Raw genomic sequence first — 144,179 nt, forward strand, 5'->3', positions numbered from 1 at the left:
AAGATCATGGCATCTGGTGCCATCACTTCAAGGCAAATTGAAGGGGTAAAATAGGGAACAGTGACAGATTTTATTTTGGGGGGCTCCAAAATCACTGGGGATGGTGACTGCAGCCATGAAATTTAAAAAAAAAAATGCTAGCTCCTTGGAAGGAAAACTATGACAAACCTAGACAGTGATGTCAGCATCACCTTGCTGACAAAGGTATATATAGTCAAGGGTGTGTTTTTTTCAGTAGTCACGTATGGATGTGCTATTTCAACCATAAAGAAGACTGAGTTCCAAAGAATTTATGCTTTTGAATTGTGGTGCTGGAAAAGATTCTTGAGAGTCTCTTGGACAGCCAGGAGATCAAACCAGTCAACCTTAAAGGAAATCAATCCTAAATATTCAATGGAAGGGCTGATGCTGAAGCTGAAGCTGAAGCTCTAGTACTCTGGCCTCATGATGTGAAAAGCAGACTCATTGAAAAAGACCCTGATGCTGAGAAGTTCAGTTCAATTCAGTTGCTCAGTCTTGTTTGACTCTTTGCAACCCCATGGACAGGAGCACACTAAGTCCCCCTGTTCAACATCAACTCCCAGAATTTCATCAAACTCCTGTCCATTGAGTCGGTGATGTCATCCAACCATCTCATCCTCTGTCGTCCCCTTCTCCTCCCGCCTTCAATCTTACCAGCATAATGGTCTTTTCCAATGAGTCAGCTCTTCGCATCAGGTGGTCATAGGATTGGAGTTTCAGCTTCAACATCAGTCCTTCCAATGAACACTCAGGACTGATTTCCTTTTAGGATGGACTTGTTGGATCTCCTTGAAGTCCAAGGAACTCTCAAGAGTATTCTCCAACACCACAGTTCAAAAGCATCAATTGTTCAGTGCTCAGATTTCTTTATAGTCCAACTCTCACATTCATACAAGACTGCTGGAAAAACCATAGCCTTGATTAGATGGACCTTTGTTGGCAAGGTAATGTCTCTGCTTTTTAATATGCTCTCTAGGTTGGTCATAATTTTTCTTCCAAGGAGTAGGTGTCTTTTAATTTCATGGGTGCAGTCACCATTTGCATTGATTTTGGAGCCCAAAATAATAATGTCTTCCACTGTTTCCACTCTTTCCCCATCTATTTGCCATGAAATGATTGGACCAGATGCCATGATCGTAGTTTTCTGAATGCTGAGCTTTAAGCCAACTTTTTCACTCTTCTTTTTCACTTTCATCAAGAGGCTCTTTATCTCTTCTTCACTTTCTGCCATAAGGCTGGAGTCATCTGCATATCTGATATTTGTCCTGGCAATCTTGATTCCAGCTTTTGCTTCATCCAGCTCAGCATTTCTCAAGATGCACTCTGCATATAAGTTCAATAAGCAGGGTGACAATGTACAGCCTTAACGTACTCGTTTTCCTATTTGCAACCAGTCTGTTGTTCCATGCCCAGTTCTAACTGTTGCTTCCTGACCTGCATACAGGTTTTTCAAGAGGCAGGTCAGGTGGTCTGTTGTTCCCATCTCTTTCAGAATTTTCCACAGTTTATTGTGATCCACACAGTCAAAGGCTTTGGCACAGTCAATAAAGCAGACATAGATGTTTTTGTCCAACTCTCTTGCTTTTTCCATGATCCAGCAGATGTTGGCAATTTGATCTCTGGTTCCTCTGCCTTTTCTAAAACCAGCTTGAACATCTACAATTCATGGTTCACATACTGTTGAAGCCTGGCTTGGAGAATTTTGAGCATTATTTTACTAGCATGTGAGATGGGTGTGATTGTGTGGTAGTTTGAGCATTCTTTGGCATTGCCTTTCTTTGGGATTGGAATGAAAACTGACCTTCTCTAGTCCTGTGGCCACTGCTGATTTTTCAAATTTGCTGGCATACTGAGTACTGCATTTTCACAGCATCATCTTTTAGGATTTGAAATAGCTCCACTGAAATTCCATCACCTCCACTAGCTTTGTTTGTAGTGATGCTGAGAATGATGAAGGTAAAAGGATAAGGGAATGCCAGAGGATGAGATTGTTAGATAGTATCACTGACTCAGTGAATATGAGTTTGAGCAAACTCTGGGAGATAGTGAAGGACAGGGAACCCTAGCAGGCTGCAGTCCATAGGGTCGCAAAGAATGAGATATGACTTAGCGACCTAAAAACAACTCAGGGGAAAATTATGTGGCCAAGCATCCTAAAGTTTTTTCCTACAACAGATAGAATCAAATCCTCAGATTTTGTACCACAAACATTGAAAAACTCAAAGTTCACAAATAGCTAAACTTAGATAACCATTCTTATCTTGTAAGATAAATATCATATGTGTTTTAAGTTTATTTGCCAAATGAATTCCTTTTCTGAAATGATGGTAGACTCTAAAGTGCACAATATTTAACCTTTTTGTGTACATATCCCCTACTTGTGTACACAGAGTAGCATTTTGTGATAAGTACATATCTCTATCTATCTATTCATTGAATGACAGTCCTTCTCAACTACATCCCATTTCTCTATCTACTAGTCTATTGATTTCAGATCTGTGTTGTATTAACAGAAATGGGTTTCGAGTGCATGGTCAAAACCCATACCTGATATTACATCAGTGTTCTGGAAAAATCCAAGATAAAGTTTATGAATAGTGGCTAATCAAATACCAGTACTGTCTGTTATAGATTTATTGACATGTTCCAGTATCTAAAGATGGTTTAATAAAGGAAAATAATAAACTGTTCAAAACCTGTAAAATATGTAGAAATTAAAAGGATAGACTATCTCACTAATACAAAGATATGTTAGTACACCTTGAATTTGTCTTTATTCAGTCCTCCAATTTATGTAATTACATTAGTTCTGATGATGATGATGATGTCTCATTAGATTAAGATGATGAAATCATGGACTAGAAGTAGTTGTTCTAGTAGCTGTTCTAGTTGTTCTAGTAGTTGTTATTAGTAGGAAATAATGATATACTGGATGTTCTGAGTTTCAGTGTTGGCACAGGTGATCCTCATATGCTTAATAAGCAAAATCCTATTTAAAAAGACAGCTGGGTTAAGTGTTTGGCAGAGTATGTAGTTATAATACTATGCAATGGAAACATGAATTAATTCTGGGAATCACTATTAATGCTCAAGAAGCCAGAGTATACATTAGAATTTATATCTAGTAATAAGTATCTTTCTAAGAGGTAAAATTTGAGGACATCTTGGCTTTAGTTAATATGTTGGAGAAGACTCCTGAAAGTCCCTTGGACAGCAAGGAGATCCAAGCAGTCCATCCTAAAGGAAATCAGTCCTGAATATTCATTGGAAGGACTGATGCTGAAGCTGAAACTCCAATACTTTGGCCACCTGATGCGAAGAACTGACTCTTTTGAAAAGACCCTTATGCTGGGAAAGATTGAAGGTGGGAGGAGAAGGGGATAACAGAGGATGAGATAGTTGGATGGCATCACCAACTCAATGGACATGAGTTTGGGTCAACTCCGGGAGTTGGTGATAGACAGCAAGGGCTGACATGCTGCAGTCCATGGGGTTGCAAAGAGTTGGACATGACTGAGCGACTGAACTGAACCGAATATATTATATTTATTATTTCATATCTCTGATACTTAAAGACACTATTTAAGCAGCAGGCATATATTCCTTTGGCAAATATATAGAGAAAAAATTAAACATAAATTGATCTTATCATATATCTTACTTTAACTAGTTTCCTACAGAGAAGGATCCATAGTCAGAGGACTAGGAAGCTCAATAGGGCCTGACTTTAGAAGGTATTTCTGACTTAATTTTTACTTCTTGGAGTTTCTCTTATAGCAAAGAAAAGATAGCCTAATAAAGATTAATAGTGAGACTGAAGTGATGTAGCATGAATGATAATTTAAACTGAAAATAGTAAATATTCTCTGCTTGGGATTCAGTGGATTAAGAAATATTTCAAAGCTTTATTAACCTCATTGGCTGTGCAGTATTTCTAACTAAATTTTTAGCATTTTTAATGTTACAGTGCCTTAAAAATGAGATCTAATTATGTGCAATATGTGTAGAGTGAAAGATAACATGTTGAAGTTGTCTGTTATAGTTAGCTGTTCCCTAGCATCCCGTTCCTTATTGTACAGACTTAGTGTATTGAGTCACTTGAACTCTTGGTCCATTATTCTTCCTCCAAATCAGACCATGATTCTACACTAATCTCAGGGTACATGATGAGGTTAATTAATTTTGTTATAAAACACTTTGATTCCCAGGTTATATTATTTATTGAAAAATCCTTAAGAAAACTGGGGGAGGTAAGAATGGCAGGTAGGAATAATAGAAAAATAAATCAAGAAACAAGAGAAGGTCCTTGTATGATCTGATAATTACAGCCCATGAGCTGAGAGTATAATTTATTCAGCCCTCTGCTCTTGAGGTTGGGCACTGAGGTAAGAACTGAGTCTATTCTTTAACAACCTTCCTTATAAATTCAAATGCGTGTATACACACACATGCACTCATACACACATACCCCAAAATGTCATATTTGTGCCAGTTTTACTGCACTGTTCTTTGACAGTTGTAACATTTCTTTGACAATGATATTGTTTTAATCTTACCCCTTAAGAAAGGAACTAACCTAAGTAACCTCATTGAGTCTCAAAATTCATACTGCTCTGTTTCAATGACAGCATAGTTGTTGTGTGGTGGACAATAGAACCAGACTCCCCAGGTATAAACCTCGATTCTCACTGAAAAGTCCAATGCCTAAAGGACAGCCAGAAACACAGTTTTAGTCAAAATTTGGCATATTAACTTCCTGCAATAAGATATAGTGCTATCATGTGGAAATCAGAGATATTTTGGGCAGAGGGAGTTAAGATAAGCCTGTCATAGGGTTTAGGGGTATGATGGGACATTTGGACTGTGTTGATAAAAGCAGAGATCAACACTAGTTTAGGTAATACCAGGAAATTGAGGCAATTCTGTACATGTATGTTACTTTCTATATGGTACCTGGGAAAACAGTTTGAAGTTGTTTTTGATAAAGACATAGTAACTAAGAGAGGAAGATATTTGGTCATTTTGAGGGTGCCTAGTGACTGAGAATTTTGTCTTGGACTTCCCTGGTGGCTCAGACGGTAAACCGTCTGTCTACAATGCAGGAGACCCAGATTCGATCCCTGGGTTGGGAAGATCCCCTGGAGAAGGAAATGGCAATCCACTCCAGGACTATTACCTAGAAAATCCCATGGACAGAGGAGCCTGGTAGGCTACAGTCCATGGGGTGGCAAAGAGTAGAACACGACTGAGCGACTTCACTTCACTTCACTTCATTCATAGAGGGAGCTCATCTAGTGATGGTATTCTGTTAAATTGTTTGTGCTCAGCAGAAGAAACCATAACCTTTTCTTAGTTGCCAGATCAGATACCAGCTGTCAGCTCTCAGAGCTGATTTTAATTTTCTCCCTTATCACCTAATGGATGTTTATCTTGGGCAATTTATTTAAACACTCTAAACTTTCATTTTTTTGTGTGTAAAATAGGAATAATATAGCACTTCATCAAGCAGATTTTGATACTGTAATGTGATTTAAGACCAATTCATCAGTCCTAAAGGACTAAGGTGTTCAAGGAGCTTAAACAAAAAATTTAATTTTTCTCCTCATTTATAATTTGCCTAGTGAGGATGTCAGGGAGCTCCTTGTGGTCTTCATTTTGGGTCCTAGTGGAAAGTCCTGCTATTTGGTATGGCAAAGGGAAAAACATAGTAGCAGGATTATTTAGCAGTTCATAAATTTTCTTCCAGAAAGAACACATCCACTCAAACTTCAGTGGCTAAAGAGCTATAAAGAACTTCAAGATGGCACTGCAACACAACCCCAGGGGACTAGAATTGAGATAATGAACTGTTTGTGAACTGAACAGACGCATTACCAAAACTGTGAGGCACTTACAACAGTGCCTGGAGTATAAGATGTGTTTCATAAATGCTAGATATAACAATAATAAATAACACTATTATCTTCATTTTCCTTCCCTCCATAAGATTTCATAATAATGACTTACTTATCATACGTGAGTTTATTTTCAGATGAACTTTCCAGATGAAATAAACACTGGATTTTTAATATCAGTGTCTGTTAATGACATATGAAGCAATTTCTTAGTAACTTTATTGTGTTTGAATAGGTAGTTTGCAAGGGAACAATGCTAATGTATTTTTACACTAGATTATTTGTAAAGTTTGGTGAGTATTTGAAATTTAAAAATTAGGGATAGTACATGGTCGATGCTTTTTTCTTTTTCTTTTTTTTTTGGCCTGTTTAGATTTTATTGGCTGGTAAAATTAAATAATCTGTAGATCCATTATGAACCTGCCAAGTGGTACATTAGACTCATGTTATGCTGTGACTGTGAACACTAATTGAAAACATTACCATGGTGATTGCTATAGTAACATTTAAATTGGCATCAGTGCCAAGAAATCTTTATTGTTGATCTGATAGAGATTAATTCATAGTACATTCCAAGAATATAAATGAAATTTTCCTGGTATTTTCATTCATATGGGCTGAAAAAAGACATTGTGTATATGTTCTTAAAATAATAGATTTTAATAAAAATTGCTTAAATGCAATTTGCCATGTTTCATATATGATTTTATATTTTAATGATATCAGAGTACCTCATATAGTTTTCTTCCATAATATCACACTATATTTTCAATTTGAAATATAAAAGAAATTAAGATACACTCTAAGTAATTCCATATACTAAATATTAAGCATTTTAAGTCTATTAAAGTATTTAATCCATCAACATATACTTCTAATCTCCTCTGCTCTGTGCAAGATAATTTAATATAAAGACAGGAAAAGCCTGTTCTGGTTTTGAATAATAGTCTGAAAAAAGAGAGTCATATGTAATTTAAAGATAGCTAAACTTAATTGAGCATTTTTCTAAGCTTTTTATGAGAATTAGCAACAAGTTCATGAGTATTAAGTTTTACAAATTAAGAAACTAAGATGCAGAGAGAAGTTAGTGTCTTACCTAAAGTTACACTCTGATAGCTAGTAGGTAAGCATAGCTTTCTGAAACAATTCCAATTTATGGTTCTAAAAATGCTTTATGTTAACTCCCTTCACTGAATATTATATTCTCATTGATATTGAAGCATCGAAAAGAAATCTCTTACCTTTACCAGATATAGTGAAGGAAATCTTACAAATTGGTAATAAATATTAATATTTAGTTCGCACTGTATTAGTTTCCTAGGGCTGTTGTAACAAAGCACAATAAACTGGGTAGCTTAAAGAAAAACTGAAATTTATTATTTTACAATTATGAAACTTAGCTATCTGAAGTCAGGGTATTTGTAGTTCTCTACTCTCTCCATAGACTCTAGTGGAGCATACTTCTTTATCTCTTCCAGCTTCTGGTAGGCTGTTTGGTGGCAGCACAATTCCAATATTTATATCTGCCTTTCCAGGGCCCTTTTTTCTCTACATTAGTCTCTTTTCTTCTTATAATCCAGTCGTGATGGATTAAGGCCCACACTAATTCAGAATGACTCCATCTTAATTTGATTACATCTTCACAGACCCAATTTCCAAATAATTTCACATCCACAGGTGCCAGAGCTGAGGACTTGAATATATCTTTTTGGTGAACACAATGCAACATGTAACAAGCACTCTCATAAGCAATCATCCAGACTGTTGACCAAATATTTCTGGATTTCTTTCTCCCAAATACATTGTTAGACTGTCCTCCTTCCTAACCTCTGAATTTAAACATAACCATGGAATTTGTTTTGCACAGTAAAATATGAGTGCGAGTGAATGTTCCTCTTCTGTGTGGACAGCCTAGGGGCCAGCCTGAGAGGCCCTATGTTTCTTCTTCCTTCTCTTGGTAATCCTGGGGGCATGGAGATGGGACGTCTTTTGCCTTGGGTTCCTGGTGACAAGGTTTATCACAGCCTCCCAGGAAAACCACAGTGTTGTATATCTTGAGCAAGAATAAGCATCTGTCTCCAAGCCACCACTGAACAATGTGACTGGTTAATAAATATTTGCCAGAATGCATATGCTGTCCTAACAACATCATCATCAACAACAACAGCCCATTCAATTTGTAACACTGACTTAAAGCCTGGCCATTCGGCAGTCAAGAAGGCCTTGTCAGAGTCTCAAAATGTAGAAATTCATTCCATACAGGGGTGTAATATTTGGCAAAACTCTCACCTGTGATAACTTTGAACGTAGATTCTGGGCCCAGTGAGCTTGTAGCTTGAGTGGAAATGTGGAAAAACAGAGTATCAGTAGAGTGTACCTGTCATTATGGCTGTGTCAGCCAAGTACTATAAAAATAGATAAATTCAGAGAGCTATTGCTTCTCTTGTGGCTCAGCTGGCAAAGAATCTGCCTGCAACACTGGAGACCTGGGTTCGAACCCTGGGTTAGGAAGAACCCCTGGAGAGGGGAAAAACTACCCACTCCAGTATTCTGGCCTAGAGAATTCCATAGACTAATGGAGTCGCAAAGAGTCGGGCACAAGTGAGCAACTTTTACTTTTCAATGCCAGTTTGTTTGCAGGAAAAGGAGATGGCATGAATGGAGTACCAGCAGGTTGAGAAGAAGATGCAAACTTTCATAAAAGAGAAATAATATTTTGTGTGAAAATGGCTGACTAAAACTTTTATAGCAAAAGCAAATCAAGAGAATGGTCATACCTCTATTTTTTAAACTTCTGAATGAATTATATAAGCAAATGTTGGGCTGTACCCTACAAACCTACAAGGCCTGTACTTGCCCAGCTTTAACACCAAAGAAAGCCCAGAGGCAGCATCAGAGACATCAGCCATTTAATGGATGAGGGATCTTATATGCCTGAACCAAGGTCCTGATGCCACAACTCACCATATATGGCGGATGGAGGGTAGGACATGATGGCAGTCTTCACAACAGTGTGGAAAGGGGAGATTGCCAGTTATAGGGGGAGTTGAGGGCAGTTTGGTGAAACCAAAAAAGAGGCATGCCCCTCATAACCCATTTAATAGTCTATCATGGTGGAGATGTTATGGTCTAAAGCTAGAACCAACATTCATTATCTGGGCCCTGGAGTATGTAGGAAGGTCAGTCATGTGAGTGCAATGTAAGTGAAACAGGCATTGGTCTAGCTGAGGATGTACAGAGAGCAAGAGAACAGACATTTTGTGTGGCTTGACTCTACGGCAAAAGATTCAGGACCCAATTAAGTATTTGGTTCCCAATAAATCCTTTTACTTGGACAAAATTTTTCATGTTAAAGACACTAAGAGTGTGGCTTGTCCTGAAAAACCCAACAAGATTAAACAAACTAAAATCAAGTAGACAAATAACAAGAAATGTGGAACAGTAAAAATAATAAATAAGTATAGAAAATCTAATTGTGTATAGACAGAAAATACTCTATGGAGTGTCTCTTGGCACATGAAATTGAAAGGAGCCTAATAGAAAAAGAACATTTAGTTTTTAATAGTTGTACTGCCCCAAACCAGCAACCCAGGCCAAAAAACCCAGATCTCATTGTTAAAATGATATTTGGACTATCAATCCCCATGGTCCATAAGCTCACTAAGAATTTTTTTTAATTTTCAAGGTCCAGGAGTTTTCTTAAGATGTGGTCAGTGAGGTCAATGGATATGAAAGAATTCTGGAAGGTGAAGAGCTGCAAAGAACAGTGTACAAGGGATACGATCTCAGGAATCAGACCTGAAGAATACTGTCTAATAATGGCCCGATTCTCCCACTGCCAGGATAGTGGGACATGCAAACATGATTTCAAAACTGCCATGGCTTTCAGAAGAAACAAACAAACAAACATTTATTATGTTTGTATTGCCCCTGTGTCACCACTATTTATTGCATGTGTGGGGAACAGATATCCTATTTTAGTTCATAGGTCTTGGGTCATGAGGCATTTCATCCGGACTTGGTGTACAGACTGTCTCCCTCAATTTGAACTTGATGACAAGTCTGTATATGACCCATAAGCTGTATTTTTGTATATTTTTTCTCCAGAAGGAAGAATCAGACTTACATTTGGTAGCTAGGGCTTTAATCATAATGATTATCCTTGTTACTTACCAAATATTTCTGAGTGTTTTGTAGGAAGGCACTTCACCAATACTTTTGAAGTTAGACAAAGTAACCTGATTTGGTCAATGATAAGTAAATGGAATTAATGTGTGCCAATACTAGGTGGAGATTTTAAGAGACTGAATGCAAAGTTACTTTTTTCCTACCTTGGCAAAAGTGGAATCAGAGATTGGAACAGGTCTCCTTCAGCCTGAAATTCTGATAAAATTGAGGTAGAACAACCTTCACTAACTGAACAATGATAAAATGCTGAGTGTATGTGAGGTACATATTATTATTTTACTATAATGCTATCACTGTTTTAACTAGCCCATTCAAACTAGTAGTGAGGCACTATTCCATTTAATTGATGTGTATCAACTAATGTAACACAAAACACTAAAAAAATGATAATACAACTTTCAAACTAGGGCAATCAGGGAACTAATGACTAAATAACACATTCAGGATCACCTAGCTAGAACTTGAAACCAGGCATTTGTGCTTCAGAGGCCATGTCCTCAAATAATGAGACCTGTTACAGTCTGAGTCTTAACATTTAAACAGTTTTCAGGGTTGACTCTACAGAAACATAAAATCATTGCAGGTATTAGGACATTTGCAAATATATTCATCAGGAAGAAAGATTGTAGCACCTTCTAGTAATTAAAAGCTAGACCACTTGGATTTTTTTCATATTTAGAGACCATTTGAATAATCCAGGTAAAATGTAATCTGCATTTACTAATAAAAGCATTGCAAAATATTAATTGTACAGTGAAGATTGTGATTTCAATTCAATGGACAGCTTCCAGTCCCCATATTTTTGATCACGTTGCTTGATGTCATTACCTTCTCCCTCATATGCTTTCCTCTCTGGGCTACAAGAACCTCCCTCCACCCATGCTCAGTTTCTCTGTCCTCTTCTTCTATACTCTCCCCCCTTATTTCTCTCAGATAGACACAGCTGAAACAAACCAGGCACACTATTGCCAACTCATTGGAAAAGACCCTGATGTTGGGAAAGACTGAGGGCAGGAGGAGAAAGGAGTGACAGAGGATGAGATTGTTGGATGGGATCATCAACAAAATGGATGTGAATTTGAGCAAACTCTGGGAGATAGTGAAAGATATGGAAGCCTGGGTGCTGTAGTCCACAGGGTCACAAAAAGTTGGGCACGATTGAGCGCCTGAGTAACAACAAAATTGCTATAGGACCTTTGATTTGGCTGTTACTATGATTGGGCTTCCCAGGGGGCTCTAGTGGTAAAGAACCTGCCTGTTAATGCAGGAGACATAAGAGATGCGGGTTTCATCCTGAGGCAGAAAGATCCCCTGGAGTATGAAATGGCAACCCACTCTGGTATTCTTGCCTGAAGAATCCCATGGACAGAGGATCCTTGTAGGCTACAGTCCATAGGTTGCAGAGTCGGACACGACTGAAGAAACTTAGCATGCACATGTATGTGCATGATTGAAAGAACATCTCCCACATATCTAATTGGATATTTTCCATTTCTTCAAATATTTACTCAAATAATGATTTCTTAATAAGACCAACCTGGAATGTCACTTCCCTTCCCTTGCCCAGCCTCTATATTCTTATCCCACTGTATTGCTCTAAGTTTTTTTCAATAGTTCTGAATGCTTTCTATCTACTATATGTTATTCACATTCATTGTGTTTATTGGAGAGTGTTTGTCACTTTCTGTATGCTTTTGTTTGCCACAAGCACCTGAATCATGCTCTATGCCTGGCAACAGTAGGCACCAGTCAATATTTGAAGAATAGGTGAATGGATTACTTCTAACATGCTAAAGGCTCATTCAGACCAATTGTGTAGGTAGCTCCTGAGAATCAGTATTGTAACTGAGACTTGGATTTGGGTATGGGTGTTGAATTGAAAATGTGCTTCTCAGGAGGAAAGTATAAGGAGGGAACAAAGCAAGAGAGAGAACGAAAAAGAAGACAACTTCCTAGCCTGATAGTCCTCATCAATCCAGAAGAATTCTCAGAAGGGAGCAGCAGTAGGCAGTTAGTAGCCAGACATCACAGCAGCTGTCTGGTAAGTAGATTGGTATGGTTGATGAGATCTGCATGGAACACAATAGAATTTACCTCTATAGATTCCAGATTAGCACTTATAGTAAGCCGTGGATGTGCTTATGCCTATTAAATAGTTAATGTGATAGTTTACAAGGACCCTCTAAAACCTCATATTTTAAGTTTTCTAGACAAATGCACACTGTTTTATTGCATATTAATATAATATAATTATATAATGACCTAATCAATAGGCCAGTTTGAATGAAAGAGTTTAATTAACACAGATTGACTATATTTCAAGGTTTCTTTATGCACATGATTTTATACATTCTGTGAAGATAGACTTATGATTCCTATTACAGATATGATGAAAATAAAGACTAGTTAATAAGTTCCTCTATGCTTAGGATATTAACCCATATCCCTCTTCATAATTGCTGTTTATTCTACTCTTCTGCCTACATCTGTAATGTCAATGTAAATACTTTTTTTTTTTTTCAAATTTTAAGTCCCTGTTACTTTAAAATATGGAGTCCATACATTTAAACTCGGAAACATTGCATTACTATCCATACTAATTTCTTACTGAAGTTTAACATATCCCAAATTTGTGTTTATAGGTATCAATCTACAGAAGTTTTAGAGGTATCTGTGACTTTATCATAAGTAGAAATAAAATAACTTTCTAAATATCATGTTTGCTCATTTTTTCTTTGTAAACTTTGGAATCAATCAGATCTGCTACTAGGTCTTATTATTCATTGTATTACTTAAGTATATGCCTTATTTTAGCATATATGTGGTGCATGTGCTCAGTTGTGTCTGATTCTTTGCTCCCCTCATGGACTGTAACCTGCCAGGCTCCCCTGTTCATGGAATTTTCCAGGCAAGAATACTGGAGTTGGTTGCCATTAGCTACCCCAGTGGATCTTCCTGATGCAGGGATTGAATCTGTGTCTCCTGCATTGCCAGGCAGACTCTTTACCACTGGCACAACTGAGGAAGCCATATTTTATAATAATGTTTTTAAAAATAGATTAATAGTTGTATTTTAATAAAATTGATCTCCATTTTAATACTATACATCTTATTTCTTAATTCATGCATTAAAATATTGTTATCAGATTGATAGATTCATGAAACAAAGAAGTTAAAATTCCTGTTTAAAATCCATGTATGTGTATTAAGTCACTTCAGTCATGTCTGAATCTTTGAAACTCCATGGACTGTCACCTGCCAGGCTCCTCAGTCCATGGGGATTCTCCAGGCAAGAATACTGGAGTAGGTTGCTATGCCCTCCTCCAACTGATCTTCGTACCCAGGAATCGAACCTAGGTGTCCGACATTGCAGGCAGAATTTTTACCGTCTGAATCTTTACCTGGTAAAGCCCTTAAAATCCATAATATATAATTTTTGATTAAACTATTAACTTCCCATTTGTATCTGTATATGGTAATTAGTATAAATGCTTGCATATTTGTTTTGTAATTTGTTCTTCCATAACTACTTAATTTTCCCTTCACTCCTCTGTACTTCAAAGCATATCCCACCATCCACTTGATCCTGGAATCTCCTGCTCTACCCTAAGACATAAGCTGGCCAGCAGTTTGGTGTGAACTATTGCTTTCTAGAGCTAATTTGGGAGAAAAGCTGTGTAAAATCAAATATAGTTTTAAACATGGACACTTTTTAACACTGTGCTCTTCCTTAAATGAGAAATACTTAGTGAGACAAGTATATGTGAGACACTTATTAACTTGCCTCTGTCAGGTTCTGATGTTCATTTTGACACTGGAAGCTTACATGAAACCACCAGTAGAAAATTCATTTACACCTTTCTCCACTGATTAAAAATTTGAAATATAGAATTTTATTTCATTTTCCTGATTCAATATTATTCAATAAATCACTTGTAATCTCAGTAACCTCTTCAGATATGTGTCATAAGCACATTTGCTCATGTTATATATGTAGAACATATTCTTGGAATATAAACTTAGAATATAAATTCCACCTGATGAGAAGAACTGACTCGTTGGGAAAGACCCTGATGATGGACAAGATTGAAAGCAGGAGGAGAAGGGGAAAACAGAAAGTGAAATAGTTGGATGCCATCACCAACTTGATGGACATGAGTTTGAGCAAGCTCTGAGAGTTGGCTATGAACAGGGAAGCCTGGCAGGCTGCAGTCTGTGGGGTCACAAACATTCCAACATGACTAAGTGAATGAACTGAACTGAACTGAAACTCCTTAAGGAATCTGCAGTTCTTTTCACCTAGAAAAAGAGTAGGCACTTTGTACATATTTGGTGAAAGAATTACTAAGTGGATTTTTTGATGACTTCATGTATGATCTCATATTACATGTAAGTTGTACTCTTAGACAATTAGTTCATTTTTACCTTTTCCCCAGTGTTTCTGTCAGGATATTTTCAGGAAACAACATACTGAATGAATGTGAAGTACTTAAAAGGTTTGTTGTTGTTTTTGCTTAGTTGCTAAGTCATGTCCGGTTTTGTGGACCCCCCCCCATGGACTATTGCCTGACAGGCTCCTCTGTCTAAGGGATTTCCCAGGCAAGAATACTGAAATGGGTAGCCATATCCTTCTCCAGAGGATATTATCAACCCAGGGATCGAACTCCACCTCCTTCACAGCAGGCAAATTTTTTACCACTAAGCCACAAGGGACTCCCCAAAAGATGGCATGGGTAGAGTTAAAGGAATTGACTGTGGATGGTGTAATGTTTGAACTGTGGTGTTGGAAAACACTCTTGAGAGTCACTTGGACTGCAAGGAGATCAAACCAGTCAATCCTAAAGGAAATCAGTCCTGAATATTTATCAGAAGGACTGATACTGAAGCTGAAATTCCAATACTTTGGCCACCTGATGCAAATAATTGACTCATTGGTAAAGACCCTGATGCTGGGAAAAGGCAGGAAGAGAAAGGGATGACAGAGGATAAGATGGTTGGATGGCATCACCAACTCATAGGACATGAGTTTGAGTTGTTGATGAATGGGAAGCCTGGCATGCTGCATGCAGTCCATGGGGTCGCAAAGAGTCAGACACAACTGAGCGACTGAACTGACTGAACTGAAAGTTTCAGGTGTGTGTGTGTTTGTGTGTGTCTGTGTGTGCGTGTGCATATACATACACATGCATGTCTGTGTTATTTTAAGCACTGACTCACTTTCTGGCTTCCTTGGTGGCTCAGACAGTAAAGAATCTACTTGCAATGTGGGAAACTCAGGCTGAGTTCCTGGGTCAGGAAGATCCCCTGAAAAAGGGCATAACTACCCACTCCAGTATTCTTGTCAGGAAAAACCCATGGACAGAGGAGTCTGGCAGGGTTATAGTTCATGGGGTCACAAAAAGTACGACAGGACTGAGCAACTAACACTACCATTCACTTACTGGCACTACGAAAGGCTTATCTTGTGTGTTTCCTTGGCTAGTTCTATAATCAGACATTTCTCCAAGAAGCCCCAGTTCCTTTAATTTGGAATGGTATTAGAAACTAAGATCAGTATACTAGGTGAGTTCATTGGTACTATATGGTATTGTTGGCAGGCCATCTCAACTAATAAAGTAAATAAATACACATGTAATTTATATGTGTAACCCATATCTATAAATATTTCAATATATAAGCATCTGTGATTACATTAAAGTACATAAGTTTTCACTGATGTCTCCAATTCTAATCTGTTACCACATGGATCATGCTGTCCTCCTTTCCTTCGTTGTTTAGTCACTGAGTCATGATTGACTCTTTGTGACCCCATGGACTACAGCACACAGGACTCCTCTGTCTTTCACTGTCTCCAGGAGTTTGCTCAAATTCACATCCATTGAGTTGGGGATGCTATCCAACTATCTCATCCTCTGCCTATCCCCCACCCCTCCTTTTGCTGTCTATCTTTCCCAGCATCAGGGTCTTTTCTAATGAGTCAATTCTTCCCATCACATGGCCAAAGTATTAGAGCTTCAGGATCAGTTCTTCTGGTGAATATTCAGGGTTGATTTCCTTTTGAATTGACTGGTTTGATCTCCCTGAAGTCCAAGGGACCCGTTTCCTTGTTTATCTGTAAATTCTCACAACAGCAGTGAGAAATGTGACTTCCAATATCTGCCATCCAATTACTTAATTGTTCAATTTCAGTATATATACATATATACATATATATATATATATATATATATATATATATATATATATATACAGCAGCATAATTCTTAACCTATATTCTTGGAAGAAACAAACTTATTGGCTAGAAGGCAATGCATATGTTCAGTTTCTTCCTATTTAGTCTTAGAGACTCATTCCCAAAGTTGTTTAGAGCAGCACCTTTCTCTCCCTTCCCCCACCCTTCACTCAGGTGGTTTCATACTATTTTAATGTTCAATTCTCTTGTAGTAGCCTGCATTCCTTCTTGGATTCAACCTCTGCTGTTTTCAATTCCTAAGTGATTTTTTTCAAGTGCATAAATTAAAGCTGATTATTTGAGTAAAGTTGCATGGGTTTTTGACAGATGTATAATGTCACATAGGCCACTGTTGTAGTATCATACAGAAGTCACTGTTCAAAAGTTCCCCTTTGTACACATATTCACCCTTATTATCTTCCTCCCAAACCGCTGCAACCACTGGTTTTTCTATTGTGTCTGTAGTTTTGCCTTTTCCAGACTGTCATTCAGTTTTAATGATTCAATATTTTCAAACTTGAATGCTACATTTTAACATTTCACTTATCACAAGGCATCTGTTTTCTCAATTTTTTGCAAGTGACTTGATAGCTCATTTCTTTTTGCCCCTGAATAATATTATATAAGTATATCCCAATTTGTTTACCCATTCACCTACATTTTGTGCCAGTCTGAGCCTACTGATAAGCAATGACACTGTAAAACACTCTCAGCACCAAAACTCAAAAAACTTTGGAAAAAAAGAAAAAAGCCCAAAGGTTTATTCTCACAACTCCTGGAAAGCACATGGCATGCCTGAGTGCACATATCTGTTTCCTGGAGAGGAGGATTTGAGGGAGAAAGAGATATACACACACACATATACAGAGACAGAGAGAGTAAGAGTAAGTTAGCTAGGCCGTGCATAGTTCTGGAGTTCCGCTTTTACTAGTATGGACAGTGAGGGCCTAGGGCTTCTCATTCTTTATTGGTGAATTAAAAATGTAACAGCAGAAATTTAAAGGGCAAGAAGAGAAAAACAAGTGGCTCACAGGTTGTAAGAAGTGTTGAGTTTGGTGACTTTTAACTTCTATATGAGCATAATTATTCTTTCCTATGGAAAGCCTTCTCTTTATCTAATTTCCTGCATTTTCATAGACCCACTGTTGTTCTTTGTTTTTTATTCTTCCCTCAGGTGAAAGTGTTGTTGTATGTGTTTATGTTAATTAAATGGTGTGCATTTCTCTTAGTCTTAATACAGTCCAATTTTATGCTGAATGTTATGTCATTTTGCCACACCAACTTGAAAGTCTTTTTGTCCAGTTTCGAGTGTTTAAGAACACAGAAACAAAAACTGTCCCTCTTTGTGATATCAAATTCCAATAACACCTTACTAGCCAAATTTCTTAAACAAGTTGTGAACATGACTGTCTCTTAACAGTTTTCCCATCTCTGACCCTGACTAAAATGATTCACTTGTAAGGCAGGTCCCCCAATTAAAATATGTCCAAAATAACATCCCCTAACATGTCCCTTTTTTATTTATCTTGTTATATTATAGGGGGGTACCTCAACCGAACAGATACGGTAGTATCTTGGCCAACTACAAAGGGGGCATCTGTAATAGAAGGTCACATGTAAGTTTCAATCTTTTTGATCCCATTTCAGTTCAGTTCAGTCGCTCAGTCGTGTCCGACTCTTTGCGACCCCATGAATCGCAGCATACCAGGCCTCCCTGTCTATCACCAACTCCCGGAGTTCACTCAGATTCACGTCCATCGAGTCAGTGATGCAATCTAGTCATTTCATCCTCTGTCGTCCCCTTCTCCTCCTGCCCCCAATCCCTCCCAGCATCAGAGTCTTTTCCAATGAGTCAACTCTTCACATGAGGTGGCCAAAGTACTGGAGTTTCAGCTTTAGCATCATTCCTTCCAAAGAAATCCCAGGGCTGATCTCCTTCAGAATGGACTGGTTGGATCTCCTTGCAGTCCAAGGGATTCTCAAGAGTCTTCTCCAACACCACAGTTCAAAAGCATCAATTCTTCAGCCCATTTAGGGGACTGATATTGGGGAAAAATTTCCTTGCCTATTTCCTTTTGTTTGAAAGTTGATGTGTTTTCCAGAAATCATAGAGTCATCCATTATCAGTTATTTTTTAATCTAGAACATTATTCTTATAGAGTTTCTCTTAGATTCTGACAATAGATTGTTTATATGTCTTCAGATTTTATAATCCTCTATGTCCCTATTCAATAGATCCTTGATTACAAGACTTACAAGACTTGTAATTTTGATATCTATTCACATTCATAGTATTGATTCTTTGTACATGCATCATTTAACTAGCTAAACTGTTAGACTTATCTCACCAAACAGCATAATAAACTACAATAGTGTGTTGGAAAGATCACTAGCCAAGAAAAAACAACATATGTATGCCATTTGCCAAATCCACAGAGTAACTGGGTAATCAGAAATATTAACAGTTTTCTTTCTCTCTCCAAACCTTATATGTCTCATCTGGAAAAGGATTCAGAATATATGACCATAACCCAGAGGTTTATTTGTTGTTTCTTTTGTTTGTTTGTTTTTCTTTAGATAAATATGTAAATGTGTGTGGAGGTAGGTTATTGACTACAAATCTTAAAATAAGATACTACAATCAATCCTATACACTTGTTTTGTGTGTACATTTTATCTCAGAAACTTTGCCTGAAAAATATGGTTGGAAATTTGAAAATACTTTGAGTTAAGGATAAGAAATAATGATATAATTAAAATCTGGCTGGTAATTTTGTATGATGAACATCCTACTTAATTACAATAATTTACATTTTTTCTTGGTTCACAAATAGCCAACAGTCATTTTTGTCAAGTGCAATTGAAATATAATTAAGAGAACAAGGGAATGATAATAAAATAATTTTCAGTTTTTAAAGTTAACAACATTCAAGTCAATTCCTTGATTACAAAATCAGGATTAAACCAAACTTAAAATATTATACTTCATAATACATCTGATGTTTTTATTTATCAACAAAAATGTGATTAAAATGCAGAGCATTTTAGGCTGATAGAGATAATTAACCATAGAAAATTTAGTAATCAGCTTGTTGCTATTGAATAAATAAAGGCTATGAAGAATTTTTAATAAACCCTATGGGATAAGAGCTTGCTAAATTTAAAAACAAATACAACAGAACCCTTTATGATGTGCACTATTGTTTAAGAGCTGAGGAATGTACAGATGTTAAATTGGCCACACAAGGGGGTACATTAATTTTTCCTAAAGGTGAATGAATTATACTTAGAATCATGAGGAAAATAAAGAAGATATTTAATAAAAGGGCTTCACTGTTCAAACAGTCTATAATTTATAATTTATACCAATCACTTTGTGAAGTTCATACTTAATCCCATGTTATGCAAACTTTTATGAATATCAGTCTTACTTCACTGCACCTTGAGTTTTACTTGTTAGAAAAAACACTAGAACTCTTTTTTTAAAGACTTTTTCCCCCAGAACCCTTTTAAAAAGCACATTTCCTCCCAGTTAATCTCTTTCCATATTTTTATTAGATACTTATGCAATCAGATATCATCAATCTCATATTTGATCACAGGCTCAAATGAGGATTATCCAGTTTAGGCATGAATCAACTAATCAGTTAATTTTACAAATACATAAGTAAAGTACCTATGGTATGTCAATAATTGTTTCATGCAGGACACAAAATATCCCACAACCATCCATTATAACTAGAGGAAACTGTCAATAAACATATAATCTACTAAATGAAATATGTAATTAAAATCATTTTAAGTTATATGAAAGAAATATGGATGGTATGAAAGAAATCAATGGAGACTGAAGTTGGCTAAGCTATTTTTGAAAAGGTTACTTTGGAAGATTTTGAAAGAAAACAAAATATGACATAGAAATTGAAAATAATGAGAAGGAGTTGACTATGGATGAACCAGGTAACATTGTTCAAGGTCAGAGTGTGAGTAAGGAAAAACCTTGATTTATGCAAGCATTTAAAGATCATAAAGGAGGCCTCCAGGTAAGTTGCATAAGCAGTAATATTACTTTACAGCAGAACAATTAATATCAGAAGCACTGATATCAGTACAACAGAATTCAAATCCTAGACCCTTTTACTTTCCCACACATGCCTGACTTTCTGTGATATTAACAAGTTACTTCAGTTCCAGTTTACCCGTCTTTCTCGTATGGTCATACTTTCCTTGTAATATGGTTATGAGGAGAATTTTAGAAACTGTTTGAAAAAAGACTTAGCACAGTGCCTACAACACAGAAGGCGAGTTGGAATAAATGTAAGTTGCCAGCATCACAGATGTTAAGTAGTCTATTTCGGGAGCAGTAGAGCCCAACTGCAAGTGAATGCCTAGTTTTAGTTTTCAGTCTTTCTGTTGCTATTTATGTGAACTTGTGCAGTCAGTTAAACTCTCTGTGCCTCAGTTTCCTTACAATATGAAAACTATGAGGAGTTATAGAAGACTTTAGTTTAAAAGGTTGACATAAATATATAAATTATATAAAGTCAGTAGACCAGTGAATAACTTTGCTTCCTATTATTATGTTGAAATGTTAGTAGTAGCAGTAAAAAAAAAAAAAAAAAAAAAAAAAAAAAAGATTTCATTTGACCAAGAACAAGGAGAAAAAAGAAACAATTTTTCTAATGAATCTTCCCCCAGCCCCCGATATAAATGCCACTCCAAGTGGCTCAAGATTTTGTTCAATCATTTGCCTGGTTCACAAACTAATAATCTAGGAATTATAATTTATTTCTCCTTTATTTAATACTTTATAATCAATACAAGGACTGATGCTGAAGCTGAAACTCTAATACTTTGGCCACCTGATATGAAAAACTGACTCATTGGAAAAGACCCTGAAGCTGGGAAAGATTGAAGGCAGGAGGAGAAGGGGATGAGAGGATGAGATGGTTGGATGGCATCACTGATTCAATGGACATGAGTTTAAGCAGGCTCTGGGAGTCGATGATGGACAGGGAAGCCTGGCATGCTGCAGCCTGTGGGGTTGCAATGAGTCAGCCATGACTGAGCAACTGAACTGAAAAAAATCAATGCAATCAACATTCTCTGTTGAATATTGACTATGAAGATTTTACTCTGATCTTTGGTTCCCCAGAAACAGGCAAGGATTTGGGTGCAAGTGATTGGTTAACAGATTGCTTCCAGGTCAGGAAGTGTGGGAGAGAGTGGGAAAACAAGACAAGAAAAATAATCTAAGTGAGGGTGTTATTTCAGTCAGTCCAGGCTCAGCATGATTCTTTAGGGGAACTGCAGGATGCAAATAACATGTTGGTTTTTAATATTTCTGCACCTGTTAAACAGTAGCTCAGGGATTCCATGAGAGACACTTGTAAACTTGCAGGCACTTTAGGCTCCCTGTGCCTGTGGGCAAAGTGGCTCCAGTAACCAAGGGAAGTCCTTCAAAGAGAGTAGCAGGTGCAGGCCATTAGAAGCAAAGCATACAAAAATTGCAGTGCATGTAGTGTGTGTATGTGGCCATATTAAAGAATCAAAGGAAATATGAGCAGAGATTGTGTCCACTTCAAACCACTTCTCTGTGAGCCATCATCATCACTTTCTGGATTACAGTGATAGACTGTTTCCCCAAATCCTTTCCTATCTTCTAACCTGTTTCCCAATCTGTAGCCAAATTGGTCTTTTCTAAGCATGGCATGTTAAAGCCTTTCAAGTACTTTCCATTTTGCACTGAAATGAAAGCAAATTTCTTACGATAGATTATAGAGACCTATGGAATGCTGGCCTTGGCCTAAGTCTTTGGCTCCATCTAATACAACTGAACTTTTCAGCTTAAAGACTTACATGCTACCTAAAGTGGATATCACAAAACAAATGACAGGAAATGAAGAATGCTCTTCAATTTCTCATGGAAATCTCCCAGTGGGAAGAAAACAGGGTACCCAGTGTAGTCTACTAAGGAAGTGTGATTATTTATCAAAGTGAGTTAAGCTATTCTTGAGATTCTCTGGCTGCTCATTTTCTACCACACCATCCCTGATAAAGGACTTCCCTGGTGACTCAGACAGTAAAGCATCTGCCTACAATGTGGGAAACCCAGGTTCAATCTCTGGGAAGATGTCCTGGAGAAGGAAATGGCAACCCACTCTAGTGTTCTTGCCTGGAAAATCCCATGGATGCAAGAGCCTGGTAGGCTGCAATCCATGAGGTCTCAAAGAGTTGGACACGACTGAATGACTTCACTTTCACTTTCATCCCTGATAAATAAAATGTGGGGCATATTCTAAACTATTGACCATTAGATACTTTTCATGATGTGTTTTGCATGTATTATTTGCTGTTGTACTCTTCTTAAATTTCACAGTTTTATGGGTTGTGGTTAAATTTCCCAGTTTTCAGTAGTTTACAAGATTACTACTAGCTATGTAAAGTCAACAGGAATGATCAATGAACAATCTATAATGAGGTTGCTGATGGAAGTAATAAACAATCTATTGTAAGGAAAAACAAAGGGTTTTCTTTGAGCCAGATGGAGCGCAAGAGCTCCAGAGACACTGAATCAAGAACTTGAATATTGTTTTGCTGGACTACAAAATGGTGATGACTGATAAAGGCAAAAACTTTTATGCATTAAAAATTATATAAACTGCTCATCAAGAACTAGGAGTGGAGCTACAAGAAGTAAGGATACTTGTTAAGCAAGGATAAGTTGGTGTCCAAAATGATTGCAGAGTTAAAAGGGAAGACCTTGAAACCATAATGTTGCAGCTACTAAAGGATGTTAATTTGAGAATGACTGGTGTTGTTGAATCTGAAATCAGGAAATTCAAGTTCTTGGTGATGCAGGGACATGTCTGAAACTATGTCCATTTTGGGTGACTAAACCACAATTACTCCATTTTGGTTTTCAAATGTACTCTCTTCTTAAATGGTTAAAACAGATTTGTAATGTATGTTCAATAGATCACAGATAGGCTTTTCTAATTAGCATAAAGTTCAACTTAAGTCAGGTATAAGCCAGAATGACTTTCTCATACCTCAATAAGTGAAAATTTCTCCCATCAATAATAATTATCACCACCCATGCTTTCAGATTAAAAAATAATAACATGACTTTGATTTCTCTCGTTCTGAGTGTGTAGATTTGTGGTTACATATGTGTATTTTGTTAAGTAATAATTTTTTTTAATAATAGGTATGGAAATTAGAGTACATATAGGTGGACAAGGTCTGTACAATAGCAAGTATCCATTCTTTATTATATTGGTATACATTGGGAGCAAACCTCTTTGACTGATAACGAAAACACTAACATGTTGGGGAATTGTATGCTAGCACTGTGCTGATTTACTATAAGCTACATGTATTATGTAAAAATTAGTTTAAAGCTGAGAATCTAAAATCTGGCTCCAACTTGTACTATCTGTATGAATTTTGTCAAATTATGTAATTCTTCACACTTCAGTGTTCTCATAGGTATATGCTACTGTAAAAATTTAATCTTTGTATTATAAATAGCTATGACTTTGTGATAAATGTTCAAAATGAAATAAATAACATTACTTTATGAGGCAGGTACTGATTATTCTCCTTTAATAAAAGAAGTAATTGAGACCTCATGATGCAGGTAAGTATCCGAAAGTCTCAGATAATAAGATATAAGCCAAGCTTGAGGGCTATATATGACTTTTATGACTTGATAAGTAAGTAAGTGAAGTCGCTCAGTTGTGTCCTACTCTGCAACCCCATGGACTGTAGCCTACCTGGCTCCTCTGTCCATGGGATTTTCCAGGCAAGAGTACCGGAGTGGATTGCCATTTCCTTCTCTAGGAGAGCATCTTCCCGACTCAGGGATCGAACCCGGGTCTCCCGCATTGTAGACAGACACTTTACCACCTAAGCAACCAGGGAAGTCTTAACTGCAACTAAATCCACAGGTACATAGTCTAGTACTGGACATCTGGCCGAGGCCGGGTAAATTAGAGCCCACTTCTAGGAGTTTTTGTTTTTTAAACTCAAAATAGAAAAGACTATCAGTTGTTTTCTTAATTGGAAGATGTTGAATCTGAAATTCATGTATTTGCAGATTTTATCAGGTTGAGAAGCCTTAGGTTGAAGCCAGAGAAGAGTGAGAGACAGAGAGAGAGAGAGAGAAGGGAAAAAAAAAGAACTCCAGTACCCAAGGCCCTAATTCTCAGTTTTCATGAGCAGGAAGTGCCCAGTTGCTTCTCTACTCCTTTCATCATCTCCTTTCCACACTTGATTTTATAATCTAATGAATTATTTATTTACTTTTGCCTGTACTAGTTTGAGATGGGTTTTTCTTGCTTATCAAATCATTGTAATCAGTAACAACATCTCAAATGTTCTAGATTATATATGTCTCAAATTAAAGTACTAATAGATAAAATTAATTTTGAAATACCAAAACAGTTCAAAATTCTGGATCAAATTATCTCATAGGTAAAACTGCCTATCTAATTTTGTAATACCAACTTTGTATTTTCCTTTTTGTTATGATTATTATTTGAAATAAATGTGTTTTTTTTTACAATATCAAACAAGATATTATAAATGAACAGGAGGAGAGCACATTCTCCTCACTTACTCAACTCATAGTTGGGAAAAAAGTTATTGATTGTAAAGGGTCAACCTTACAATGCTAAGTAATTAAAGGCACATCCAAAGTATATTTGGTATCATTTAATTTGCCTTGAGGCAACATCTCAACATGTTACAGAAGAAAAAGAGAAGAGAAAGGAGAGAAAGAGGTGGTGGAGGAGAAACAGCTTATAAAATTTGGTAGGTTGTGAACAGAAAATAGTATTCTTGTTCACATACATTTATATATTAATAAATATTCAACTTTCATTGGTCTTGAGGACTTTAGGAACTCAATATGATCTTTGGTGTATTATAGAGCTTACTTTTTTTCAAAATAATGAATATTTTAAAATATGAATATATTCACATTTACATGTCATATTACAGTAGTAGTAATTCAGCTGTTTTCTGTTTATTTTTTCTATACACTTCTCCTTTACTATCAATATAAGTTTTAAATGATAATCCATTAATGTATATCCAAATATATGTCAATAATATAAATAATACATCTAAATTATATTCAGAAAAGTTTTGCAGGTTACAGGTTATATGAAAAAGAAACACAGTCTAATAAACTATTTTTCTCCTACTACTTTTCAGGAGGAAAAGGACACTACATTGAATTTGCTTTCCTGCTGAAGCCACAGATAATGAGGACTTATCATTGCCTATCACTATTCATCTGGACCTATATGTATCATACAACTGATGCTATCCCATTTCAAGAAAAAGGTAACAGTGATTTACCAAGTGGAAGGATAGTGGGTTTGACACAAGATGATGGTAAAATGCTACATCGCACCAAGCGTGGCTGGATGTGGAATCAGTTCTTCTTGTTGGAAGAGTATACAGGTACAGACACACAATACGTAGGCAAGGTAAGAGTTTTTATATGATAAGTCTAGAAGTTGAAAGTAATAGCTATTTTTTACATCAAATTTCCATGTCACTAATAATTAAAGTATTTGACTAATGGCGATATCCAGAGGTATCATGTTGTCAATTCATTCAGTAGGATAATGTGGGGAATGCAATTTATTCAGGTAGTTAGATTAGGTCAGTATTCATAGTAAGCCTCAAAGAATAAACTATTTGTGGACTTAATTCACTATTAATCAGCTAGATATGATATGCTTTCATGTGCATGTATCTAAAAGATTTTTTTTTAATTTCTTCAAAAATTAAGTCATGAGTAAAAATAATTTGATGCATTATATAAGGCAAAGCAAATAAAACTGTAACATACAATTGTTACTAAAATATATTAGTCTCTGCTGATGAATAATTTATTGTAATTAATAGTAGTATGCTGTATATGAAAAACAAGTAATTTGAAAACTTCTAGATGTTTCTGTCTCCTAATCAGTCAAAATGAACTATATCTTGCCAATAATCCAGACCAAAGGATTTAAAGCAGAGGGAAGAAAAGAAAAAAAAAAAAAAAAGAACTAGAAAAAAGACACTACCCTTAGACAGACTTAATTCCATTCCAGTTGCAGCAGGTGAAAACTTGTTCATTAACAATCACGATCAAATAGTAGCAGGGAATATGTAACTGCCTTTTTGTATCCAGTTTTGACGAAAGAGAGTTAGTGCCTCACTCCTCTTTCTGCTGTGTCTTGAAATAGGTGACATATTCTTTCTGCCATCCAGAATTTTCTAATTATCTATTGTCCTCTTACCAGTCACATTCATTCTATTCCACCCATACACTAATTCCTTTTTTTCACTGTGACTTATCCCCAGTTTATGCCCAGTGCTGAGGTAGTTTCAAATTCTGAGCATAAAACAAAACAAATAATTATTAATAATAAAATTTCCCATTAGTCATGTATTTATTTATTTTTTTAGTTTTTGGCACAAAACACTAGAGGTGACTCTAATGATATAAATATTGTTTGACTCCCTGGCAACTCGGGCAAATAGGATAGAATCAGACAAAAATGAAAACATGAAAATTATCCAGTATCTCAGAAGTTATGCTTATCGCTATTAGATCAGAAATGTTGGTGAAATAGACAAAATCTTGGTTAATACTTTACTCTTTGTATGTGACAGTATATATTTTTTTCAAATGCAACTTCTTTTATCAAAAACCTATTATTTCCTTTTCTTTTGATATCTCTCTCCTCTGGTTCCATAAGTCATACTGATTTTGCTCCATGCATTTCAATTCCTGATCCTTTTTTCCCTCTTATTTTGCCTTAGGTTAGTCACATGGCACTTTCCAACATCCCTCATTTAACATCACTTTTCACACTATATTTAATAACCAGCATCAGGATATTACAAGTTCAACTGACAAATGTTTGTGTCCAAGGACTTGAAATTGCCTTATGATTCTTTTCCTAAGGCAATGTGTAAAGGACACATTCAGTTCATGGGCCTTGCACAAAGGGATTCATCCTTGGAGATTCACAGATACAGAAGAGTAGACACAGATAAAAAGAGATACTAGTAATCTTAAGGTAATCAAGGCTCCTCTACAAGCATTTAGTTTTAGCCATAAACAGAAATATTTCTTTCTAAATATTGATTGCACATTAATTAACTGATCACCATTACTGCACTGACATTTAAAAAATATATGTTATGCTTTAGATCTTCTTGCTCCTTGTTCATTTTTAATTAGTTCTATAATCTGTCAAAAAATAGTGAAGTGGGTGCTTTTATTAAATGACTTTTCATAAAATATTTTATCACTTGTCTTGGGAAAAAAACCTCACTTTGACTGTGGACAAGTTTCAACAAGATCATGAACCCAAAATAGAAAACACATTAAAATAGAAGAATTTTTCACATGAGGATATTCAAACCAAAACTATGTGTCAAATATTTTTATATTACCAGTGGAAACAATACTCATATGAAAGAAAAACTTCAACAAAATAAAACACTTTTTGGAAAAAATACTTTATCTCTTTTGTAAGAAGACCTTTTCTTAGATATGCTGTCACCATCTATTTAGTTCATTATAAAAATGTGATTTCAACTACTCCTTAGCATTTATTAAGCTTTTCTGTGTGTCAGTCACTCAGTTATGTCCAACTCTTTGCGGCCCCATGGACTGTAGGGAACCAGGCTCCTCTGTCCATGGGATTTTCCAGACAAGAATATTGGAGTGGGTTGCCATTTCCTTCTCCAGGGGGATCTTCCCCACCCAGAGATTGAACCCAGGTCTCCTGCATCGTGGCGGATTCTTTACCACCTGAGCCATCCAGGAAGCCCTATTCTTAAGGCTCTGTAAATTCTCTCCTAATCTGTTCTCCTAGCATTTGACATTATTGTTCACTTGCATATGCAACTAGCTCAGCTCTCACCCTTGAACTTGGTCAAACACTTGAGTTATGATGACAAATTAATATTTTGAACACAACACATATTGTCTTTTTGACCACCTTGCTCTGGTTGACCCGGGTAAACTTAAACTGAATCTTTAAGACTCCATTGCAGTGGCAATACCCCAAGTGAAGACCCACTGCATTTACCATGCATCAAGATTGGGAAAGAATAGGAGCTTCTAATGGTAAGACGTTTTCAAAGCTTTTTTTATTTTTTTCCCCTTCTTATTTTTCAGAAGCTAGGTATCACAGTATATGATAAGATATATTAATTTATAGCTGATATAAAATTGTAGAAAGAAATGTATCTGATCCTTGGATGTGAAATCTAGGGTTCAATCCTGAATTTAAAGGAATTAGTCTTAGAACAAACAAAATGGCAGCAGTGAAATTTAATAAATCTACAAGTGTACACACACCAAACAAAGCTTACAAGGTTCAGTCCTGATTGTGCCATCCAGTAACAGTGCAAAAGTTGTAAGTCAACTAACTTTCCCAAACTTCAGATTCTTGTTAGGTTAAATTAAAACATCATTAAGATTTCTTAACTCCAAATTCCTGTTGTTTTCTAGGATTATGGAAGGAGGGAGCTGAGTCTGTAGCTAGGAAGTGCTAATAAAAAATTTTAAAATTTCATGTGGATAAATCCAAGTGTTGGGATTGCAGACAGTAAGAAACACACACACACACACACACACACACACACCCCTAAATAAAAGCTGGTCTAACGGGGTGAAATTAGACCACCACTATGAAAAGCAGAAAATTCCATGCTGTGATGTTTTCATACACATCATGGGATGTGAATCCCTATTGAACTAGTGTACACATTCGTCATGAGTAGAGCACAATTCTGGGATGCTCATTTATTTTCAATGTCAGGGTGTAGTGGAGGACTAAGGGATACATTGTGAGGATATTTTTATAAGGAAATGTTGTAGAATATTTTATGTCATTTCAGGTCTTTGTAATGCAAGAGAAAAAGACATGCTGAAATAAAAAGCATTTTTATTTTCACAATAATTCAAGCTGAGGTTTACTGATTCTGTTTTCTGCAACGAGGGAAACCTTTGGTTCTTATTCTTGAAGATTACAAATTCATAACAATAGCCATGTGATTTTTCAGTAATGTGAATAGATGTGTGACTGAATTACTTGGGTAGTACTAATATCACTCAAGAGAATAATTCAAGTAAATTTAAGAAAAAGTATAGCAAAGGTTCCTACTATTCCTGTAGAGAAATTTCATACACAATTGATTTTTTATATATTAGGTTTAGATCTTGAAAAATCTGTACTTATGGTTAATAATCAATTGACCATATGTCTATACTTAATGAGCAGAATTTAATTTTATTACTTTAATATTTGGCTATTAAAACACATTTATTGCATGAAGAGATAAATTTACAGATATATCAATTATTGACAATTATTATTTTTGAACAAAATTTTAGTATTCATAAAATAAATTTAATATATAATTTAATTGACCAATATATTTTAATTCAAAGATATGTAATATTTATGCTTACTTTGCTCAGGGAAATTGTTGAACTGCCTATTAATTGTCAGCATCTAAATTCAAGTTATCTTTTTTTACAGAATAGCTCTCAATTATTTATAGTTTTAATTCAAAAACATGTACTATTCCATGGCTGAAATTATCCAAAACATAATCATAAAATTATAAACTAGAAAAGAGTTTTAGCATTCATGAAACTCTTGGTTACAGCTGGATACTGTTGATGTAGGTGTTATCAAAAATGAAGCAAAACAAAAGTACTGATTGTCAAATGGTTAGGAGTCTGATTTACATTTGATTGAGTATCAGGTGGTGGAATAACTGTCTTGGACTTTTACAGGTTAATGTGGTCACTAAATATGGATATTTCCCCTAAGAAAATAAAAACTAATATTCTTGGATAGGCAATTTCCTCTTAGGCTTTTAGGTAGGATATGGCGGTATGATTTGTACAGAGACAGAAATAAAGTCTGAAATTTCCTGAAGGCTATTTGATAAATGGTTATGGAACATTATAGTGCTTTTTCTGAATCTAAATAAATGATCTTTACAAAGGTTTTAGAATGTCATTACTTATGGTGCAGTCCAGGTAGCAGCTGCTTCTGATTTATGGACACATTGTATCCCAAAATGCTCTTTATAGGTTCGTTGTTTAAAACTAAGAACGTATGAGAAAAATATTAAGCATTAAGGTGAGGTGCTCAGGAAAATCTACAAAGGTTTATTTCATACTGAATTCTATACAAATCTACTTTTACAATAGAGTGCTGTCATTTCCTTCTTACTACCAATCCCCTCACCACCAGTACTGTAATACCACAGCCCTGTACCACTGTATCACCACAGTGAATAGACTTTTCACTTGACTTTATTTGACTTTTAATTCTCAGAAATATGTTGCACACTATTTATTTCTTTTTTATTGGGATATAGTTGCTTTATAATGTTGTATTAGCTTCTGCTATATAACAAAGTGAATCAGCTATTTGTATACATATATCCCTTCCCTCCCTGTTGGACCTCCCAACCCTTTACCCCTTCCCATCCATTTAGGTCATCAAAGAGTACCAAGCTTAGCTCCCTGTGCCATATAAGGTAGGCTTCCATTAGTTTCTTGAATGATATCAATCTCTTAGATAAAATGTCTATGGAAGAATAACCTAAACTTACTTAAGTAGAATTCAGTGTTCAATGTCATTGTGTATTCCTGCTTTTGTTCTGTGTTCCCATCATTAGGTAGCCTAAGTTCTGGGCAAAGTTAAAACTTTCCTTTTCAAAATACTTGACCTCTATCCGATGATTTCATAGGCCCTTTTCCAGGAAGTATCTAACATCTTTTCTCATAATCTCATCTTTCTCTTTTGCTTTAAGTCCTACATCAGCTGCTTCCTCCTACATGAAGCCCATCTTCATTCTCCCCAGCTAGAATCTACTGTCAAAGTTATGAAGTCATCTATCAAAACTGTATTTATGACAGAATTTTAATTATTTTGGTTTACCAGCTTATTTCCTATACACAATATGTGAACCTTGGGCTTTGAATTTGTGTTAGATTTTTTTCTTTATTTTCTCGAAGTATTTGACATCATATATTTACTCAAATTAATATTCAGGTGCTATCTCAATAGATTTTTATTGAGTGTTTATTAATCTGAGTCCTGAGAAATTGACACTGCATATCGCAAAGAGCAGAAAAAACTTCAAAGAAATACACTTTATAATCACTTTTACTCCAAAATAATTACTACCTTATAAATTATACTATAAATGGAATCAATATTATATATTTTATAATTGTTTACAACATCTTTATAATTAAAATAGTAATCTTAACAACATTATAATCTCCCATGCCTGTAGGACTTTAGTTTTGTTATATATTTTCTTTCTGTATATATTGCAAATTGCTTTATACATTGCTTTTATTATTTAGGTATTTTATTACCATTTAAAAGCAAAAGATTTTTAAAAAATCATGTTATATTAAGTGGTTACCATTTCTAACCATGCTTTTTATTTTCACATGTAGACCTTAATTTCTGTATGTTATCATTTCCCTTCAAACCAAAAACTTCCTTTATCATTACTTCTAGTGTGAGTTTGCTGGAAGCAAATTTTTTTAGCTCTTTTTAATCTGAAAACATCATTATTTCACTTTTATTTTTGAAAAAAATATTTTCATTGAATATTGAAATTCAACTGATCTGAGAGTTTTGTTTTGTTCTGTTTTGTTTTCCTTTCAGTACTTTAAATTTTTGCTTCATTGCATTGTGGATTCTATTTCTTTCAATAAGAAGTCAGTCATTATTCTTATCATTAGTTGCCCTTTATATAATTAGTATTTTTCTCTGGTTGCTTTTAAAGTTCTGTCTGTGTCATTGACTCTCAACAGTTTATCTATGCAATTATCTTACTTTGATACATATATGTGTTTTATAAATCTTGCTTGAGAGTAACTGGTTTTTTTAGACCAGTGATTTTGTTTTAATCAAATTTTAAAATTAACAATCATATTTTATGCCCTATTCTACAAAATTAATAAACATAATGGATATGTAGATTTAAACTGCTCAAACACCAGAACAACCAAGAGTAAAAAGACAGAAAATTCCAAGTGATATGAACAAGCTGTAACTCTCATGAATTCAAGTTGAACTATGAAAGCTAGAAATATTAAAGGATACCAAAATGAAGAAGAACAATGTGCTTAGAGGTTAGAAGATTAATTAATAATCTAAAAATTAAATATCACCCAGTCAATACCCCTGTACATTTCTTTTATCTTTATTTTTACTAATTTCAAACATTTGGAGGGTCACTCAAGTTGTACAAAGAACTATGTATCATTCAGCAAGATTTACCAGTTATCAATATTTCACCCAATTTGTTTTATCATACAATTTGCTTTATAGTATAGCTGAATCATTTCAGTTTGTCATTACTTCTAGAATTTGTCTCTTCTTGAGCTCTGTAGGAGGTTTGATGTAGTTGCAAACCCAAGATAACTTGACAATATTGAACTCTTCCATTTCCTATGGATGAAATCCACAACTCCTTAGGCTTCTTGCTGACATTTTCTACTGTTTCTTAAAGTCAGATATTGTTTATGTGAAGTTTAGACATCAACTTAGGGATGTTAACAGAGAATTGAGCGTTCCATTTTCTGTTACTATCTCCACCTTAAGATTGTGCTTTCTGGTTTCTGTCTACTCTGGCAAACCCAAACTCCAACCACTGTCTCCTCAGCCCAGTGATATTAACTTCTTCCTGCCTGGGGTCTAACTAAATATTCCTAACTCTATCACTGGAAAATACCCTCAGAGGAAAAGTCTGGTAATAAGGTGGTGGTTTAGGCCACAGAAATTTAACTCAGAGTCATAGGCTTTGCAATACCACCTCTTTTGCTTGGTGGTTTGTGTCATCAAGCAGTTTTGTCTGTTTGTATATCTGTAGGGGTCATACATTCATAATTTTTCTCAGTGGATATATTTGTACAGTGCAGCTACCTGTAAGGATAAAATGCTGAATATCAAGATTGATTTTGATAAAATGCTTCATAATGTGACTATGCATGTTTCATGAACCAGTAAGAATTATTATAATAGTGTAAGACTTGAAAATGTTTCAAGTGTTCTAAGTCAAAGTAAACTCTTTTCCCCAAATGTATACTTATTGTTTCTGTTTCATGGTTGATTATATTAGGACTGTCAGAATGTTTTACATCATAAGTGATAGTGTGAATCAGTTCCTTGCTGTGACATGTCACTTTAAACAATACCGTGCTTGGTATTTTAAAGTTCTCTGACATGTTAAGAAACATGGTGGTTCACTGTTTTCTTCCTGGAAAAGAACTCAGACCTTCGAAAGGAAATTTGCTGTGACCATTTGCAAGTGTTTTCTATTCACGTCTTGTCTGGGCCAGCAAGTCTATTTTAGAGTCACATTTCTGCTTTTCTATTCACATATCAAATGCCCCAAAGAAAAAGTGATAAATGACCTTTCTTTCCAGGGAAGTTTTGAACAGCTCCGCTCAATCTACCAGTACATCAATGAGAGCATGAGGGCAAAAGTCAGGTTTCAATAGTTAATAGTTAATATAAAGTTAATATAGAGAGCACATTGAGTAAATAATCTTAAAGCCCCATCTCATGATCAGGCATAATTTCAAACTTAGATAAAAAAATATAAACTTACTATTACTGTGCTGCAGTTAGCAGTCCTAAGAATAAGACTCAGTGTTCTCATTCCTTAGTTTTTTCCTCTTTCCTACAACCTGCATCACAAGTGCGATCGCAGAAGACATTTTTAAGTGTTTGGCCATGTGCTGCAAGTCCTGGCAAGAATTACTTTAATATTTTTTCTTCACATGGAAAAGCATACAGTAGAAAAGGGATGCAAAATATATTCAAGGGATGTCAATGCATTGAGTTTATCATGGATGTGTCCTCTTTTTATTCCTCTTGTGCAATTGGTTGTATTATCTTACAAATTCATAGGTATGGTGACATATGTGTTGCTTCTGTCAATCTTCAGTCTCTTAAAAGTCTCTGACTGAAGATTGACAGAAGCAACACATATGTCACCACACCTATGAATTTGGAAGATAAATCAATACAACCAACTGCACAAGAGGAATAAAAAGAGGACACATCAATGATAAACTCAATGCATTGACGTCATGTACACCCGTGGCGGATTCATGTCAATGTATGGCAAAACCAATACAGTATTGTAAAGCAAAATAAAGTAAAAATAAAAATTTAAATAAAAGTAAAAAAAAAGTCTCTAGTCATCTTTTCTTATACTGTTAAATTCCTAACAAGTCCTATTACTCCGTCGATTGTTTTTCTTGTCTAGCAATTTACTTTTCTACACCTAATCAGAGTACTTTTTCTAAAGTATGAGTAACAATGTTATCCTCTCCAAAACATTTAACATGGTTCTTACTTAGGAAAAATGCTCACATGTTGAGATTATCATTGTTTTAAAGCTCTTAACAGTTGAATATTCACTATTGTGTTGTTGTTTAGTCGCTAAATCAACTTTGACATTTTTGCAATCCCATGGACTGTAGCCCTCTAGGCTCTTCTGTCCATGAGATTTCCCAAGCAAGAACACTGGAGTAGGTTGCCATTTCCTTCTTCAGGAGATCTTCCCAATCCAGGGATTGTTTCCTGAAATCTTTACCACTGAGCTACTAAGGAGCCCAATATTCACTACTATTCATGTCATAATCACTCTTTATTTTTCCATTTAATACCCATCCCTCCACAATTTATACTCTCCATTCTACTCCCTGATTATTGTCTTATTCAATTTAAAAGGTCTATATTTGATATCACTCTTTATGATTGATATACTCATCTGCCATGTAGATGTTACTGTTTTCCCTTTGATATTATTGTATATTTATAGAGTTTTTTTTTTTTAAATCATAGAACACTTGTATTTCTTTCTGTGTGTATGTATTTGTGTGCAGGCTGTTAAAAAATAATTACCTTTCAATTTCAATGATTCTAGTATAGTACAGACATATGTACACATGAACACACACATGTGTTAGAGAAATAAAAACAGCTTTCTTTGTAAGGATATTAAACTTTGTAAGCAAATAATCTAAAGTAAATTCTGTTGTTAAAGTGCATTTTAAGCATGTGGTTGAATTTAGCAACATATACAAATAATATGATATAAGACAATGATTCAATCTAAACTCGTTTCTTTTTGACTTATGGGTTTTTATATTTAATGAATTTTACGCACTGAGAGCACAATGGATAATACTGTTTCAAGTTGTTCCTACTAAACAAGTATTTCTCTAAAGTTGGAATAAAATAGTGAGAGTAATAAAACATTGCTGTAGTTAACACTCCCCCAAGTATTAAAATCGCCTATTTAAAATGATGTGTTCAAGGCTATAACCTTCACTTGTATTCTATGAGATATAATATGACTGATGAATGAATCCTAATTTTCTCTCATGTCATTTCACTCCTGGTTATGTGCTTCATCTTGACCATTTTTATGGTGAATAATGCTGGAATCATAGAGTACACATTCTCTTTTCTGACTTTTCAGTCAAGGCTAGAAATAGACACTCTCTTTTTAGCTTTGCATAAACCTGAAAAGAAGCAGAGTTTGCATTTATGTCACAAGGAATTTCATAGAATAAAAGGTAGCTGAAATGTGTGAATTGTGATAAGAATGGCCTCTTCTATGTCAGAAGCATTTTTTGAGGTTTTTACTTGGTAACATTCTTTTCCTCGCTATGGATCAGAAAATTTAGAGGAAATGAAAGTTTATGTCAGTATTCAATTTGAATTATATGTGAACAGCCCAGGACCATTCTTATTATGTTCACAGTAGACATTTGAATTACTTTAGGACTTGCAACATTTATGAGAAAAATCATCTTATTTATATGTATACAGGTATACAAGACAAGGTCAAATTTGCAAAAGTGAGTGTTTTTTCTGAAGTAAATAAGGCTTATTCTATGTAAATATATGGAAAAATTCAGTGAATGCATAAAATGAAGATTACTAATGAAAAAGCTTCAAAGTGTACTCAATTATTCTGTCATACTGCTTTGGAGCTGTTGCAAAGCAGCTAAATGATTTAGTTAATAAATGATTTAGTTTTTTCTGTTTATTTTAGCCAAGTAAATATGGTATAACTTGAGCAATGAAGCTTAGTCGTAAATATCCAAGCAGTACAATATTGGAAAAATCATTTACATGGCATGTGAAACCACATATGTCATGTGTATTTGTGTGTGTGTGTGTGTGTGTGGTAAGGTTGCTTTTACTCATATATTTCTAAGGTTTGGTAATTTGTTAAAAAAGAACTATAAATAAATCTATAATGCTTATTCTTTACAATAAAATAATGTGCCTTTTATAATCACTTCTTGGCCTTTTGGCTAAGATCAAGTGGTGGCTCAGATGGAAATCTTCTGTCTACAATGTGGGAGACCTGGGCTCGATCCCTGGATCGGGAAGTTCCCTGGAGAAGGAAACAGCAACCCACTCCAGTACTCTTGCCTAGAAAATCCCATGGACGGAGGAGCCTGGTGTCCATGAGGTCACAAAGAGTTGGACACGACTGAGCGACTTCACTTTTTCACTTATAGTTGCTTACTCATCTGACTACTTGAAAAAGTTTGATTAGAAAAAGCAGTAATTTAAGGTCAGTAACTACAGTTCCAATTATACATATAGAGAAAAAGTCAGTGGCTGCTTAATTTTCTGATATTTCTTCTGAGGCAAAAACCTGACATTTCTTAAAATATTAAAAATTAAAGATTTACTAACTATATTTTAAACATTCATTTTAATTTAAAAATTGAGAGTTATTAGAAATACTTAAATTTTAAAATGTGTTTTGTGATGAAGAAAGTTTGAGACTATGACTTACCTTGAAAAAGATGTATATGTAGTGTTCACATACATATATATGTATATAAATTTGTATCCTACTCAATAGAAGACAAGAAAAATATAAATTTAAGATTCTTGATGTCATAAAACAGGAAATATGTGTTAAAATATGCCAATAAAACAGGAAAAAGTGCAATAAAATAAATAGGAAAAATATATATTAGGCAAAGGAAATTTTAAATTTTAAAGTATTAACACAATATAATTAAACTCTTCAATTATGCATTGATATCTGTTAGTTCTAGCACTGTGCTGTATGACATCTAAGGTTTACAATGAATGTTTACATAATTCATATAGTCCAGTGACATAGACATCAGAAGCATATACCCAAGGGAAAAAGCTAAATGTTTTTCACAACCCACTTTATTGGAATCTCTGCTTTTGCTTATTTCCTTGCTGTAATTTGTCACACTGTTATTTCAAAAATTTTAAATGATCATCATCCAAAAATCTTTTCTGTTCAATTAACATAAGAATAGATTCACTTCAATCACAATAATAAAAATAATATCAAAACATCTATTAAATATAGTTCTCCAGTGAGCCTTGTAAAGATGACAAAGTTTGAGACCTGGCAAGGGATTTGAAGTTTATTTCAGCTCTCAGTATTCAAAAGTAGCAAAAGACAAAATAGCAGTTAATAGTTGATGCTGTGATTCTTCCACCAGAAATGTACCCATTAGATACAACCTCAGAAATATTTGAAGATATATGCATATGGGCATTTAGTATACCACTAGCCAATGACAACAAGAATAACCTGAACATCCATTCACTGAATTTTGCTTACATAAGAATGAACAATTTCCTCACAATGTAAAATGAGTAAATGGAACTACTTTAAATTATATGAGAAGCATTCTGAGATAAATTATTTAGTATTTTAAAAAAGTAAAGAAAAGTGCAGGAGATGAAGCTTTAGGAGGGCAGACAGCTCCAGTTAATATTGCATATTTATACCTTTGATATATTAGACTATATTTCATGTCAATAAGGTGAGGACAGATGTTATCTTTATATTCACTTTGCTTTTATATTTACAGGTTATCTTAATTCTTTATCATCATCACATGTTCATTTCATAGTAAGTAAAAGTACTAACATGTATCCAATTTTGCCTGACATGAGATCCTGTCCAGACTTGACCCCATCACTCTTTTTATTTTTTTTAACCATTTATCATTTATTTATTATTTATTTTTTTTTTTACTTTACAATACTGTATTGGTTTTGCCATACATCAACATGAATTCTAGGTGCTTCCCCTGCCAAAGGTTGGACTGCCTAATCATAGCAAAATCCTTACTGTCTTCAGAGCAGATTATGTTTCTTATACCTGCCTGGTGGTAAAGCGTCTGGCTGCAATGCAGGAGACCTGGGTTTGATCCCTGGGTTGGGAAGATCCCCTAGAGAAGGAAATGGCAACTCACTCCAGTATTCTTGCCTGGAGAATCCCATGGATGGAGGAGCCTGGTGGGCTACTGTCCATGGGTGGCAAGAGTCGGACACGACTGAGTGACTTAACTAACTAACTATACCTCTAGCGTTTTTAAATGGTTGGTTTTTTTTCAAGTGTCCTGAAATATCTCCCATCTCTTTTGTTTGCCATTAATTGGATATAACACCTATTCATATTTCATAATTACCTCATACATCACCAATTCCAGAAAAGGTTTCCTCAAATCTTCCCTCTCTTCCCTCAACGTATTTCCATATATATTTCAATAACATCATTTTATATTTCCTTTGTTTGTATGTTTCACATTACACTAAATTGTAAATCCATTAAATTAATGTTTATGTCTCTATCTCTGTATATATAATATATTGCACAGCTGCTGACACACAGTTCAGTTCAGTTCAGTCGCTCAGTCGTGTCCGTCTCTTTGCGACCCCATGAATGGCAGCACGCCAGGCCTCCCTGTCCATCACCGACGCCCGGAGTTCACTCAAACTCATGCGCATTGAGTCGGTGATGCCATCCAGACATCTCATCCTCTGTCGTCCCCTTCTCCTCTTGCCCCCAATCCCTCCCAGCATCAGGGTCTTTTCCAATGAGTCACCTCTTCGCATCAGGTGGCCAAAGTATTGGGGTCTCAGCTTCATCATCAGTCCTTCCAATGAACACTCAGGACTGATCTCCTTTAGAATGGACTGGTTGAACCTCCTTGCAATCCAAGGGACTCTCAAGAGTCGTCTCCAACACCACAGTTCAAAAGCATCAATTCTTCTGCGCTCAGCTTTCTTCACAGTCCAACTTTCACATCCATACAGGACCACTGGAAAAACCATAGCCTTGACTAGACGGAGTGTCTATAATTTGCATGTAGTGAAAGAATAAAAGAAGAATATAAGAAATAATATAGATATTTAAAAGGTTGGGTGTAGTTTAGAACACATTTGAGTATCATTCACTGTTTCATGATTTATCTTTACTAGTATGTAAGTTCCCTTCAGTAGGCATTTTCATTCATGTATTTCATTGTTGGGTTCCTAATACCTAAAAAGATACCTGGAATGTGTGTATATATATATATATTCCAGTGATCTCTAGGGATCACTTCATAATTTCAAGTGAAATACTGTATCATTTTTAAAAGGAGTAATTATCAACCTGCAGTAATGATCAAATGATACATGGTAAAGTTCAACTTGCATTTGTGTCCATCACTCTAGGATAATATATACAATAATGAAGTAAAAGTTCCTCGGTTTCTCTATTTCAGAAACATTTGTAAGAAGGCTAATGGTTGCTATTGATTGCATGATTGAGTGATTGATTTGGTGTTAATGTCACATCTTTGTAGCAATCTATAAGCAATAATTAGTCTGTAATGCTCTGTTTGGGCTCAAGTATCAGCAATGAATAATTGCTGTCATCACAACCCAGAAAAGACAGAACCGACATTCACTGCCTTTGTACTTAGCCTTATTTTCTCTATATATTTTGAGGGCGTCTAAGACATAAGTGACTTCTTCAAAACAGACTTAAAAGTAGTCCAACAGAGAGCACTCCAAAGGGGACTGGAGCCAGAAGCTCAATTAGCTGCTATCCTATAAAGGGATTTAAATTATTTGGGTTCTATTGTATGCTCGTTTTCCTCTAGGCAAATTAAGCACTATTTCTTTAAAAGGACAAAAGTCAAAATGCTGTAGATTATATTATGACTGATAATTATAAATGATTAATTCTAATATGATTTAGTGAGTTATCATCAATTCTTATTCAGTACTTACATATATATAAATCTCATAGTAATTATATTTGTAAATAATTACATGGGTAAATTTTTACTTTTATGCTCTCATGAAATCACTGCAGATTAACTTGTTTAAAGAGAATAGTTTTTTTTGTAGAAACATATTGACTTAGTTTTTATGAGGGTTCTTTATATTAGGAAAATAATTCTTGTTTAGAAAAAGTTGTTAAACAGATCTGATATGGAGTAAAACTTTAGAAATAGGAAAGTTTGAGAGTTTTTTTGCTCATTTTGGTGAATAGTACAACAGTAGAGCACAGAGGTAAGAGACTACTAGTGACAGAAGGCTAACTGCTTTGATGAAAGGTCAATAAAAGTTCATAACAAAAGCTTACCTTTGATAGCAAAAGGAACTCTAAGATAATGAATGCATAGTACTAAATTTCTGTATAGTGGTCAAAGTGACTCTGCTACATCTTCCATGCAATAAATATAATCTTCTACAACAAAGTTAAAATTCTGTATGGATTTGTTAGTAGTTATAAGGTAGAATTATTAGGCAGTCAGTGTAAGGTTGGGGGCCTCAGTTTTTTTTTTTTTTTTTTTTTTTTAATTTCACCTCATTTTCTCACATAAGCGTTTTGTTCCATTCAGTTCAGTTCAGTCGCTCAGTCGTGTCCGATTCTTTGCTCCATTAGCCTGACCCTATACTTATTGCTCCAATCTAGGCATTCATAGGAATGCCACGCTGGTCTGAGGATCATAAAACATTCAGATCCAGAACAAAGCAATCATTAACTGCTGTCCAATTTATCAAGGAGGAAAATTCAAGATGGATCATTAACTTTTAAATATACATCTGGTCCCCAAATGGAGAAGGCAATGGCACCCGACTCCAGTACTCTTGCCTGAAAAATCCCATGGACGGAAAAGCCTGGTAGGCTGCAGTCCATGGGGTTGCAAAGAGTCGGACACGACTGAGCAACTTCACTTTTCACTTTCATGCGTTAGAGAAGGAAATGCCTACCCACTCCAGTGTTTTTGCCTGGAGAATCCCAGGGACGGGGGAACCTGGTGGGGTGCCGTCTATGGGGTCGAACAGAGTCGGACATGTCTGAAGCGACTTAGCAGCAGCAGGTCCCTAAATAATGGTCTGGGACCAATGGTCTTGAGAAAGGGTTGAGGGCTGGCACTCAATGTCTGAAGAAACTGAGAAACTGGGAACCCAAAGAAGCTGTAAAAACGACAAACTGGACGTTGTGATATTTAACTGCTTGGTCAGAAATTAGGTACATCGGGCTCTGAGCCAAACAAAAACGAACAGATTAATTCTAATAAAGAGATAAACTGTTTTTATTCCTACTTTTGCAGGTATTTCACCCCCTCTCAGTGTCTATGCTGAGAGTTTCGTATCTCTATCCTCTAAAATAAACTTACTCTGTGTGTTTGCGAGTTTGTGCAATTCGTTATTCAGCTCCGCAAACAGAGTTTGGTTTTCTGTTTCAGGTATATTGGTTGGCTCATTAATTATCTTGGGTTGAAATTAAGTGGATTAAATTTTTTTCTTATTTAATTTTCTCTTTTTTTACTTCAAAGTGTTATAAATGGGATTATCTGGAAGACATACAAGAGGGAAAGAGTAAAAGCCACAGAACATAGGCATCATTGATAAAAGTGTTCAGTTAAATGGAGAGGACTTTGCATTTCCAGAAGACATTAAAAAGGGTCAGTGAAGTTTTATCTAAAATTTCAAAAGATCAGATGATACTAGCTGATACCCAGTTTAAAACTGGAGCTATATGTTTGAAAATGTATGTCACCTAAAGAACAAATGAATAAACTTTAATGTTTCAAGATCATATGAATTTTCTTCTCTTAAAATTTCCCGACCCAGGAATTGAACCAGGGTCTTTTGCATTGCAGGAATATTCTTTACCAACTGAGCTATCAGGGACATCTCTTAATATCTACTAGTCATTAAAATCATGCTACCTTTTAGTTTCAGTCTATTTCCTAATTGAACTACTAATACTCTTCAGAAACTTTTACTTTTTTTTTTTTTTTTGAAGTAACTGGTTGTCTTCTTTATACTGACAATAATGCATCAATATCATTCTCAATGTAAAGCCTCACATAACTATATTATCAATTGGAAAGTCCAATGTGATGTCTAAACTTTTTAATTGTTTTATAATGCCATATGGAAGGTATACTTGTGTCCATGAATGAACTTTCTTGATTTTATCCTCTGTTTAACTAATAACTTTACTGTGTATAGAATTTATTTTCAAAATAACTTCAACTTGAACATGAGCAGCATCAATCAGTCCTTTATCCTTTAGTGTCCAAAATTGTTGATGAGAACATACCTGAGCAGGTGATCTCCTCACTGGAAGCATTTAGGATACCTTTGCTTAATGTAGTAGTATAAAATTTAATGATAACAGAGGAGAAAGAAAATCAAAAGTATAAGGATCCTAATTCTCATGTTTCATCACTTTACAAACATTTTGGAAATACTGTGAATATAAAATTCAATCATTTTGAAGTATATAATTCAATGGAATTTATTTCATCTTCAGTGTGCAACCATAACTCCTATTTAGTTTCAAAACGATTATATTACCCTCCATATAAACCCTATATTCACAAAGCAGTCACTACCTAGTCCCACACCTCCAGCCCTGTCAACCACTAATCTGTTCTGGATACCTCGTATAATTGGAATCTATTCAATGTCATCTTTTATTTTTGGCTCCTTTAATTTGGAATAATATTTCTGAGGTTCAAACACACTGTAGATGAGGTCAGTTTAAATTTCTTTTTATAATTGAGTAATATTCCATAAATGAATATACCCCATCTTGTTTATCCATTCATCCAGTAATGAATCTGGTTCCACTTTTTGTTATTGTAAATAGTGCTGCTATGGACATTTAGGTACAAGTATTTGTTTCAATATGTGCTTTCAGTTTGGGAGGATATGCCATGCCATTAAGAGTGAAAATTCTGGGCATATGGTAAATTATATTTTTAACTTATGGATGTTACAAAAACTTTTTCATAGTTTGGTGGTCTTTCATACATCATCTTTGATTAAAAAAGTTATTCAAGTCTTTTACCCAAATTTTAATTGTATTGTCTTTTGGTGTTAGGTACAAGAATTCTTTACATAGTCTGAATACTGGACACCTCTCAAATATATATTTTGAAAAATATAAGCTCTTATTATGTAGGTTACTTTTTTTTTTACTTTTCTGATAGTGTCTTTTGATGCACAACAGCTTTTGTTTGTTTATTTTTATTTACCTATGACATTCAATTTATCTGAGCCTTCTTTTTTGCTTGTAAGGGTGTCCTGTATAAGAGTCCACAACCAAATCCAAGGTAATAGAGATTTACTTCTATGTTTTCTTCTAAGAGTTTTATATTTTTAACTCTTAAACTCAAGCCATTGATCAATCTTGAGTTAATTATTCACACCATGCTATTTTGGCCATTGTTTTGTCCAGTCACTCTTATTAATATTTTTGCATAGGTTCTTGTTAAATAGATAACTTAAGGATTTCTAATTGTCTTATCTTCATAGTAAAATATTTTACTAGGGTGTATGTAAGTTCTGAATATAATAAATGTACAATTTAGATTTTTAAAAAGTAAATTTGTTTTCACTGTACTGATACAGTATCTCCTGAGTACGGTTTTTTAATCTTTATTTGCTTACTTTTAAGTCACCAGTTTTCTTCAAAACTATCATTAGCATTTTTGCCTGTTCATATCCATGAATGTTATTATAGCCACTATTCCTGAATTTGTAGGTGATTTTCCCTCTGTGCATATGAAAGAACTCTACAGAATAACAGGCTTTATCTCAGGAGGCACTTGTGGGAATCATAAGGGCAAACAAGGAGATCATTGCTTCCTTAAATAATCAAGGGAGACTAGTATAAGATATAGTTTTGATTTTTTTAGAAAGCCTTGTTTCAATCTCTTGTTTAGATCTCTTGTTTCACTCTAAATGTAAACTGCCTCTTTCCCCCATGCTGGTTAGGGAAGAAGGGTAACTAAAATCAACCAATCAATGATACCATTGCCTAAAATATTATTTGATTAAGTTCTTCAATATTCAACCTTCTCATTTTCACTTTTCTGTTAATCTCAGGGTTTAGTGTATGTGTATATATGTGTGTGTATATATATATATATATATATATATATATATATGAAGCAAAAATTAAACAAGCTTCTCCATTCCTCACTAGAGTGTTCTTTTTGTTTTTCTGAGCTTTGAGTGTCTCTCTCTCTTTTTTTTTTTTTTTTAACAGAATCATGTTAGGAAATCCCACTTATTTGCTCTGCTCTAGGACTTGGCTAGAATTAGCTAATGCATTCATCTTCGTTCTCAATATTACTCTAAATTCATTCACTTGAGTATTTTTTTTTTCATATTTCATTTGGCTTGTGAGAAAGAATAAGAAATTAAATTTGCTTCTGTAATCTATCTTTTTAAACTCAATGTCTCAATGACTTTGAAATGTGAAAAGAAAGTTAGTCTCTCAGTCTAGGCTCTCAGTCATGTCCTATTTGGCATCCCATGGACTACCCATGCCTGCCAGCCTCTCTGTCCATGGAATTCTCCAGGCAAGAATCCTGGAGTGGGTTGCCATTCCCTTCTGCAGGTGATCTAACCTGCATTTCAGGCAGATTCTTTACCAACTGAATCGCTAGGGAAGCTGAATGACTTTGAGATAATCTTTAAATAGAATCTACATGTAAAATAATGTATTTCGTTTAAAATATAAGAGGGGTCAGAATGTTTTAATTAATTTGAAGTAGAGAAAGCATAAGATTTGTAAAGCATGAAATCTGCAGCATGCCTGTATGTGTACATTAAATTTGCTACCAAAGAAAAAAATATATTTAGGTAATTTAAATATTTATGGGAATATCAATTTGACAACAAAAATAAGTTGACTTTATTACTCCCAACATGTTTTTAAGACCATTTTTTCAAATAGCAACAGACTCACAGACATAAAGCACAGGCTTGTAGTTGCCAATGGGGAGGCAGTGGAAGAGGAAAGGACTGGGAGTTTGGGATTAGCAGATGCAAACAGGATGGATAACACAGGGAACTCTATTCAATATCCTGTGATAAACCATAATAAAAATATATAAACTATATTTTAAAAAATCTATATGTGTGTAACAATTCACTTTGCTATACCACAGAGATGGGAACAACATTATAAATATTTCAATAAAAATTATTTAAAAATTTAAAAGAACCATTTCTCATTTATATTATATGTAAAAGTTTCTCATTAATACTATATAAAATGCTCTCAGTATCACTCCTTCAGCAAAACTGATTACAAATTTCAAAGAGAAGTTTCAGTTCAGTTCAGTCACTCAGTGGTGTCTGACTCTTTGTGACCTCATGAATTGCAGCATGCCAGGCCTCCCTGTCCATCACCAACTCCTGGAGTTCACTCAAACTCACGTCCATCGAGTCAGTGATGCCATCTAGCCATCTCATCTTCTGTCGTCACCTTCTCTTCCTGCCCCCAATCCCTCACAGCATCAGAGTCCTTTCCAATGGGTCAAATCTTCGCATGAGGTGTCCAAAGTATTGGATTTTCAGGATTAGCATTATTCTTTCCAAAGAACACCCAGGACTGGTCCTTTAGAATGGACTAGTTGGATCTCCTTGCAGTCCAAGGGACTCTCAAGAGTCTTCTCCAACACCACAGTTCAAAAGCATCAATTCTTTGGCACTTAGCCCTGTTCACAATCCAACTCTCACATCCATACATGACCACAGGAAAAACCATAACCTTGACTAGATGGACCTTTGTTGGCAAAGTAATGTCTTTGCTTTTAAATATGCTGTCTAGGTTGGTCATAACTTTCCTTCCAAAGAGTAAGCGTCTTTTAATTTCATGGCTGGAATCACCATCTGCACTGATTTTGGAGCCCAAAAAAATAAAGTCTGAACACTGTTTCCACTGTTTACCCATCTATTTCCTATGAAGTGATAGGACCAGATGCCATGATCTTCATTTTCTGAATGTTGAGCTTTAAGCCAACTTTTTCACTCTCCTCTTTCACTTTCATCAAGTGGCTTTTTAGCTCCTCTTCACTTTCTGCCATAAGGGTGGTGTCATCTACATATCTGAGGTTCTTGATATTTCTCCCGGCAATCTTGATTCCATCTTGTGCTTCTTCCAGCCCAGCATTTCTCATGATGTACTCTGCATATATGTTAAATAAGCAGGGTGATAATATACAACCTTGAAGTACTCCTTTTCCTATTTGGAACCAGTCTGTTGTTCCATGTCCAGTTCTAACTGTTGCTTCCTGACCTGCATATAGGTTTCTCAAGAGGCAGGTCAGGTGCTCTGGTATTCCCATCTCTTGAAGAATTTTCCACAGTTTATTGTGATCCACACAGTCAAAGCCTTTGGCATAGTCAATAAGGCAAAAATAGATGTTTTTCTGAAACTCTCTTGCTTTTTCCATGATCCAAGCTATGTTGGCAATTTGATCTCTGGATCCTCTGACTTTTCTAAAACCAGCTTGAACATCTGGAAGTTCATGGTTCACGTATTGTTGAAGCCTGGCTTGAAGGATTTTGAGCATTATTTACTAGCATGTGAGACGAGTGCAGTTGTGCAGCAGTTTGAGCATTCTTTGGCATTGCCTTTCTTTGGGATTGGAATGAAAATTAACCTTTTCCAGTCCTGTGGCCATTGCTGTGTTTTCCAAATTTGCTGGCATATTGAATGCAGGACTTTCACAGCATCATCTTTCAGGATTTGAAATAGCTCCACTGGAATTCCATCACCTCCACTAGCTTTGTTTGTAGTGATGCTTTCTAAGGCCCACTTGACTTCACATTCCAGGATGTCTGGCCCTAGGTGAGTGATCACACCATCATGATTATCTGGGTCATGAAGATCTTCTTTGTATAGTTCTTCTGTGTATTCTTGCCACGTCTTCTTAATATCTTCTGCTTTTGCTTTCTGTCCTTTATCAAGCCAATCTTTGCATGAAATGTTCCCTTGGTATCTCTAATTTTCTTGAAGAAATCTCTAGTCTTTCCCATTCTGTTGTTTTCCTTTATTTTTTTTGTATTGATCGCTGAGAAAGGCTTTCTTATCTATGCTGTTCTTTGGAACTCTGCATTCAAATGCTTATATCTTTCCTTTTCTCCTTTGCCTTTTGCTCTTCTTTTTTTCACAGCTATTTGTAAGGCCTCCCCAGACAGCCATTTGGCTTTTTTGCACTTCTTTTCCATGGAAGCTTATTCCTTTTAAAATTTTATATGTGATATTAAAATCCACTAAATATATGTAAAAGTTATATTAAAATTCAATTAAATAAAAGGATATTTCTGAAGGACAAATTAATGAAATTTTAGAATCATATGTTCAGTAATTACTCAATTTATCCCAGTATAGTATTTTAAGGACATATGAAAACTATGCATTAAGAATAAAAAGTTAATTAAATGTCTTCAGATAAACTAAAAAAAGGAAATGGATGGACAACTTCATTGAATTATGCCTATGATTATGTCTAATATTCATTGGGCACTAACCTTGGTCTAGGAACTTTTAAGTTTTTTCTACATTTTAATGAATTTATTCCTCAATTCTAAAAGTGATTGCTGGTATTAGGATGATTTTATGGAGATGGAGATGTTAAGTCACTTACTAAGGTCACACAATACCAAGTTGCAAACCTAGGATTTGGGTCCAGTCTGTCTGCCTCTCAGAAACATATGTTGAACCACTACACTCTACAAATGCTTAGTGTAGCTTAGTGTATGTTCTATAAATAGTATATTTACTAATATAGTAGGATATAATACAGTACATATTTATATAGTAAGTATATACTATAATATATATATTTGTATATACATATATTACAGTAGAACAATTAGTGTAATAAACTCTACCTGAAAATATATAATAAGCAGAATGATGGTCCCAAATTTGCCTATATTCTAATACCGAGAATCTGTGATTTTTGTATAGTGTATGGCAAAAGAAAATTTGAATCCTTCTGATAGTCAGAAGGAGAGGGCAGGACAAAGAAAGAGAGAGATGCAACCACAAAAGAAAGTTCAGAGAGATATCATATGAAGATAATTTGACTTGCCATTGCTAGTTTTGAAGATGAAAGAAAAGCTTGTAAGCCAAGGAATCAAGCAAGCAAAAGAAATTTAAAAACTCAAGAAAATGGATTCTCCCTTATATCTTCCAGGAAGGAATGCAGCATTGATGGAATCTTGATTTTAAGCTAGCTAGACCTTTTAGACTTTTAACTCAGAAAACTATAAGAATTGGAAGAGAATTAATTTGTGTTACTTCAGGTTATTAGACAAATAGTAAATGGTTACAGCAGCAACAGAACGGAATAGTTGAATGATAGACTACTGATGTTTGGTTTTAGTTTACAATGACTGTTGGCATGCCAAGTCCCTTCAGGTGTGTCCGACTCTGAGACCCTACGGACTGTAGCAAACTAGGCACCTCTATCCATGGGGTTCTCCAGGAAAGGATAGTGGAGTGGGTTGCCATTTCCTATTCTAGGGGGTCCTCCCAACCCAGGGATCAAACTCACATCTCTTATGTCTCCTGCACTGACAGATTCTTTACCACTATGGGAAGCCATAACAACTGTTTAACAGTTTGTTATGGTAATGTTCTAACAGCCCATGATAATTTGTTACTTAATTTGTAATTTATAATGACAAACATAATACAGTCAGCATTTGATTTTATGAACCTTTGCTTAAGTTATTATAATTTAAAAATTATCATTCATTATTCTTTATAACATTATGATTATCTACCTTTACCTCAGGAGGTGGAATTTAAGATCCAAAGAGTGGTGATTTAATTTTCCAAGAATGGGAAAAATTAGGTGGTTACCAAAAAGACAAAAGCTCTAAACTTCTCAGCTCTAAATTTCTCTAAGTCTAGTTAGGGTAAGAATTAATGTTCAAAATTGTTAATTAATGAATAATGATGAAGAGTCAATAAATTGTGACTTAAATAACATTCTGCAGTAAAATGTTAGCATGACTTTGGACACAGTAATTCATCTGTCACTCCAAACTGAAGGGATTGTGCTCAATTATATTGAGATCCATGGTGAATAAAGAAAGACAGTATGGTTACAGTGAGCAAGGAGAGAAATAATGCCTGGATAAATCTGGGTAGATAGAAAGAGCAAGGCCGCATGGGTTTTTGAAAGCCATGGTAACCTTTTGCCTTTATCTGTGTGTGTGTGTGTGTGTGTGTGTGTGTGTGTGTGTGTGTGTGTGTATGTATAATTGAGCACAATCAAAAGATGAAAAGACATGAATGTGCTTTAACCAAGCAGTTTTCACCTAACTGGTTCTAAAGGAGAAAGAGATTCAAAAAGACTGATTAGGGGTTCACTGAAATACTACAGATGATCAACAGCAGTGGTCAGAACTAAGATGTTAACAGAAAAAAAAAAGTCACCATAGGACAAAGACAGATTGAATGAAGGGGAAGAGAAAAAGAGCGGAAATACCTTTGTCATGATCAGTTGCACGATTGACCACAGTGGAGTCTACTGGGAGAGGCAAAGTGAAGGGATGAGGGAGGAGGGAGTAACTCAGAGAGAAACAGGCAATTCCTATGGGGCCATATAAAGTTTTGGACTCAGAGGGAGAGGGAGAGGGTGGGATGATTTGGGAGAATGGCATTCTAACATGTATACTATCATGTAAGAATCGAATTGCCAGTCTATGTCTGACGCAGGATACAGCATGCTTGGGGCTGGTGCATGGGGATGACCCAGAGAGATGTTATGGGGAGGGAGGTGGGAGGGGGGTTCATGTTTGGAAACGCATGTAAGAATTAAAGATTTTAAAATTAAAAAAATTAAAAAATAATAAATAAAATTAAATTAAAAAAATAAAATAAAATAAAACACCAAAAAAAAAAAAAGTTTTAAATGGCCTATTTGTCAAAATGATGGGTATGAAAGGCAGTCATTCCAATGCTAGGTTTGAAAAGATAGTGGAAAAATTAGCATGGAGATATTACATGTGATACCATTCGCATAAATTGGTATGTAAAAACATTCAAATAGGTAAACTACTTAGGGAGAAAATATAAATAGAAGACAGGGATATGGACACTTTTATTATAATGACAAATTCTTTCAGGTAGTATCCATGGCAATGTCTAGGAGAAAATGCTTTATGAGCACATTTGCAGTGCACTGGTGCCTAAGTTTTCTTTTAAAAATATTTTTGAAGTATAATAGAGAAAAAAATTTAACAGAATGATAGTCAAATTTTTAAATTCAATCTGTAAGAATAGAATCAAAATTATATAATTCCTATATGTGTCAAATTACTGTCTCATCAGGTTTTCTAAGGAAGAATGTTTGATATATTACTGAGTATGAACTTTAATTGGAGAAGGAAATGGCAGCCCACTCCAGTGTTCTTGCCTGGAGAATCCCACGGATGGGGGAACCTGGTGGGCTGCCGTCTATGGGTCGCACAGACTCGGACATGACTGAAGAGACTTAGCAGCAGTAGCAGCAGCATCATGAACTTTAATGTTTTTCAATAAAAATGAGGAAATGTGTAGCAGAATTATAAAAGCGTCTATAAACACTGAGGTTACACTGAAGTTAATGTGAAGAATCTACTGCAGGCAGTGTATAGATACTGCATAGAATATCAATTATATAGCACACTTCCTAATTACATAATTTATTTTAGTTTATTATTTTGAAAACTGCCTCACTGTTCAACTTTGATTATTCTTTCGTTAAACTGTTTGTTCCTTAAGAAATGGACACATTTGGGGTTAATTCCCTGAACATTAGTCTTAAGGGGAATTGTTTTCTTTCTTTTTTTTTTAAATTGAACCTGTGCATTGAAGATGAAAGTTGTGTAGGCACATTTGAATCAATAAAAATGGAATCTGTGAGAATAGCCTTGGGATGTCACTGATTAAGAAATGACAAATGATTGTCTTTTCTTTCTAAGCTAAGATAGGAAATTGTCAGATCAGAGATATTGCCCAACAGTTAGTAAGATTTACTGGTGGTTTAAAGGACACCATACAATCCATGCTAAAATACAAAGGGAAAGGTGCAGGGCACTTAGTGAAGATCCCAAGATCCCTAAAGGATGCATCTCAAGCCCACTTCTCAAGAATAGGTCAAGGTAAAAAGGACAGTCGCTTGCATTATAAAACATGGTGTAATTAGTTTATGAAGCATTTCCAATTTATACTTATATAGCTTACAAGCTATTTTCCAGAGAGTATGTTTCATTATTTATAGATTCTTTAATACCAAAGGCAACCCTAAACCAGGTATAGTCTAGTAAAGCATTTTAAAGGTAAGTATTCTCCTCCTATTAAATCCCATTAGTTTGTTTTTAAGATATCTATTCTTAGCATGTTTGCAATGAGATTAGATCATGTTCTTTCATCCTAAGGAGTGTCTCTTCATCAAAGAGAACATTTTATAGGTGAACTATTTGTTAGTCATCTTCTGTCCTCCGTCATTATCTCCATACTGTATGTTTTATAGACACATTCACATTTTCTGTCTTACATTTTGTGTTATATTTTCTACAAAGATTAATCATACTAACATGATGACAATGAATGAGATTTTTAAACTTATATTATAAATAGGAACTTTCTTAGCAAAACTTGTTAAACATCATATGTCTTCAGAGTTGTTTTAACATTTTTTTGTCAGTGCAATTACTCTTATCCTCCAGTGACCACAATCATTTGAGATTTTTATATATGCTGATGTAAGCCTTTATTCAATGTTTAATTTTCATAAAGTCAACTTTACTTCCTTTTCTGGACAAAGTTTTCACAGGTCTTTGTTAACCGGTGGCTTCAATTAAGATCATAAAAATATTTTCTCATTCTGAAAAATTATCATTTACACAAGTCTGGTTTTAATTCTATAAATTTATTTTTGAAGCATTTGTTCTTTGTATAGCTTTGTCATAGAGATTAATGTAGTAATTTCCCCTTGTACCATACTTTTTGACTGATGAGATGGTAACTGAAGAACATTATGGTGTGAATTCTCGGATACACTTGGTTTGTGGATTTAACAGTACCCCAACAATAATAGGAAAGTGTTTTGGACATTAGTGTCCAGGTGTCAGTGTTTTACACAGTTTATATATACCTAATAGGGATGGCACAGTTTTGCTCCTCTGTTTATTCAAACCCAATGAATTGAATCTTGCAATTATTTTAGTTGTCATATTCAGGCTATTAGAAAACAATGGTAAAGACCACATTTCTTTCTGATGAACTACTATTCCCTAAAATTTATTATAGCATTCACACAATTGAACTTCCTTTGCTTGTTTCTCTAAGCCATACAGTCACTGACCTTTAAACCCATCAGGGATTATATCTGATCCCCTATGTTTGTAATGAATAAGCCCTCTGCCACCACTGTTGGCAGCTTTGTTAAAGTTATTATTAAATTAATCCATATAATAAGAGCTTTATTTTCTCTTAAGGGCAATTTCCAATCATTCCTGGTCTCCTGGAAAATAGCTTTTCTAATGCCTTTATTTGTGTTAAAAAAAGACTTTTTCATCATCTTGACAACATTCTAGGGCTGTTATTTCAATCCTACTGAGACTCTCCAAACAAGATCTTAACATACCCATATAATATTTGAAACAATGGGGCTGGTACATTTGTACAGGATGTTCATTTGTATGTTTCATTTGCATATTTGACATTTTTTAGTTACTTTACTACATTTGCAATTCATAAATATTTCTGAATGCATCAGCATCTTTTAGTTAAATGCCGAGTGCTGTTCAATTTTATGGATATATGTAATTTTTTATCAATTCTCCTATTAATGATCAGATTATTTTGAATAAAATATCTTTGAACAATTTGATAAAATAAATATGAAGAATACAATATAAAAATTTTAAACAAATGTTTAAGTACACATTATCATACATAGGTACATATCAAGGAGTCCATATACTGTCTTTGGATAAGTATGTAATTGACTCTATTAAAAGGTGAAAAATGAGTTTATCAGACTGATAAAATAAGTTACCCTTCATTATGGATAATGTTTTGCATAGCCTATCTTTGTTAATTTAAGTTTCAATTTCAGGTGTTCTGGAATATTTTAGTATTAAGCATTCAAGATTGAAGCATTGTTGAGAATGTTTCTATATTTAATTGACTGTTCAAGCAATACTTTTATGAAATCTCTGTTTTTCTTTTATCCATTTTGTATTGGTTGGATTCTTTGTCTTTTGTTTATTGATTTCTAGTATTTCATTTTATAGAGATGAGATCTTTCCTAATGTATGTAATTCTGCAAATATTTTATTCCAGTCTATAGCTTGATTTTTATTTTCTTTACATTGATTTTTATGACTGTGTATTTGTTGTTTTGTTTTTAATTAAAATAATTTATTTTTTAAAGTAGTTTTGTGTTTACTGAAAATGGATTAAAAAGAAGAGTTCCCTCTCCATTCACTCCATATAGCTTACCTTATTATTAACATCATGCAATAGTGTCACACATTTGTTAAAATTGATGTAACAAATATTGTAACATTGTAAATAACTAAAGCCCATCGTTTAGATTAGTTAACTCTTTGTACCATACAGTTCTATAGGTTTTGACAGGTGGATCCAAGAATCCACCAGTACTGTGTCATACACAGTGTGTGTTGTACTTGCTAAGTCGCTGCAGTCATGTCTGACTCTTTGTGACACCATGGACTGTAGCCTGTCAGGTTCCTCTGTCTATAGGATTCTCCTGGCAAGAATACTGGAGTGGGTTGCCATGCCCTCCTCCAGGGGATCTTCCTTACCCAGATATGGAATCCATATCTCTTATGTCTCCTGCATTGGCAGGCAGGTTCTTTACCACTTGCACCACCTGGGAAGACACTTAACATACAAAGCAGTGGAATTTGAAAATCCTACGTGCTTCCACAATTCATCCCTTACTTTCCTGAGACCCTGGCACCTCTGATATATTTTTTGTGTGTGTGTGTTATATACTTTTTTTTTTTAATTTTTATTTTTACTTTGTTTTACTTTACAATACTGTATTGGTTTTGCCATACATTGACATGAATCCACCACGGGTGTACATGCGATCCCAAACATGAACCCCCCTCCCACCTCTCTCCCCACAACACCCCTCTGGGTCATCCCCGTGCACCAGCCCCAAGCATGCTGTATCCTGCATTGGACATAGGCTGGTGATTCGATTCTTACATGATGGTATACGTGTTTCAATGCCATTCTCCCAAATCATCCCACCCTCTCCTCTCCCTCTGAGTCCAAAAGTCCGCTATACACATCTGTTTCTTTTTTGCTGTCTTGCATACAGGGTCATCATTGCCCTCTTTCTAAATTCCATATATATGTGTTAGTATACTGTATTGGTGTTTTTCTTTCTGGCTTACTTCACTCTGTATAATCGGCTCCAGTTTCATCCATATCATCAGAACTGATTCAAATGTATTCTTTTTAACGGCTGAGTAATACTCCATTGTGTATATGTACCACAGCTTTCTTATCCATTCATCTGCTGATGAACATCTAGGTTGTTTCCATGTCCTGGCTATTATAAACAGTGCTGCGATGAACATTGGGGTACATGTGTCTCTTTCAATTCTGGTTTCCTCGGTGTGTACGCCCAGCAGTGGGATTGCTGGGTCATATGGCATTTCTATTTGCAATTTTTTAAGGAATCTCCACACTGTTTTCCATAGTGGTTGTACTAGTTTGCATCCCCACCAACAGTGTAGGAGGGTTCCCTTTTCTCCACACCCTCTCCAGCATTTATTGCTTGCAGATTTTTGGATCGCAGACATTCTGACTGGTGTGAAGTGGTACCTCATTGTGGTTTTGATTTGCATTTCTCTAATAATGAGTGATGTTGAGCATCTTTTCATGTGTTTATTAGCCATCCGTATGTCTTCTTTGGAGAAACGTCTATTTAGTTCTTTGGCCCATTTTTTGATTGGGTCGTTTATTTTTCTGGAATTGAGCTGCATAAGTTGCTTGTATATTTTTGAGATTAGTTATTTGTCAGTTGTCAAAAACTATAAAACTCCTAGAGGAGAACATAGGCAAAACACTCTCCGACATAAATCAGAGCAGGATCCTCTATGATCCACCGCCCAGAATTCTGGAAATAAAAGCAAAAATAAACAAATGGGATCTAATTAAAATTAAAAGCTTCTGCACCACAAAGGAAAATATAAGCAAGGTGAAAAGACAGCCTTCTGAATGGGAGAAAATAATAGCAAATGAAACAACTGATATATTTTTATTTCTAAAGTTTTGCCTTTTTACAGAATAAAATATATTTAAATCTTGCAGTGTGTAATCTTTTCAGACTGGCTTGTTTCACTGAGTAATATGAATTTAACTTCATCTCTGTTTTTTAAAGGATTATAATTTATTTCTCCAGAGTTGAGGGAAAATATAGAAAATATTTAATATAACCAGAAAGGACAGAAAAAGATTAAACATATAAGAAAAGAAACAAAGAACCAGGGACATGAATAAAATAATTGTGAATATGGTAAATATTAAACAAACTATATCAATAAAATTTCTAAGTTTGAATGACTTAAATATACCACTGATAGAGAATGGTTAATAAATACAAAATATCACTAGAGGTTGTTTAAAATGAACTCACTTTAAATATAAGTTATACAGAAAGTTTAAAGTGAAGAGATACAGATATTCCAAGCTAGTAGTAATCAAACTTTGAATTATCTATCAGTTTCAATCACAGCCAATATCAGATCAATATTATTATCAGGAATAAATAGGAACAATACTTAATGATAAAAATGGACAGTTTTCCAAGAAAACAAAACCCTAATGTGTATGCATTTAACTATATAACATCAAAATGCATTGTCTTTTGATGACTATATTTTAGCTTCTACTAAATCAAAATTATTGTTTTATTTTCTTTATTGGTGATGTCTATTGTTTCTTTATAAGAATATTTGCCTACCTTGTGTCATAAAGCCATGGTTTCTTTTTCCAATATGCTTCTTTCTGTTGTTCCATTTATCACATTCGTGTCTGTGTTGCTGTTCAGTGCACAGTCATGTCCGACTCTTTGCAACCCCATGGAGTGTAGCAAGCCAGATTTCCCTATCCTTCACCAACTCCTGGAGACTGCTCAAACTCATGTCCGTTGAGTCGGTGATGCCATCCAACCATCTCGTCCTCTGTAATTCCTTCTCCTCCTGCCTTCCATCTTTCCCAGCATCAGAGTCTTTTATACTGCATCAACTCTTCTCATAGGTGGTCAAAGTATTGGAGCTTCAGCTTCAGCGTCAGTCCCTCCAATGAATATTCAGGATTGATTTCCTTTAGGATTTACTGGTTTGATCTTGTAGTCCAAGGAATACTCAAGAGTCTTCTCCAACACCACAGCTCACACCACAACAATTCTTTGGAATTATGGTCCAACTCTCATAGCCATACATGACTACTGGGAAAACCATAGCTTTGACTACAGACCTTAGTTGGCAAAGTAATGTCTCTACTTTTTAAGGCTTTGTCTAGGTTTGTCATAGCTTTTCTTCCAAGGAGCAAGCGTCTTTAAATTTCAAGGCTACACTCACCATCTGCAGTGATTTTGGAGCCCAAGGAAATAAAGTCTGTCAGTGTTTTCCTTGTTGTCAGATCCATTTGCCATGAAGTGATAGGACCAGATGCCATGATCTTAGTTTTCTGAATGTTGAGTCTTAAGCCAGGGTTTTCACACACCTCTTTCACTTTCATCATGAGACTTTTCAGTTCCTCTTCACTTTCTGCCATAAGGATGGTGTCATCTGATAACTGAGATACCTGATATTTCTCCTGGTAATCTTGATTCCAGCTTATGCTTTATCCAGCCCAAGTTTTGGCAAGAGGTACTTTGGATATAAGTTAAATAAACAGGGTGAAAGTATACAGCCTTGATGTACTGCTTTTCAACTTGAAAACAGTCCATCATTTCATGTCTGGTCCTAGCTGTTGATTCTTGACATCCATACAGATTTTTCAGAAGGCAGATAAGGTGGTCTGGTATTCAGCTCAGTTCAGTTCAGTCTCTCACTCGTGTCCAACTCTTTGCGACCCCATGAATCGCAGCACGCCAGGCCTCCCTGTCCATCACCAACTCCCGGAGTTCACTCAGACTCACATCCATCGAGTCCGTGATGCCATCCAGCAATCTCATCCTTGGTCGTCCCCTTCTCCTCCTGCCCCCAATCTCTCCCAGCATCAGAGTCTTTTCCAATGAGTCAACTCTTCGCATGAGGTAGCCAAAGTACTGGAGCTTCAGCTTTAGCATCATTCCTTCCAAAGAAATCCCAGGGTTGATCTCCTTTAAAATGGACTGGTTGGATCTCCTTGCAGTCCAAGGGACTCTCAAGAGTCTTCTCCAACACCACAGTTCAAACGCATCAATTCTTTGGTGCTCAGCCTTCTTCACAGTCCAACTCTCACATCCATACATGACCACTGGAAAAATCATAGCCTTGACTAGACTGACCTTTTTTGGCAAAGTAATGTCTCTGCTTTTGAATATACTATCTAGGTTGGTCATAACTTTTCTTCCAAGGAGTAAGCGTCTTTTAATTTCATGGCTGCAATCACTGTCTGCACTGATTTTGGAGCCCCAAAAAATAAAGTCTGACACTGTTTCTACTGCTTCCCCATCTTATTCCCATGAAGTGATGGGACCGGATGCCATGATCTTCGTTTTCTGAATGTTGAGCTTTAAGCCAACTTTTTCACTCTCCTCTTTCACTTTCATCAAGAGGCTTTTTAGCTCCTCTTCACTTTCTGCCATAAGGGTGGTGTCATCTACATATCTGAGGTTATTGAGATTTCTCCCAGCAATCTTGATTCCAGCTTGTGTTTCTTCCAGTCCAGCGTTTCTCATGATGTACTCTGCATATAAGTTAAATAAGCAGGGTGACAATATACAGCCTTGACGTACTCCTTTTCCTATTTGGAACCAGTCTGTTGTTTCATGTCCAGTTCTAACTGTTGCTTCCTGACCTGCATACAGATTTCTCAAGAGGCAGGTCAGGTGGTCTGGTATTCCCATCTCTTGAAGAATTTTCCACAGTTGATTGTGATCCACACAGTCAAAGGCTTTGGCATAGTCAATAAAGCAGAAATAAATGTTTTTCTGGAACTCTCTTGCTTTTTCCATGATCCAGCGGATGTTGACAATTTGATCTCTGGTTTCTCTGCCTTTTCTAAAACCAGCTTGAACATCAGGGAGTTCACGGTTCATGTATTGCTGAAGTCTGGCTTGGATAATTTTGAGCATTACTTTACTAGCATGTGAGAGGAGTGCAATTGTGCAGTAGTTTGAACATTCTTTTGCATTGGCTTTCTTTGGAATTACCATCTTGTTAAGAATTTTCTGCAGTTTGTTGTAAACACAGAGCCGAAGGCTTTAGCATATTCAATGAAGCAGAAATTGATGTTTTTCTGGAATCCTCTTGGTTCACCTATGATCCAGTGGATGTTGGCAATTTTATCTCTGGTTCATCTGCCTTTTTTGCAGTCAGCTTGAATGTCTGGAGATTCTCAGTTCATGTACTGTTGAAGCCAAGCTTCTCTTCAAGAAAATTAGAGTTATCAAGGGGAAATTTCATGCAAAGATGGCACAATAAAGGACAGAAATGGTATGAACTTAACAGAAGCAGAAGATATTGAGAAGACTTGGCAAGAATACAAAGAAGAACTATACGAAAAAGATCTACATGACCCAGATAATCACAATGATGTGATCACTTACCTAGAGTCAGACATCTTGGAATGTGAAGTCAAGTGGGCCTTAGGAAGCATCACAATGAACAAAGCTAATGAGGGTAATGGGATTCCAGTTGAGCTATTTCAAATCCTAAAAGATGATACTGTGAAAGTACTACGCTCAGTATACCAGCAAATTTGGAAAACTCAGCAGTGGTGACAGGACTGGAAAAGGTCAGTTTTCATTCCAATTCCAAAGAAAGGCAATGCCAATGAATGTTCAAACTGCTGCACAATTGCACTCACCTCACGAGCTAGCAAAGTAATGCTCAAAATTCTCCAAGTCAGGCTTTAAAAGTACATGAACAATGTACTTCCAGATGTTTAAGCTGGATTTAGAAAAGGCAGAGGAACCAGAGATCAAATTGTCAATATCTGTTGGATTATCAAAAAAGCATGAAAGTTCCAGAAAAACATCTACTTCTGCTTTATTGACTATGCCAAAGCCTTTGACTGTGTGGATCACAATCAACTGTGGAAAATTCTGAAAGAGCTGGGAATACCAGACCACCTGACCTGCCTCTTGAGAAATCTGAAGGCGGGTCAGGAAGCAACAGTTAGAATTGGACATGGAACAACAAACTGGTTCCAAATTGGGAAAGGAGTATGTTAAGGCTGTATATTGTCACCCTGCTTATTGAACTTATATGCAAAGTACATCATGAGAAATGCTGACCTGAATAAAACGCAAGCTGGAATCAAGGTTCCTGGGAGGAATATCAATAATTTCAGATATGCAGATGGCACCACCCTTATGGCAGAAAGTGAAGAAGAACTAAAGAGCCTCTTGATGAAAGTGAAAGAGGAGAGTGAAAGTTGGTTTAAAACTCAACATTCAGAAAACTAAGATCGTGGCATCTGGTCCCATCACTTCATGGGAAATAGATGGGGAAACAGTGCAAACAGTGGCAGACTTTACTTTTTGGGCTCCAAAATCACTGCAGATGGTGACTGCAGCCATGAAATTTAAAGACACTTGCTCCTTGGAAGAAAAGCTGTGACCAACCTAGATAGCATATTAAAAAGCAGAGACATTACTTTGCCAACAAAGTCAAAATCTGTCTGGTCAAAGCTATGGTTTTTCCAGTAGTCGTGTATGGATGTGAGAGTTCGAGTATAAAGAAACCTGAGTGCTAAAGAATTGATGACTTTGAACTATGGTGTTGGAGAACCTTGAGAGTCTCTTGGACGGCAAGGAGATCCAACCAGTCAATCCTAAAGGAAAACAGTTCTGACTAATCATTGGAAGGTCTGATGCTGAAGCTGAAACTGCAATACTCTGGCCACCTAATGCAAAGAACTTACTCATTTGAAAAGATCCTGATGCCTGAAAATATTGAAGGCAAGAGAAGAAGGGGATATCAAAGGATGAGATGGTTACATGGCATAACCAACTCAAAGGGCATGATTTTGTGTAAACTCTGGGAGTTGGTGATGGACAGGGAAGACTGGTGTGTTGCAGTTCATGGGGTCACAAAGAGACATGACAGATCGACTGAACTGACTGAACTGAACTGAACCCTAGCGTGGAATGTTTTGAGCATTACCTTGCCAGCATGTGAAATGAGTGCAATTATGTAGTAGTTTGAATATCTTTAGCATCCCTCTTCTTTGGGATTGAAATGAAAATGATCTTTTCTGGTCCTATGGACACTGCTGAGTTTTTCACATTTGTTGGCATATTGAGCACAGCACTTTAACAGCATCAACTTTTAAAATTTGTAACAGCTCAACTGAAATCCCATCATGTCTAGTAGCTTTGTTTGTAGTGTTGCTTCCTAAGGCCCACTTAACTTTGCAGTCTAAGATGTCTGGCTTTAGGCGAGTAATCATACCATTGTGGTTGTCTGGGTCATTAAGAACTTTTTTGTATATTTCTTTTATGTCTTTAATCTCAAATTAATTATTATGGATGATTTGATATGTAGATGGAGTTTCTTATTTTTTTTTAAATACTGATAACCAAGTTGCTATAGCAGGATGTATTGAAAATATTTTCACAATGAAATTGCATTGACACATTTTTCTAAACTCAAATGACTATATCTGTGAGTTTACTTCCAATAATAGTTCTTATTAGTCTTTCTAATGCCTCCATGGTTTCATTATCACAGTTATGTAGGAAATCTTGCAATATAGTAACATAAGTTATCTTTGCTTTTGTTTACAAAACTGTCTAGGCTGCCTTACGGTTTTTGCATTCTCATACTTATTTTAAATTTAGTTGTCAATTTGTTATTAAAAATACTTATTGGAATTTTGATACGGATAGTATCGACTCTGTATATGATATTTACAACTCTTTTTGGCCCCAGAGACTGTAGCCTGCCAGGCTCCTCTGTCCATGGAATTTTCCAGACAAGAATACTATAGCAGGATGCCATTTCCTACTCCAGGGGAAATTCCCAAATGAGAGACTGAACCCTAGTCTCTCATGTCTCCTGCATTCTTTACCACTAGCACCACCTTGCAACCTCACATTATACAGAGAAGGGGAGGAAACATATAATACAGATTATATGTAAACAGGCTGTGGGATGTTGGATAATTCCAGCTCATCACAGTAGTACATAGCAAAATGTGATGAATACCCCACGTGCATTTGAAAAATGTGTATTACGCACATATTAGATTTCATTCTAGGAAAATATTATTGGTATTGATTTGGTAAATAGCACTGTCCAAATGTTTTATGTCTTTGCTAGTATTTGTTTTTCTGTTCTTTAAGCACTAAAATTAGTATTTTAAAATATCCAAGTATAGTTCAGTCTCAGTCATGACCAATTTTTTTGCAACTCTATGAAGTGCAGCACGCCAGGCCTCCCTGTCCATCACCAGCTCCCAGAGCTGCCTCAAACTCATGTCCATTGCAGTCCAAGAAACTCTCAAGAGTCTTCTTCAACACCACAGTTCAAAAGCATCAATTCTTCGACACTCAGCCTTCTTTATGGTTCAGCCCGCACATCTGTATATAACTACTGGAAAAACCATAGCTTTGACGAGACAGATCTTTGTTAGTAATGTCTCTGCTTTTTAATATGCTGTCTAGGTTGTCTAGGTTTTCTTCCAAGGAGAAAGCATCTTTTAATTTCATGGCTCCAAGTATATATATATCAGAATAAACTGTATATAGATGCAGCTAGTTTCATAGTGGGAGAAGGCAATGGCACCCCACTCCAGTACTCTTGCCTGGAAAATCCCATGGACGGAGGAGCCTGAAAGGCTGCAGTCCATGGGGTCACTGAGGGTTGTACACGACTGAGCGACTTCACTTTCACTTTTCACTTTGATGCATTGGAGAAGGAAATGGCAACCCACTCCAGTGTTCTTGCCTGGAGAATCCCAGGGACGGGGTAGCCTGGTGGGCTGCCGTCTACGGGGTGGCACAGCATCAGACTCGACTGAAATGACTTAGCAGCAGCAGCAGTTTCATAGTGCATGCATGCCTGCTCAGTCACTCAGTCATGTCCAACTCTTTGCAACCCTATTAGCTGTAGCCTGCCAGACTCCTCTGTCTATAGAGTTCTCCAGGCAAGAATACTAGAGTATGTTGCCATTTCTTTCTTCAGGGGATCTTGGAACTAAACGAGCATCGCTGGTGCCTTCTGCATCGGCAAGAGGATTCTTTACCACTGAGCCATACGGGAAGCCCCCTTATTTCATAGTACTGTACAATGCAGGTTCATAATAATATTCACATAAGTAATACACAAGAAACACAAAGATAAATAAAACATTTTTTAATCCTACAATATAGTACTTTGAAATGCACAGTAGTGCAGTACAATAGCTGGCAAACAGGAGTGACTTTGAATGAACAGGCAAGAAGAGTTACTGACGGGAAGAGGGAAAGCAGTTAAGAGATTGTAGAGCTGAAGGATCATCAGCAATAGGAGATGGAGGACAAGCTACAATTTCACTCATGCTTGACATGGATAGAATCAATGGTTCTCATCTTGGAAAGTTCACAACTTGAGGGTTCATATGTAGGGGACTTCCTGTAATATTTTTAGAATATGTTTTCAATTTACAGGAAAGATACGAAGATACTGCAGTTAGTTCTCAAATACCTTACACCCAGTTTCTCTTTTATTAACCTCTTACACTCCTACAGCATCAGTTCAGTTCAGTTCAGTCACTCAGTCATGTCTGACTCTTTGTGACCCCATGAATCGCAGCACACCAGGCCTCCCTGTCCATCACCAACTCCCGGAGTTCACTCAGATTCACGTTCATCAAGTCAGTGATGCCATCCAGCCATCTCATTCTCTGTCCTACCCTTCTCTTCCGGCCCCCAATCTCTCCCAGCATCAAAGTCTTTTCCAATGAGTCAACTCTTCACATGAGGTGGCCAAAGTACTGGAGCTTCAGCTTTAGCATCATTCCTTCCAAAGAAATCCCAGGGCTGATTTCCTTCAGAATAGACTGGTTGGATCTCCTTGCAGTCCAAGGGACTCTCAAGAGTCTTCTCCAACACCACAGTTCAAAAGCATCAATTCTTTGGTGCTCAGCTTTCTTCACAGTCCAATTCTCACATCCATACATGACCACAGGAAAAACCATAGCCTTGACTAGACAGACCTTTGTTGGCAAAGTAATGTCTCTGCTTTTGAATATGCTATCTAGGTTGGTCATAACTTTCCTTCCAAGGAGTAAGTGTCTTTTAATTTCATGACTGCAATCACCATCTGCAGTGATTTTGGAGCCCCCCAAAATAAAGTCTGACACTGTTTCCCCATCTATTTCCCATGAAGTGATGGGACGACATGCCATGATCTTCGTTTTCTGAATGTTGAGCTTTAAGCCAACTTTTTCACTCTCCTCTTTCACTTTCATCAAGAGGCTTTTTAGTTCCTCTTCACTTTCTGCCATAAGGGTGGTGTCATCTGCATATCTGAGGTTATTGAGATTTCTCCCGGCAACTTGAGTCCAGCTTGTGCTTCTTTCAGCTCAGCATTTCTCATGATGTACTCTGCATATAAGTTAAATAAGCAGGGTGACAATATATAGCCTTGACATACTCCTTTTCCTATTTGGAACCAGTCTGTTGTTCCTACAATTAATGAACCAATATTGACAAATTATTATTGACTAAAGTCTACATTTTATTTGGAGCCCTGAACAATTGATGCTTTTGAACTGTGGTGTTGGAGAAGACTCTTGAGAGTCCCTTGGACTGCAAGGAGATCCAACCAGTCCATTCTGAAGGATATCAACCCTCGGATTTCTTTGGAAGGAATGATGCTAAAGCTGAAACTCCAGTACTTTGGCCACCTCATATGAAGAATTGACTCACTGGAAAAGACTCTGATGCTGGGAGGGATTGAGGGCAGGAGAAAAAGGGGACAACAGAGGATGAGATGGCTGGATGGCATCACCGACTCAATGGACATGAGTTTGAGTGAATTCCGGAAGTTGGTGATGGTCAGGGAGGCCTAGCGTGCTGGGATTCATGGGGTTGCAGAGTCCGACATGACTGAGCGACTGAACTGAACTGAACTTTTTACCTAGTCTATTTTATCTTTTCCACACTGCATTTAGTCCTCATATTCCTTAGGCTTGTGTATGTCATGTGATTGTTTCTCAGACTCTCTTCATTTTTTATTACCTCCAAAGATTTGAGGAGTCCATGTTATGTCTTTAGTAATATGTTCCTCTAATAGGATTTATTTGATGTTCTTTTTAAAGATTATACTAGGACTATGTTTTGGGGAAAAAGACCACAGGGGTAAAGTGGGGTAAAGTGCCATTTCATCACATCATGTCAAGGGTATTACTTTCAAAATGATGCATTACTGTCAGTGTTAACTTAGTTGACTTAGTGTTTGTACAGTGTCTCCTCTGTAAAGATACTCTATGTTTTCCCTGTCCTTAGTGTGTTCTTGGGAGAAAGCCACTATGTTCAATCAACATTTAAAGGGTGGAACTCATGCTTCACCTCCTTGAAGGACTTAAGAACACAGTCTGAATGGAACTTGTTTGTATGTAGGGAACTTTCTGTATTAATGAGAGTATAGCATTAAGTCAACCTACCTATTCTTTCTGCCTAAATTGTTATTTGCTGTTTTAATTATATGTGGACAGCATAATGACTCAATGGGATCATTTATTCTAAAATATCATAATTTTGATTATATATAGAAGAAATAAAACCTGATCATTCCCATAATAAAATTCAACTGTGATTTCAATTTGTCTACTACTTCTTTAAGTTTTATGAAATGCACTTCATATATTTCGAACTTTCCTGGTAGCTCAGCTGGTAAAGAAACCTCCTGCAACATGGGGGACCTGGTTTCAATCTCTGGGTTGGGAAGATCCCCTGGAGAAGGGAAAGGCTACCCACTCCAAAATTCTAGCCTGGACAATTCCATGAACTGTATAGTCCGTGGGGTCACAAAGGGTCACATATGACTAAGAGACTTTCACCTTCGTGTAGTTTTAAAATTTCTTTTAGTTCCATTCACAATAGTTATTGTTACATCTTTTTAAGATAATTCCTTTTTATCATTATAAAATGTTCCTGTTTATCATCTCTTAAAGTTTATTTTGTTTGGTATTAATATAGCCCCACATATACCCCTACAATTATTATTTCCTATGTTTTTATTTCTTTACTTTGAATGTATTTGTACTGTTAAATTGAAATCATGGCTGTTGGAATGTACGAATAGTTAAGTATTTTTTAGTGGATTCTCATAGTCTCTTTATTACTTGAGGTTTTAGCCTGTTAATATGTACTGATCTATTTGTATTATATTTGTTCCACTTGTTCTTTTTTTTTTTTCACTTGTTCTTTTTTTAACTCCTTCTTTGTTTCCTGCCTTTGTTTATGAAACAGTGTTCCTGTCTCTCTTTCCCCTTTTTTCTCCCCTATAGTTTAAATTTCACTCTGATATTTTCAGCTTATCTTCTTATATTATTTAGTGGTTGTGCTAAGGATTATAGAACAATTACAAAGATAAAGATAAGTATCCATCCTTAATTTATATCCAAATAGAATATGATGCCATTATTACAAAACATTATAACTTTGTAAAAGTGCAATTCCAGTTACTTTTACACACTAGGCGATTATTTCTATAGAATTTACTTTTACTGTGTTGTATAAACCTCATAATACATTGTTATTGTCCTAGATTTAAACAAACAATTATTTTTAAGGAATATGTCTAAAGTCTTATATTTACCAAATATTTTTCCCTTTCCAAGGCTCCTCATTTCTTATGTCAAGGATTTAACCTAGTATTATTCTATGCAGCCTAACGATATGATATCCCCTTAGTATTTTTTGAAATGAAAGTCCTATTATAGTGAATTCTCTCAGCATTTTTCTCTGAAATGTTATTATTTCTTCATTTTGGAAGGTTATTTTACTCAACAATTTTGCATTTCACTAATTCTAATTCCCTGAGCATATGTTTATTTTTTGGATGCTTTAAAGATCTCTTTGTTTACAATAGAATCAAATTAAAAGTGATAAAAATAATAAGAAAACATTTGCAAATTAATAGTACACTTCTCAATAACTAAAGAGGAAATCATAAAAATTAAGAAACATCAATTTATTTTCTTTTTTTCTTTTTACTTTATTTTACTTTACAATTCTGTATTGGTTTTGCCATACATTGACATGAATCCACCACAGGTGTTTTCATTGATTAATCTTGGTGTGCCCCCATTTACATTTTTTGTAATCATTTTCATTGAAACTCACTGAAATTGGATATATGGCCCAATGCCCATCACTAATTTGGAGAATTTAAAAGTTATTCTCTGCCATACTTTTTCCTCTCTTTTTAACTACATGAATATTAATTGGTTCTCTAAGTACATATACTTTTGTTAGTTCACATATCTGCATTGTTTCTTTCCATTGAGATGGAGATACAAACAGACGCACATATATATGTGTATGTATATACAACATTTTTCTCCTGAATTTGTTGTTGCTCATCTCCTCAGTCGTGTCCGACTCTTTGCCACACCTTTATTCATAGAATACATTCCCTTCTCCGGAGGCATGGGTTTTCTCAAGTCTTAATGCCCAAGATACTCACTTAAGATGCATAATTCTGGCTGTGTCAAAACTCCTATCTCTTTCCACTCTTTGCAGTGGCTGACACTACCTGTTAAAATCTCATGTCCCCAGAAGTGTCTTTTTCTGGGCCTGCCTCCCTGTATATGTACAGATTAAGATTCTACTAGAAATTTTAGCAGGAATCTTACAAAATTACCTTGGTTAGGCCCTTCTGTGGTTCTCTGGTCCTCTCCTCTTTATACCCTCTCCAGGAAATTCATGCCACAATAGCAGCCCTGGATTCTGATCTCTGTTTTCTCTGCAGTATCGCTAATTTCTGTACACAGGCTACACATCCCTACAATAAAGTTTTTCCCAAACAAATGCTAGAGTGAATTTATATCTTAATCTGATGCTTCCCCTCTGCTCTTCAGTTCTTATAATCAGAAACTTCATATATTTTGTCCAGATTTTTACTTGGTTACTATGAGAGTGTAAGTCCAACTAATGTATTTTAGCTTAAGCTAGAAATCTTTATGGTGTAAATATATTGCATATCAGTGACTTTCTATTTAGATTTTATTTACCATAGAACTGGATATTAACATAAAATCATGAAGCCAATACCTAATATAAATAAATTTAAAGATAAAAAGTTGTTTTATCCAAAAGAAATATGCAAAAAGACACTGTTAAGACTGACACACAATGTATTATTTTTGAAGATGTATTTTAACATTATTAAAATATCAGAGATATATTGTAATTGTTATCAATGATTATTTTTAGCAACTCTCAGGAAGAGCTCTTTGGCTTTCCTCACTAAAGTCTGAGCAGAATGTTAGGAAATTCCAAATATAATTTTAAGAATGTATAAGGATTATTTATAAGAGTTGATCAATATGGCCTACTTTTGCATTTAGAAGCACTTTCAACAAAAATTAAGGGAGCAAACAATTAATAGACTTTTATTTTTAATTTTTAAAGGAAGGGTGATTAGAAATTAATTTGCTTTGATTTTTTTTTTTTAATTATTATTATTATTTTTTTTTAATTTTAAAATCTTTAATTCTTGCTTCAAAATGTTGTATTATTCTGAGTTCTTGAGAGAAACAGAAAACATATAACATATTATATAGGTTATATATGTGTGTGTATATACATATACAGACACACAAGTACACACACTGCTTGAAGTTCTGTCCACTGGGAATATTTCTTTTTAACACTGTCCTATAAGGATGTCTCAGAAAATGATTGTAGTGTTACAGTCCAGCTTTCAGTGATTCCTGAAAATCATGAAGAAAACTTTTTAAACCAGACCCAAGACTTTTCTTCTTCTGTCACCTGAAGAAGGAACTTTTCATGAGGCTATAAATACAGGCTGGGTAGAGAAGTCAGTGTAGCAGGAGTGGGGACCATGGGCATTTGGGTCACTTCTTTCTGTCCCTTAACTTGAGTTTTGGGGGCATGTCCAGGCCTGATCACATATGAACCAGTTCTATTTGAGGATAGAATGCTGTCATGCCCACTCAACTTTATGGCTCGATAGGTCAGATAATACACAGTTTGTGAAGAGCATCTCAGATTGCAACCATGCAGTGACCACACTTGGTACTCCGTGGGTTAAGAAATTAGTTTGTAAGCCTCCATAGTAAGCCAAGAGGTTTTTCTCAAAAGGAAACTAGTTATCCACAGAGGATGGCAGGGCCTTGTTCCAAAATTGGGAGGGTCTGTAATGCAATTCACCTATCACAGGCTCCAACCAAAATCTCTACCTGCCACTGCTACTTTAAGAACTTCTGGATCGATAGGGTTATATGGCCAAAGTGATGGAGTAGCTTGCACACCAGCCCAGACCTAATATAGTCAAAGCCAGCAGTTTTTCAGGTGACTTGGTAAATGGATTTGGAGAGAACACCCAACTGAGGAATATGTTGCCTCCAAAATCTGAAGAGGCCCACTAACCCATCGTGCTATTTTTTTTTGGTTGTAGGATGAGCCAGAAGTGACAATGTGTTATTTACCACAAGATGGGTTTGGGGACACATGGGGCGCAGTATGAGATGAACTGCAGGCAAAACTCATTGGTCACCCGAGTTTCATACTCCTTTATTTGGGTTGGCAGATCACACTGATACTTTACTTCTCCTGGAGTTGATATCAGTTCAATGTCTAATAATACCAAAATGATCAGTTATTCCCTTTTCCCCAGTGTACAGTTCTCCTTAAAAAAAAAAAAAAGCATAGGTTTTTTTGGGGAAGACTTGGAGAAAGAATAAGAAATGTTTGGTTTATACTGGGGTCCTTCCTCAAGAAGACTTGAGATCCTTTTTATTCAAGGGACTCTGGGTCTATAAGTTGGCTCAAGCCCGGGAACTGATTGATTCTGTTTTTATAATTCATGTTGGTGCTTTGCTATCTTGACCTTGAATTTTTTGGCTTTTATAGGTTAAGTATGAATTTAGTAGCAATCCTATCCACTTTTAGGAACACTGTAATCAGTTAACACTGTAATCAGTGCCATAAATCTATGTGAGTCAAACTATTCTGCCGTTTGACTCAGCTGACCACTATGATAACCCTGCCACCAATCTTTTGCCAGGTGAGTGCGCTTAACCTCTGTCACTCTGGGATCCAGTTACTCCCACTGCACTTAGGTTTCCCAGTTCAGTGATAGCAGGTCCATTGTATCACAGAAAACAGTGATAACAAATCTCTTCAAGGATGACTGGGCTCCCTCATAGGTTTGTATCACACAATAGTGATGAGAGATATGTTTTTTGTACCCTTTCAGTGTGGGTGAGTAGATGTTAAATAACAAAGCTACTCTAACATTCCAATCTCCCTTAAGACTATTTTCCTCCCTTTATTTTCCTCAGGAAAACCCAGACAAACACAGATTTTATTTACATAAAATATAATTTATATATACATAATATATACATATTATAAATATGCATAACATTAATTCTTTCTCTGGAAATAGTATACATATATGCAATGTATATATCATTATAGACAAACATGTATTTGTGTTATATTAGCATATAAACATACATATGTAAAAATTGGCTCCCATGATTATGGAGCCTGAAAAGTCCTAAGATTTGCAGTTTGCAAACTGGAGACTTAGAATGTTGATGTACTGGTTTAAGTCCAAATCCAAATACTTGAAAACCAGAATCAATGGTGTAACTTCCAATCTGAATAGAAGACCACGGACAGAAAGAGTAATTGTGGCTTATTCAGACTTAGATGAGGACACCACTTAGGAAAGGACAATCTATTTTAGTCAGTTTACAGACTGAGTTGTTAATGTCTTCCAGAAGTATCCTCATAGATACATTCAGAATTATGTTAAACCAAATATTTAAATTGATTTATAAAATTAATTCTCAGTTTAAAATGTTAACCTATTTTGCATGTGCATGTTTAATTTTTTCAAATTTTTGAAAGTAAAAAATATTGTAGCAGAGCAAAACTAATACTGTTGGAAAAAAATAGCATTTGGGATATTTATCCATAATTTATTTTGCTTTCAGTGTATTTATTCAAGTCTAGAAGAGGCAAGATAGGTATGATGAGGAAGTGAAGACTACTTGGTTTGTTGATGTCTGGAGAAAATAATTACATTTGGTACTCATTTCTTAAGGCATTTTATGTTGGCTTTGCTTTATAATAGATAAACAATATTTTTAAGATTTTTATTTTGTCATGATCCTAAAAGTGCTAATTTTGAAGTTGATTTTTGTCATTCATATTTAAGCTATGGTAGAATAAATTTTACTATTGATTTATATCAATTCTAAATATATAATTAAAATTAATAATGTACATGAAGAAAAATTTAATTTAGTGGCTTTTGTTTCTGTTGCACTTCACCAAAGAATAACTTTTGAAAACTTTTATTTTTAAAATGAAATTGTGAATTAAAGCCATTAAAATGTGTTTGATTTTGTGTAAAATAATTCTTTTAAAGTGGAATTTTCAATTAACAGAACAAGGAATATTATGAAATATTGGAACAGGGTTTAGAACAAGTAGGAATAGAATAATAAAATTATTTCAATGATGTATTACATCATTGAATGTAACGATTTCAATATATGAATGACTAAAATAATATTATGTTTTATTACAAAGATTTATTTTGTAACTAAAATTTAATATTTTAAGATAAAATATTTATTCTGAAAGTTTTGTATTTCTATGAATATTTTAATTTCCCTTTGGTTATTACCCTTAGTCCAAACAGCATGGTATAATACAGAATTTTCCTTGAAAATTTAAAAATAATGGTACATATACACAATGGAGTATTACTCAGCCATTAACAAAAAAATACATTTGAATCAGTTCTAATGAGGTGGATGAAACTGGAACCTATTATACAGAGTGAAGTAAGCCAGAAAGAAAAACACCAATATAGTATACTAACACATATATACGGAATTTAGAAAGATGGTAACAACAACCCTGTATGCGAGACAGCAAAAGAGACACAGATATATAGAACAGTCATTTGGACTCTGGGAGAGGGCAAGGGTGGGATGATTTGGGAGAATGTCATTGAAACATGTATAATATCATATATGAAATGAATCACCAGTCCAGGTATGATGCATGATACTGGATGTTTGGGGCTGGTGCACTGGGACGACCCAGAGGGATGGTACAGAGAGGGAGGAGGGAGGAGGATTCAGGACGGGGAACACGTGTATACCTGTGGCAGATACATGTTGATATATGGCAAAACCAATACAATATTGTAAAGTAATTAACCTCCAATTAAAATAAATAAATTTACATTTTAAAAAATAGCAAAAATAAAAATTGAATATAGTATCGTTCAGAAAAAAAAAGTTTCTATCCTACGTAAATGTTTTTCTAGACTTCAAAATATTTTGAATGAGTAGAAAATCTTTGAAGAGTAAATTGTTTCCATAAACGATTGACTCTAAATGTAGATTAATATATAATTCAGTGTGATAGATACAGGTTCATTTTCCCACACATTTAATTTTTTTATGTAAATTTATTTATTTTAATTGGAGGTTAATTACTTTACAATATTGTATTGGTTTTGCCATACATCAACATGTATCCACCACTGGTATACATATGTTTGCCATCCTGAAACCCCCTCCCTCCTCCCTCCCCATACCATCCCTCTGGGTCATCCCAGTGCACAAGCCCCAAACATCCAGTATCATGCATTGAACCTGGGCTGGTGACTCGTTTCATGTATGATATTACACATGTTTCAGTGCCATTCTCCTGGAGGAAGGCATGGCAACCCACTCTAGTTTCTTGCCTTGGAGAATCCCCATGGACAGAATGATGGGCTACAATCCATGGGGTTCCAAAAAGTTGGACTCGACCGAACGATTAAGCACAAGTGTCTTAACTGTCTAGACTAGACTCTTCAGAACAGAGAGTTAAGGAAAGTATCCCTAAGAATAAAAATTTTAAATGAAATTTGATAAAGTTAATTAGGGTAAAATGCAGAGAAGAGGAAGGGTGTTAAAGGGTGAGAGAAACATCTGCAAGCATCAGGTATAAAAGCTGGAACAAGCCTTCTGAGAAATGAAGAAAACAAAACAAGGCAAAACAAAGCAATTGATATGTATAGAATGTATAGCAAAGTGGATTAAGGTGACAGAAGCACATCTGCAGATGAGAACAAGATTATGATTAATGCATAAATAAGGCTATAGAGTCCAAGCAAATAGAAAAACAATAAAAGTAAAGATTATTAAAAAAAGAATATTATCCCCTCTTAATAGAAGTGCCTTAGACTAAACACACACATACACACACAAAATTTGCCTACTATGACAGAAATGTGCATTAGACTAAGCCTGATTTCTAAGATTTTAGATTCATATTTATGTACTGTACCTGGTTGGAGATTTTTTTTTTTTTTTTTTTGCTAAAAAGTAGTATGACTACATTTGTGTTGTAGAAAAATCAACTTCTTTAGTACAGAAAATTGTTTGGAGTAGAACGAGAGGGAAGTAGTCATCAATCCGAAGACTGCTGCATTGGTCTAGATAAGATCAGTGCAGGGTGGTAGCCATAGAGATGGAGACAGATGAATAGGCAGGGAGATATTTCAGAGAAGAAAAGTCTGCATTTATTTATTTTAATGTTGAGCTTAAAAGTAAAGAAAGAGTAAAGTATGAATCCCAAGTCTGTAATTTTTGCTATCATAAAAAATAGATTCAAGTGCTCAAATAGTTCAAAGATGGAATAAGATACCAAAGATAGGTGGAATCAGAATGTACTGGGAATTGCAAAGTAAATGACGGAGGACAATAGAGCAGCGGATAGGCTGGAAATTACTCAAGGTACAGAATAGTGTTAGGTTTGAAAAACCATTGTTTCCCTTGTGGCTCAGATGGTAAAGAATCCACCTGTAATGCAGGGGACCTGGATCTGATCACTGGGTCCAGAAGACCCTCTGGAGAAGGGAATGGCTACCCTCTCCAGTATCCTTGCCTGGAGAATTCCATGGACAGAAGAGCCTGACAGGCTTTGGGGTCACAGTCCCTGGGCTCTCAGAGTCAGACCCAACTGAAAGACTAACACTTTCACTTTTGCAAAACCATTAGGAATTTTTCCAACTGCAAGCTTCTGTAAATATTGATACATGATTCATGTGTCTGTTTTAAATACTTGATAAAAAAAATCTGTACTAAGAAGTTTACTTTTAAGATGGGAAAGAATAGAATGAAGACACATAAGATTATTTAAATGGCCAATGGAAAAACTCTGTGAGTTTTATACCGCTTGAAATTTCTAATGTCCATAAAATTTGTCAATTTCCAAAAAAAAAATGAGAACATTCTGGTAGAAAGAGTACTCTTCTAAAGTCATATAGAGAAAAATCTGTGAGATTAAGATTAATATTCTATCTCTGGTCAGTCTCTGATACACAGAGCCTGTGTATCTGGAAGCAATATTATACTGAGAGAAGTTAAATCATCTAAAATTATGGCATATAGCCTAAACTTATCATAATAAGGTTTGAAATTCCTCACATTATCTCTTTGAGTTCAGTGATTTTAAGTGTAATCAAGAGTATATTAATATTTTATACTTAAGATCTAGACTAATAGATTCTTCTCTTGTTAATGTGCCAGACATTTAAATCTTGGTAGTATTCTATTCAAAAATATTGTATGAGCACTGTGTTTTGAAAAAATATTTTACTTCATTTCAAATTAATATATATGTGTTTTTGAGAATGATAAAATTAAAATGTTTAGTCTCTCCACAATGAAAATTAAGATAAACACCTCAATCATTGTTCTGGTGATGTTAATGTGGAGATAAATTGATATTTGCCAAAATTATTTTTTCTGTAATAACAATGCATATATTTATAGACTCTTCCTTTCTACCTCCCTGAAGCTTCACACTGACCAAGATAAAGGAGATGGAAATTTAAAATACATATTAACAGGAGATGGGGCTGGCAGTCTGTTCGTCATAGATGAAAACACAGGAGATATTCATGCGGCAAAGAAACTAGACAGAGAAGAAAAGTCCCTTTACGTTCTTCGTGCCAAGGCTATAGACAGAAAGACCGGGAGGCAGGTGGAGCCTGAATCTGAATTTATAATTAAAATTCATGATATCAATGACAATGAACCAAAATTCACAAAAGACTTGTACACTGCCAGTGTTCCTGAAATGTCTGGAGTCGGTAGGTATATGTTAATTCATGTAAATTAAGTTTTTAATTTTATTTTTTGCTAAGGTAGTTATTATGGACATACAGCAATGAGATGTGATCTCTTTCAAGATAAGAGCTGTAACAAACTACTAATTAGTGTTAGCTAACTCACTTCTAATTATTTTCAGTTGTGTTTCTTAACATTTCCTGCTATTTTGTAACTGATATTTCAGATGATTACTGAGAACAATTATTCCACTGAATTTCAACCAAATCTTTACCTCTACTCAATTGCCATTCAAATGGCACTCAGATTAAATGTATTTTTGCCTGAAATGAAAAGAATAGTGTCAGCAGTTTTAGAAAGTTTTGCTTGCATTATTTTGCATAATAACAACAAATGCTTGCATTTGACAAATTTCTTTTGATAGTCTCATTTGATCATTGAAACAACTTCATGTGATAGGCATGAAAAATAGGATTTCAAATCCCCATTCTGTTCATTAGGAACCCTGGATTCAGAAAGATTAAGTAACTGAATTAAGATCAAATAACCTGGCAGCATATAAACAATATTCTAATTCTTTTTCATGTTATTTTAGCTATATTCCACATGGCCTTATTAGTCCTAAAAACTGAAACTAATCATTTCATTCTGTAAGGCTGCCCATAATTTTAAATGCCTGTTGTTATTATGCAATATTTTTATCTGTAAAGGTCACTACTTTTAGCTATATTTATATGTAAGGTTAGATTTGTTAATGAGATAGTAAAAGCTGACTCAAATCATATTTCTAATAAAAATACTGAAAAACATGCTATTGATTTTCAAACTTTGATATTTAATTGAATATTATTTCAAAATCAAGTATATAATTTTGACATTGTTGTAATTAATACCTAGGTCAGTCTTAAATAAAAGAAGGAAAACAAACTGATGTACACCTTTGCTGAGTGATTGATGTTAACTATTTTTTAATTACGTGTGTCATCTAGCCAGAATAACCAAAAGTTTGTAAAGAAGTTTTTATTTTTTCTAAACTGAGATGAAATCTCACCTGAGGAGGGAAAAAAATCTACTTTTTCAGGTATAAATTCCAATAATATGAAAAGCACTAATCAAATTAGAAAGGAGTCCTGTGAAATCATAAAGCCTAGGATGAAATATGAGTGATTGTATTTTCTTTTAAGATTTTTAAATATCTGTTAGCTTGGTTAGGTTACATGGAAAGTACTGCGTTGGTCCATAAAAGTCGACCAGTGGGCTAATGTAGATATACAGCATGTCTCTTTGTAGGCTTATATTTGAGGTAAGTGAAGTGAAGTCGCTCAGTCACGTCCGACTCTTGCGACCCCGTAGACTGTAGCCTATCAGGCTCCTCTTTCCGTGGGATATTCCAGGCAAGAGTGCTGGAGTGGATTGCCATTTTCTTCTCCAGGGGATCTTCCCGACCCAGGAATCGAACCCCAGTCTTCCGCATTGCAGCCAGACGCTTTACCGTCTGAGCCACCAGGGAAGACACATCTAAAATGATGTTTTCCATTTCAGCTTCCTATTGATGCACATTCTACAGTTCGGTTTTTTGATTAATACCCTTCAACAACTGTAAAACTTGTTTTCTTTTTTTCTTGTATGTATGTTGTCAGATGTTTTGACACATAATAATACAAAAAGTGAAACTTAGTTTCTCAGTTGTGTCTGACTCTTTGCAACCCCATGGACTGCAGCCTGTCAGACTCCTCTCTCCACGGAATTCTCTAGGCAATAATACTGGAGTGGGTTGCCATTCCCTTCTCCAGGGAATCTCCCCACCAAGGGGTCAAACTTGGGTCTCCTGCATTGCAGACAAATTCTGTACTGTTTGAGCCACAAGGGGAGCCCCAATAGCACAAAACTTTCATGTCTTTTCTCCAGAAAGATTATATAAACCTATAGGATATGCAATTATGCAAAATCATGCAAGCAAAGCTGTCTAAAACTGCTGACACTATTCCTTTCATTTCAAGCAAAAATACATTGAATCTGAGTGCCATTTCAATGGCAGTATATTCCCTAGTGGCTCAGCCAGTGAAGAATCTGTCTGCAATGCAGGAGACTCAGATTTGATCCCTAGGTCAAGAACATCTGGAGACGGGCCTGGCAACCCACTCCCGTATTCTTGTTTAGAGAATTCCATGGTTGGAGGAGTCTGGCTGGCTCTAGTCCATGAGGTTGCAAAGAGTTGGACATGACTGAGCAACAAACACTTTCACTTTCACAGAAGTAAAAAGTGTAATTAATATGATAGAGGTATTTGAATGTAATAAATTTGGATAATTGACTTAAAACCAAAAGACTTTTTAAATTTCCAAACTATTATTTCATCTTTAAAAACAGAAAATTTACTTATCAGAAACTCTTTATATTTAAACTCAACTTGTATTTTCTCCTATATTAATTTAGGTTATTTAATGGGATATTACCTTCTACTCAATATGTTTTTATAATCTGTCTACCAAATTCAAATTCAAAACTATCTTTGAATTTGATGAAATTTATTAGAATTAGATGAAATACTAATTCATCAGTAGTAGATGAAATACTAATATCATCTACATTCTATTAATATTTATCAGGTGTGTGATAAGATCAGAACTAGACTAAGTGCTTCTCTGTTTTATTTTTCACAAAACTTTCACTTGTTCAAACCTATATTAAAATATAGAATATATAAGTTTATACATAGGAGAAGGCTTGCAGATTATCTTGTCCAAAAAGCCCTTCATGTAAAGCAATCTGTATGTCATTTATATAAGCTTTAAATTATGGGCAGTACAATTTCTAATTACTGTAAACCTCAAATACGAGAATTTGGGTCGTTGCCAATAATATTACCTGCATGTCTACAATTACAACAAAACTGAGAGAAGTGTATAGGTGGTGGCTGTATGACTCCAGTTTCAGATTATGGTACTGATAAACAAAGATTCAAGAACTACAGGTGAATTTTGATCCCATTTATATAGAGAGAAGTAGCGTTAGTCATTCAGTCGGGTCAGATTCTTTGTGATTCCATGGACTGTAGCCCGTCAATCTCCTTTGCCTATGTAATTCTCCAGACAAGAATACTGGAATGGGTTGCCATGCACTTCTCCAGGGGATGTTCCCAACCCAGGGATGGAACCCAGGTTTCCTGCATTAGGCAGATTCTTTACCATTTGAGCTAACCAGGGAACCCTGCCCCTTTATAGAGGATAGTTATTATTCTTTATTACTAATATTGACATCATTGCACTAATTGATTCTTCCTTGCCCCACTCATAGACTTTGTGTGTGTATCTATTTTTAAACAGAAATATGCATATTATAAATATCATATATATATATGTGGAAGATACCTACTTGGTTTAATTACCACTCAATAAATAAGTAAAAATGAGTCTGAAAGAATTAAACTGACTTGCTCAAAAAAATACAGAGACAAATTGTTACTATACTATCTTTAAAAAGGAAAAAAAGTTAATAAAATGAAGAGATAGCTGGATAATTTTAATACCTTACTATTTTTCTCTACTATAAAATAGTTGATTATTATGCAAAATATACTTTGGGAAACTTCTAATTTTATTAGATTGACTCTTTGAAAGTAGAATTTTTTTCTTATTTTAATTCAAATTTCTCAAAAAATTAAATCTAAATAAGGAAAGGGGAAACTGCATTTTACAATAAGAATTTAGATATATTTATCTATATATGTATATATATATATTTCTTGTATATATGTATATATTTTTTTGTTATTTTCTTTGGTAATTCTTCTACCTGATTTAAAGGAAAATAAAGATTAACTCATTATAGGTTTATAGATGTGCTTTTCTCTACTTTTACCTATACAAATTATCATTTACAGAGAAATATAAAGGGTGATATTCAGAAGCTTTGTAAGGTTATGTGTAGTCCATATGTTAACAGCTAAAGCCTAAATATAATCACATAAGAAAGAATGTCTTCTCTCTAAATGAAGCAATTCATAATTATTTAATTATAAACTTATTATTAAATGTAAGCTTATTTTCACTATATTAGTGATTTTAATTTAAACCCAATAATTGAAAATCTGCTATTAACTTTTATGGTAACTTAAACCTAATAAGGCGATGGCACCCCACTCCAGTACTCCTGCCTGGAAAATTCCATGCATGGGGGAGCCTGGTTGGCTGCAGTCCATGGGGTCGCTAAGAATCGGACACGACTGAGCGACTTCACTTTCACTTTTCACGCACTGGAGAAGGACATGGCAACCCATTCCAGTGTTCTTGCCTGGAGAATCCCAGGGACAGGGGAGCCTGGTGGGCTGCTGTCTATGGGGTCGCACAGACTCGGACACGACTGAAGCGACTTAGCAGCAAACCCAAGATAATAAAGCATATAAATTCTTTATTCTCAATTTATTTTCCTTTCCAATTTTGTAGCCCAATGTTCTCCTTTAGAGTGCTCCCTTCTATGGGATTATTGGCTATTTCTTAATACATTTGTCTTTTCTTTTTCTCTCTCAACAAATCCTCTGCATGCTTTTTCCCTCTGCCTCTTTTTTCTGTCAAAATCATAAGCCATATTTCACTTTTGTTCTCAGAATCATGTGCCTCAATATAAAATGAATCTGGTAGCAAAAGAAATCTTATGAAATCAGTGAATTAACAATTTGAAATTAGCATCTTGGTTATGTTTAATTATTCATATTTCAAATAATCCTCAAGCATGAAAACAATTACTAATCTAACATATCTGCACAAAACTTTTTGTTAATAGCTGAATTCAAATGATTCCAATTAACTCCAAATGATTTCAATTAACTCTTGAAATCTGAAACACGTTAGCATCTTCTGATCAGAATGCTAATCTGGGTAATATATGAGGCCATATAGTGAAGGAAAATAGGATACACTTTGATTTAGATATTTGTAGCAGATTCCTATATTTTGTTTTTCATTTTTTGTGACCATTATACTTTGGTTAAAGATTATCTATCAGCTTTCTATATTTGCATGCATTCATCTCCATCAAGGTAAATTCCTACTGTGTAAATTTGGAGGCTTCTCATTGACTGGGTATTTCCCCCAACTGGTCCCTCAAAAACTTATCCAGTTTACCTCCCACACCATTGCCCCCAGCAAAGAATGTATCTGTAGCTTTTCACAGATCACACAATTAACTCATCAATGAATGCTTCATGTCCTAATCTAGGGCTCTATCTTATCTATCTACACTGCCTGTAGATTCAATAATGTGTTCAATTATACGACCAGACAGGCCATTTATTTATTTTAAATTTTATTTTTTTACTTTACAATACTGTATTGGTTTTGCCATACATTGACATGAATCCACCACAGGTGTATATGAGTACAGTGTTTAGACTGAAGCTTCTTCAGACTGGCTAACTCAAATCCCATCCTATCACCATGTGATCATGAGCAACCTCAATATGCCCCAAGGTCTACATCCCATGTTTATCATGAGGATAAAATGATAATATAAATGAAGCACTGAGAACTCTGCCTAGTCTACGTTAAGCATTGTAAATGTTAGATCTTGTTATGACTTTGTACTAGGAACTCTGTTGGGCTTTAGAGATAAAATATTGAACAAAAGCAGACAAAAGCCCTTGCCTTGGGATATTTTACATCACACAGGACAAAACCTACAAGTAACAAGTGACATGAATTTGTCATTCAGGTTTCATTACATTTTACTTAATATTTGTTTAATAAAAAAGTAAATATTTATTTTAAATCATTTGAGAATAAATGAAACATATAGCTGCAAAAATCTAGAGGGCTATAAAAATCAATGTAGTCCCTTTTAGTCTTTTATAAACTAATATTTATAAAATTAGGACAAAAGTACATAAACAATTAATTTTATTACTAAATAATATGAATTGTGAAATATTCTTACATTTATGGAAATAGAAAACAAACCAAAAAAAAAAAAAAAAAAACAGCTGACCTTTCCCTAAAGTTCAGAACACTATATATTTCTCATTTGTTCATTTTTCTAGTATAAATAATATATTAGTGATATGCTCTTAGTATTCATTAGTGTTTAACAACATTCTAATTATTACTGTGATTCCGAGAAGGGGAACAATATTTTATATGGGTGTTTGTGGCATTTAACCACATTGATTTCCATTCCTTAATTTATTTAATACTTTTAGGTTAAATAGTTTGGGGTAGATTCAAAGATCACATACCCATGATAAAGAACAAATGATCAGAACCAAACTTAACAGCAAAAAATACGAAAAGTGTCACAAAAGTATAGAGGTGTGTTTTTACTTATTATGAAATGTAAGCCACAGTCAAAATGAATCTACTAGCAAAAGAAATTTATGAAATCAATGAATTAACAATTTTAATTTAGCATCTTGGTTACATTTAATAATTCATATTTCAAATAATCCTTAAGTATGAAAACAATAACATATATGCACAAAATATTATATAAAAATAAACATAAATCAAAAACAGGTCTAATTGATTTTTGAATGTTATTGTGGGTGGAAATCACTTTAAAGATTTCTGCTTGTGTCTAACTCAGATATAGGTGGATGCTTTTTAAGTGATAAAAGAGTACATCTAGGACTGAATGAGTTACAATGTGTCCTCTCACAAGATATGCAAATTCCATTGCAGCTAAGGAAAACAGAGGCTTTAAGAGGAAGAGATCAAGTTCTCATGTTAATTAATTTTGAGAAAACATAAAAATATTTGCTAAATTCATGTATTCAAAAATATTGATGAAAAATAAAGTTGTTAGTACAATCTTAATGTGCAATATATTAGTTTCTATAATTTGCATATATACACAAATTTTGAGAAACATTCACTACAACTCATTACACCAGCTTTGCCTGTGTAATGTATGCGGGATATTAAAGTAGGTGACAGAGCCAACATGGAACTCACTTTTTCTAAAGAATTTCAAAATCTATGTAAGAATCAGAGTCAACAGTTTGAAAAACTGCATGTAATATACTAGAAAATGCTCCACGAACTAATTTTAGTCAAGGAATACATGTAGGATTTTTTTACTGGCAGTTTGAGAATCATGCCTTGAAACTTAATAGAGTTCTAGAAAATATAGAAAAAGTCCATCAATATATTACATTATTTAGCTCCTGAAGCTAGCTCCCTTAAAGTTCTTTTATCTTTTAAAAATAATGACGTGTGATGAAGTTAAGAGAAAATAATTGAAATTTTACAAAATAAAATTTAACCGAGAGTAATGGTAGATTATAGTATTGTATATGAGACAATTATACACTTTCTTAACTCTGGAAGGATATATCTACTGATTTACATACATGTAGAAAATAACACAAAGCATATCAATAGGTATTATTATATATGACAATGTTAACTACATTTTAAAAAGAAACACAGACACAATACACATATAAATCTTACATACCAAAAATGTTGGCAATTTTATGTCTTTTGTTTCTTTCTTCATGAAAACAGGGCCCCTTTATTTTCATTAAATTTACCATATATATTTCATTTATTAGAATAAAAGCAGCAAGAGTGCTTTCATTGTTGGATTTATCTTTGAGTCCACACTTCCAGTTAAGAATAAACATATTAATTGAGAATTCCATGAGCACTGTAGTGAAAAATTGTTTTTTGTCATAATATTTTCAATCAATCAGTGGATAGTCACTTTCATGATAAATTTTGCTTTTGATTGTTTAGATAGCCCAATAACAATATTATTCATGACTATTAAAATTTAAAAAAAAGAAGAGTGATTTTAGCAGCATAATTTAAACAAATTTCTTGAAAAATGTACCATGGTCTAACATACCATATTCCCAGTAATATGTTTTCATAAAGATAATTTCAAATTTCCAGGTATTTAAGTATCTGTGTTTGGGTGGGAATTCATGTAGGTACATCAGTTATACAAGTGACTGCGACAGATGCAGATGACGCCAACTATGGAAATAGTGCCAAAGTGGTCTATAGCATATTGCAAGGACAGCCATATTTTTCAGTGGACCCAGAATCAGGTAATAACATTTAATATTTGGCCTCTTTCTCATTATGTAATACATCTGGATACACAGTTAATTTTTAAATTTTTATATACTTAAAATCAATCTATTACATAATGTGTTTTTATTTATTCTTAATACTTACTCCATGAAAACAGAAGCAGATTTCTTATTATTTAAAAAGATTTGAATCCTTAGCCCTTGAGACTAATATTTATTGAGTTTAAATTTATGATGTAAAATATAGAATTTCATAGAGATTGAACACATTATGTATCTTAGAAATTACCAAAACCTAAAAATTGTGACAATCATCAATATTAAACAAGCTGACTCATCTAAACTTTTTGGTTAAAGTTACTTTTTTTTTAATCAAAATGGTAATTAAATTGATTTATCAAAACAGTAATTAAATTGATTTAGCAAAACCTGTTTCCTAAACAATTGCCCATGGAAGAATTTTTGTCTGTTCTGTGACTAATGTTAAATTGGTTGTGGATTGAAAGACTTATCTAGGTCCACTGACATGTTATCATCTGCACGTTCTGATTAATTTCTGTAAAATGGATCTTGCATGGCTTAATTTTAAAACTCGATGATTGAATTGCAAAATATGTGTCTACTTTTTCCAAAAGGTATAATAAAAACTGCATTACCAGACATGAGTAGAGAAAACAGAGAGCAGTATCAAGTGGTTATACAAGCCAAAGACATGGGAGGCCAGATGGGAGGACTTTCTGGGACCACCACAGTCAACATCACTCTGACAGATGTCAACAACAATCCTCCTCGATTTCCCCAGAGTAAGAGAGGTTTCAGTGATATCGTGTGGAAAGTTTATGAAACACGCTGTGAACAGTTAAATGTTTTTGCTCCTAGTTTATGCATACTGATGAATCCACAAATCCTCCTTCAACAGAATGTCACAATTTCCCTCATAGTAAAGTGAAGAATCCACCTGCAGTGCAGGAGATGCAGGTTCGATCCTTGGTTGGGAGACCCCGTAGAGGAGGAAATGGTAACCCACTCCAATATTCTTGCCTGGAAAATCCCATAGACAGAGGAGCCTGGTGGTCTACTGTCCATAGCATGCAAAGATTCAGACATGCCTGAGCTATTAATACTGCATCACTTCAAAGTGACTATAATCATTTTTATCATTGAGTAGTTAATGGAGACAAGGAAATGAGCTTCTTTTTGGCAACTTTAATTATCCTCTCCTACTTCTTGAAGAGTTATATAATTGTCCAGCCTAGCTTTCCCAACATTTCTATGATAATCTAGTTCTTTTGCTTATCTTTTCCCTGGTTATGTGTATGGACTCTCAAGGCTGACCACTTGGTTTCAAATCCATGTCTGTCACTTGCCTCAGTTCTCTTGTTTGTACATAAAAATTATAATTCCTTATTAAGCCAATTATAAAACAGGTTTGTTTAAATTTTTATGTCTCTGAAATCAAATACTATATTAAAATCAATGCCAGTTAGTTTAATTGGCCACATATTTCTTTTTTATTCACCCATAGCCTTATGGAATACCTTGGTTGTGATGACATCTGAGCTATGTTAAACATTTTCTGGTATCTGTTACCTACTTGTGAGTAATTACACCAGCCTATAGCCTTTCAGTTGTAGCCATTTTTAGGTATGCATGTTAAACCATAGATTCTTTGCAAGCCATGAGGCCCTATAAATATAGACTTTGATTCTCTGCTGCAAATATTTCCATTTGGCAGCAAATAAAACATAAGGGGCCCTTTCTTGAAATGCTCTACTAAGGACCCTGACCATTCAATTTCTGACATTGATTCCAATGCAATAAAGCATTTTTTCAAGCTAATCAAATTTGAATATTTGATGATACAGCTCTGGATGGTGGACACATACATACGATAAATGTTAAAAAATAAACTTTACTGAGGATATGAATAATAAGCTTAATTAACATAAATCTAAACTTTGAAGTCAGTTTCCTTAAATATAAACTGAAAGAGTATGATCTGATGAATTCTCAAATGACTTGCTGCTCTATAATTCTATGATATAATATAATGTTAGCATAAGGTTTGAAACTGTAACAGTAATAGCAGAAATGATCTTGAACTAAGAAATGAACTAAGCATCGTAACGACATAATTTCATGTAATCTACTTAACAAACATATGCGTTAATTGCTATCATCATCTCGATTTTATAGATGTGGAAATTAAGGGTTAAAGAATTTGACTAACTTGCCCAGTGATGAGAATTCAAATTCACGGTAGCTAGATTTAGAAGTCTCTCTTCTTAAGAACCAAGCAAATTGGAAAGAGAACAGACTTTGAAGTCAGAGAGACTTAGTTTTGCCTTCTGCATTTCCCAGTTTTACAGGGTGATTTCTTTGAGCCTTATCTCTGAGGACAATATACCTGCCTTCATTCTATGAGGATGAATGTTAGAATTAAATGAATTAACATAGAGGGCTTTGGCCTTATATAGACATCAACACATTAAATGTTTAAAAATGTTTCTAACTTTCATTAATATTTGTTGTGATATTTTCCAATTATCTCTTGAATAAACCCTCACAAACTTAAATGCTTTTGGTGACAGCACAATGTAAACATTTCAGGAGACAGAAACATTCATATCCCAATAAAAGACATTAACAAGAAAAAAAGAAAAGAAGGAAAAAAATAACATCATGAAAGGATTTATTTTTTTCTATCCTTGAGTTAGAATACAAGAATAAATGTATGTTCTAAATAATTTCAGTTCAGTTCAGTTGCTCAGTTGTGTCTGACTCTTTGCAACCCCATGAATTGCAGCACACCAGGCCTCCCTGTCCATCATCAACTCCCGGAGTTTACTCAAACTCATGCCCATCGAGTCGGTGACGGCATCCAGCCATCTCATCTTCTGTCGTCCCCTTCTTCTCCTGCCCCCAATCCCTCCCAGCATCAGAGTCTTTTCCAGTGAGTCAACTCTTTGCATAAGGACGCAAAAAGCTTCAGCATCAGTCCTTGCAGTGGACACCCAGGATTGATCTCCTTTAGAATGGACTGGTTGGATCTCCTTGTGAACTTGTCTTGAAAGGATTTTTTTTTTTCTGTCCTTAAGTTAGAATATAAGAATAAATGTATCTTCTAAATAATTTAGCATATGAATAATGCGTAATGATAATACTGAACACTTCAAATAAGCAGTAAACAATTGCTTTCCTGCCCTCTTAAGTCAAAAAGTTCTGGATTCTAATATCAGAACTACCATCTATTATCTAAATAACCTTGAGATATCCACTTAATCTTTCTGGAACATAGATTTCTCATTTACAAAATGAGAGAGTTCTGCCTTTATAAATTAGTTTCCCAACTTAATAAATCTGTAAATTTTGACAGCTTGCAACTCAGTATGATGAAAAATTATCCTAACTTAAAATTAATTTAAGTAAAAAAAGCAGAGGAAATGAAAGTTTTGTTATCTAAAGATGAAACAGCTTTGATTTAATTTTCAGGTACGTACCAATTTCATTCTCCTGAGTCTGTACCTCTTGGAACTCCTCTTGGAAGGATAAAAGCCAATGACCCTGACGTGGGGGAAAATGCTGAGGTGGAATACAGCATTGCCGAAGGAGATGGAGCAGACATGTTCGATGTCATCACTGACAAGGATACACAGGAAGGGATTATAACTGTCAAACAGGTTTCTTCTTGCTGTCTTCATTTTTTCATTGAGCATTTTATGGTTTATTTTTGCTTTTTAGGTAAGAAAGCCTAGGATTTATTTCTTCCATCTTTCCTATGCTACTGTCCTTCACATAAATGGGAATAGTTGTGACTTCTCATCAAGTGAGTTAAGCATCTTTATCATTGACACTTAAAATTGCTATAAAACTTCAACAGCTTGTGCTTAGAGTAAACAACAAGTAAAACTAGGATCAAGTAATCTCAAAGTCATTTTTATATTTCTTCGTGACATTATTTTGCCATGGCAATACTCTGGCCACCTGACGTGAAGAGCTGACTCATTGGAAAAGACCCTGATGCTGGAGAAACTTGAAGGCAAAAGGAGAAGGGGCAGCAGAGGATGAGATGGTTAGATAGTATCACTGACTCAATGGGCATGAATGTGAGTGAACTCCGGGAGATAGTGAAGGCCAGAGAAGCCTGGTGTGTTGCGTTCCACAGGGTCACAAAAAGTCACACAGGACTTAGCGACTGAACAACAACAGCAACACTATTATATCATGTACATTTCCAAATGTTTACATTTTTATGTGTGATGTCTATTAAAATAGATAAGGGTGGAAGATACTTAAATTTTATTTTTTTATTTTATTATTTTTTAAATTTAAATTAATTTATTTTAATTGGAGGCTAATTACTTTACAATATTGTATTAGTTTTGCCATACATCAACATGAATCTGCCATGGGTGTACATGTGTCCCCCATCCTGAACCCCTCTCCCACATCCCTCCCCATACCATCCCTCTGGGTCATCCCAGTACACCAGCCCCTAGCATCCTGTACCCTGCATCGAACCTGGACTGGCGATTAGTTTCTTATATGATATTATACATGTTTCAATGCCATTCTCCCAAATCATCCCACCCTCTCCCTCTCTCACAGAGTCCAAAAGACTGTTCTATACATCTGTGTCTCTTTTCTATTTCGCATACAGGGTTATTGTTACCATCTTTCTAAATTCCATGTATATGCGTTAGTATACTGTATTGGTGTTTTTCTTTCTGGCTTACTTCACTCTGTATAATAGGCTCCAGTTTCATCCACCTCATTAGAACTGATTCAAATGTATTCTTTTTAATGGCTGAGTAATACTCCATTTTGGCATATAATTGCTGATAGTAGTCTCTTATGATCCTTTGTATTTCTGTGTTGTCTATTGTGATCTCTCCATTTTCATTTCTATTTTTATTGATTTGATTTTTCTCTCTTTGTTTCTTGATGAGTCTGGCTAATGGTTTGTCAATTTTATTTATCCTTTCAAAGAACCAGCTTTTGGCTTGGTTGATTTTTGCTATGGTCTCTTTTGTTTCTTTTGCATTTATTTCTGCCCTCATTTTTAAGATTTCTTAAATTTTAAAGTGAAGGAGAATATTGTAAAATATTACATAGTATAATCCAGCTAAATATTGACTACATTACATCACACTAATTTTACTGGTTTGATTCAGTTCAATTCTTGCTTTCTACAACATTCAGATTATTATTATTATTTTTTTTTAAAACACATATTTAGAACTGTAGGACTTAAGGAAGCAACTTATATGAATAGCCTGCTAAATCGCAACTTTATATTTCTGCTGATTTCAAATTTTTATAACTTTAAAATAATAATACATAATATAGAAATAAGTAAATAGCCTATTTATTAGATATTTCATTTACCTGTGACCACCAAAATATAAAATGTATTAATAAGTGCAAATCAGTATTAATGTTATACTGTTACATTCAACTACTCTTTATAAACATGTAAGGCAAAAATAGAAAAAGTACTAACTTATTCGATGTACTCATGAAGAAATAATTGGGAAACTTATTTAACCAAAATTACTGGAACTACTGGAGGGGTGTTTATTACATTTTGATATTTTCTCTGCTTGTTATGTCTGCTATGTTATACTAATTTTTCTTACTCCATTTCACTTTAGAATTTAGATTTTGAAAACAAGATGCTGTACACTTTAAAAGTGGATGCAAGTAACACTCATCCTGATCCACGATTCTTACACCTGGGACCTTTCAAAGACACAGCTGTGGTTAAAATATCTGTGGAAGATATAGATGAGCCTCCTGTGTTCAGTAAAGTCTTTTATTTGATAGAAGTAGATGAAGATGTAAAGGAAGGCAGCATAATTGGACAGGTGACAGCATATGACCCAGATGCCATGAACAATTTAATAAAGTAAGTGTTTTGAGAAAACTTAAGGTTGAAGATATATAACAATTACTCACTATTTACAAGTTGTGTGAAAAATATATACAATATGTGATCAAGTACAGTAATAAGACCAAATGCTTCCGTAACAAAGACTCAGCTGTGCTGCCTTTTAAGTGCTCTGGATATATTGATTCCTTTGACTCATCACACTTTGGGCTTCCCTGGTGGCTCAGATGGTAAAGAATCTGCTTGCAATGCAGGGTACCTAGGTTTAACCCCTGAGTTGAAAATATCCCCTGGAGAAAGGCATGGCAACCCACTCCAGTATTCCTGCCTGGAGAATCTCCATGGAGAGAGAAGCCTGGCTGTCTACAGTCCATGGGGTCACAGAGAGTCAGACACGACTGAGCAACTAAACACACACATCACACTTAACAAGGCAGCTCCTATTATTTTATCTTTCTGCAGATGATAAGACTATAGTACTGAGCATTTAAATAACATGCCAAAATACTAGTGACTGGAAAAGCTGGTTTGAGGTTCAAGCTATCTGTCTCCTGTGTCCATGTTTTAATCCATTAGTTATTGAAGTAATCCTTATCTCACTGTCCTTCTTAGATAAATCATAGTTCAAATAATAAGAGATCTAAATAAAATTTTCTAGAAAAATGTTCTTCTTGAAAAGTTATTAAGAGATACCTGGAAAATTGATGAAATAACTTTGAAATTAGTCCCTAGGCACATTTTACATAAAAATTTTTGGGAAACAAAGCATCAACTATATTCTATTAATAACACACAAGATTGGTAAAGACAGTAGTGATATTTGAGAACAGTGAAACTATAACAAATTAATATATTTGTGCAGAATAGTGTAATAATTTCTCAAAGTTTGAAGATTGTATTAACCATTTCAAAGCTTTCAATGTGCCATAAATTATGCTTAAGTGAAGTGTAGCGAAAATCACTCAGTCATGTCCGACTCTTTTTAATCCTGTGGAGTGTATAGCCTGCCAAGCTCTTCTATCCATGGGATTCTCTAGGCCAGTATACTGGAGTGGGTAGCCGTTCCCTTCTCCAGAGGATCTTCCCAACTCAGGAATCGAACCCCCATTGCAGGTGGATACTTTACCATCTGAGCCACCAGGGAAGCTCAAGTTATGCTTAAAGAGAATATAAATGTAATTGTGATATAAATTGATAAATAGGATGGGTGGATGATGATGGGTAGTTATGCTGATGAAGACAAAGAAGACTAAATGAACAAATACTATATTGTTTGTTAATGTGTGACTAGGATAATAAAATACCTAAAATTATACTTCGCTTAAAATTTAATTTTATTATCCAACAAGTACTTACCATGTAGCAAAAGGAAGTATACTCAATATCTTGTAATAATCTATAATGGATGGGAATGTATAAGAAGAGTATATATATTGACATGTAGTATAAACTGAACTATTTTGTTGCTTACCAGAAACTAATACCACATTGTAAAATGAACTATATTTATACAATTTTTAAGTTTTAATATTAATTAAATATGTATTGGGAGTGCCCAAATTTCCTACAATTCATGTCATATATCATACATAGAAAATCAATGAGAGCAACACTAAATATTATAGGCATTACATTTAGATGTAATAACTATTCATGTTAATTTACAAAGCAACATTTTTTGCACTAAATATACACTGAGTTTAATTTGTTGGTTAATTAATATATTTTTAAAATAAAGAAACAATTCATGAAATTTTAATCTGTACTTAATACTTAGAGTTTAGCTTGAACCATTTGGCTAGTTTTAGGTTAATTACAAAAGAATTTATGTAACTTTCTCTTTTAAGTAAATGTTCAGGTTCAAATCATATATTTGTATATTGTTCAACATTAATTTAAAAACATAATATCAACGGATGAAAGATTATTTGATACTTTTATATCATGCATAAAGAGTATTAATTTTACATTATCATGCTGTATAAAACAAAACTCTTAAAATGAAATAAGTAATCTAGTTTTCCAGCGGTCTACACGTATGTTCCAGCAGGTCTACATCCAAAATTATGTTTATTTATTTTTATTGAAATTGAGTGTGGCTGATTGGCTTTGGCATCTCTTATATGTGAATTTGTCTTTTTAAGTAACAAAAGGAAGTTCAGAGTGTTTTTGTGTTCTTTGTAATATTGAAATAGAAATAATTTACCATGTATATAAAAATGCATAAGGGGAAAAATTGCATAAGTGACTGTAGATATCAATAGCTATAAATGCTCAATAAATATCTATTCTTGATAGATTTTGCAGTTTCCAAAAACATAGTAGTCAGTGTTGGATGTCCCTTCGTTTAGACCTAGTATTTGTGATACCAAATATTTATGCTTAAAATTCCACATTTATGTTTTTAAAAGTCATTGATTTTACCTTTTGTCAGTTAACAACACCCACTGTTAGAAAGTTTTAGACAAGTTACAGGATATTGACTGTTTTAGATTAAGAACAATTTATTGCCCTACTTGGAAAAGACTCTGATGCTGGGAGGCACTAGGGGCAGGAGAAGAAGGGGACGACAGAGGAGGAGATGGCTGGATGGCATCACTGACTCGATGCATGTGAGTTTGAGTGAACTCCAGGAGTTGATGATGGACAGGGAGGCGTGGCGTGCTACTATTTAGGGGGGTCGCAAAGAGTCGGACATGATTGAGCGACTGAACTGAACTGCCCTACTACTGAGCATTCTGCAGTATAAAGCAGACAGCCTCTTAATAATCTTTTCTCATTCATTTGGTATATCTTGCATATAGGAATTCAATGAATGTTGATTAACTTGAGAAAGGCAAGTTGATTTTCCATGTTGCCAAGGATATTTATTTATTCAGATAACATCAAGGATTTTATTAAGTTTAATCATTTTAATACCCCTTTCTACACAAAGCTTTTAATCTTTTCATTGAATCAAGTGATAAGCAACAAAATGCTTTGCTACTCAAATGATGGCATCCGATTCATGATGAGACTCAAATATTTTGTCTATCTTTTCCTCTATAAAGTAACTGCTATTTATTGTGCCCTTGCTATGAACTGGGAACTATCCAAAGTATCAGATCATTTAAATCTCATCACAATAGTATAAGGCAAGTACATCATTATCACCTATACTTTTTAAATAAACTATTTTATATTAGAGCATAGTTGATTAACAATAGTGTATTAATTCCAGGTGTATGACAAAGTGATTCAGTTATGCATATGTGTGTGTGTGTGTGTTAGTCGCTCAGTCACGTCTGACTTTCTGTGACCCCATGGACTATATCCCACCAGGTTCCTCCTTTCATGGAATTCTCCAAGAATCCTGGAGTGGGTTGGCATTTCCTTCTCCAGGGGATCATCCCAACCCGGGGACCGAACTCGCCTCTCCAGTGTCTCATGCACTGCAAGTGATTTTTTCCTTCCTGAGCCATCAGAGAAGCTCACAGACCTAGAGAATAAATTTGTGGTTACTCGAGGGGAAGCACAGGGGGAGAGAGAGATTGGGAGTTCAGGATTGACATGTACATCTATATTATTAAAAATAAATAGAGATAGAGATGCAAAGAGTTTAAGGAGCTTTACCAAGGACCCTATACAATTAACTAGCAGGCTGAGGATTCAAACTATTGTTGATATGAATGCACAGCCAATTCTTTAACTTATATATTCTGCTTTCTCGGCCTGATTTTTAGAGATAATTAACACGGTTTCACATTCATAAACTAATATTACTAAATTCAGTAGTACATAGCAGAGCCTCAATGACGAACTTTCACAAAAAGCAACACAGGGCTTTCTGTCCCTCAGAATTTGTCTTTTCCATTGTCCATAATAAGGAATTTTTTTTTCTTCTAGTTTTATTGAGGACTGTGTTGTGGGTTGTAACTTCTCTTTTTTCATTTCAAATTTTATTAATTTGGACCCACTCTCTTTTTTCTCAATGACTCTGGCTAAAAGTATACCAGTTTTGTTTATTTTTACAAAGACTTAATTCCTAGTTTTGTTGATCTTTCCTATTGTTTCCTTGTTTGCTTGTTTTTTAGTGTCTATTTCATGTATTTCTGCTCCTTATAACTGCTTTTCTTCTACTAACTTTGGATTTTATTTTTCCTTAGTTCCTTTAGGTGTAAAATTAGGTTGTCTCTGAGATTCTTCTTGTTTACTGAGATAAGCTTGCATTGCTATAAACTACCCTCTGGATCTGCTTTTACTGTGTCCCAAAGGTTTTGTATTGTTGTTTTTGTTTTAATTTGGTCTATTTGCATTTAAGGTAATTATTGATAGCTATGTACCTACAGTCACTTTATTAATGGTTTTGGGGTTGTTTTGTAGGGCTATTCCTTTCTTCTTCCTTTTCTCTTCTGCCTTCTGAATTTACGGTTGCCTTCAGTCTTTGTTTGGATTCTTTTCTCTTTTGCACGAATGTATCTGTTACGGATATTTGCGTGGTTCAAGATGGTTCTGTCCTCTTAGTATGCACTCAGAGTTATCCATTCCTTTAAATTTTTATGTAATAGTTTAAAAAGGATAGGTTTTAATTCCTACAATGTTTGGTAGAATTCAGCTATGAAGACATCTGGTCCTGAATTTTTGTTTGTTGGGAGTTATCATGAGGTTGTGGTTACCATGAGGTTTATATATATCAGTTCATACATACATATATATATATATATATGAATTTTTATAGATTCATATATATATATGAATTTTTATAGATTCATATATATATATGAATTTTTATAGATTCATATATATATATGAATTTTTATAGATTCATATATATATATGAATTTAAAGCTGCATATGTCTTAAGTTCAAACAGATTTTAACAGCCAACACTGCATTTTTACTCCACAAATATCCTCTACATTTAATGTTTTTGACATCATATTTTACATTACTTTGTTTTATGTATCTCTTAACTACTTGTATATATGCATTATTTTACTACTTTGGTCTTTTCAACCTTTCTACTAGTGTCATACATCATTGATTCACCACCTCTACTGTATAGTTGCCTTTACAAATGAGATTTTTTTTTATACATTTCTAGCTCCGCTGTTCATTTTTACTCAGAGAAATCCCTTTAATTTTTTTTTAAATTGGTTTTATGGTTCTGAACTCTTTAGTTTTTGCTTGCCTATAAAAACCTTTGATGTCTCCATCAAATCTCAGTGAAATCTTGCCAGGGAGCATATTATCGCTTTTAGGTTTTTCCTCTCATTACTTTAAATATACTGTATAGTATATTTAAAATATATAAATCTTCTGTCCTGTGTAGTAACTGTTGAAAGGTTGACTGATAGCCTACGGGCATTCCCTTATATATATCTGTTGCTTTTCCCTTCCAGCTTTTAATATCTTCTCTTTAGTTTTCTCATTTCATTACAATATGGTGTGGTCCTCTTTGGGTTGGTCCTGTTTTGCACTGTGTGCTTCCTGGCCTAGATGCCTGTTTCCTTTCTCAGGTTAAGAAATTTTTCTGCTATCATCTCTTCAAATATGCTTTCTTTCTGTTTCTCTGTTTCTCTTCTTCTGCACCACAAAATATGAATCTTAATGTGCTTGATGTTGTACTAGAAGTCTTGCAAGTTTTCCTCCTTTATTTTCATCTTTTTTTTCCCCTTTTTCCTATTTGTCTTCAATGATTTCCACTACTCTGTCTTCCAGATTGCTGGTCCACTCCTCTGTATCACATAATCTGTTGATTCCTTCTGGTGTATTTTTTATCTCAGTTATTATGTACCTCATGCTTGTTTGCTGTTTGTTTTCTAACTGCTCTCTTTTCTTTGTTTCATCATTCCTATTTTCTGCCTTGTTTGGATTAATACTGTGCTTTATTTTGAATTATTCAATATTTCCTTTTTTAATGGTATCATTCTTTTCTTGTTGGGTATAGAATTTTAGATTGAGAGTAGTTATTGCTTTTTTCCTAAATCCTAAAGTAAATATTTTGAAACGTCTTTATGTTTATTTTTGTTTTAACAACTTAGTTGTTTCTTAGGATGCATTTAAATTTTGTCAAAAGCTTTAAGCGATTTGATTATGATGTGACTTTCTATAATGTGCTTCATATATTTTGTACTTGAAGTGTATTAAGCTTCTTGGATCTGTGAGTTTATGGCTTTTGTCAGACTTGGAAAACTTTTCAATCACTGTTTCTTCAATAATTTTGCCCTACCTTCCTCTCTTTCAGATCATTTAATTTTAATTATGTTAGGTCTCTTGAAAGTGCAACACAGCTCACTGGTGCTCTAATTTTTTAATCTCCCTCACCTTAGTCATTTTAAATAGTTCCTATTCAGTTTTCTTTTAAAGTTTACTATTTCTTTTTTTTTTTTTTTTGCAATACCTAACCTGATTTAATCCCATTATAGGATGAGTTTCAACTCACAGACTGTAGTTTCTTTTCTAGAAGCTTTATGAAGGAAATATATATGTGTGTGTGTGTGTGTGTGTGTGTGTGTGTATCCTTATTCTTTCATCTCTTTGTGACTGTACAGACTATTATCTATCAGACTTTTCTGTCACAGTATTCTCTAGACAAGAATATTGAGATGAGTTGCCATTTCCTTCTCCAAGTTAAATATTCAGAATACATTTAAAATAACTGTTAAAATATCATTGTCAGCTAATTCTGTCAATTGTGTAATATCCAGGTTAGTTTTAGTTGACAGATTTTTGTTTGCAGTCACATTTCCCATTCCATACTTATCTGTGATTTCTGATTGCACAAAAATATTGTGTTTATACTGTGTTTCGTGCGTGTCAGCTTTACATTTTTATAAATACTCTTGAACTGTATTCAGATGTGTGGCTAAGTTACTTGAAATAGCTTAAACCTTTTAGCTTTTTCTTCAGCAGCCCTTTGTCTGTAACTGGTTTTGCCCCATAAATCAGGTAAGACATTTCTGAGTAGTCCAGCAAAGCCCCATGAGTGATGAATTTTCCCCTTTGGCTGGTGGGAACTAGAATTATTTCCAGACACATGCCAGTTCAACTTTGCTCCCGCCAGACCCTATAATTGTTTACATCTATGGAAGCCATAGATTTTACTTGTCCTCATGTGTATTCTGACCAGTACTCAGCTGAAGAGTTGAGTGGGATTCTTTTCATATTTCTGTGGTTCTCTGTGAAGTTCTATCCCTTGAAGTCCTCTACCCAGAAAATTGTAGCCCACGTTAGTCTCCTTGGACTCTCAGAATCATCTCTTGAACTCAAGGGATTGACAGGCTCCACCTGGGCTCCCACTTCCTGCATTATTACCTAGAAACCCTCCCAGGCCAAAGCCACTTTTGAAGATTGCATCATTTCTTCCTCTTTGCCCAGGAATTACCCTCTCTGTCTCCTGATATCTAATACTTCAAAAATAATTGTTTTGTATATTTCATCTGGCTTTTAGTGTGGAAACAGGTGGTAAATATAGTCCCTATTATTTTATATGTGAGAACATTCATATCTTTTCAAGCTTTCAAGTTTTCAAGATTATATAATTATAGCCATTCATTTTAGAAAAATGTATTGCACAGATTATTTTACAGCAAATAAGATGTCTATTATTATCCCCTTAGTAGATACACCAGTGCTATTTATTCTACTTCCATCAAGTATTTCATCTTTCAAACAACTTATCAATCTCCTAATTATTTATTATTAAGTAGAAATCTTGTAATATTTATGGGTTTATATATTTTACTAATTGTAAATATTTGCTAATGTTATTACCTTTCTTAATAAACTTCTATTATCTATATATAGTATATATATATATGTATATATATATATATACATATATACATATATATGCAGTGAAGTGAGAGTCACTCAGTCATGTCTGACTCATAGTGTGTGAGTCTATATCTCACACATTATATCTGATAATTTCCACATGATACAATTTCAGGATAAAAAATGATTGGTCAAAGACTGCTAGTAAAACTTGCAATTTTTTTATGATATATAAAAGTGGCTGATACATTTTTAAATTCTTAGCTTTACCAGAAATATTTACTTTTATAGGGTACTTATATCTTAAGTAAACAATGAGCAGTAGTTTTACCTATAAAGTCAAGAATTGTGACAAAGGGAAGAAAAATATTTGGGGAACAAATGAACTTGAAATTATGCTTCTAAAATTATACTGCCAAATCTGATAAAATATAGGGCCATGCCTGAAAATATAATATTAAACTCATCTTGTTAGCATAAAAATGTGCATAAAAAAAGCTTTAGATATTCAATTACAGTGTGAAAAGCGATCAGTAATTCAACCAGAAGACAACATTGTAATATTTGACTCTTTTGTTTGTCTGAATCCTTTAGAAGGATAGATCCCCAGAGCCTGAATAGGCTATGATAAACATCTAGGAGAAACATTTACTAGGGAAGTTTGGGAAGTAATTCTCGCCCACCAGTAAATCTGTCCATGAAACATATTTTCTGAAATACAGCTGCCACTTGCAAAATAAGATTCTGGTTACAATTAGCAGCTGTTGTCAACTCTGTGTCACTTCATTAGTTATTCTGGATTTACTAGTTTTAAGGTTGATTATAGCTTTACAGTTTCTGAAAGAGTATATTGTCTCATTTCACACTTATTTTATGCTCAACATATTTAAAATTCAATAAATTTTAGAAGAAATCAGTTCTACAGCAGTCATGCAGAGAAGTACAAAACAAACTTGCTGGTGAGAAATTTAGTTATATCACAGTAAAGTACATAATTCTACAATAAACTGGAATAAGTGCCTTCATATATATTAGTATTTTCATAATATTTTATTTCATTACAGAAAGTAAAATACTGATAATTTCAAAATTATGTCACTGATATTTCCAAAAAATGTTATGAATTATTTGTTCAAGCAGTATAGTCACATTCTCAAGGAAGGTTTCAATTTGTAGCTGGAAGACACATTTCTGGAAAGCAGTAGCTGAAAAAAATGATTAGCAAACTCACAGCCTAAGTATATTGAATTAATGGAAGATATACCTGGGATACAGAAAAGGGAAAGGAATGCTATCCCTGACATATTTTTGCATATTACTGATTTATTGATTTGTTCTGGTATCTGTAATTTAACTAACATTTTTATAGTAGGTGAAAATACAGGGATCTTCTATGTGTTTGCTTCTTTTTCTTTTTAAGAATCTTTTTTTTTTTTTATGTTGGAGTATATTACTCAATTCTGTCTTACTCTTTGTAACCCCATGGGCTGTCACCTGCCAGACTCTTCTGTCCATGGGGATTCTTCATGCAAGAATACTGGAGTGGGTTGCTATACCCTCTCCTAGGAGATCTTCCCAACCCAGGGGGTGAACCCAGGTCTCCAGCATTGCAAGAGGATTCTTTATAGTCTGAGCCACCAGGGAAGTGCATTTTCTTCTACCTGTAAATATATCGAATCTTTTTCAAAGTTTCCCATTTAGGTCATTACAGAATATAAACAGAATTCCCTGTGACAACAGTAGGTCCTTATTGGTTATCTATTTATTTATTTTTAAACTTTTTATTTTATGTTGGGATATAGCTGATTAATAATGTGGTAGGTTCAGGTGAACAGCAAAGGGACTCAGCCACGCATATACATGTATGTGTTTGATCCTTAATTGTAGAACTTGAAAAACAAACAACAACAACAACAAAGAAAACAAGCTAGAACCAGGTTTTAGGTTCCACAGTCTCAGCTTTCTTGTGACCTTTTGACCTTGATTGTTTTGCTGCTTATATGATTGGCTCCTGTTTCTGCATAAGATATTCATTCAAAAAATCGTGCCAATGATTTTTTAAACTTACTATTAAAAATTCAATATAAGGAGATCAATAAAAAATTGTTTTATTAAACCATCTGCTGAGGCATAGAGATAGTTTTGTCTCGCATTAAATGTTTTCCAGCCTCCTTTTGATCATTTGTTGTACTCTGGTGTATTTATTATTAATAGGTAAACCAGAACATCCTATTCTGTGTTCAAAATAGAACATTGATTGCTAAATAAATGAAAATTATCTCTGGGATTTGAAAAATGGCAAGATATAATTTGCAATGGGGCAAACTTATAAATACACACCCAGTAGTTTGCAGTGTTAATATTTAAGTGAACTATTTATAAATAATCAAAGTGATTCTTCTTTATGAATTCTCAACTTGAAGACAGTACCTTTCAAGGTTGAACCTAAGAGTGGGGCAGCAAGAAACATGGACTTATTTTGATGCCACACAAGTGCCAAGTCAAAGCTAGATATGTATAATGTAAGAATTATTCATTATTGCACAATCACAGAAACTCTCACACAAATCTCTAGGGCAAGTAACAATGGGAACAAAGAGATTTTTATTTCTTCTTGATCTCTGATGCAAATGATAGAAGGAAATCAGAGATCTACTCAGCAATAAGCAGATTATGGTTAGCTACTGAACTTTCCAATGATAGAGATAAAAATATAAAGGTGAATATTATGAACTGAGTTTCATTCAACACATAGATGTGATTGGGTTATGCTCTTTTATTTACTTTCTTTTAGGATTGTTTGTATTGATAAGTAAAATTTGGTCTAAGTATTTTAGGAATAACATTTTTTTTTAATATTCCAGTAACTCTCAGGCTGCATTAAGGGCTAAATTTTAGGAAAATTGAAACCTAGAGATAGAAAACACTCTATCTTGCTTCATTTAAACACTACTTAAACAATAAAAGACCTTCCCTGATGGCTCAACAGTAAAGAATCTGCTTGCAAAGCAGGAGACTCCAGTTGCATCCCTGGCTCTGGAAGATCCCATGGAGGAGAAATGGCAACTCACTCCAGTATTTTTCCCTGGGAAATCCCATGGATGGAAAATCCTGGTGGGCTACAGACCATGGCATCACAAGAGTTGAACCTGACTTAGCAACTAAACCACAACCACCACCAAGGAATAAAAATTAAAAAGAAAAAATTTCATATGACTTTTAGTCTTGATTTGAATACAGTAATGTTTATTAAAAAAAAAAAAAAAGAACTATCTCAGACCCTTTGCTGACAATGAATTTTTAGTTATAACCCAACATAACTTTTGTCTCTAAGAAATATAAATATAATATATAATATAATATAATATATTATAATTATAATTATAATATAATATTATATATATATAATAATATAATATATATATATACATACATGTATACACAGCTATGCAGAAAAATTACAATCATAATTATTGCAAAAATGTCTTCAGTCACTTCAGTCATGTTCAACTCTGTGATCCACAAACAGACTGCAGCCCACCAGTCTCCTCTGTCCATCGAATTTTCAAGCAATAATATTTGCATAGGTTGCCATTTCCTACTCCATTTGCAAAAATAATGGGACACTACCATTTCCATATAGCTCTACTGTCCATTGCACAACATGTCCAAAGGATAACAAGGAGGTAACTGACCTGGTTTCATATCTGGGAAGTGAAGTACAGAAAGAAATCTGAGAACAAGTATACAAAGCTTTTAGTTATTCTATTTTAAGATGAAATCCAATATATATACATTAATATGTATATGTCCACATGCCCAAATACTCACTTTGAACTGTGTTTGTGGATTTGAAATAATAAATTTACAAAATTTAGCAGAGAATAAATTACATAAGTACCATCACAAACTAAACTGTTTAAATTATTTTTGAAATCTGAATTTATTAATGGATCCCTTAAGTTAAGCATATTTCTTATAAAAGTAGACTATTATATGTATTTTATTATAATAATCCTAATATAAAAACATAGCCTTTACATAAATCCATTTTCATTCAATATGTCAAAAATTACCAATGTTTCACAACATTAGAAACCTAAATATCTATTACTAATTTTTGTCAAAGTCAGTGCGCAATAATGGATATATTATAGAATCATAATGGGAGTTGTTATTAATTCCCAAATTCACCAGATTAAAAGGGAGTTCATTTTGCTAAGTGTCTTTAATAGAAACCTGGAAAAATCAAGATGCCACTTGATGCTGATTAGTCTGTTAGTTCTCTGCCATTGTTCTTCTCTTAGCTGTCCTTATTCTAACCAGTTTATCCCATGGTCTATAACCTTGTTATACAAAACCTTGTCAGTGGACTTACAACCTGGATTCACCTAACCTTGTTAGAATTGCCGAATAACTGTTCACACACTAGATCTAGTGAATCAGAATCTGTTCTACCAAGATTTCCATTAACATGTGAGATGCACTTAGGTTCTTACATTGCTCAATTAAACATTCAACAGCAGAAATTTTAAATATGCAAAAATGGTAGCTAGTACAGTTTAACATGGCCTGATGTAACTAAAGGATTTTCATGTAAGCTAGAATTTTACCTTTCTGCCTTCTTCTTCAACTTTTAAGGGTTCATAGGATTAATTTGTAGCTCAGACAGCAAAGAATCTGCCTGCAATATGGGAGACCAGGGTTCAATCCCTGGGTCAGGAAGATCCCCTGGAGAAGGGAATGACAATACACTTCAGTATACTTGCCTGAATAATTCCATGGACATAGAAGCCTGGCAGGCTACAATCCATGGGGTCACAAAGAGTCAGACTGAGTGACTAACACACACAAATAATCAAGTTTAATCTCCCATCTCAATGTCTTTAACCTTAATCACACCTGAAAAGTTACTTTTACCATGTAAAGTAAACCATGTATAGCTTCCAGGGATTAGGAGATAGACATTCATTGGAGGAAAGTGGGCATTATTTTGCCAGGCACTGAATAGTATGAAGTTTAGATTGACATCTTACAAACATACCTGATGAGAGAGTCATGTATTCTGTGGCCCTTTGCATTTCAGTTTTTATTTGAATAAGTCACCCTGCTTATTTAACTTATATGCAGAGTACATCATGAGAAACGCTGGACTGGAAGAAGAACAAGGTGGAATTCAGATTGCCGGGAGAAATATCAATTACCTCAGATATGCAGATAACACCACCCTTATGGCAGAAAGTGAAGAGGAACTAAAAAGCCTCTTGATGAAAGTGAAAGAGGAGAGTGAAAAAGTTGGCTTAAAGCTCAACATTCAGAAAATGAAGATCATGGCATCTGGTCCCATCACTTCATGGGAAATAGATGGGGAAACAGTAGAAACAGTGTCAAACTTTATTTTTGGGGGCTCCAAAACCACTGCAGATAGTGACTGCAGCCATGAAATTAAAGGACACTTATTCCTTGGAAGAAAAGTTATGACCAACCTAGATAGCATATTCAAAAGCAGAGACATTACTTTGCCAACAAAGGCTAGTAAGGCTAGTCAAGGCTATGGTTTTTCAAGTGGTCATGTATGGATGTGAGAGTTGGACTGTGAAGAAGGCTGAGCGCCGAAGAATTGATGCTTTTGAACTGTGGTGTTGGAGAAGACTCTTGAGAGTCCCTTGGACTGCAAGGAGATACAACCAGTCCATTCTAAAGGAGATCAGCCCTGGGATTTCTTTGGAAGGAATGATGCTGAAGCTGAAACTCCAGTACTTTGGCCACCTCATGCAAAGAGTTGACTCATTGGAAAAGACTTTGATGCTGGGAGGGATTGGGTCAGGAGGAGAAGGGGACGATAGAGGATGAGATGGCTGGATGGCATCACGATGGATGTGAGTCTGAGTGACCTCTGGGAATTGGTGATGGACAGGGAGGCCTGGCGTGCTGCGATTCATGGGGTCGGAAAGAGTCAGACATGACTGAACGACTGAACTGAACTGAAAGGGAGAGAGCGGAGGAGGACATTTGATTCAGCTGAAATAATCCTTGAAGAGAACCATTAAAGATCCATGTATTTTACAACAGCCTCTGCATATCCACTTATAAGGGCTCTGTGGACACACATTTTCATGTGTTATTTGCAACTTAATTTCAATTTATCCGATGGAATTGATTTTATCAAATTTAATATGGCTGTTTAATATGTCTCAAGTACTGCGATAGGTCTATGATAGCATAAATAAATCAAGTGGCTATTAAAAACTCACTTAAAAACTGCCACAAGGACTCACAAATGTCAATAATGACTCTGAAGTACACAGAATCATAGAACAGTAATAATGAAATCAGTCAAATGTACCAAATTGTCTAAATGAAAATTACACAAAATAAAAATTCAAGAAAATCATCTGTATTTCACTTGTCTCCTTTATCAGACCATTGTGTGAATTGCCTCTAACTTTATGAAATGGTAGATAAGCTGTAATCTTAAAACAGTGCCTGGAATGATGGGTCTCTTTCCTGCTAGGTACTCTGTTGATCGGCATACTGACATGGACCGGATTTTCAGTATTCACTCAGAAAATGGCTCTATTTTCACTTTGAAGCCTCTCGACAGGGAATCAACTCCTTGGCACAATATAACCGTCACAGCTACAGAAATAAGTAAGTTGGAAATACATCCATCTGAGCACATTATTTTTCACCAAAGTCTTAAAATAATAGCATTAAATAAACTTTTTCCTGAGTGGGATGATTTTATTATTAGAACTGAGAGATTACTTAGAGTGTGTTGGATTTTTAACTTATTTTAAGGATTACCAAATATTCATTCATTTTAAACTTGGCTTTCTTTTACATCTTACTGTAGAATAAAACACGATCTAATCATAAAATAATCAGTCTAAGAAAAGAATATCTTACAAATAATATTCACTCTCAATTATATTCTCCTCATTCTATCATGCTTTCCACCTGAACCATGTAGGAAAGCTGAGATATACATCAGCAATCCAATCAAAAAGTGAATACCCTAGAAATGATGTGTTGCTAAGTTACAAATGGGGCAAACAATACCACTGCTACTCTGTAAATGAGACTAAAATCTTACACATGTTCTCACTGCAGATAACTCAAAACAAAGTAGCCACATTCCTGTCTTCATCAGAATTCTAGATATAAATGACCACGCTCCAGAATTGGCTATGTACTATGAAACATTTGTTTGTGAAAATGCAAAACCTGGGCAGGTAAGTTATTATAAACTAAAAAAAAATTTTTCCTCTTCACCAAGGCAAATGACATTGCATTAATTTACTTCAGCTTTGTTTTTTTCATGAAAACTATTGTCAGTTCACCTTGTCAGTTCCTTATCTCCCATACCACACAACTCACAATAATCTTAAAAATATTAATTTTAAAATATTTTATATAATCTATTATATAATATGAAAATTATAATATATGCTTTAATTTATATACCAGGTATATAATAGATATCACATATATAAAAAGTTCCTAGCTGGATTCATAATTATATTGGTAGTGATATATAATCATGAATGGGATGAAAATATATTATTAAAACATGAAGTAAGAAAATAAATATATTTTAAATAAATAAATAAAATATATTATTAAAACATGAAGTAAGAAAATAAAATTGACCTGTGTTAATATAAAGGAAATCATAATAATTTCTTGCTGATTACATTTGCCACTTTCAGTTGCTCAGTCAGGTCATTTTGGTTTGAGATTAGTTATCTTTTGTCTGTTTTAAGCTTTAATATTAGTGAGATAAAAAAAAGATTGTAGAAGAGTTACAAGGTCATCTTATAAAGCAATATTTGAGACATCACTAAAGTAATTTTAGGAAAAAGCTGAATATGTTCACTTTTTACACTTATATAGTATTTTATCACTGAGCCCCCTGGTATGGACTTAGAGAATACACAATAACCACAATGAAGAATACATTAAACTACTACAAAACTACTAATTCTTCATCACAGAATGTTGAACTGTGATAGCTGGAAGTGGTGGAACTATTTGTTTTTGTAGAAGAGGATTTGAAAGTAATGGTAATTAAATGACTGTGATTACAAATCACACAGATGGCAGACCCAGGACTGGAAAACAGGCACCCCGATGTGTGGCTTTGTACTTTATCCATGATAAAATGCTCACTTAGCATTTCACTGCCTAACCTGTCATTTGCTGTTCCATCTTCCCACTGTGGCATACCTCTGACCTACAGGGAGCACAGCTGAGAGGTGCTATAATTTCTCAAATTCAACAGTGTATTACAAAACTTTAGAAGGCTTTATTCATATATTCTTCTAAATTTTGCAGTTACCATTAAAGAGAAGAGCAAACATTTTGAATAAAATATGCAATCTCATTGTAATTATGGCACCCCAAAGCTTAAAAATCTTCTGCTTTCTGGTATTATATGGCATATTGCTCATTTTTCCAAAACTATATTTATAGTTTCCTTAATCTCTAGGTGTGGTTGTGATAACCGCTTTAAAAAAATCCATCTGTTGTGTTCTTTGCTTTTGAAACAATCATTGTCTAGTGGAGGCAAGATGTTGGTAACCAGTTAATAATGAAATGGACAGGAAGTATATATTAACAAGTCAAAAGGCAAAAGATATTGACTTGACCTAATTTTGGATTTCTTTTCTTGGATACAATAGTGGCCAGGAAGCAGACAATGATTCATAGAGGTGCCCTGCAAACTGAGACTTGATTGACATTTTTTACTCCTCATTAAATAAGTTACATTACAGCTATAAAAAATGGTGGAAATTTTTCTCAAAATGGAATTTTTTTTTGTTTAGTTTTAGTGATATATTTAAAGCCCAAACGCTGATTTTAAATGTCTTCTAATAACAAGAGTTGCTTTTTGTGCTATATTTAATTGATTTTTCTTTGGTTTTAGTTGATTCAGACTGTCAGTGTCATGGACAAAGATGATCCTCCCCGAGGCCACAAATTCTTTTTTGAACCAGTTCCAGAATTCCCCCTCAATCCAAACTTCACCATTGTAGACAATAAAGGTACAGAGCATTTTTAAAGACAAATATTATGAAACATTGAGTCAAAATTTAAAAGACTGATCTGACTTTTCTTTTTTTTTTTTTAAACAGATAATACAGCAGGAATCATGACTCGAAAAGAGGGGTACAGCCGCAACAAAATGAGCACGTATTTGCTGCCAATTTTAATTTTTGACAATGATTATCCGATTCAAAGCAGCACTGGCACACTCACCATTCGTGTGTGTGCTTGTGATAATCAAGGAAACATGCAGTCCTGCAATGCCGAAGCCTTGGTCCTCTCTGCTGGCCTGAGCACTGGAGCTCTCATTGCTATCCTTCTCTGTGTCATCATACTGCTTGGTAAGTATGCCCCTGAGATACACTCATTCAATTCAAGGAATTCTCTTCATTATCCAGTGATTGTGGACTAAAAAACACTCCTTTTTTTTAGCTAAAGAGGGAGAATTTGAACTTGTTATTAAAATAGTTCTTCCAATTTAAAAAAATGAATTTTTGATGAAGGATAGTTCTAGCTTACAAGAGACCAAAAAAACAAGGATATAATAATGTGATATATATAAATACCTTAAAGTACATTTTATATATGTATAGAGTTTAGTGTGAACTAATATGATCATATTTCAAAGGGTATTTCATTTAATAATTGATTAAATTTTTATGTCAACTGTATAAGATAAATACTTTCATTTTAGTACAGAAAGTTAGATAAGTTACACAGTCACTCATTCAGAAAGTGTTCTATCAGTCAAACTCAGGTTATTCTTTGTTAGAATTCACATTTATAACCATTGTCCTCAAAACAAAAGATTATTTTACAAATACTATTTCTAATATTACCATGTATTTCACATATGGAATTAACCAGCGCATTTAAGTTGTCACGATAATATAGACATTTTTTCATAAAATTTTTATATGTAGTTTCAATCCACCAAAGAAAATGTTTAAGTTCATTTCTTAAAATATCATTATCACATTGTGGCCATACCTAGTTTAGCAATATTTTCTAAATCAAGTCATGCTTCCAATTGCAAATGCTTTATTTGAGTATGCCCTAACAGGACAACAATTTAATTCAATTAAATGGTTGTTCCACTGTAAAACATTCCCCCCTAAACTTGTCTCCATCAAATACTCATCCAAAATGAATCCTTAGGGCAGGAGCGCTAGCCAAATGTATGTTCCAGTGCTCATATGTGTTGGCTCCTTTTCACTGCAAATCCCTTCAACCTATCTGGATGAAATCCCTTTGGCCAGATATTCTTGCAGGACTTCAGCGGGGAACTGATTCAAGTGAGGGGAAAACATTTGTCCCAGTCATGATGGTCTAACTATTTAGAAAAACAATTTATCAGAGTGATTTTGAACATACACACTACTACCATCAGCAGCAGCAGTCTGCGTGTCCATGTGCTGTTAGAAATTTGAACTCCTCTGTAAAATATTTTTGTATCCCTATGGAGATTAAATTTGGGCTTACCCTTTCAGCTAAGTGCTACTGATATCATGCTGTTTTATTTGCTAAAATAGTTCTACTTCTCTAATTTAGTACAAGATGGAAATATGCATATTTGAGTTTTTTTTTTAATTTCAATATTAATGTAGAACATACACACAAAAAGACATGTATATGAGAGAATAATATTCATCTGCCAAAATAAGTTTAGATATCATAACACTATTCAACTAAATCTCTATGCAGAAATTCTAGAAGGCTCTTTTATTCAGAAAAGTTTGTCAGCTTTCTGACCTGGGCAATATGGAGGGCATACATTTCTTATATTTTACCTTTCAATTATTATCTAACATGGAATTACTTTCTATTATTTTAGTCAGAATGTGTTCTAATTCATAAGGTTTTATTATAAAGTTTCTTAAGCCCTTTTGCCATTATTTCAAGCCTTTATACTAACGGCTGCACATAGTTGCTATATTTCTGTAGTTAGGACAGTCGGCTCTGCAAGGTGGTGATATAACAAGGGCCATGGTATTTTAGGCTTATCCTTTCACACTTTGAAGAAATGTAGTTTTTCGTTTATATCCATGACACAAGGCAGGGGTTAAAACCTAGGGCAGGACTTCTTAACCCCTTTGGCTCCTTGAACACCTTTGGTAGTGAAAATGAAACTTATGAATCATTTTAGAATAATAATTTAAACTTATTAAATAAAACAAAAAGAAATATATTTATCCAAATTAAACAAAACGGAAAGCAAAATATGCCTATATATGCTTTGTTTTAGTGCAAGTCTAATGATCATTTGTGATATGTCCTAACATAAAGGATCTATGATTTTTATTAGTTTGATAGTCCCTATACTTACCATCACTACAATTTATGCTGATATTTATGACAGGAAGTGCTACATTCAGTTTACAAATTAGTAAAAATAATGATGCTTTTTTTTTCCTGTTCCTTATCTTAGCTTCTCTGAATTGCATTCACATACCCCAGATTAATAACCTCAGTTGGGAAAAGAAACAGGTAATTTTGACCTGGCAGAGGAGAAAATACTCAGAGCAGATTCTAAAGGCCGTATGTGAAAATGCATAAACATTACCTAAGAAACCCTTAAAGCAATTTGATGATACAGTTGTCGTGTTACACATATAGAGAATTTATAAATTAGTTTGGGCTCCCCAGGTTGTGCAAGTGGTAGAGAACTCATCTGCCAGTCCAGGAGATGTGAGAGATGTGGGTTCAATCCCCAGGTCAGGAAGATCCCCTGGAGGAGGGCAGGGCAACCCACTCCCATATTCTTGCCTGGAGAATCCCAGACAGAGGACCTTGGTAGGCTTCAGTCTATAGCGTTGAAAAGAGTTGGATATGATGGAGTGACTGAGTACACACATGTAAATTAATTCATTCAATATTAAACTTGGAAAGAACCCTCTTTTTCTAATTCATAGCTCACTAGATTGGTGGATTTCAGACCTATATTGGATTTAATTTACATGCTTATCCTTTAATAGGAGAGAGTAAAGATATGTCTCATTTTTAATGGATAGTTTTTTATAATGTGTCCAGCATGACTCTGAATATAGCTCAACACCAAAAGCCTGCTTGGTGCAGGTGAGTAAAGATATTTCTAATGATATTTTGTATTCTTTCTACCAATTAGTAGAAGCTGAGGAAAGTGCATTGGTCAATATAACAATAGCATTGGACAGGCCTTAAGGGTAGTTATAGGGGCATCAGGGCCAAGGTGAAGTGCAGTCTCAATGAAAATTAGTTCTATAATCTCAAAACAAAGATTGAAAAAAATGAAAGATAGAATTTGAGCCAACACTTTTCTTAGTTTTCAGTGAAACATAAGTAATACCAAAAAAACTTTAACTTTCCTAAAATAAGAGAAAATTTGCTTTTATTTCTCCCCAGTAATGTATAAGTATGCTTTGGAAAATTTTTCTTTATATAATTTTAACTTTTCTTATGTATAAAATTATAGACTTTCAATGGAAAACATACTTTGTTGAAAATCAAATAGTCGTTCTTAAAGTGTAATTTTTAGTTTATAAATGTATTTATCTTGCAAATATTTGTTGTTGAATATATGCATAATAGTTTAAATTTCACTAGTATAAAAGAAATAAGAAGGCGCATCATATATGGGGAGGGTTCATAGCGTATGCAGAGGGACCACAATTAACATATCAGCCTCAAAGCTTGAATACAACTGTATAAGTCAAGAAAGTCCTTAGAAACAAGATAATTTCTGTAAGATGAATAGAAGGTAGGGATGAGTTTAAGTTTGAATTTAATATTGTAGCATATAGAATTATATTTCAGATTTTAAGCAGGCTTTCAAAACCAGGTCAATAACGGGAATGGATGAAACCACGATATATGTATGTATACATATCTATAGATATGTGTGCATACATATCTATAATGTGTGTATACATATGTCTATACAATACACATGACACATATTTACATGTGTCATATTTGCATGTACATACATACACATGACACACATATGCATATAAGGCATTTATGTGTATATATGCATAAATTTGAATGTTTTGCATATATCCACTTGAGTTATTAAGAAAACATAAAATTTGTGCTCAATTTCTCTTGTAAAAATAATGATTGTAGTTTTAGAATTTTAATATTTTGAGACAAATGTGCATTAAAGAAAAGTGAGATAGTATATACTCATTTGGCTAAATGCATTAGCCATAATTAAAATTATTCAATGCCTGAGCTCTTTAGAAGACTGAATCTCAAAAGCAAGTAAAAGGCACTGTATTATCTGCTTTTTTCGTTTTGTTTTATTTTATCAATATAGCACATCCAGTTTTTGGCTTAAATCATGCTGTATTTGCACAGGGTAGTTAGTCTTTATATCCAAATGAACTTAACACCTCTTTTACCACATCAAGGTCACAAAGATAGGAGTGTGCTGTATTTAAGCCAGAATTATTGAAACTCACCATTTCCTCTCTGTCTCTTTGTTATATTTTTGTTATTGTTGTTGTTGTTTTTTGTTAATAGTTTTAGTTGTGCTTTTTGCTGCATTGAAGAGGCAAAGAAAAAAGGAACCTCTGATAATTTCAAAAGACGATGTCCGGGACAACATCGTGACCTATAATGATGAAGGCGGTGGGGAAGAAGATACCCAAGCTTTTGACATCGGCACTTTAAGGAATCCAGAGGCAAGAGAAGATAGTAAACTTCGAAGGGATGTAATGCCTGAAACAATTTTTCAGATAAGGAGGACTGTACCTCTGTGGGAAAATATTGACGTACAAGATTTTATCCATCGAAGACTAAAAGAAAATGACTCAGATCCAAGTGCACCTCCTTATGATTCACTGGCAACTTATGCCTATGAAGGGAACGATTCCATAGCAGATTCCCTCAGTTCTTTGGAATCTCTTACAGCAGATTGCAACCAAGATTATGATTACCTCAGCGACTGGGGGCCTCGTTTTAAAAAACTTGCTGATATGTATGGAGGTGATGATAGTGACCGAGATTGAGTATGGTATGATTTCATGGATGTCGATGGAAGTACTCTCTTTGCTACTAGATGGAGTGGCCTGCATTCTCTTCCTTGGAGGAAATTTTTTAAAAGTTAAAATTACAAACAATACGTAGGTGTTGTCTTAGTAAGAGTTTGCTTAATCAGTAAGTTTCTGTGAATGAATATGAATGACATAGATTTTAAAAAGTAATAATAACCAGTTCACCCTCTTTGCCTAACAATCTCTGAAGGAAAGTATATCACATCAATAATCAATAAAATATACATGAAAGGCTTTTTGTGCCTTTTCTTAGATATAAGAACTTTATAAATAATGTTTTCTTAACTGACTTGCAGTCACCTTTACTATTAAATGAAACATTGTGCAACTGCTTTGTAAATTAATATAAAAAATATATCCCTAAAGAAATAGGAATGACTATTACTGCCATATTTATTTAGTTGAAGAATGTCTTTGTGTTAATTCATTCATATTTTTATAAATGTATATTTATATTTTTATATTTTTATGAAATAAAATAATATTTATAAAAATAAATTTCATTTTATTTGATTCCTATTAGAACTTCTGATATTGCTTTAACAGTTTTTAAACATCTTTAAAAGTAAAACATGATTTACTCAGGGAAAAAGCAGCTAAATTGTTGCATGTAATTTGGAACTAGAATATCATGGGACTATAAAAAACTTTGGTACAAATTGTGATTTTTTGCTTCCAGCTCTCAAATATGGACAAGTGTTTATCTAGCCACTGATGTCTACTCATTGATTAGGATGTGAGACAGGACTATAAAATATTATAAATATATCTGTGAATAATTAACTAAATTTTTGTAAAATTCTTTCTTATGGTAAGAAATTCTGTCTTATGGTAAGAAATTCTTTCTTACCAGTGAATTTTATCTGAGAGTAAAGTATGTGTCAGTAATGTGTTGATGCTAAAAAAATCTAAACCTTCCTTCAATAATAGTATATTTCTCAGAATGAGAAATTATAGTTCTGACTTTCCTTTTTAAGATTAGATAATTCATGGAATATATTAATTATATGGGTAATATTTCAAATGGGTATTAATAAATTATTGGAGTTTTTTGGCTGATAATATTGTTGAGGAGGTTGGAAGCCATTGTATTTGAGGAAATCTTAAAAACAAGTGACATGTAGATTGGAGATAAGAAAAGTAATGTAAAATTTTGCTAATAATTGGGATTGTCCAGAAAACAGAATATGGACACCCTAAGACATGGGAAATAGAGAGGGAAAAACTGTGTGTAATAATCATTTGCAAATTTTGAAAGACTGCAATACAAAAAACTTGTCCTAGTTTAGGCTGAAGAATAAAACCTAAACTAAAAGAACCTTCATGAGGAGATAACATGATACCATTTCTGTGTCATGAATTTCCCTTTTCTTTCTTTTGTATTACTCCTTTGAAGAGCAAATGTCATGCACAGGGTGTTTCCTAGGTGGAATTTATATAAAAGTTTGGCTTTGACTAGTCTGTTACCAAGTCTTTTAAAATAGCTAACACTTACCAAATTATAAACAGACCGTTATGTATTGTATTATGTTACTATATTGGAAAATATTTAAAGACAAACACCATTTCAATAACTTTACCACAATAGCTAACACATATTAAATATTTAATTTAATGCTAAGAAAACAAAAATATACTGGGTCTTTTAAAAATATGTGAAAATTTTCTTATCATTGGAATCGCCCAGAAAACAGAAAATTTTTAGCTCAGAAAGTATTAGTTTTCACTTAAAAATAATTCCTTTCCCTATTGCTAGAGATTTTCCAACATAAATCAGACAAATATTTGAGGAGGATTATATAAGTGGCTTATGGTAGTCAGAAAAAATGAATTTGATATCTATTAATACCTCATAATCACTTTATTCTATAATTACTAGAGGGATAAGTGACAATAAGCAAACACATTCTAAGGAGAGCCATAATTACAGTATGAGTAACATCTGCTTCAAAGAGAAGAGATTATGTGAGATCAGAACTAGAGGAATAGGCAGTTACATTCGCTGCCTGGTTTTACATGCTATAAATACTAAGAACACCACAATAAACCAAGCTTCAGTTGTGATCTATAATTGCTGTGAGAAAATCATAATGATAATAGAAAAGACATATTAAATTTTTAAGCTCTATTATAAATAATTGTTAATTTGACTACATTTTCAGCAATTAAATAATGAATTTAGTTTTAGTGTTCTTCCTTTCCTTGATCTGAAAATCACTGATAAATTACTGGAGTCTTTATAAGGACAGAGCTACAAACTTCATATTTTAAATAGATATGTGATTGTGTCTGCTACAAACTGGAGGGTCAGATTCAAAGAAATTGCCAGGTCTGTGTAATACTATTCTTACCACAATTTTCCAGTAATCCTTAAAATTCCTACAGTGTAAATAATGCCTTTGAGAGTAAGATCAGATTTTATAATTTCCAAACTGACAAGTAAAAAATTTTCTAAGTTCTATAGGAAAATATTGATAATATTTACCCTACTGAATTTGGTTAATTTGATTTCACTAAATGCACACATTAAACTTGATAATATTAGTTTCCATTACTTGATTCTCTTGGATGGTAGAGTTGGTATTATTTGAAGAAAATTAACACGTGTGCTTACTTTTCAAACAAAATAAATTAATTGCTTACTCTTGAGGTAGAATTAAATTAAAATCCATTTGAATAACCATTTTCCAAATATGAAGCTTAATCATTGTTCAATAATTTTCAGAAAAATAAAATATCTGTCTATAGTCATATTTTTCATTGAGGGGAACCCATCTACATTGTTAGAACTTTAACATAATCTGAATGCTTTCACATTCAATCCTGTTATCTGACAAAGGAAATAGATTCCAATGGCTTAAAATCAAGCTTAGTAAAGAAAATGTCATTAACAACAAAAACAAGCTAATAAATAAGAAAAAAAAAAAAGTAACAGCATCTTACCTTAGCCAGGGTTGAAGTGGTCCCAGTCGATTATTCCTTTATTCTGGATAAAGTACCACAATTGGCTCCCAAGATTCTTCATTATTTGGGGTTTTCTTTTCTAATTTTTTACTCTTTTCTTTCTTTCTAACTCTGTATTTAGGAGTAATCCAAGCCTGAACCTTTTTTCCCCTCTATTTAAATGTTGATGTTCTTATCTACAGATAAAATATGTATCTCTATCTTGATATAGATGTATCAATAATCACAAATATAAATGGAAAATTTCCAAATTTCCGCTTATCTTTAACTCTTCTTTTATAATCCAAATATATATATATAAAGCTACTGTAAATTTCCACTTGTGCATTTAATTAAGTGAGATATGTCCAGATTTTAACTTATAGTTTCCACTCCCAAATCTGTCCTATTTTGTACTTCTTTTATGTAGGTTGATGGCAATTGATCCATCTACTTGCCCAGGCCAAAACCTTATAGTGATCCTTCATCCCTCTCATTCATATTCAATATTTTAGAAAATCCTATTGAATATATCTTCAAATTTACTTAAAATATAATGACTTTTCATCACACTTCCTGATATAACCCTGGTATAAAAGTCTTACCTTTTAGACACAATGGACATGAGTTTGAGCAAACTCTGGGAAATAGTGAAGGAAAAGGAAGACTGATATCTTGCAGTGCATGGGGTCACAAAGAGTCAGACACGACGGAACAACAAGAAAAGTTTTACATAGGCTACTGCCATATGCTTCTAAGTGGTTTTGCTCCTGCCATCTACTTTGAATGTCAAAATGGATTGCATTTCTTTTTACTTTTGCTTATTTGTTTCAATTAGGTAAGTGTGAGCATCTCATCTCTTGATTCAAAATTTATCAACTGCTCTTCAAAGTGAGAATCCGTCCTCCCAAATGTTATATCATTTGAGAACCGTGTTATCTCTTTGATCTTATTCTTCTCTATTTCCCTAATTCATGTCACTTTAGTTATTCTGGGCTTCTTGTTATGCCTTAAAAAATGCTAAGCTCTTTCCCTTTGAACTGACTGATCAGTCTTTTAGAAAAATCTTTCCCCAGATATAGACGAAGTTAACAGAGTAACTTCCTTTAAGTGGTCAGATGCCACTTTCTAGATGAGGACTATATTAAACAATCTCAAACCGGGGTCTCCTGCATTGCAGGCAGATTCTTCACTGACTGAGCTATGAGGGAAGCCCTTATTAAACAATCTATCAGTATTTAAAACTGCAGTCCTTCTAACCCATTTCTTCTTTCCACACTTACATTAACATTTTCTCAGCAAATACTATCATTCAACATTATACACAATTTGTTTGTCATCTACTTGTTGTCTGCTCATTTCCACTAGAATTATTTTTTGGTTCATAGCATGTAAGACAAGGAGAGACTGAAGAAAGAGGCAAGCAAGTCCAGATTAATAGGTGGCAGTTTTAATAACCAAGGGATCTTACATATGAGATCTCCGTTTGCAGTTGTAAGATAAGTAGATCTCCTCACTCTCCCACCAAAATCGTTGACATTTCTATAGAAGACTTACCTGGGTCTAGTCATATATTCACTCAGGATGGTATCAAATCTTACTCTCTCAAAGCTGTGTTTTTAAGATAGCATCTTGGTGTGGGATGGTGAGCGGAAGGTGTTTTCCAAGGGTGGAGAATATATGTAGAGCCTCCAGTTGCCCAGTCAAGTGTGCAGGTCGACCAACAGTCACATCCTCTTGATAACCTCCTCTAGCAATGAATGGTACCTTTGAGTAACAAAGGTATTTCATATATTGTATTCAATAAAATATCCCATGTGTCTGGATTAGTGTTTTATACTTTATTGAAAAGCAGCAAATATTTTACAAATGGGGAATGTCAGACTCAGTATTTAGATGTGATAGCTAATTCATAAAATAATATAAATGCATAGAAAATTAAAACAAATGTAAATAAAAATGATTATATTCAAATTTATGACAGTGTGGGAGGGATTGGGGGCAGGAGAAGAAGGGGACGACCGAGGATGAGATGGCTGGATAGCATCACTGACTTGATGGACGCGAGTCTGAGTGAACTCCGGGAGTTGGTGATGGACAGGGAGGCTTGTTTTCACTGCAATTTATTTTAATATACTCAAAATGGTGTATGATATGATTTATAGTTTCCTTGCTACTTTTCTTGGTTTTCTGTGTGTCTGTATTGCTAGTTTAACTCCATATTTATGGTATATGATTGGTATATATTATATACCATATATATATGCATATGGTATATATATGTGTGCTGTGATTCATGGAGTCGCAAAGTTTTAAATCTAAGTACTGTTTACTGAATTTTGTTTGATCATCACCAGTCACTATTTGAAAAGACCTTTTAAAAAATCAACAATTTTTCCACTTGTGGTTTTGAAAAGCTTCACGATGAACTAAATTACATGCAATGATCTTTGCTTCTCAAAGAAATTGGTAGTGAGATTTTAGGCCATCAATACCAAATGTGCCAATCAAAACAGAAGCCAACACAAAGAAGGAGTAAATACATTTCTCTTCTTCTGTTTTTATTATTTTTGCAATCTCCTAATCACTATACTGTTCTCAGATGATTATTTTCTGGCACATCAGTAGTAGAATGAAGGTGAAAGTAACTGAGTAAATCTAAGAAAACATTCTCTGACTTAAATTTGTATAAACTTAGTAATAATATTTTTTAAGAACAAATACCATACCACTTGAAGGCAATTTATATAGAATAGAAACACAAATTATTTATATCTATATTTTCAAAATAACAATGCACCAACATCTGATTAGCACTCTTTGTTGCTGTTGTTTGATGGGATATTGCTAGTTAACTTAGGTTGAAAACATGGATAAAAATCACCATATTATTGCCAGCATTTAAAATTCAAGATACTTTAAATTATTTCTTCTAGATTTTCTTGAATAATTTAGTAGTGAAATTAAGTATCCTTGCTCTAATGTTTATGTGAGTTAATGTTTATTAACAATTCATTTCAGAAATTACCAGTTCATGCTATCAAAATTATATATAATGAATATACTTATATTATATATAATTTTGATAGTAATGTTTTAATTAATATTATGAATATCCTTTTACAAAAATGTGGCTTCTGTTTTCACTGTAATTTATTTTAATATACTCAAAAGGGTGTATGATATGATTTATAGTTTCCTTGCTAATTTTCTTGGTTTTCTGTGTGTCTGTATTGCTAGTTTAACTCCATATTTACGGTATATGATTGGTATATATTATATACCATATATATATGCATATGGTATATATATGTATATATACACATATATATACTATATACCATATATAATTTATGGTATATGGTATATGGTATACCATGCATATGGTATATGATTTATAATTTATATCAAAATATGTATATATAATTATATATATAATTTTGATAGCAATAAGTTTTAAATAATATATATTATAAATATCGTTTCACAAAAATGTGGCTTCTGTTTTCACTGTAACTTATTTCAATATACTCAAAATGGTGTATGGTATGATTTATAGTTTCCTTGCTATTTTTCTTGGTTTCCTGTGTGTCTGTATTGCTAGTTTAACTCCAAACTCTGTGTCAATAGTTTAAGTACAAAAAGTAGGGGACCGACTTTAGTCCTTGAAGAAATCTTTCCTTCTGTCATTAAACCACACCATTGGGGTGGATTAATTGTCCTGTACACTAAGTGCATCCAGGTACCTTCTCTCCTGATCAAACTGGTCATTCGAGGATATATTCTTCACAGTTAAGTCCTGATTATCATATGCCATGTCAGTTTGCTTTCCTTGTTCCTTTTCAGCACATTTAAAATAACTTGGCCAATATATCTACCTATTGTTAGCATTGCTTAATTATATCTCTATTATAGTAACATTATATTGTCTTCCAATTTTATTGAGATTAATTAACATACAGCACTGTATACATTTAAGATGTGCAGAATACTGATTTGAGTTGCATACTTTATGAAATTATTACCACAATAAGTTTAGTGAACTTCTGTCATCTCATATAGATACAAAATTAAAGATATCGAAAAAAAAACCCACTTCTTTGATATGAGAACTCTTAAAATTTAGTCCCTTAATTTTTATGTGTAATGATGTTGTTGCTGCTCAATCACTCAATCGTGTCCCACCTTTTGCGACCCCAGAAATTGGTCTCACTTCTTTCTTACTCCTCACTCCTCATTGGCTCTGGTGCTGGCCTGGCCATGCACAAGGTCCCTTATATGTAATATACAACAGTGTTAATTATATTTATCATATTGTACATTGTATCATGAGCACTTATCTTATAATTGAAAATTTGTACTTTTTGGCTGCTGCTGCTGCTGCTAAGTCACATCAGTCGTGTCCAAATCTGTGCGACCCCATAGACAGCAGCGCACCAGACTCCCCCGTCCCTGAGATTCTCCAGGCAAGAACACTGGAGTGGGTTGCCATTTCTTCCATCCAATTCCACATTTCCCACCTTCTGCCTCTGATAATCACAATCTGATATATTCAATTTTTTGTTTTTGAAGTATAATTGACCTGTAACACTATATTAGTTTCTATAAAACAAAATAATGATTCAATATTTCAAAATGATCACCTTGATAAGTCTATTTCCTATCACCAAAAGAAAATATTATGTAATTAAAGACTATATTCCCTACACTTTAGACTTTATACTGATGATTCATTTATTTTACAACTGGAAACTTGTACTTCATTCTCTCTCAACTATGTCTTTACTCACCAAGCCAAACCGCTCCTCTCTGGCAATGACTTTTTGTTCTCTGTATCTATGACTCTGTGCTGTTATATTTATTCATTTGTTTTTACATTTTTTAGATTCCACATAAAAGTCAAACTATATAGTATTTATCTTTCTCGTTCCAACATTTCACTTAGCCTAATACTCTCTCAGTTCAGTTCAGTTCAGTTCAGTCTCTCAGTTATGTCTGACTCTTTGCGACTTCATGAATCGCAGCACGCCAGGCCTCCTTGTCCATCACCAACTCCCAGAGTTCACTCAGATTCACGTCCATCGAGTCAGTGATGCCATCCAGCCATCTCATCATCTGTTGTCCCCTTCTCCTCCGCTCCCAATCCCTCCCAACATCAAAGTCTTTTCCAATGAGTCAACACTTCCCATGAAGTGGCCAAAGTACTGGAGTTTCAGCTTCAGTATCATTCCTTTCAAAGAACCCCCAGCGCTGATCTCCTTCAGAATGGACTGGTTGGATCTCCTTGCAGTTTAAGGGACTCTCAAGAGTCTTCTCCAACACCACAGTTCAAAAGCATCAATTCTTTGGCACTCAGCATTCTTCACAGTCCAACTCTCACATCCATACATTACTACTGGAAAAACCATAGCCTTGACCAGATGGACCTTTGTTGGCAAAGTAACGTCTGTGCGTTTGAATATGCTATCTATGTTGGTCATAACTTTCCTTCCAAGGAGTAAGCGTCTTTTAATTTCATGGCTGCAATCACTGTCTACAGTGATTTTGGAGCCCCCCCAAAAAAAGTCTGACACTGTTTCCACTGTTTCCCCATCTATTTCCCATGAAGTGATGGGACCAGATGCCATGATCTTCGTTTTCTGAATGTTGAGCTTTAAGCCAACTTTTTCACTCTCCTCTTTCACTTTCATCAAGAGGCTTTTTAGTTCCTGTTCACTTTCTGCCATAAGGGTGGTGTCATCTGCATATCTGAGGCTATTGAGATTTCTCCCGGCAATCTTGATCCCAGCTTGTGCTTCTTCCAACCCAGCATTTCTCATGATGTACTCTGCATAGAAGTTAAATAAGCAGGGTAACAATATACAGCCTTGACACACTCTTTTTCCTATTTGGAACCAGTCTGTTGTTCCATGTCCAGTTCTAACTGTTGCTTCCTGACCTGCATATAGATTTCTCAAGAGGCAGATGAGGTGGTCTGGTATTCCATCTCTTTTGGAATTTTCCACAGTTTATTGTGATCCACACAGTCAAAGGCTTTGGCATAGTCAATAAAGCAGAAATAGATGTTTTTCTGGAACTCTCTTGCTTTTTCCATGATCCAGCAGATGTTGGCAATTTGATCTCTTGTTCCTCTGCCTTTTCTAAGTCCAGCTTGAACATCAGGAAGTTCACGGTTCACATATTGTTGAAGCCTGGCTTGGAGAATTTTGAGCATTACTTTACTAGCGTGTGAGATGAGTGCAATTGTGCGGTAGTTTGAGCATTCTTTGACATTGCCTTTCTTTGGGATTGGAATGAAAATTGACCTTTTCCAGTCCTGTGGTCACTGCTGAGTTTTCCAAATTTGCTTGCATATTGAGTGCAGCACTTTCACAGCATCATCTTTCAGGATTTGAAATAGCTCCACCGGAATTCCATCACCTCCACTAGCTTTGTTCATAGTGATGCTTTCTAAGGCCCACTTGACTTCACATTCCAAGATGTCTGGCTCTAGATGAGTGATCACACCATCGTGAATATCTGGGGCATGAAGATCTTTTTTATACAGTTCTTCTGTGTATTCTTGCCACCTCTTCTTAATATCTTCTGCTTCTGTTAGGTCCATACCATTTCTGTCCTTTATCAAGCCCATCTTTGCATGAAACGTTCCCTTAGTATCTCTAATTTTCTTGAAGAAATCTCTAGTCTTTCCCATTCTGTTCTTTTCCTCTATTTCTTTGCATTGATCGCTGAAGAAAGCTTTCTTATTTCTTCTTGTTATTCTTTGGAACTCTGCATTCGGATGCTTGTATCTTTCCTTTTCTCCTTTGCTTTTCGCTTCTCTTCTTTTCACAGCTATTTGTAAGGACTATGTCCATCCATTTGTTGTAGTTGAGAAGATTTTATTCATTTTTATGTCTGAATAGTATTCTGAGTAATAAGTATATGTGTGAGTTTGTGTGTGTGTGTGTGTGTGTGTGTGTATTCAAAGTGGTCTTTTAAAGGTTTTGAAAAGTTCTGTCTGCAACATGGAAGGTGTCTAAAATTACACAGTGAAGTTCTAGATGATGATAATATTGAAACTGAAGCCATCTAAATCTGACAAAAGCTAAGTAAAACAAAACTGCGATATATTAAAGTAAAGTATTAGAAATGTATAGTCTGTTATAGTATAAAACAAACAGTTCAGTAGAGCACATACAACAAACATTAATTTTGCAATTATAGTGAGTCTTGGTGCTTTATTATCATTCTTTAATGGCATAAACATCAAGGATAGGCTGGATGGAGCAACTGAAACTTTCATCATTGAAAAGTTTACTATTAAATTACAATATATATTATAATCTCTACTTTATAAAAATAATTAAATAAGTCAATACATATTCCATTAATTATTTAAACATAGCAAAATGCTAGGATAATTTTCAAAAACTCACAGAAATCAAAACTAAGATTTGAAATTGTGACCAGTATTTCTGCTGGTCATTTCTCCTCAGGTGGGAAAATTACATGTGATGGGAGAAATTTCAATCAGAACATGCAGAATTATGTGTGTTCTGTTATTACTTTGCCTTTGACAGTAAGTAATATGGAAATGTGTATAGAACTATTTTATATCTGTTTTACTTTTCCTTAAAAGCTAAAATAGTTTATTTTGAATCTTCTGTTAAAAGGAACTTGAAGGCAGGTAAGAGTAGGAAGTTTGTTCTGTTTCCTTGCACAGGATTTGGGCAGAGAAAACACAATGAAAGAACAGGGATTTGAGGTCAAACTGAGCCTTTACCTTCTAAATTTCCACATGATGCTTTGAAATATTTGAAGGACCACCCTGAGTTAATCTGTGGAGCAACCGAATATGGGGCCTAGACTCAATTAAATCCAACTCCAGGAATGGTTATTGTACATCATTTCTGCCTTTAGCCATACTAATTCTGAAGAGGGCAATCTGAAACTTAAGCACCTCCTACTAGGATGAAAGAAGAGAAACGGGCAATACTGACACTAGGTACATACCTTCTTTCTCTGGTTGCTGGATAAATTATGTGTTTTCATTTATCTATTTTGTTGCCATGCATAGTCATCTAAATCACAGAGGTAAGCCAGGCTAGCCCTTGATGGCCCTCCCTTCTGCACCCCCTACACCCATATTCCCAGCATGTTTTAAATCTGTCTAAATCCAAATATTTCTCAAGTGCTGAGACAGCTTTCCACTGATGCAAAGTTCCAAATGTTGCCAAGGGTATAGCTAAAACAATATTGTGCTAAATTATCAGAAGCTCACATATTGATTCCAAGTCATTGTTGGCATCTATATAATGGAATATTTTGAAAATGTAGAGGACTGTTCATACATTATCTGAATGTGTTTATATACTCAGATTTAAATATTCATAGGAAAAAGCCTACTTTAAAGTACAACTGTCTAATGAATGGGAACAGCTATTTGTCAAGCTTAGACTACTCTAAATAACCCCTTGTTTCCCTGTATCGATGCCATCATGCTAATAAACTATATAATTTATTTTAAAAAAATGAAGCAAACAGAGTCACACTTGTTCCATTTTCAGAGATGTTGATGTATTTGCTTAATGAAATAAGGCGTCTTATCAAGAACTAATCATTGTATGATCTAGTTCTTACCTGGGTATTATTTATTGAATTAGCCTAGTGAACAGATGGAAATGTCGATCTAGTATCACTAAGAAAAGAGACATGCTCTGAAAAGTGGAGTTGATTATACAGATCTAAGCATTAGTTAATAAAATATTGTGGAAGTTATTTCCATTTCATGGTCTGTGAAATGAATTCTTTAACCTTCCAGCAATAGTGAAAAATCATATTCTGCATTTGTTGTTAATAATCTACTCATACTTATTATCACCAAAATTATATTAAGTATTCTCAACCTTACTCATTAAAACTTTAGTGCAATAACCATCAGTTTATCTCACTGAATAACAAATAATTTAGAAACAATGTTGAAAGATATTTAAATGCAAATCTATGTTAAATGGAAGAGTGATCTGAATTCCTGAAAATTTTGATTTAAAAACTGACTCTAATTCAGTTGAAACTAATAGAGCTAAACTTCTTGCTGTGAGTTCATTTATGACAAATTAATTAATTAGTGTGATTTGCTATTTTCAGCAGCATAACAAAAAATATGTACTATTTATTCTCTAAATAGTCTATTCATCTTCCTTTTAAGAATAAATATGCATGTCATCAGGCAATAGAAGCCTGTAAATAAAATACTATTTCAGAAGAAAAGCAAATGTGTACTTAATTTTAAGCATCTATTGTTGATATATTTCTGCATATGTGGCAAAACATCTATGTGAATTGGGATGAAGGATGTGAATTTAAGATTATGAGCATATTCTGCTCATCTTTGAAGGAAAAGCTCTTTTTGCAGATTCACACAAGGTTCCAAGAAGAAAAGCAGTAAATGTAAGTGATCAAAAAGAAAAGCCCCAAGCTAAAAATACATGGCTAACCTCAAATGTTAATTATTTTCAATTTTTTTTTAAGACAAGGATACTGTTTTGAGATAAAAGGGAGACAGCTTATCCTTATGCTTCAATTATGAGGAAAGGGAAATTACCTCATTATATTTTAACTTAAAATCAAATCTCAATTAAAATAAAATCAACTTTGGAAAAATAAGTACAAATCCACAGAGAACCAAGATGACAAAATTTAGGTAATAATATGCTGAAGCTGAAACCCCAATACTTTGGTCTCCTGATGTGAAGAACTGACTCACTGGAAAAGACCCTGATGCTGGGAAAGATTGAAAGCAGGAGGAGAAGGGGACAACAGAGGATGAGATGGTTGGATGGCATCACCAACTTAATGGACATGGGTTTGAGCAAGCTCTGAGAGTTGGTGATGGACAGGGAAGCCTGGCGTGCTGCAGACCACAGGGTTGCAAAGAGTCGGACACGATAGTGAGACTGACCTGAAATGATGCTCATATAAAAGTTCTCATGTTCTCTTACAGCATTCATCATCTTTCTAGACAAATGTTCTTTGTGAAAATAAAGCCTATCAATGTGTATTGACAGAAGAGAAATAAGTAGCCAAGGAGACAGTAAATACGATAGAACATGCCTCCTTCCCTGGTTTACCTTGTTTCTCTTATTTAAATTATGTTTTTTACAGTATCTTTTCTCTCTCTCTCTCTCTCTTTTTTTTTTTTTTTTGTATTTGTTAAGTGTCTATCATCATTAGCTTACTCAGTAATATGCATAACCAAAGGAGAAATCTTCAGCTCTGAAAATGTATGTAATGAATAGGAACATGCTTGTGTATATATTATAACTCTGTAAGTATAAAGGGGAAAAATAAATTCTGGAATCAAAATCCTGATGAAACTTCTTAGAAATTTACTTCCTTGGAGCAACTATAAAATTTCAAGTGGCAAAGAGATAAAGTATAAACATATATATTTGATATATATGTATATATCAGACTATGCATTTTATCATACTCACATTAGCATCTCATACGGAGTTTCAAGGGAAAATGAAAACAAATACTTAAAAATATAAGCATTACAAAAGTTATTGTTAAGACCATTAAGTAAAATTCATACTATACCAAGTTGTAGATGTTCACATGGACTTTATCATGTACATGTGTTTTAGAAGCAAGCATATAACAATAGGGTTCAAACCTCCATAACTTTGTGTGTAATATAAAATATATTCCCACTAAGACAATGATGGCCACATTTTTGTGCTGACACAATTTTAAACATTAAAAGTTTAATATCACATCTAACGGAATTAAAAAACTCAACATAAAAATTTTTACCATCAAATCATCTTCATATCTGGCAATTATGTTACAATTGTTTAGTGACTTGACCAACTGTCTTCATACTCACAAATCTAATGATCTCCTTTTCTAGGGATATTAGTGATTTCAATTCAGGCAAATTCTCTGAGCTTTCTGTGCTCCTTCTTATGGTATTTCAAAAGTTCTGAGATAGTCTTCTTTGCCCTCTTAAGGTCATAGAGAAAGTGGGGAAGGCAGTGGGATTGAGAAACTGAGAGGCAGCCACCATCTTTTCCACAGGCATAGTTATTCCAAACTTTGTTCTTTTCCCACCATCATGGGCTATTTCAGTATCATAGCCTTAAAAATATAAGCAGTAGTAGAAAGAGCCTCCAGAATTTTGCTCACCATTCAAAATCAGGAGACACATGTTGGACATTCCCTAAAAAGTCTCCTGGCCCAGTTTTTCTATTCTGCCTTGATGACAACAGCACCACAGCAAATCTCTTTTCAGAAGCTGAGAAAGCATCCAATGAAGGAGTCAAAGGAAGCCAGATTGTCTTTTTAAAAGATACCTCCAATCTGTTTGTGTGAATTTTACTGGATTCTCTTGAAGTAACACTTCATCTGACTGTGGGAGGTAAGACTATGGTAGACTGAAAAAAAAAAAAAAATTCGACATAGATTCTCTATAACTTTTCAAAGCACAGTAGTCATCTGTGTCCCCATGTCTTGAAACTGGACTTTCAACTTAATCTAATAGATGTAAAAGAAGGGATTAGTACAACTTCCAAGCCTATACCTCAAGAGGGAGAACTTGGAGCTCTGCTCACTCCCTGAGAACTACACCTCCCCGGCTTGGACAAGCCTGGCTCATCTTCTGGAGGGTAAGAGGTCACACTCATAGGAACAGAGCATCCAGCTATTCCAGCAAATGCCCCAGAATTGGGACCAGGTCCAGAAAACAATATCAAGGCCTATATGAAAACGACCACACACTGAACTTAGGCCAGATTGGCAATCCATGGAATAGTGTTCTAAATGAAATGCTTCTGTTTTATAGTGCTAAGTTTTAGAGTGATTTAGTATATAGAAAAAAAGTAGTAGAGGCACTAAGGAGAAATTACCTCCTACCTTGCACATTGAGGAGGCAAGCTAAAACATCGATTTGTCATAAAGAAGATCTTCTGTAAACTCTGAAATCTCATGTCATCCCTCTGTTTCCCTGGAATCTTAAGCATATAAAGCTACATCAAGAGTATGTGCTTGGTGATTGAAGAATAAAGACATTTTACGAGTCTCTTAGTGAGCATCACAGAGGTATTAATATTTAATGACACATTTTTGTCCTCCTTTTATATCTAATTTATCAAAAAAGATGTCACACCCAACATGCTAAATATGTTTAACTGAAGAAAGTGGTTATACATGAGAGTGGACAGAATTAGAAAACTAAGAGAGAATGAAGCGCCCAGTGACCAATGACAATGAGTAGACCTTCTACCATTTCCAAAAGAGAATATGGAGAAAAGCAATGTGACAGGACCAGAATTTAGAATAGCATTCCTAGTCAGTACCTGTGGGTAGAGAAATTTGTCTATTACCACATCTATATCAAGGGGAAAGGGGCAACAATATTTTGGCATCTCTCCCCTCTTAGCTATTCCAGGTGCTTTCCATTGGCTAAACCCTTAGCAGCTAAAAGACATGGAAGCCCAATGATGCAGTCATACACTACTAGATTTTAGCATCCTAAAGAACAGAGCAGGCCAACACAGCAGATCAGAGAAGTCTGGAAAATTTATCTGGAAAGACAATAAAAAGATCTATTATGAGACTTTTGTGCAAGTTCTATCTAACAGAAATGACACTCTATACATGTAAACTAATAACTGGCTACATTCCAATACAAAATGAAAAGTTAGAAAAGCAATAAAATTTAAAAAAATATTAACCAGAAGTTAATATTTGAACTTATTTCTTCAGCTCTCTTCTTGTATTTTAAATAAATAAAAGGAAATAGAAATAGCTAAAGCCTTATTCTATCTTTTCCTTTCCTCCCTATTTATAGGTCAAGATAAAATTCTAGGGACTTCTCTGGTGGTCCAATGGTCAAGCATCTGCCTTCCAATGTAGGGGACACAGGTTTGATCCCTTGTCAGGGAACTAAAATCTCACAAGTTGCAGCCAATTAAGCCCATGCCCCACAACTATGGAGCCCACACTCTACAGCCCCTGTTTTGCAACAAGTGAAGTCGCATATGCTACAACTAGAGAGAAGTCCTCATACCTCGACAAAATGAAAGATCCCCCACGCCACACCTAAGACCCGATGTAACCAAAGAAATAAATACCTTTTAAAACACTAAAACAAAACAAAACAAAACAATGTTTCCTGGATAAACTTATGTGCTAGGCATTGTGCTATTTTATGTCTGTGTATGCAATTATTCTTCTTGAAAACATTATGAGATTGGTATTATTATTATTATCCCTCTTCCTCAGTTATGGAAACCAAAATCCAGAGAGCTATTTTTTCAGAATCACTGAGCTAAAAGGAATAAGATTAAGGATTCAAACAAAATGTATCCTGGGTCCAGAATATATGATTTATTAACTTCTCTGCATTGCTTTCAAAAGATTTTACGTTATCATTACTGGCAAAATAAGTAATGCTGACAGCCCTGGAAACCTAGAGATGAAAAGCACCACTGAAATTAATTAGCAGAAGTTAAAGAGGTTTTCAAAGGAACCTAAATATCTAGAAATATAAGCACTTTATGCCCATTTCCCACAAATATTGAGTAGATTCACCCATGGGTTACCCATACAAACATGTTCAGTCCTTGGAAGAGATAGTTATGCTCATTCTAATTCTGGGGGTTCCATAAGAATTCTCTGCTAACATCTGGCAGAAAACTCTAACATAGTGCTTTACTCTAAAACTTGTTCAATACATACCTAGTAGCTGTTCAGTCAGCAGGTCACTCAGTCAATTGGCCTAAACAGGTGTCCCACGAATCTCCTAAAGGGATTCTTCACAAGCTGAATACCAAATGTGTCAACCCATTTCAAAGGACCCAATCATGGTGAGCATTGTCATAACCCAAGGCAGATTATCTCCTATCAACCTGAACGTATTACTTGATGGATTGTACTTTGCTTCAGTGAGTTTAAAAGAAATTGTCATATAAGTTATAAATCAAATGATAATCTGAAGAGAAGACAATTTCAAATTATTTTTGAAAAAACATATTACCAGAATAGTCAATCTATATTAATCTTATGATTTCAGTTTTTCTAATAAAGTTGGCAATTTATTTTCAATTCTATATGTTTGGGAAGGGACTTCCCAGGTGGCATTAGTGGTAAAGAATCCACTGCTAATGCAGGAGGGACAAGAGATGCTGGTTTGATCCGGGGTCAGGAAGATCTCTGGAATAAAAACTCGCACCCCACTCAAGTATTCTTGCCTGGAACATTCCATTGGTAGAGGAGCCATGGAGGGCTACAGTCCATAGGACCACAAAAAGTTGGACATGACTGAGCAACTGAGCATATCCATATATCTGGGATGGCATTACAAACTTCTATATCAGTTATAATAACATTCTGAATAATAAAACAGATCTAAGAAAAAAAAATTATCCTACATGTATAGAAGCCTATCATTGTAGAGCACTCTTAAGTTCCAACTATGATTAAGTAATTATTCTATACTCAAAAAAAATTCTACACCAAAAAAAGTCATTTTAGAAGCACTAGATCTTAGTGTTAGAGCAATAACATTTTGTTTAATTGGAGTATATTGTTTTACAATAGTTGTGTTAGTTTCCGTTGTACAACAAAGTGAATCAGCTATATGTATACGTATATCCCCACCTTCTTGAGCCTCCCTTCTACCCTCCTATCTCACCCCTTTAGGTAATCACAGAGTAACTGAGCTGAGCTCCCTATGCTAGACACATTGGAGAGCTATATATAGATAGCGACTCCTCACTAGCTATCTATATTTTACACAGTGCATATATGTGATAGCAAACAAACACAGGAAAAAATACTTAATATTGCTCATTATTGTTGTTGTTGTTCAGTTGCTCAGTCATGATCAACTCTTTGTGACCCCATGGACTGCAGCATGCCAGGCTTTCCTGTCCTTTACCATCTCCAGGAGATTGCTCAAACTCATGTCCATTGAGTGAGTGATGCCATCGAACCATCCTGACCTCTATTATCCCCTTCTCCTGCTACCTTCAATCTTTCCCAGAAGCGGATCTTTTCTAATGAGTTGGCTCTTTGCATCAGGTGACAAAAGTATTGGAGCTTCAGCATTAGTCCTTCCAATGAATATTCAGGATTGATTTCCTGTTATGATTGACTTATTTGATCTCCTTTCAGTCCAAGGGACTATCAAGAGTCTTCTCCAACACTACAGTTCAAAAGCATCAATTCTTCAGCACTCAACCTTCTTTAGGGTTCAAATCTCACATCCATACATGACTACTAGAAAAACATAGCTTTAACTATATGGACATTTGTCAGCAAAGTAATGCCTCTACTTTTTAATATGATGTCTCGGTTAGTCATAGGTTTCCTTTCAAGAAGCAAGTGTCCTTTAATTTTATGGCTGCAGTCATCATCTGCAGTAATTTTGGAGTCCCCCAAAAATAAAGTCTGTCACTGTTTCCATTGTTTCCCCTTTCATTTGCCATGAAGTGATGGGACCAGATGTCATCATCTTCGTTTTTTGAATGTTGAGTTTTAAGCCAGCTTTTTCACTCTTTTTCATCTTCATCAAGATGCTATTTAGTTTCACTTTGCTTTCTGTCATAAGGGTGGGGTGTCATCTGCATTGACATTTCTCACAACAATTTTGATTCTGGCTTGTACTTTATCCAACCTGGCATTTTGCATGATGTACTCTGCATGTAAGTTAAATAAGCATGTTGGCAATATACACCCTTGACGTAGTCTTTTCCCAATTTGGAACCTTCTGTTCTTCCATGCCCAGTACTAACTGTTGTTTCTTGAACTGCATCCAAGTTTCTCAGGAGGCAGGTAAGATAGTCTTTTATTCCCTTCTCTTGAAGAATTTTTCACAGTTTGCTGTGATCTACTCAGTCAAAGATTTTAGCATTGTCAGTGAAGCAGAAGTAGATGCTTTTCCTGGAATTCTCTTGCTTTTTCTATGATCCAATATATGTTGGCAATTTGATCTCCGGTTCTTCCACCTTTTCTAAATTCAGCTTGAACATCTGGGAAGTTCTCAGTTCAAGTACTGTTGAAGCTTGGAATGGAGAATTTTGCTCATTATTAGGTAAATGCAAATCAAAACTACAATGAGGTATTACCTCACACCTGTCAGAACAGCCATCATTATAAAATCTGCAAACAATAAATGCTAGAGAAGGTGTGGCGAAAGGGATCCCTCTTGGACTGTTGGTGGGAATATAAATTGATACGCCACTATGGAGAATAGCCTGGCGGCATCTAAAAAATTAAAAATAACATTAATATTAGTAAACTTGTAAAACAAATGTAAGGATTATTATATTCCTAGAGTCTGAAGTTAATATATTCTCAAAAATATTGTATTTTAATAATTTAGTGGGATATAGTACTTTATTCATCATTGTACCATTTCAGTAGAAATTATGAGAGAATGATCCTATATAACTAAAATAAACAACTCCTATTTCTCAGTAATATGCTGTCTTAAAATACAGACAGAAAAATATGGTACATTCATGAAGTTCAAAATTTAACTGAATTCATATTTCAGGTGAGATGTATATATTTCCTTTTGGCTTTAAAAATTTAATAAATTAGATCCTTTTCATATAAGCTTTGAATGTACTAGCTACATTTTATTTTTCTATGGCCATCTACTACACCACTGCGGAGGCTACAGGAGAACACAGATAAAATCCTTATTCACTTATCTTTAACACATAGTGCATACCAATACTCTGGAATTAGTTTACATATATTTGTTGGTTACCTGAATGAAAATATTTGGTATGAATGTTCCTTGTTCTCAAAGAGTAGAACAAACTAGAAAAACCTTACCTCTTAAAATTAAGAGGGTATTCAAAGTGATTTTGTAGAGAGAAACTTAAATGGCAGACACAGATCTTTCCAAAGGATTGTCTCCACTAAAAGGATATACTGAATAATAATAATAAAGTCAAACTCACTGAGTTATCCTTTGTCAGCAAGAGAATCAACAAAAAGACCATAACTGCAAAATAATCTTTGAAAACTTCTAGCACCTGTGCTTACAGGATCAGTGAACAAAAGCCTAAGAGAAGTATTGCTATTCTAAGACATGATGACAAAAAATAATTCATTTAAATGAAGAGGATATTTGGAGGAGACCAGATTTCTGAGAGGTTACTGAGTGTCAGCCCTGTTAAATAATATCACTTTTAAGGAAGTAAGGCATGAGTAATTCACCACAGACAAAACACTTACTTGATTTTATATCTACAGAACATTGTTTCTCTAAATCACTAGGATGAATCATCAGTTGGCATTCATTGCAGTCATATACCAGTGAGAGCAGATGGAATATAAAATGGTATGAAACATGTCTACTGAGGAAACAAGCATTTTAAAAGTTAATGAAAGACAAAACAACATAAGTATAAAGTAGGCTGAGTGAATGTTAACACAGCAACTATAGCATAAAGAGAACCCTACACATCAAATGATGATCCCAATGGTACATAATGATACTAGTAACAATACTGCTAGTAATGTTTATATCATTTTTGAAGCAACATCTTAAACACTTTAGGCATATCATATTATATGATCCTACAGATAACATTTGAGAGATGTGCTTGTATTAATCTTATTTTCTTAGTAAGATAAATGAGACTCACACATTATAAAACTATAAGGAATGGCAGATACAGCATTCAAATTAAATTCACCCTACTAAATTTTATGCTATAACAATTAGATTAAATCATATTTTAAGTTTTGAACTTGTGTTCACAAATACATAAGCGATGTAAGATATTTTAGTGGAATACCTGAAAACTTACTAACTCAAGAAATATCTTGATGCTTACTCCATACCAGGCACTTTGGGCATTGGAGATAGAATAGTAAACAAAAAAGATGACACCGTACCTTATTTGTTACCCTACCTCAAGGTGCTTATTATTTTAGTGGACAATATAGTCAATAATACTTATTGATTATTGACTATGGCTTTGCTACTCTTCTCAGCTTTTTAAATGTATTAATTGATTCAATCTATCATTGAGCTAGGACATGCATTTCTGGTATAAGTAAACAGACACAAATTAGATAATTTGCTTTGGTTCTCATAGTTAATAAATAATTAAGTTGGAATTATTCTCCAGTAAGTTTGTCCCTAAATTTTGCAGATGTAGCCACTGTATAATAACCCAGGGATAGCTTATCAGCTAGCTGTCATAGTTTCTAAACTGCTTGCTGTTGTCAACCCAAAAACCTGCTTCATTAAGAATAAATAAAATAATGGAATCTAAAGATGGAAACCATTCTTGAATAAGTTAAATATTAACATTTATATTATGAAGGTATTCTAGCCTTACATATGAGCCAGAATTCATGGAGCTGGAGATCATAAAGAATAAGTGCCATGCCTTTGTGAAGCAGCACTATCAATTGACTGTAATATTGACCTTGATTTATAATATATGAAAGAGAAAGAAATTGCTATATTTTAAGTAACTAAATTATTGTTGTATCTCTGTGTTACAACCTCATTTCACTATGACCAAGAAATAGAACTATTAAATAATTTAATTCAATTCTTTGCAATTTATGGAAAAGGATATAATTAACAGTATGTATGTATTATGCTCCAAATATAGACTAAGAGCAATTTTAACTTTTAGACATTTGCTAAATATTATTCTCAGTGACACTGCAATCCTCATACAATTTATATGAAATGTCACATACTCCTAAATTCTTTTTGGAAATCCAACTTTATCATCACACGCTCTCACTACCATGCACACATGCAGACACACACATGCAGACACACACACATACACACACACCAACCAATGAACAAATGCCTAGCTTATATTCATTTTCTGTTTGTCACCTTGACAACTGTACTCAATACAGCTATAACACAGGAAGATTATAAGCAACAAGAGCTGGAAACAGGAGATTTTGTTTTGTTACTATGAGTGTGAATAAAAGCTCTAACAAACCTAGACAGAGTATTAAAAAGCAGAGATATCACTTTGCGGAGAGAGGTCTGCACAGTCAAAGCTATGGTTTTTCCAGTAGTCATGTACAAATGTGAGAGTAGGACCATAAAAATGTCTGAGTACTGAAGAATTTATGTTTTCAAACTGTGGTGCTAGAGAAGACTCTTGAGAGTCTCTTGAATAGCAAAGAGATCAAATCAGTCAATCCTAAAATAAATCAACCATGAATATTCATTGGAAGGACTGATGCTGAAGATGAAGCTCCAATACTTTGGCCACCTGATGTGAAGAACTGACTCATTGGAAAAGACCCTGATGTTGGGAAAGATTGAAGACAGGAGGAGAAGAGAGCAACAAAGAATGAGATGGCTGGATGGTATCACTGACTCAGTTCAGCTCAGTCGCTCAGTTGTGTCCAGATCTTTGTGACCCCATGAATTGCAGCACACCAGGCCTCCCTGTCCACCACCAACTCCCGGAGTTCACTCAAACTCACGTCCATCAAGTCGGTGATGTCACAAATTTGAGCAATCTCAGGGAGATAGCATAAGACAGGGAAGTCTGGCATATTGTAGTCCATGAGGTCACAAAGAGTAAGACTTGACTTAGTGACTGAAAAATAAAAACAAATCAGTGAAATAGTATCAGTAGAACCATGTTACTATGATTCAAAATATGAAAGATAAAGATAAAGACAATATTCCATATAAAAATTTGAGAATTGATAAACAATGGATCTTTTATTCTATTTATTTAGTTGGCATATTAAAGAAAGGTGACCCATGGTATATAACACAAATTCAATTGCTTTTTAAAAATTAATGTAGTAAAACATGGTTGTAACTACTGGTTTTTGCCTAATATCTATTACTGTCTTCCTCCAACGTAGTAATCTTTTGCTTAGCAAATGGTAATGAACAATGACTATCATACTTCAGTGTCTCTTGCAGTAAGTGTGGCCTTATTACTGACACCAACCGTTAGAATGTGAGCAGAATTCCTGTGGTTAGCCTCTGGAATGACACTCTGCTTTTTCCACTGGATTTAATGCAGGAAAATTAGAAATGTGAAGTGTTTAAGTATAAATTACAAATCAATATACTAGTTCAGACTTTATATGATAAAGACATCCATTTCTATCTTGTAAAAATTTGCCACAAGTTAATAAGAAATAAAAAGCCTCTTGATGAAAGTGAAAGAGGAGAGTGAAAAGTTGGCTTAAAGCTCAACATTCAGAAAATGAAGATCATCGCATCTGGTCCCATCACTTCATGGCAAATAGATGGGGAAACAGTGGAAATAGTATCAGACTTTATTTTGGGGGACTCCAAAATCACTGCAGACGGTGATTGCAGCCATGAAATTAAAAGATGCTTACTCCTTGGAAGAAAAGTTATGACCAACCTAGACAGCATATTCAAAAGCAGACATTATTTTGCCAACAAAGGTCCGTCTAGTCAAGGCTATGGTTTTTCCAGTGGTCATGTACACATGTGAGAGTTGGACTGTGAAGAAAGCTGAGCACCGAAGAATTGATAATTTTGAACTGTGATGTTGGTGAAGACTCTTGCGAGTCCCTTGGACTGCAAGAAGATCCAACCAGTTCATTCTGAAGGAGATCAGCCTTGGGTGTTCTTTGGAAGGAATGATGCTAGAGCTGAAACGCCTTTGGCCACCTCATGCGAAGTGTTGACTCATTGGAAAAGACTCTGATGCTGGGAGGGATTGGGGGCAGGAAGAAAGGGGAGCAACAGAGGATGAGATGGCTAGATGGCCTCACCAAACTTGATAGATGTGAGTTTGAGTGAACTCCGGGAGATGGTGATGGACAGGGAGGCCTGGCGTGCTGTGATTCATGGGGTCGCAAAGAGTCAGACATGACTGAGTGACTGGACTGAACTGAATAAACATTGAAAACATGGTGACAATTCCCTGGTGGCTCAGTCTTAGAGAATTAACTTGCCAATGTGGGAGATATGGGTTCAGTCCCTAGGTTGGGAAGATCCCCTGGAGAATGATATAGCAACCCACTCCATTATTCTTGCTTGTGAAATCCCATGGACAGAGGAGCCTGGCAGGCTATAGTCTATAGGGTCTCAAAAGAGTTGTACATATCTTAATGGCTAAATAACGACAATTCAGATATAGGTTTTTGGAATGTTCTATTCCTCACAATTATTGAAACTATGAACTCATTTTAACACCAAATACTCTCAACTAGCCAAGGCAGAGTGTTGTGGATTGATCATTTGTTAGAGTTTAGGTCCATCTTATCTCTCATTTCCTCCCTCAGTGGGTAGCTAGTAGTCCTGACCTTTCCAGGTTTGGATAATAAAAACTTAAGAAAATTGGAGGTAAGAAGATTGCTATAAAAATCTCTTTCTCTGTGTGGTTCACATCTGGTACATGTAAACAAACACACATACACTTGGAACTTTGCCCACAAATATTTGTTTTCCAGATGTATCAGGAGGCTTCCCCAATACAGCTTTTTCAAAGTATCTCATCAGTATAAATCTTATGCCCTCTGAATTTCTTAGGCAAAAATTACTTCTGTTAACAAATAAGGAAGAAAGTGCCTTCATATCCCAATGGCTTAACAAGTGAAGTTCATTTAATGCTCATCAGTTCAAAGTGGTTATACTGAAGGTGATTTTCCATACAGCCATTAAATGAAATAAATCAGGCCATTTTATTTTACAGTTATAACAACCTTTGCACTTGGCCAGGAAGCAGAGACAGACAAAGAAAGAGAGAGGAGGGAATTTTGGGGAAACACGTGAAAGTATTTTATCATCTAACTCCTGTCCACATTGTGGTGCCCAGAATGTAAACAAACAACCACGTGTAAGGGAAGTTGGCACTGTCATCTAGATATAATTTTAGGGAGAAAGATAAATGATTTTAGTGAATCAGTAGCCAAAATAATAGCTATTCTCTGAACAAAGTTCAGACCACGATGTCTAAGAAGTTTCATTGATACCTCCCAGTCTCTTCTACAGGTCCCACTTAGTCCTTTGATCTAGACCTACATTGTAAAAGGGACTTTTCCATCTTGCTTCTTTTCTAAATATTTTTGATGAAATTTTGGATCAGTTCAGTTTAGTCACTCAGCTGTGTCTGACTCTTTGCGACCCCATGGACTGCAGCATGCCAGGCCTCCCTGTCCATCACCAACTCCCAGAGTTCACTCAGACTCATGTCCATCGAATTCTGTCACTGTTTAGATTGCTTCCCCATGTATTTGCCATGAAGTGATGGGACCAGATGCTATGACCTTAGTTTTCTGAATGTTGAGTTTTAAGCCAGCTTTTTCACTCTCCTCTTTCACTTTCATCAAGAGGCTCCTTAGTTCTTCTTTACTTTCTGCCATAAGGGTGGTGTCATATGCATATCTGAGGTTATTGATATTTCTCCCCAGCAATCTTGATTCCAGCTTGTGCTTCATCCAACCCAGCATCTCATATAATGTGCTCTGTATATAAGTTAAATAAGCATGGTGACAATATACAGCCTTGACTCCTTTCCTGACTTGGAGCCAGTCTGCTGTTGCATGTTTAGTTCTAAATGTTGCTTCTTAACTTGCATACAAATTTCTCAGGAGACAGGTAAGGTGGTCTGGTATTCCGATCTCTTGTAGAATTTTCCATAGTTTCTTGTAATTTACACAGTCAAAGTCTTTGGTGTAGTCAATAAAGCAGACATAGATATTTTTTTCTGGAATCTCTTGCTTTTTTGATGAGCTAGCAGATATGGTAACTTGATCTCTGGGTCCTCTGCCTTTTCTAAGTCCAGGTTGAACATCTGGAAGTTCACACTTCACGTACTGTTGAACACTGACTTGGAGAATTTTTAGGATTACTTTACTAGCGTGTGAGATGAGTGCAACTGTGTGGGATTTGAACATTCTTTGGTATTGCCTTTCTTTGGAATTGGAATGAAAACTGACCTTTTCGAGTCCTGTGGCCACTGCTGAGTTTTCCAAATTTAATAGTATATTGAGTCCAGCACTTTCACAGCATTATCTTTAGGATTTGAAATAGCACAATTGGAATTCCATCACCTCCACTGGCTTTGTTTGTAGTGATGTTTTCTAAGGCCCACTTGACTTTGAATTCCAGGATGTCTGGCTCTAGGTGAGTGATCACACCATCATGGTTATTTGGATCATGAAGATCTTTTTTGTATAGTTCTTCTGTATATTCTCACTGCCTCTTCTTAATATCTTCTGCTTCTGTTAGGTCCATAAACATTTGTGTTCTTTATTGAGCCCATCTTTGCATGAAATATTCCCTTGGTATCCCTAATTTTCTTGAAGAGATATCTAGTCTTTCCCATTCTATCATTTCCCTCTATTTCTTTGCACTGATCCCTGAGGAAGTCTTTTTTATCTCTCCTTGCTATTCTTTGGAACTCTGCATTCAAACGGGTATATCTTTCCTTTTCTCCTTTGCCTTTAGTTTCTTTTCTTTTCTCAGTTATTTGTAAGGCCTCCTCAGACAACCATTTTGCCTTTTTGCATTTCTTTTTCATGGGCCACTGTTCTCCAGTAGCATATCGTGCACCTACCAACCTGGGGAGTTCATCTTTCGGTGTCCTATCTTTTTGTCTTTTCATACTGAAATTTTTGATAAAGCACAACAATTTGTCTCCAGGAAAATCACTGCTATTATTTTTTCTTTGCAAGTTCATTGCATAAGTTTTGGCATGAGGTTTCTATCCAAGGGAATCCAGACTGATGTTGGACTGCTAGGGAAAAAAATTCTGACAATTTATCAATTTGCACTTGGGGTTGATATTACATCATTATTCATATCACCATGCCTCTGGTAGGATTTCTGATTTAACATCTTAGAGAAGAGTAAACTCCTAGAGAACAAGAATAAAATTGAGTAAGATCTGAGAGTTAAAGCACAGGAAAGTACTGAGACGGGAGAAAATTCTGAGAAGATGAGATACAAGAGAGCTCCAAGCATAAGGTCGGAGAAAATGAAACTAATTCATGCAAATTCAGCAATCCTACTAGATATCTCAGAACTTGAATGAGTGTCTAGTTATAGGCTTCTGTTTTCTATTGAGTATTACATGGGAAGTGCTGAAATGGAAACTTTGGAGAAAATTATGAAACTTTGAAATAGCTGATTCCAGAACATCTCTAAGTATATTTCATGAAATATCTATTCACAGACACACTATGAATAGTCTGTGGCCAGTGTAGGAAGAATTACCTGCATATTCAATAAAGATACTCACACTATGCTAGCATATTATAGGGTTCAGATTTCAGTGCTGAGAATGGACATATCACCCAACATTTAATCTACTCATTAAAAAACTATAGCTTTCTTTGACTATATTTATTTAAATACTGTTAAATTTATTAATTCTATATAAGCCACATGAGAGGGTAGTCCTAATACATTTTCTAAAGAGCTAGTAAATATTACAACATTCTTATAGCAGACAATGAAAAAAGAAAGCAATGGGCATTCAATTTGTTCTCTCTTTAGATACATACCATTAAACACAACAATTTTAAGTGATCAAGCTGAACGGATATGTATATGATTGTGGACTGAATCAATTTCAGTTTTACTGTCAGATCATACTGCAGGAAGAAAAAATATATAGAGGTTATGGTAAGGGCAAGACTGTTTTCCAACACCTAAGAGATATGTACTTACCTCTGAACACTAAAAGCCATAGTCATATTTTTCCTAGATCTGATTCGAATAAATTTACACTTTTCCCATGTGGTGAGTTTATCAGAAGTCCAAGGCAAAATGATTGGCCCGTTACACTTCAGAGTGAAAGAGTGAGAGCCAAAAGTATAATCCTTTGAGGTTCATGGGATTTTATAGCCATTTATTGAAGGAAGGGTTCCAATGTATTTATTTAAGAAGACAAAGGATTCTGCAAGTTCAGTTGAAAGAAAAGTTTTCCCCAAAGTATGCAGAAGTTACTGCATATATCAGCTTAATAGAATCATTTCCAATCTCATGTAAAATAAGCCTTTTTGCATTAACCAGTAAACATTTTTCATAATATCATTATCATTTAAAACAAATACCTACCTCAGAAGTAAATGTAGGGCTCTGTAATATTTCTCTTGATATTGTCACCTGAAATTCTGATTTTCTTGTTCTGAATTCTTAGAACTATATGATATATCAACTAACACTATAAATATGAGTCAGGTTCCTAGTAAAACACTTGCATTAAATTGACAACAAAATTCCACTTTCACCTTGTCAGATGGCTCTTTGACAGTCGGTGCACATGAAATAATTATTTAAAATTGCTAACTTAAAATTTATAGAAAAAATAAGAAAATGCATATTGATTTAATTAATCAACAATTCCAGGACTGAAAAATTCTCCAAATGAAACTAAGTTGTTTTTCATCATAAAGGGTTTATTTCATGACAACCATGGACAGTTCAGTTCAGTTCAGATCAGTTCAGTTGCTCAGTCATGTCTGACTCTTTGAGAGCCCATGGACTGCAGCACACCAGGACTCCTTCTCCATCACTAACTCCTGAAGTTTACTCAAATTCATATCCATTGAGTCGGTGATGCCATCCAATCACCTCATCCACTGTCATCCTCTTCTCCTCCTACCTTCAATTTTTCCTAGCATCAGGATCTTTTTAAATGAGTCAGCTCTTTGCAACAGGTGGCCAAAATATCAGAGTTTCAGCTTCAACATCAGTCCTTTCAATGAATATTCAGGGCTGATTTACTTAAGGATGGACTGGTTGGGTCTCCTTTCAGTCGAAGGGACTCTTAAGAGTGTTTTCCAACACCACAGTTCAAAAGCATCAATTCTTTGGCACTCAGCTTTCTTTATATTCCAACTCTCACATCCATACATTACTCTCACATCCATACATACATTTTCCAGTATCCATCCATACTGGAAAAAACATAGCCTTGACTAGATAGACTTTTGTTGGTAAAGTAATGTCTCTGTTTTTTAATATGCTATCTAGGTTTGTCATAACTTTTCTTCCCAGGAGCAAGCATCTTTCAATTTCATGGCTGCACTCACCATCTGCAGTGATTTTGAAGCCCCACAAAATAAAGCCTGCCACTATTTCCACTGTTTCTCCATCTATTTGTCATGAAGTGATGGGACCAGATGTCATGATCTTCGTTTTCTGAATGCTGAGCTTTGAGCCAAATTTTTCACTCTCCTCTTTCACTTTCATCAGGAGGCTGTTTAGTTCTTCACTTTCTGCCATAAGGGTGGTGTCATCTGCATTGGAGTAACAGGCAAATTTGGCCTTGGAGTGCAGAATGAAGCTGGGCAAAGGCAAATAGAATTATGCCAATAGAATGCACTGATCATAGCAAACACCGTCTTGCAACAACACAAAAGAAGACTTCACACATGGACATCACTGGTGGTCAACACCAAAATCAGATTGATTATATTCTTTACAGTCAAAAATGGAGAAGCTTTAAACAGTCAGCAAAAACAAGACCGAGAACTGACTGCGGCTCACATCATGAACTCCTTATTGCCTAATTCAGACTTAAATTGAAGAAAGTAGGGAAAACCACTAGGCCATTCAGGTATTACGTAAAATCAAATCCCTACCGATTATACAGTGGAAGTGAGAAATAGATTTAAGGGACTAGATCTGATAGACAGAGTGTCTAATGAACTATGGACAGAGGTTCATGACGTTGTAAAGGAGACAGGAAGAAAGACCATCCCCAAGGGAAAAAAAAATGCAAAAAAGCAAAGAGACACTTAGAACTATTCATTTCACAGCCTTACAAATAGCTGTGAAAAGAAGAGAAGCAAAAAGAAATGGAGAAAAAGAAAGATATACCCAATTAAATGCAGAGTTCCAAAGAATAGCAAGGAGAGATAAGAAACCCTTCCTCAGTGATCATTGAAAAGAAATAGAGGAAAATAATGGAATGGGAAAGACTAGAGATCTCCTTAAGAAAATTAGGGCTACCAAGGGAGCATTTCATGCAAAGATGGGCTCAATAAAGGACAAAAATGGTATGGACCTAACAGAAGCAGAAAGATATTAAGATGAGGTGGCAAAAATACACAGAAGAACTGTACAAAACAGATCCTCATGACCCAGATAATCACAGCAGTGTGATTACTACTCACCTAGAGCCAGACATCCTGGAATGCAAAGTCAAGTGTGTTTTAGGAAGAATTACCAGGAACAAAGCTAATGGAGGTGATGGAATTCCAGTTGAGCTCTTTCAAGTTCTAAAAGATGATGCTATGAGAGTGCTGCACTCAACATGCCAGCAAATTTATAAAAGTCAGCAGTGGCCATGGGGCTGGTAAAGGTCAGTTTTCATCCCAATCCTAAAGAAAGGCAAAGCCAAAAATTGCTCAAACTACCGCACGATCGCATTCATCTCATATGCTAGCAAGCGATGCAGATGACCATGGACAATAGGAAAATAATAACATAAATTTATTTGCTCAGCTTATTTTAATTGACATAAGTTCCCAGTTTAAGTCTACCAAAATATACTGTATTATTTACCCAATATAGAATGTAGTATGAAGAACTTAGTTTATGGCTAAATGTATGTTAAATATATTATCTTTATATTAAATACTATATATTTTACATAAATTAAAAAAAACTATCATAGCAAAAGTGTAGATATTCAATTTTGTTTCAAGATATTCCCTGGATAGTTTGTGAAACTCTGTCTTTTGAGATGTATTTTTTAATTAATTAATTAATTAATTTTACTTTACAATATTGTATTGGTTTTTCCATACATTGACTTGAATCCACCAGGGATGTGCATGTGTTCCCCCTCCTGAATCCCCCTCCCACATCCCTCCCCATCCCATCCCTCCGGGTCATCCCAGTGCACCAGCCCCGAGCACCCTGTATCATGCATCAAACCTGGATTGGCGATTCGTTTCACATATGATATTTTACGTGTTTCAATGTCATTTTCCCATACCATCCAACCCTCGCCCTCTCCCACAGAGTCGAAAAGACTGTTGAATACACCTGTCTCTCTTTTGCTGCCTCACACACAGGGTTATCATTACCTTCTTTCTAAATCCCATATATATGCATTAGTGTACTGTATTGGTGTTTTTCTTTCTGGCTTACTTCACTCTGTTTAATAGGCTCCAGTTTCATCCACCTCATTAGAACTGATTCAAATGTATTCCTTTTAATGGCTGAGTAATATTCCATTCCATTGTGTATATGTACCACAGCTTTCTTATCCATTCATCTGCTGATGGACATCTAGGTTGCTTCCATGTCCTGGCTATTATAAACAGTCCTGTGATGAACATTGGGGTACACGTGTCTCCTTCCATTCTGGTTTCTTCAGTGTGTATGCCCAGCAGTGGGATTGCTGGGTCATAAGGCAGCTCTATTTGCAGTTTTTTAAGGAATCTCCACACTGTTCTCCATAGTGGCTGTACTAGTTTGCATTCCCACCAACAGTGTAAGAGGGTTCCGTTTACTCCACACCCTCTCCAGCATTTATTGCTTGTAGACTTTTGGATAGTAGCCATTCTGTCTGGCATGAAATGGTACTTCACTGTGGTTTTGACTTGCATTTTTCTGATAATGAGTGATGTTGAGCATCTTTTCATGTTTGTTAGCTATCAGCATGTCTTCTTTGGAGAAATGTCTGTTTAGTTCTTTGGTCCATTATTTGATTGAGTCATTTATTTTTCTGAAATTGAGCTGCAAGAGTTGCTTGTATGTTTTTGAGATTAGCTCTTTGTCAGTTGCTTCATTTGCTATTATTTTCTCCCATTCTGAAGGCTGTCTTTTCACCTTGCTTATAGTTTCCTTTGTTGTGCAGAAGCTTTTAATTTTAATTAGGTCCCATTTATTTATTTTTGCTTTTATTTCCAATATTCTGGGAGGTGGGTCATAGAGGATCTTGCTGTGGTTTATGTTGGAGAGTGTTTCCCCTATGTTTTCCTCTAGGAGTTTAATAGTTTCTGGTCTTACATTTAGATCTTTAATCCATTTTGAGTTTATTTTTATGTATGATGTTAGAAGATATTCTAGTTTCATTCTTTTACAAGTGGTTGACCAGTTTTCCAAACACCACTTGTTATAGAGATTGTCTTTTCTCCATTGTATATTCATGCCTCCATTGTCAAGGATAAGGTATCCATAGGTGCATGGATTTATTTCTGGGCTTTCCATTTTGTTCCATTGATTTATAATTCTGTCTTTGTGCCAGTACCATACTCTCTTGATGACTGTGGCTTTGTAGTAGAGCCTGAAGTCAGGCAGGTTGATTCCTTTAGTTCCATTCTTCTTTCTCAAAATTGCTTTGGCTATTTGAGTTTTTTTGTATTTCCATACAGATTGTGAAATTATTTGATCTAGTTCTCTGAAAACTGCCATTGGTAGCTTGATAGGGATTGCATTGAATCTATAGATTGCTTTGGGTATTATACTCATTTTCACTATATTGATTCTTCTGCTCCATAAACACAGTATATTTCTCGATCTATTAGTGTCCTCTTTGATTTCTTTCACCAGTGTTTTATAGTTTTCTATATATAGGTCTTTAGTTTCTTTAAGTAGATATATTCGTAAGTATTTTATTCTTTTCATTACAATGGTGAATGGAATTGTTTCTTTAATTTCTCTTTCTGTTTTCTCATTGTTAGTGTTTAGGAATTCAAGGGAATTCTGTGTGTTGATTTTATATCCTGCAACTTTACTATATTCATTGATTAGCTCTAGTAATTTTCTGGTGGAGTGGTTAGGGTTTTCTATGTAGAGGATCATGTCATCTGCAAACAGTGAGAGTTTTACTTCTTCTTTTCCAATCTGGACTCCTTTCATTTCTTTTTCTGCTCTGATTGCTGTGGCCAAAACTTTCAAAACTATGTTGAATAGTAGTGGTGAAAATGGGCACCCTTGTCTTGTTCCTGACTTTAGGGGAAATGCTTTCAATTTTTCACCATTGAGGATAATATTTGTTGTTTGATAATATTTGCTATAATGCCATGTATAGCTTTTATTATGTTGAGGTATGTTCCTTCTATTCCTGCTTTCTGGAGGGTTTTTATCATAAATGGATTTTGAATTTTGTCAAAGGCTTTCTCTGCATCTATTGAGATAATCATATTTTTTTTATTTTTCAATTTGTTAATGTAGTGTATTGCATTGATTGATTTGCAGATATTGAAGAATCCTTGCATCCCTGGGATAAAACCCACTTGGTCATGATGTATGATCTTTTTAATATGTTGTTGGAATTTTTAATATGTTGCTAGAATTTTGTTAAGGATTTTTGCATTTATGTTCATCAGTGGTATTGGCCTGTAGTTTTCTTTTTGTGTGGCATCTTTGTCAGATTTTGGTATTAGGTTGATGGTGGACTCATAGAATGAGTTTGGAAGTTTACCTTCCTTTGCAGTTTTC

The 144,179-nt window shown here is 34.8% G+C and overlaps 1 protein-coding gene across 1 annotated transcript; it reads left to right on the top strand.

The window, feature by feature from the left end:
* Nucleotides 1-25,607: 25,607 nt before the first annotated feature.
* On the top strand, nucleotides 25,608-110,788 carry CDH9 (cadherin 9). The gene is made up of 11 exons (XM_052659005.1): nucleotides 25,608-25,835; nucleotides 74,798-75,092; nucleotides 82,997-83,116; nucleotides 83,737-83,904; nucleotides 86,594-86,781; nucleotides 88,756-89,009; nucleotides 103,264-103,400; nucleotides 103,863-103,984; nucleotides 105,679-105,796; nucleotides 105,887-106,138; nucleotides 110,301-110,788. The coding sequence occupies exons 1-11, from the start codon at nucleotides 25,608-25,610 to the stop codon at nucleotides 110,786-110,788; spliced, it is 2,370 nt and encodes a 789-aa protein (XP_052514965.1).
* The last annotated feature ends 33,391 nt before the right edge of the window (nucleotides 110,789-144,179 follow it).

Source organism: Budorcas taxicolor, chromosome 20 (genome assembly GCF_023091745.1).
Source record: "Budorcas taxicolor isolate Tak-1 chromosome 20, Takin1.1, whole genome shotgun sequence".
In the NCBI taxonomy this organism is placed as follows: Eukaryota; Metazoa; Chordata; class Mammalia; order Artiodactyla; family Bovidae; genus Budorcas; species Budorcas taxicolor.

Coding starts and splice junctions, on each gene's coding strand:
- CDH9 (XM_052659005.1), top strand. CDS start 25,608: ATGAGGACTTATCATTGCCTATCACTATTCATCTGGACCTATATGTAT. Junction 103,401..103,862: donor CGTCACAGCTACAGAAATAA/GTAAGTTGGAAA, acceptor TTCTCACTGCAG/ATAACTCAAAACAAAGTAGC. Junction 105,797..105,886: donor CACCATTGTAGACAATAAAG/GTACAGAGCATT, acceptor TTTTTTAAACAG/ATAATACAGCAGGAATCATG.